The 130,514-nt window shown below is 43.3% G+C and overlaps 1 long non-coding RNA gene across 1 annotated transcript; it reads left to right on the forward strand.

Moving 5' to 3' along the window:
* Nucleotides 1-34,850: 34,850 nt before the first annotated feature.
* On the forward strand, nucleotides 34,851-96,065 carry LOC111560114. The gene is made up of 2 exons (XR_002741678.2): nucleotides 34,851-36,343; nucleotides 95,766-96,065. It is a non-coding gene; the product is annotated as an uncharacterized LOC111560114 (long non-coding RNA).
* The last annotated feature ends 34,449 nt before the right edge of the window (nucleotides 96,066-130,514 follow it).

Here is a 130,514-nt window from a genome sequence, read left to right on the forward strand (position 1 = left end):
CAGGAAGGGTGAGCTTCTGTTTCCAGAATACATAGCACTGGGGCTGCAGCCCTTTCCCAGCATTGTCAAGCATTCTGAAATGCTGGGTATGTGAGTGAGATTGGGATCCTCAAGGAACTCACTGCCTTGTGCCAGAGACGGATGTTTAAACAGTCACAAAGCTTTATGCATCCAGGTATGTCTGAAATGATGTTTAAATGTTAACATTTGTTATTCCTGGGTAGTGGTGGGAGTTTGGCTGACTTATTGTGTTCTTTATATATATTTTTATTGCTTGCTTTTTAAATAATGAACATGTGTACTTCATAAAATGTGAGAAACTTATTACTTTAATAAAAATAATAATACTATACAGTGAGTTTTCTAGAAGTCCATTGCAAAATGGGAGCCCTGAGGTTTTAGAGTGAAAGGGGCCCTCTAGTTGAAGACAATATCTGAACTATAGTATAATTAGTTAATATATATATATATATTTTTGCACAGGCCTCTTATCTGAGGACACAGGGTATTGCTGGAACAGAGTATGAGGTGGGGAGGGGGCAGGGAGGTGGTACTCGAGAGCCAGGCATGGCCCAGACTGGGAGAGCTTTATGTACCAGGCTCAGGTGGGCATTTCTGCTCCTCAGTCAGGGGAACAGATATGGGTGGTGGCATGAGATGCTGTGACTGGGAGAACTCAGAGCCACAAGAGAAATAAACATAGTGCAATCTTCCTGGGGCATTAATTTTACTTGAACATCCTTGGGGAAGAAGTTGAATAATTCAGTAGCTAGGTAATTTAAAGTATGATTATAACATTGGAACACGCCTCTGGCTGGGTTCCAGGCTGGCTCCCTGAAGGGGGATATGCTAGCTCTGCTCTGCTGTTGTGAGAGTCTCTTGGGAAAGTTTTAGAAAGCCTGCTGAGGTGACAGGAAGTGAAGGGAAGAGTCACCATTCTGTTTGTGTTTGATAAAGGCCTTTTAGTGGCTGGCATGAAGAGGGAGGTTGAGATTTGGGGCAGGGAAGCCAGTTAGAAGGCCCTCAGGATAGCTTGCTTTAGAGAGGTTGAGAGCTCATCATGGTGGTGGCTACAGGTGTGGCAGGTGGCCACAGGTCTGGCAGTGGAATTAACAGGGACCTGGATATTGCTAGGGGAAGGGAAAGGACACCTGGGAGACCAGAATGACCCCCAGGGTTCCATGGTTGGCCATTGGGGGATGAGGATGCCATCAACCACAACAGAGAATTCAGGGGAAGTTGGGGTTTTATTTTGTACATCTAGATGGGGTAAGCTTGAGACCCTTCAGGGAGAGGATTCTGAAGGGGAAGAAAAGATAGACAAAGGAGCAACCATAGTGATGGCAACTTTAGGGAGCTGGTGGAGGAGCAGATCTGGGCACTTACCGTCCAACCACACCACACAACTTACAGGGGCCTGGGGCGGGGGTGAGGGGGTTGGGGGGGTAGGTCCTAGGCCACTGCAGGCTTCTAACCTCCACTTCGTCAGCAACTCTGCCTGGATGGCAAGTCTTCTTGCCTCTTTCTGGAAAATGCTGTTTTCTTTCAGATCCTCCCAGACGACTTCCCTCCTGAGTGTAAAGGACAATTCCTTCATTGTGCCCCCTCCCACACCTGAACTTCACCACTGCTCCTGTAGCCCTTCCCAGAGTGCTCTGGTTTCCATGACCACCTTCCTCCACCAGACTGCAGGCTCCCATGCCCAGCCTTCCATGGAGTAGGTGCTCAGTGAATGCTTTCTGGATGTGTAAATGAATTGTTAAAAGGAAGAAGAAAGAATCAGGGAAAAGAGTGGCTGTAGAAGAGAGAAAGGAAAGAATTCTTTGTCAAGGGCACGAAGTGCACCAAAGAATAAAGTTATTTAAGAGCTAAGAAACACCCATTTCACTTGGCAGTTGGCAGATGTCCTTGGCAAGAATAACTTCCCTATCATGGCGGGGGCAGAAACATATTACAGCACGTTTACAGTAAAGCATCAATAGGAGATAAGAAAGTGGAGACACCGAGTGCATTTTCCCCCAAGAATCTCAGAACAGAAGGAGAGGGATAAGGTAATAATGACAAGTGACATAGATTTGAGGAGAAGACTTGAGGAGAAGGAGCAAATTGAGGGGGAGGAGCTGACAGTGTGAATGAATGAGCTCAAATGATTGAGCCAGGAATTGATGGGACCAAGGACAGAGATGGAGGAGTTGGCTGTGTACCTGCAGATGGATGCCTCTGCCACTGTGAGGTGAAGTGAAGAGGATACAGGTTTAAGGAGATCAGGGAAGGCGCACCTGGGTGGCTCAGTCAGTTAAGCATCTGACTTCAGCTCAGGTCATGATCTCACAGTTTGTGAGTTTAAGCCCTGCATTGGGCTCTGTGCTGTCAGTGAGGATCCTCTGTCTCCCTCTCTCTCTGCCACTCTCCTGCTCTCTCTCTCTCTAAAAAATAAACTTTAAGCAAATTAGAATAGGGCACTTGGGTGGCTCAGTCAGTTAAACATCTGACTTCAGCTCAAGTCATGATCTCATGATTCAAGTGCCGCATCGGGTTCTGTGCTGACAGCTTGGAGCCTGGAGCCTGCCTTGAGTTCTGTGTCTTCTTCTCTCTCTCCCTGTCCTCTGCTCATGCTCTGTCTCTCTCTCTCTGTCAAAAATAAACATTTGAAAATTAAAAAAAATAAAATTAAAATAAAAAATAAGGAGATCAAGGAAGATGGGAGAAGAAGCTAACATAGACAGTCTCAAGATACAACCAAGACTGGAAAATATCACCAGACCTCCAATCCTCATGGTTATGATGTTTATAGCACTGATCAGGGGTCCAGATGCACCTGTAGCGGAGGATGATTGTAGGGCAGGTGGCATAGAAGAACGAGGGAATGAGAAAAGAAAGTAAGGAGTCCAATGTGGGGAGAGTTGAAATCCTGACCTGAGTTCTAGAGTGTAGGGAAGCAATGAGAGGAAAGAATATTGGGAGAATATACAGGTTCCAAAGAACTAGGTGTCATCAAGGTTCAAAAGCTGGCATAGTGGAGGAAAGAGCAGGAAAGCTGCTTTTTTTTTTTACAGTCTTTTGTATATTTTTCTGTTGACATAGATGTCTTCATCATTAGTTTAACTGTTGCAAAAGATATAATTGTTTGCATATCATAAATATACATGGGTACACATGTATCTAAAACAATGCTGCATTATGTTTTAAGTATAGTCAATGGACTCTGATTACAGTAGCAATGCTACAGTGCCATTATACACTCTAAGGACATGAAAAGCTTAACTGTAACAGTTAAACAAGTAGTTAAGTGAACAGTAAAAGTCAGAGAGTTACTTGACCAGACTCTTTATTAAGATGGGAGCTCGTGGTCTGAGGGAGGGATGCTTGAGTTTCAGAGGTAGAGTAAGTTGTATCACACCCAAGAACTGTGAAACCAGGGTGCCAGAGGGCCACATGATGGCCATGGAAAATATGAACGGTGATGTTGAGAGAGAAGGGAGGACTTCATCTCAGGTACATACAGGCCCCAGGGAATCTGGTCATTCTAGTAGAAAGCATGTCAAGGGGGTGGCTTTAGAATCTTTCCGATTTTATTTTTATTTTTAAATGCTTATTTAGTTTTGAGAGGGAGAGACAGAGAGAGAGAGAGAGAGAGAGAGAGAGAGCAAGCATGAGTGGAAGAAAGGCAGAGAGAGAGGTAGACATAGAATCCAAAGCAGGATCCAGGCTCTGAACTGTCAGCACAGAGCCTGACACGGGGCTCTAACTCATGAAGCATGAGCTCATGACCTGAGCTGAAGTCAGAGGCTCAACTGACTAAGCCACCCAGGCGCCCCTAGAATCTTTCCAATTTTTAGAAGGTGATATCAGTGTGTCCCACTCTCCATTAAAACTTCATGCCTCAAAGCAGTGATTTTGGTCTTCTATAAGCCTCATTTATTTAGACTTATAATAGCTGACTGCTATGCATTGTTATTTAATAGACATTGCTCTGGGTGTCTTTACCACAGTACAAGCTCCTGGGTTGGGAGAATCAGAGGGTCGTGGACAAAATCCTTCACTGATATTCTGTGTGACAAAAGGGTTCTGTAGTCAGACATATTTTGAGGGGCAATACATATTTTGAGGGATGATACCTATTTCTACTTGCTCTTGGAGGTGTAGAATGCATATTCTTAATGTGGGAAATTATACTTTAGCTCTCTTAACACCATTTCTGCCATGCCAACAATGTAGTTATATCACAAATTCTGTGTAAACTAATATTCAGTATTTATATGGTTATGGTATGTGACTCTTGTGGACAGCTGAGTCAAGTAGTGTACTGTAATTGCATTTCCTTTCTTGTGTGCTCATAACAGGTTTTATAACAACCTGATTTTTTAAATGCCATTTTTCTTCAGAGTAAGAAACCCTCCATCCCAATCTGGATTAACTCACTTCCTAGACCTGCAAAGCTGCCATCTGGGATTCTCCTTTTCTACCATCCTAGGATTTACCTTTCTTATTGTCCTGTCTAGAACCCTGTTTCCTGTTTCATGTTTTCCTCTTTTTGGCTTTCTTCCACTGTGTTTCTAGGTGCTCTTGAGAAGACTGTGCCTTGTACGTCAAAAAATATCTTTTTACTACCCTAATAATTGAATCACTGTTCAGTTTGTAATTTTTGATTGAAAATAAATTTTGTTTAGAATGTTGTCTTTTAACTCCCCATGTGGTTATTCAGTTGTCATTCATATTTCATGTCTTTTGATGTGACATTTTTTTTTTCTCTCTGCAAGCATTTAAGACATTGTCTTTACCCATGTTGGTCTAAAATTTCATGATGATGAGCTTAAATGTGGGGTCTTTATTTACTGGTTGTGTGGGGCAATCAGGGAGCCATTTAAATCAGGGGACTGATATGTTTCAGTTCACGGGAGATGTTTTCGTCATACAGGTTGGATGACTTTCTTCTCTCTGTTTTTATCTGTTCTCTTTTTCTGCTATGTCTATTAGAGAACTGTTGAATTTCTTGGATTCTCCTCTAAATTTATTTATAACTTTTCATCCTTCTTCTTTAGTTTCTTCATTTCAGAAGACTTCTTTGACTTTGTCTTCTGGTGATTCTATTTTTAATTTTTACTATCATATTTTAATTTTTCATGAATTCTTCTTGTTCTTTCATTGTTTTCTTTTGAATGGAATTCTATTTTTGTTACATGGATACAATATTTTCTCATATTAATTAAAAGATATTGACAGATGTTTTTGGAAATTCTATTCTGCTTTCAACACTGTTTCCTCTCGGTTCTTATTTTCCTGTTCATTTTGGTTGCTGTGTTTTATATTTCATGGTTGTCATTCATGTTTAAGAGCAAGGTCTTTACAAATGGTTGAGGAAGTTCTCTCTCTCTCTCTCTCTCTCTCTGTGTGTATGTATGTATTGGGGGAGGAGGACTTCTTACTTGGTTTCTCTGTAGAGTTATGAAGCAACAAGCAGGATATAGGTCTTCCTTTTTGGTGAGAAGATAGGAGAATTCAGTTTCTTCAGAAAAGTCTATCTCCTCCTGAAGTCTCTGTCTATCTCTCTATCTCTACCTGTACCATCTCTACCTCTACCTCTATCTCCATCTTTACCTAACTGCTGTCATTCTCAAATCTGGATGGAAGAAAAGGAGCTGAGGGGACTGTTCTAACTATTCAAGATGTAGAATTTCACTTCTGTTTTTAACCCCAAGACTCAACTCTGCCTTCTGCTTTGCTGAGTGTTACTTCACTTATATCTGTAGCTTTTCTAGTTCGGTATAATTAGAGGACCAACCTCTGCTGTACCATCTGGGCAGGATGGAGAGTCATGTGGCTATCCAGAGCTGTGAAGAAGACCCTGGAGCCTAACAGTTTTACATGCTGACTTCAACCAACTGATATCTTTTGTTTTCAGCCCACCTTACCTTCTGTTTCTGAGGTAGCTTGTGCTTCCCATTGCCAAGACTTCTGAGGTCTTTGCAGGGAGAGTCAGCTCACACCTCACAGGTGTGACAGCCCCTCTTCAGGCTTATAGATTGCAGCTTTCTCAATTCTGCTAAGTCAGTTGCTGTACCTCTATTTCCTTTCCATCTTGAAAAAGGGGAATTGAAAGGTCTCTGTGGAGCACCCTGCACAGTGGACAGCTCTGCTCATTCTGTGCCCAGTTTGGGAGCAGGGATCTCAGCCAAGGTTCTCAAGCCAATGATGCCATGTCCATCTCCCACAGGCATCAATGTACTCAGGCTTCCACTGGAGCTCTGCCCATCCTAGGGTACTGCAGGGATTAGAGCTCAAGTCATGTTGCTCAGAGATGCCCACTTGGTCCTTCTCCAGCCTTTGCTCATGGCCCCCAAGGATCTTACCTGTCTCCTTTTGTTGGTCTCCACTTCTTGAACTAAATCTCAGTTGAGGTTTGTTATCCAGGTGTTTGGCATTAGCATATGAAAGATAGTAACTTAATAATAATAATATAATAGCTAATTAATAAGTAACATAATAACAACAATAACATCATACTTAACATAGCCCCATTGTGAGGCTCTGGAGTCAAGACTCAGAACAAGGTTAGCCAACTTCTTGGTCAGGGGCTGGAAAACATCCCAATCCTTTACAGTCTCCTACAGCATTGAGGATAAAAAAAAAAAAACAAAACAGTAACATCTCAGTATGTATTTAACCATACTATGCAGTTAGAAAACCTGGTTATATTTAACCATGAACTTTCCAACCTTATTTGTCCACTCAACACCTTTCCCCCTTAATGTTTATTAACACCTCTATCAGTTGGGGCCCTCAGAAGACAGCTGGCACACTCAAGTTGAGATAATTTAAAGAAGCTTAATTTTAGGGGTGCCTGGGTGGCTCAGTCAGTTAAGCATATGACTCTTGATTTCAGCTCAGGTCATGATCTCATGGTTCCTGAGATTGAGTCCCACATCAGGGTCTGTGTGCTGACAACACAGAGACTTCTTGGAATTCTCTCCTCTCTCTCTCTCTCTCCTCACTTTCTGCCCCTCCCCCCACTCATGCTCTCTCCCTCACTCTCTCTCACAATAAATAGATAAACTTTTTTTTAAAAGAAGCTTAATTTAGGAAAGGGCCAGGTACAAAAGTATGGGCGGGGTGTAATGGACAGTGTGTGAACTGGGGCCAGCAGCAGTGGAGCTGCTCCCATCCCATCCTGAAAGTCAAGGAAGGCACAGGGAGATCTGGCAGATCAAATTTGTCAGCTTTGTTGATATCTGTCCAGAGCTCCCCGCTCTGTAGCTCCACAAGTGCCTATGCCTTACATCTGCGGTGGTCTGGTGGGGTTGAGAAGTAGCTGGTGCTGGGACTCTGCGGCCCTGACTGTTAGATTCTGGGCTTGGTCCTCACTGTGTCTGCCCCCTGACACTTGAAGGAGGTGAGGTGCTTTAACACTGCCATGGGGCCTCTGGTTCTCCAAGCACATTCTTAACAGTGTGTTCATGTTCTCTAGGGTGGAAGGAAGAATGAGAGCGGTGTGATGTCTGATGCCCACTCCCTGACAAGTAGGATCTTAGCACAGGGCTTGGCCTGAGCTGCAGTGTCCAAAAGTCTGGTGAGAGCACTGGAATGGGAGTCACTCCTCTAGAAGCTCTGGCCTCTGGAACCAAGGGTGATGCCTAGGAAGCAGCATCTTTACCAGCAAGCAAGTGGTCAACCTGGAGAGATGAGACAGTGAGGGGCACTCTGGATATAAAGCAACAGGGCAGAAATCAGGACAGCTACACTGGAAGTGAGCAGGAGAAGGTGGAGCAGGAGCAGCTCTGTGGGTTGGAGGTCCTGGATGCAGTGGGCTTTGATGTGTTCTTTGACTATCACATGGGCAGGAGAGGTGCTCAGGCTGCTGGGATGGAGGGTGCTGATGCTCATTTTTATGAGGTTTCCCACTTTCACAAGCAGGTCTCTTGTTTCTTGTTTATTGTTTCTTCTCTTGTTCAGGTTTCTTGTTTCTGTCTCTTCTTACCTCTACCTTGTTCTCTCTGCCCTTCTCCTTTCTGTTCATTTCCCCCTTTCCTGCTCTGCTTCCCCATCTCTGCATCTGCCTTCTCCTGAATCTTGTACTCTCTCTTTTCTTCTGTTTTTTAGTGTCTTTTCCTTTTGGTGATACGATTTTTGTGTTAGGCTGTGCTATCTATATATTTTAAATCCCAGAGGTGTATCTGCTAATTGTATTTTTAGGGAAATAATTATGTAAGTTAAGATGATTAGATAATGAAAGTGTTCTCTGCGGCTGGCCTCTTTACAAAATGATGATGGGGTGGTGATGGGAATGGGGATTGTTTCTACTTAAACTAGCACGATGGCACAGCTTTTACCAGAACACTTTAGAAACATCTGGGGTATAATCAGATCCAGAGGGCTAGCTCTGAGAGCGGCATCCTGGGAACAAGAGTGGATATTTGTGGCCTCCCAGGAAAGCAATGATCAGGGAGCTCCATGATATGGCTTGGGGCTTACAACCCCATAAAATTCCTAGATCTGTATGAAGATTTTGAAGACACTTGGAGTTTCCGAAATGTGTATACTGTGCCTGCGTGTGCACACACACACTCACCCACATACGGGCAAGATTATGGCTTCCCTCAGGCAGAGGGTTTTGCAGATACTAAATTGCCAAAACACATCAACTCTGGAATTGCTTCATTGCACACTAATGGTGGCCGTAAGCTTCCTGCTCACTCACTCCTGACGTATAAAAAATGTTCACAAGACACATGCTTCCTTCTCTGGGTCTGTCATGATCCAGCACTGGCTGCCTCGCAGGACCCTCCTGGCACTCCTGGGCCATCACAGGTGTCTTCCCTCCCTTGCACCCAGCAACATGCCAGCCTCTGAAGGCAGGCAGAGATGGAATACATTTAGTCTAAGGCCAGTGGGTACTGGAAGAGGTGAGGGGGAGGGGGAGCCTAAGCCAGGAGGGGACAGAGGAATAAGGTGTAGATAGTGCTGGGTGTGTGGGAGAGTGGAAAAATGGGACAAGAAAGAAGTGGTTCCTGCTGGGGAATAGAGGGTCTGGAAGGAGTAATTGCAGAGAAGAATGGAAGGGCAAGGGAGGCTAATTCTGAGGGCCTGCTATTTTGTAAAGGGAGAATTCAATGCTCAGGAGGTTAAATTACATGCCTGAGTTATATGGTCAGCTAGGGAGCAGGGATTCAAATTCAAAGCTCACAGTCCTCCTACTGGCCCACCCTGCCCAGGGAACAGGATCACAATAGAGTGTAGAGTTAAATCAATCCCTACCATGACCTCAAGAAAGAGGATTCCATAAAGACCCTTCCAGCGAGAAGTATCCACTGAAATATGCACTGTCACTAGGAATTTGTGATCCACCCCAGGCTCTAACCACAGAAGAGGAAGGACATTCCTTTCCAGATTTAACTAGAAGTTCTCTCACTAACCCGTAAGCCCTTTTGCACCATCCACCTTCCCATAGCCATGCTCTGTTCCCCTTGTCCCGAAACCATCTCAGACTTCAGGTCAGTGCCCTTCATCGTTTCTCACAGGTAGCAAAGAAGTGAATGGTTTTACATCTGGTGCAGCAGGAGAGAAATACTGCCTAAAGACACAGTAGAGAGAGGGAAAGTGGCTCAGATAACAGATTCTCATTCTTCTGACTTATTTTGTTCCCCTGACTTGTTTTTAAACTGTTAAGTCACAAGTACGGAACAGCCCCAATCCAGGGGTGCTCCTGATTTCAGAATCTCCTCCCCAGAAGGAGGAGATTTCCTCTAGTGAGGAAAACCAAGGAGCTGAATTTCTCCATCATGTCCTGCCCCTGGGTCCTGACAACTCACCCACCTTTTAACATTCCTGGTGGTCCCGGAGTCCCTTGCCACATTCACTGCAGGCTGGGTTGCTGGGTTCAATGGATAAAAATATTCAATGCTCCACTGAATATGAATTTCAAATAAAAACCAAATAATGTTTAGTTTAAGTGTATCCCATACAATGTTTAGGAGCACTTACACTATGAAAGTGTTTGAAATGATTTTATTTGAAAGATCTGTAGCTGGGGATGCCATTAGCATGATTTCACTCAGTTGAGTTCAGTTAGATCAGAATTAGAAGTGAAGCACCCCACGCCCCAGGACAGGTTCTGTAACACCACACTATTTCCTTTGGGAGTTGCCTCTTCTGCATACCTCCTTGGTGTAGACTGAAGTAATATGTCTGTAATATCCCATGCATGGAAACAAATGCACAGATGACTTTCTGGAGCCCTTTCCATAGACTTCTTTTTTCTCAATATCAGTGAGTGTTTACTTTTCTGACTTGTAAAATAATACATGTTTGTTGTTAAAAATTGGAGATTATAAAAGACAAGAAATAACAAATGTTGGTGACAATGTGAAGAAAAGGGAACCTTGGTGCACTGTTGGTGGGAATGTAAACTGGTGCAGCCACTCTAGAAAATAGCATGGAGGTTTCTTAACAAATTAAAAATAGAAATACTCTATAATCCAACAATTCCACCACTAGGTGTTTACCCAAAGAAAACAAAAATATTAATTCAAAAAGATATATAGACCCCATGTTTATTGCAGCATTATTTTAAATAACCAAGAAGTGGAAGCAACTTAAGTGTCCATCCACAGATGAATGGATAAAGAAGATATATATATATATATATATATATATATATATATATATCTTCCATATATATATATATCTTCCATATATATATATATATATATATATATATATATATCTTCCATATATATATATATATAATGGACTATTACTTAGCCATAAAAAAGAATGAGATCTTGCCATTTGTGACAACATGGATGGACCAAGAAAGTATTATACTAAGTAAAATAAGTCAGACAGAGAAAGACAAATACCATATAATTTCACTTATATATGAAATCTAAAAAATAAAACAAACAAACCAAATAAACTCTTAAATACAGAGAACAAACTGGTGGTTGCCAGAGGGGAGGTGGGTGGGGGATGGGCAAAAAAGATAAGAGAGACTAAGAAGCACAAAATTCCAGTTATAAAATAAATAAATTATGGAGATGAAAAGTACAGTATAAGGAATCAGTCAATGATATTGTAATAAGGCTGTATGGTGACAGATGGTAACTATATTTATCATGGTGAGCACACTGAGTAATGTATAGAATTATCAAATTACTATGCTGTACATCTGAAACTAATACAACAGTGTGCCAATTATATTTCAATAATAAAAATTAGAAATTGTAGATCAGTAAAAAGAAAAATAAGCATTCACTCTAATTGCAGCATGTAGACTCTAGATCCATACTGCCTGAGTTCAAATCTCAGCTCTTACTAACTGTGTGGTTTTAAGCAATTTCCTTAAACAGTGCTTCAGTTTTTCAGTCAGTAAAATGAAGGTAGTAATAGTGACTTAAGTGAGGTTTTGAGGATTAATTATGTTTATATGTGGTCCGGTATCTTTAAAATCCCTGGTACATAGTTAGCTCTGTATAAGCACTTGACAAAGTAAAATAAAAAATTTTTGTCACCCGGAGATAAGTATTATTTGTGTCTTTTATGCTTTTGCATATGCATTCCATTATACAGCTTTATACCATAGGTTTCCATATTGTGTCAGATTGCATTTTCCGACATCCAATTCTCCAGCCCGAGATGCTCTTCTATAATGTGGTCTGGAAACTTCTCCATCAAGAAGTGTAATGCATTCCCTTCTCCTTGAATCTGGGCTGCCTTTAGTTGTCTGGTCAATGAATGTGGTGAAAGTGGTATGCTGGTACTTCTAAGGCCAGGTGAGAGGAAACTATGGTTTTTGCTTTTCTTTCTCTGGCACACTCATCCTTGGGTATTTCCTCTTGCAACTCACCCACATGCTGGGGAAGTCCAAGGCACGTGGAGAGACCTTCTGTAGGTGCCCTAGCTGAGTGGCCTGCTGGCAGCCTCACCTGACAGTCATATGGGTGGGTCAGCCTAACTGAGCCTTCAGTGACTGTGGCCCATCTACCTGTGGCAGCAGGTGCAACCCTGGAGCAAGAACCACACAACTGAGCCTAGTTAACCCACAAAGACCTGAGGAATAATCATCAATTACTCTGTTTTTATCAAATAATTCTTGTTGGGACCACTAAGTTAGGAGATGGTTTGTTATGCAGTGATAGAGAACTGGAAATATATTGAAGGAAAATAATCAAGATCCTTAACTTTAAATATGGATCAAAGGGTCTTCTGTCCACAGTTTCACAATTACTTTCAAGGAAAAGGATACTTTCAAACAAGCTGCTCTATCCATTATATTTGGACAAGTTGATGAGGAGCCAGGCTTGAGCCCTAAGTCAAGGTTGACGGCAACTTAGGGATCAACCATAGTTCATTTGTCCACCTGTTTGTTTGATAGGTGAGAATCAGGGAGGTAATGTGACTTGCCCAAGGCCACCTGGGTGCTACACAACAGAACTTGGGCTGGACCCCAGCTCTCCTGACTCCTACCTTTAGCATTTTTTTATTGCATCTTGCTACTTGTTTATAATGATGTTTAGAGGTGGGGTAGAATTGGGAGTTTCCAAAAGCCTGATGAGAATTATGAAAGGGGCTGGGGTCCCAAAGCCATTCAGGCTCCTTCACAGCTATATCCAGCTCCATGCTTCTGGGAAGAACATAGTTTCTTTAAAAAGTGCTTTCATGCTCCGTCTATTGAGGAACATGCCAACTATGGTGTCAAGGTCAAGTCTGTGGAGAAAGGGCTTCAGTCGGGTGGTAGTTGTGCTGACAGTCAGGAGGAGTGACAGGCCTCAGGACACCCTGTCATCCCAGGATCAAGAGGGCCTGGCAAGGGCAAGGCCTGTGGTGAGTATGGCTGCTGGCCTCAGCTGTATCAGTGGGATGGCTACCCTTGGGGTCTGCTGCTCACCATCATTCCAGATGTGTGCTTAGCTGATGTAGGAGGCAGTTGTCATCATTCCAGGATGAAGGAATCACAGAGAAGTGTTCAATGAAGGGAGAATGTCAAACTGCTTGTGATAGGCTGGACTGTGTTTCCCACAATTTGTTTGCTGAAGTCCTACTCCCCAAGGCCTCAGAATGTGGCCTTATTTGGAAATAGGGTTGTTGCTGATGTAGCTAGTTAAGATGAGGTTACAATGGAGTGGGGTGGGCCTCTAATTCAATATGATTGGTATTTTTATAAAAAGGGGAACTTTGGATGCAGATACACACATAGGGGAAAGCTATGTGAAGATGAAAGTGGAGGTTGGGGTGATGCCTCTATAAGGTGATGAACACCGAAGATGGCTAGGACATCACCAGAAGATGGGGGAGAGGCATGGAGCAGATTTTCCCTTGCAGCCCTCAGGAGGAACCAACCTTACCCACACCTTGATCTCAGACTTGTAGCTTCCATGACTGTGAAACAAGAACTTGCTGTTGTTTAAGCCACCTGGTTCATGGTACTTTGCTATGGAGGCCTTGGGAAACTGATACAATGTTTTGTAGGTCAATACATAGAATTTTGAGATGGAAAAAATAAGATGAAAGGGGCTGGAGAGTAGTTGGTTAGAGGGAAATGTGGGTAGGGGTGACCTTGGCTTATGGTAAACTCCAGTGGGATAATCACAAGGCAAGCCCATGGGATTCTGGAACAAAGTCATGCCATCTGCAGTGGAGAATTATGCACCCTTTGAGAAATAGCTCTTGGCATGTTACTGGATCCTGGTAGAGACAGAGCACTTAGCCATAATCATCAAGTGACAATGCATCTGGAACTGCCTATTATGAGTTGGGTTCTGCCAGACCTGCCAAATTATAAAGTCAGACAGGTCCGGCAGGCACCCATTGTGGTGTGGAAATAGTACATCTGGGGTTGAGTCTGGGCAGCACCAGAGGGCATGAGTAATCTGCAAGAATAGGTAGCTTCCCTGTCACCCACCACAGTTGGACCAAGGTCCTTCTCTGATTTGTGCCTATGGCCATATAGGAAAATCCCATATGTCCAGATAGAAAAGAAGGAAAACATCTGACCTTGGATTACAAATGGATTAGCTCAGTACATAGGTGCGAATCAAAAGTGATGAGCAGCTGCATTCCCCCCACACTTAGGGGTGTCCCTAACAGGCTGTAGAGAGAGAAAATGTTCCCAATGGGTAGAGCAATAAGTTATATACCTGATCATTTTCTTTGTAGGGAAGGAATTGTGGCCCAAGGTGAGTGGCAAATGACCTAGCTAGGGTCAGGAAGCAAAAGGAATAGAGGATCATAGGCAATGAGATGAGAGGTGGAAGCATATGTGGTAGACATGTGGGAGTGGACAGAGTGTGAAGATTATTTTGTTAAATTTTATTAAAAATACTTCTTAGGGACGCTTGGGTGGCTCAGTTGGCTAAGCGTCCGACTTCAGCTCAGGTCATGATCTCACAGTTCATGAGTTCCAGCCCCATGTCGGGCCACCCTGCGTCAGGCTACCCCATGCTGGGGTCTGTGCTGACAGCTCAGAGCCTGGAGCCTGCTTCGGATTCTCTGTCTCCCTCTCTATGCCCCTCCCCAACTCGTGCTCTGTCTCTCTCTCTCAAAAATAAATAAACATTAAAAAAATTAAAACATCATAGATGACCTAAATATGTTAGAAATAATACATTTAATTTTTTTTAGTGTTTATTTAATTTTGAGAGAGAGACAAAAATCAGAGCATGAGTGGGGGAGGGGCAGAGACAGAGGGAAACACGGAATCCAAATCAGGCTCCAGGCTCTGAGCTGTCAGCACAGAGCCCGATGTGGGGCTTGAATCCACAGACCACAGATCATGACCTGAGCTGAAGGTGGACACTTAACTGAGCCACCTAGGTGCCCCGAGCATGAAGATTATTGTATTGCCTTCACCAGTAAGTGTATTTGTATTAACCTTCACCAGTAAATATCCACCATCAACTGGACAACCAAGTAGACCAAATGACTTGTTCTGTTGACATTAACCAGACTTCATCATTAGGCACCCCAGATGGGCATAACAGGCTCATGAGTGGAATCGCCACAGTGTCAGAAAGGAAGAATGTTTGGCCTTGACAGCATGGACTTCCACTTACCAAGGCTCATCTAGTTACTGCTACTTCTCAATATTCAAATTGTTATCAACAGAAACCAATTCACCTAGGCACTATTCCTCAAGAAAACCAATTGGCCACTTAGTGGAAAGTTAACTGCATTGACCCCCTTCCATCCTGAAGGGGTCATTTGTTCCTTCTCACAAGGTTATATACCTCTGCTGGGAATGGGTTTGCCTTTCCTGCCTACAATAAGCCCAGCCTACATTACTATCTAGACACTTATAGGATTCCTGAACCCTAGGTACAGAATCCTACACAGTGCAGCATCCAATCAGAGGATCCACTTCACATTGAAGAAAGTGTTAGAGTGGGACCATGATTAGGGGATATAATGCTTTTATCACATAGTGTGTCACTGAGAGGCAGTCATTCTCATGCAATGATGGCACAACCTTCTATGGGCACAATGGAAGCACTAGCTTAGAGGGAACATTCAGAAGGGATTGGGCCATCATTCAGGATGCAGTATTTACTAAATCAGTGACCTATATATATATGCATATATATATAGTGCTCTGTCTCCAATAAGAAGGGCAGCCCCATTTACCATCATGACCCAAGGGGAATTGTTATATGCCCTGTCCCTGTGACTTTGTGTTCTGCAGAGTTGGAGGTTCTAATTGCTGAAGGGGTGTATACTTGCCAGGGGTCACAGCAAGTGCACCATTGAACTATAAGTTGTAGGATGCTGCCAAAGCACTTTGGACTCACTGTGTTCAGAGACAATGAGCAAGGAGATGAACCATTATACTTATAGGGGCAAATGACCTTGAGCATCAGTAAGATACGGATCTGTTTTTACACAATTGTGGCAGGCAAGAATCCAGGTGTTATGGACTAAATGAGTTCCTTCAAAGTTTGTATTTTGAAGCCATAACCTCCAGTGTAGCTGTATTTAGAGATGAGTCCTTTAAAAAAGGTTAAAAGAGGGCATAAGAATGGGCCCTGATCCCATAGGATTTATCCATATAAGAAAAGACATCAGAGAGCTCTCTCTCTCTCTCTCTCTCTCTCTCTCTCTCTCTTTGTGCATATGCACTGAGAAAAGGCAATGTGAATACACAACAAGAAGGTGGTCACCTACAACTTGAAGACAGAGCTCCCATCAAACATCAACCCTGTTGGTATCTTGATCTTGGACTTCCAGTTTACAGAACTGTGAGAAAATAAATGTATGTTGTTAGCCAGTCTGGCATTTTGTTAGAGCAGCCTGAACAGACTAACACATCAGGTGATCTACCTGGGTCTCTCCTGGTGCTCCATTTCCTTGTTCTAAGTATGAATGAGCACATGCAATCACCCTACCCTGAGATGAATGATTATCATGGATTCATAATCCTCAGGAATGAAGGTTTGGGTTACACCACAAGGGAAGCCACCAAGACATGCCAAAGTCTTGTTGAGGCATAGCTGAGGTTGAGAAAAATTGAAAAGGGATAGCAGAGAAGAAATTAGTTGTGGCCCCATGGCCAATTGCAAAGATAGGGGAAATAGTTCATCCCACTGACCTCCCTCCTCTGATTCCCCCTCAGGAAGAAAGGCCTGCTGGAACCATGTAATAGCTGCTGGCCAAATCAGCATGAGGTAGATTTGTTTGGTGCAAGAGGTAGACTGTAGTGGCCATAAGAAAGCACCTTCTGGATTTCCAACGACAGGAAGGACAGATGACCAAGGGTACCAGTTGCTGCACTATAAAATCCATTATCACATTTGTACTGAGGCCCCACTTCCCATGGGCTGCTCCCAGCCAATGAATGAATATGGCAGGTAGGTCCATTCTTGGATGACACAGAACTAATTACTGCCATTGACTTGAGGACTTATGAACTTTCCTTAGACTGTATCATCCTTGGGATGCTTCTGCCTATTCCTCTGGCCTTCCTTTGGGTTAAACTTGCATCACTATCTGACTTTTCTTCCAGTTTTACCTGAGTCCCCTCCCATTTTCTCTTATAGATATTTGCCCTAAAAAAAACTCTTGCAAGTTTAATCTTGTCTTGGCACCTTCTTCCCAGAGGATCCAGAATAACATAGTTCATTTAACCCTTGTTCATACCTCAGTAAATAGACATTTTATTAAACAACTCTTCAAGCATCCCAGCTGAGGGTGACATCTGTTTTCTGCTGGGAACTTGGCTGATATAGATTGCTATAGACCATAAATACTGTAGCATTTTGGAGAAGAGAAAGCAGTGTTAGATGATGTGAGAAGAAGCATCAAAGAAGAAATAAGTTCTGAAAGACAGAACTGGGGTTAGAGATCAGCATTTCAGATAGGGGTGTGAGAGTGTGAGTGTGCATGTGTGTGTGTGCACGTGCACGTCTATAGCATAAGCAAAGGTATTGGGGCAGAAACAAGCACCTATGACAGGATCTATTCTAGAGTCCAAATTTGTTTTCCAAGGAGTGCCAACTGTCTTATGAGAGGAAATACATCAGAATACTCATTTCTCCACTTTCATTATTTGGGATCCCTGTGGAAGCTTCACCTTTTCCCTATCCATCACCTCACTGCATGTGTCTTTCTACGTGCATCTTGTTCAATAAGAGCAGAGGCAGTGGCCAAGGCCAGATGGGAATCCAAGAAAAGCACATGAAAAGTGGGGAAAGGAAGACAGGAATGAGTGCCTTGAAGTTATGGGGTCAAGGGCTCAGGGTATTGGGGCTGAACTGGGACTGGGTAGCCCCACTTCTTAGAAGCCATAGAGCCCAGTAGTTTCCTTCAGAATTCAGAGGGTGAAGAAAGGTGGGTTTGACCAGAGGCATAGGAAACAGAATAGCCAGAGAGCCAGGGAAAACACAGATCTTCATACAGAACCTTCTTTAATTTAGATATCTTTAATCCAGATTTTCTTACTAAGGTGGGGAAAACTGTATTCTGTTTATTCATCCATTCATTCAACACACACTTACAGAGTAACTACCATGTGCCAGGAACTGTTCCAGGCACTGGCGATATACTACTAAACAAGACAGATGAAAGATACCTCTCCTGATATAGCTTGAATCCTAGTTGGGGGGAAGCAGACAATAAATAAGTAAACCAGTAAAGTAAATAGCATGTCAGAGGGTGGTAAGTACTATGGAGGAAAGCATATCAGAAAGAAGAATAGATGGTGCATGGGTCTGGTTGGCAGCCAGGGAAGGCCTTGCAGACAAGGCAACATAGAACAGAGATTTAAAGGAGGGGAAGCAGCAAGCCCCGTGGGTTCCTTGAGGAGTGGTTCATGCAGTGCAAATAGCAAGTGTGAAGGCTTGAAAGCAGGACTTGGTGCTCTCATTAACATCTATCTACTTAGCATCCCCATAGTTGTCTACTTGCACACAGGTAGGCTGTCATTTGCAGTCTTCAAATGCTAGTGGTTTGCATTTCCAGACTACATTCCTGTTATCCAGCTGTAGCATCTAAGAGGCACCAGTGGTATGACAAAAGTTATTTCTCATTATAGTGATCAAGCTTGAAGTCCATTATCTTGTGATCTCCATCATGTTCAGAAGCAGATAAGGCTCCTGAAGTGTGACTCCTCTGATGCCCTCTCTCTTGATTCAGAGACTCTGAATACTAAAAGACAAGTAGTACCCTGGCTTTTGAAATAAAAAAAAATTGAGTCCTGGTTAACTTACAGGTGGCATGGCCCTGAATAGTTAACTTATCCTCCTGAGTCTATGTTTCTTTATCCATAGGTGGTCATAATGGCAACACCTACCACATGGGTCTAGGAGGAAATCAAACACAACTGTGCAATTTAAGGTATTTGGGAACAGTTAGCTTATATATAGCACAAACAAAACAACTGAACCATTACTCTATTTCTTAGTATTTTAGTTATTATTACTTTTCTAATGTTTATTTTTGGGAAACAGAGAGACAGAGAGAGAGAGAGAGAGAGAGAGAGTGAGCAGGGGAGGGGCAGAGACAGAGGGAGACACAGAATCTGAAGCAGGCCCCAGGTTCTGAGCTGTCAGCACAGAGCCTGATGTGGGGCTCAAACTCATGAACTTGTAACATGACCTAAGACAAAGTTGGATGCTTAACCGACTGAGCCACCCAGGTGTCCCTATTTTAGTTATTATTCGTGCATAACAAACTGTGTCAAAAAATATGGCTTAAAACAACAATCATTTATTTGCTCACAGTTCTGAAATGTGAGCTGGACTTAGCTGGATGGTTCTTCTTTTTTTGGTTGCAGTCATTCATCCACTGCTTGACGGGAGCTGGATCTCCCAACATGGACTCACTCACATGCCTGGCCTCATTCACACATCCTCAGCTAGAGCTTTCAGGTACATGTCTGGATCTCCTCATAGTTTCCCTCTTCTTAGCAGGATAAGCAATTTTTCTTTTACGTGGTAATAGTCACTTTTCAAAGGTATGAACGCTACAGCTGTTAAGCCTTTGGAGGCCTGGGCTGAGAAGTCACATGATATCACTTTAGTCCCATTTGATTGGGCAAAGCAAGTCACAAGTCCAGCTGAGATTCAAAGGGTGGAGAAATAGGTTTCACTTTGTAATGAAAGGAGCTGCATAGTCACATTACAAAGGTGTGCAACATAGATGGAAGAAATGGGCCTTCTTTAGAAATAAGATACTACAGTCTATTTGTGGCCTCAGCAAATCACTCCCTGTCATGTGCAAAATACACTTACCCTTCCCAAGACCCCCAAAAGTTTTGTCTCATTATGGCATCAAGCTTGAAGTCCATTGTCTCATGGGCTGCATCAGGTTATTATGTAGATAAGTCCTCTCAAGTATGGCAACTTCAGGTGCAACTTCACTTGATCCAGCAACCTTGAACTTAGAAGACGAGTATTCTGCCCCCACACCCTTAAAACACAATAGTAAGAAAGGAGCTGGATAGACGTTACAGACACCTTTATATAAAATGGAGATGATGGGAATGGATAAAAAAATTGTGGTTTATATACACAATGGAGTACTACGTGGCAATGAGAAAGAATGAAATATGGCCCTTTGTAGCAACATGGATGGAATTGGAGAGTGTTATGCTAAGTGAAATAAGCCATACAGAGAAAGACAGATACCATATGGTTTCACTCTTATGTGGATCCTGAGAAACTTAACAGAAACCCATGGGGGAGGGGAAGGAAAAAAAAAAGGTTAGAGTGGAAGAGAGCCAAAGCATAAGAGACTCTTAAAAACTGAGAACAAACTGAGGGTTGATGGGGGGTGAAAGGGAGGGGAGGGTGGGTGATGGGTATTGAGGAGGGCACCTTTTGGGATGAGCACTGGGTGTTGTATGGAAACCAATTTGACAATAAACTTCATATATTGAAAAAAAAATAAAATGGATATGATGGGAATCAGGGATGCTTGGGTGGCTCAGTCGGTTAAGCATCTGACTCTTGATTTCGACTCAGGTCATGATCTCATGGTTTGAGGATGGAGGGAGGCCCTGCATTGGACTGTGCACTGACAGTGTAGAGCCTACTTGGGATTCTCTCTCTTCTTCTATCTCTGTCTCTCCCCTGTTCTTGTGCTCTCTCTCTCACTCTCTCTCTCTCTCTCAAAATGAATACACTTAAAAAAAATAAAAAATAAATAGAATGGAGACAATGGGAACCACAAAGCAGTCACTGCCAAGAGTTGTGAAGTCTAGCTGGTCACATGCTGGCTTCTCTATATGGGTCAGAGAATGTTCCTTGATTAGGGTCTGATTTGGCTCCCTGAGAGGGCTACCTAGTCGCTTTTTCTCTGTAACTTTTAGATCTTCCCAGGGAGCTTTTGGCTCCGCTCTGTGGCATGTTTTCTCTTTCCCATAGGAAAGTATCCATACCTATAGCTAAGTACATTGCTCAGACTGATTCCTGCTTGTAGAAAGTGGAGGTCCAAAGGTCTCTTTTTATTTTGAATTGTCTCTTTCACTTTTAGTGCAACCTTATAGTGCTTTCACTGACAAAGCTCCTGAAAAATTTTTAGGGTTTTCTATGAATCTTATTGGGATTCATTCCATAACCCAAAAACTTAATCCACAATTATTTTTGAGATAGACCTCCAACTGCAGTGGGACAGTGCCCTCAAGATTCTCAGACTCCCTTTTTGTCTGGCTAAGAGGGTCTCCCAGGCATTGTCTTTCAGAGGTCTTACAAACATATCTTTGATCTTTATGATGAAGTTATTTCCTACTTGAGAATCGTTGTTTGGCTGGATATACAAGGGATGAAAATGGTTTAATTTGTTTTAAACCAGAAATTTCTATTTCTCTACATTTCTTCAGAAATATGCTTGAATATGGAATGGTATCTTCTTTAGCTTATTCCTCTTTGGCAGGATCTTATCACACAGAACAGAAATATCCAACTGAAGCTATCTACATTATGTCTAGAAATGTCCTCTAGATTCATAGGTTCATTAAATACTTTATATCTTTTGAGTTACAACATACAACATTTCTGCCAATGATTCTGTGACTGCATAACATGGGCTGTCCTTTCTCTAGCTTCTAGTGACAGTCTCCTCACTACCTTTCTAGCACACACTGGAAGATGGTCCACCATTTCTCCAGTCTTTACTAATAACCTATTCACTGCATTCCCATCTCTTGTCTGCTGTCTTGTCCTTAAGCCAACACATGTTTTAAATTTTTTGTTGTAGCAGCACCCCTGTTCTAGATATGAATGGCTTTACCAGTTTTTTAATGCTGGCAACAAATCAGTCCACACTTTTGCAGTTTCAAACAAGAGCCATTTATTTGTTCACTCTTCTGTAGTTCAGTAATTTGGGCAGGCTTAGCTTGGATGGCTTATCTCTGTCCCACATGATGTTGGCTGGGTTCAATCATATGCTTGCACTCAGCCGTCAGCTCATCTGGGGGCTGGCTGATGGAGATGGCCTCATGCATATCTTCCAGTTGGCTGGGGCTGTCAACTGAGGTGCCTCCACTCTTCTGTGTGGTCTCTCCAGCAGAAAACTCAGTCTTTCTACATGCTAGTGGCAGACTTCCAAGAGGGCAAGCCTCAGGGTGCAAGCGTCACATTTGCTGATGTCCCATTGGCCAAGGAAAGTCACATGGCCAAGCTTAAAGTCAATGTGAAAGTGAATTAAGCAAGGGAACAGATTCTGGGAGTCATGATCCATGGAGGGGCCATTAATGTAACAATGCATCACATGTGATGCTCTCATTGATCTGTTTTTGCTGACTTACAGATTTGATTTGTGGTAGAGAATTCTAACACTTACCCATATCTTGATCTTGTCCTCTTCTTTTCCAGGCACATAGGAGAATTCCAATTACTCTCTTGTCCCTCCTTGCAATGGGATTATGAGACCAGTGGGCCATTTGGGTTGCGAGTGTGGAGCTTATATGTTATTTCCAGGTAGGGAATTTAATTGTTGGTGTGAGCATCTCTGGTCTCTTCATTTCTCCCACACTGTGTGAACCCTAAAGTTCCTGTCAAGAGCATGGTAGTCTCTGTTGGCCTGGGTGGGTGTGCAACTGAGAAATGGCCATGTGAAGCAGAGCCCCCACCCTTGCTCCAGGCTTTATACTCTTGCAAAGAGTTAGCAATTAACCTTTACTGCTTTAGACCATTGGAATTTGGGGTGTGTTGGTTACCTAGCCTACCCCAGTGGATACAGAAACCTCAGTCCTGCTTTGCTTATGGTCAACTCTAGCTCCCTCCCTAGGTATTTTTTGTTGTGACTTAAGCAGCAAAAAAGGGAGGCTATAGATAACTAATGAGTGTTCAATGTAGAAGATGGGGGAAATGGAGCAGTTAAAAATATGCTGGGCCAGTGAGGATCCTTGTTTATTTACCAAGCATTTATGAAGGGCCTCCTGTATGCTTGGGCTCTGTGCACTGCCTAGGGACTGCAAAAATGAATAAGACACATGCCCTGAAGGAGGACACAGGCTACCAGGGGAGGGTGACCCACAAACAGTGAATCATACTTGAGAGCCATGAGTGCCACCGAGTGGTGGGACTGATTTTCTATTTTCTTCTGTAATTGGCTAATTGTCCCTGCAGGCAGTTTCCATAGTGAAATTCCAGTCATGGTGTCTGGGTGGCAGCCTCACTGGAGTATGTGGCCAGCCTCCCAAGGTGACATCTTTGAAGGCCAGCACTCATCTGGATTCATAATGTCTGTGATTTGTGTAAAAGTCAGTCTCATTATTTTATAATCACATATCAGATTCAATCCTTGCAAATGACAAATATGGGACAAAACAAAGCTCTTCTGAGGACTGCAGTTTGCAGTTTTGAGGCAGGAACTGTGGCTGAAATGGGAAAGTGCTTTTGAACATTCGGCGCCAGCTCAGAGAGGAGGACCTGAGGAGGCTGGACAGCATTCAAGACAAAGCTTTGAGACTCTGACATTGGGAAAGCTGCAGTACAGTAAGGGATTAATCCATGAAATATTAACTTCTAACTAGTGTTGGTTCATGCATTTTAAAGGCATATCTGCCTTGCAAAGTCTGGGATCCAGCAGGCTGAGCTGTAGAACTGTGGGCATTTCCTGAGGTCAGACTCCATGGGGATGCTGCCAACGCAGTGAGGGACTTAGGCAAAGAGTGTAAGTCAGGTGTGGGCTGTGGGTGGGGCAGAGCTCAGCTCCAGTGGGTATGAATTTTACTTTTCATACAACATGAGAAATAAGGGCAGCTTTCCTTCCCCTAACTCTAATTTCATTTATTCTGAGCCCACATCCTGCTAGGCCAATGGAAAATTCAATCTTAGCTGTAACTGGAGCTCCTTCCCCCCCGACTCTCTGTTCTCCTTGAGTTAGAAGAGTCATGGAATCTTAACAAGTACAGAATACTTGCTGGACATGCTCTGGTCTTTAGTTTATGTGAACATGTCTGGTTTATACACCCACACAGTCCCTTGAGGTTTAGCTTCCCCTGTGCCAGCCAGGATGACTGGGCACCCTGTTTGTAGGGTCTCATTACCTAGACATGCCCGCAGAGACAATGCCCTCTGAGGTTCTGACATCTCCAGAGCATGTGAAAGAGTAAGAAATGGATCCCTGGTACTCTCAGAATCTATAAATCTCTGTCCCCTCCTAGTCCTGTAAATCTTCTGAGCCCTCTCCAAGGCCTGCCTTTGTCCACCACCCCTTCTCCACCCCCGCGGTCTCTCTGCTGTCCCTGTCCCAAGACCTTCTCTTTTATTGATAGAGATATCTCTTTTTTTCCAGTCCAGAGCCTAGGTCCATGTGGGGATACACTATGACAGTGTTGGGTTAGAATTTCTAATCAAAAATATCAGTGTCCATAAGAGGGGACACAACATTTGGCCTTTTTCTTGGGGAAAGAAGATCTCAGGCTAGTTGCTAAAATAATCTGGACTCCATTTTTCAGCTACCCAGTAAAAGCTAGCCAGAAGTGGGATCTGCTCCACTGGAATCCAGATTCTAGGCACTGAGTTAGCATACACCTGCGTCCTCTTCCTCTTCCAGAGAAACTCTGTATTCCCATTTGATAGAGGTTTTCAAATGGTTGTGTTTTAGGGGAAGCTTTGTAATTACCTGCCTCATTTAATGTTTTATTTATGTTATTTCCTTCCTTTACTCCTCCCTCCCTCCCTTCGTTCCATCCTTTCAATTTATTTCAGAGAGATAAAACCCAAGCTTCCTTATGCCAACCTCAGAACTGGTTTCCAATCACGTGGGTGGCCAGGATGAAGCAGGAAGAGGACTCTCTGGCTCTGACTAAGATCACAGAGATGGAAGGTCAAAAACACTCATGCTAGGGCAGATCTAAAAATAAAGAAAATGGGGACTCTTCTGAAGCCTTAGAAATTTCAGAGACCAGTAAGTGAGGAGCATCTGAAAGGTAGGACTCTATCTGGGGTCTGGTGGGTCTGGTGAACTCTGGGTCTTTTTGCTTTTGTTACTCTTACATTCATAGCAGTGCCATGAAATCATAATCGGTTCAGATAGGTTTCGTCCAACTTAACCTCATATGCTGGAGTTAGCTGGTTACACTGGGAAGCTGTCAAAGGGTTATAGGATTGTTCATAATTCTAATGCTTTTGATTAAGTGCAGAGGCAGACACTTCATGAGCTTCTCCATCGGAGAAAGAAGCAGACATATGGTTTTAGTACTAGAATGCCCTGTGGCTTCCTGCTTCTTTGTCCATGCCTTACATTTTTCCTTCTTGAATGACTTTGACTTCTCTGGATGCTCTGATGCAAAAGGTCAGAGGGTGTGTGGCCGCCCTTATGTTTGCAGTAATCAATGCATTTTGTTACCTGTCACATAGTAGGTACTAAGTAAATGTTTGAGGCTGTGGGAATATAACTTCTACCACAAAGTAGAAAGTTTCTTGCTCACTTTATCATTCCCACTTGTCCTTGGAGCTCTAGACACAAAAATGGAGATTGGCCAAATAACTCTCCAAATAGAAACAAAAAAAAAAAACCCAGTTTTTTTAAAAAGTAAGTGATAAACCTTGCCATTCTAAAGGATTGCTGTCTCTTTTCAGATTGTCTGACAGTCATCCTTGATGACTCCTCTCTTCTCCTCTCTTGTCTCCTCTCCAAGAAGGGTGATGTAGACTCAGTAAAATAGTGAATGGTAATGGTGGGGTCTGAGCAGACCCACAACTTTGATTTGAGCCTTTCTTTCTGGTTAAAATCTCGTCTTTAGCTGCTTGTGTTCCTTTGTTCTTCTGGATTGCTGTTCTGATGCCACATTAATGCAGATGTCTGATCATGACAACTCTGCCCAGCTCACATCTTGGGAGTTCAGCCTCTGAGGAAACTAGGTTCTCCCTGTGGGCAGCTTCAGCAGGAGGAGTTATGGAAGAAGCAGGTTGAAACTCTTGACTCAGAGAAGGTGATTAATTATGAATCTCATCCAACTGCTCTATCCCTGCCTCTCGCTGTCACCAATAATTAAGAGCTGACAATACAGCTGTTTTCAATGAGAATTTTCACCTGGGAAATTCAAAGTTCTTTAGAAACATCATTTGAAGATCCATCTTAACACCCTGGTACCCAAGTATAATAACCCACTGGATGCTTGAATGTAAAATCACTTGAAAAAGTATTAGAAAGAAACAGTGTGTTACAGGGGAAAAAGCATAGGGTCTGGAGGCAGAAGAGGTCTAATTTTGAGTTCTGGTTCTCTGAAATATTACTTGTATCATGTGGAGCAAGTCACTTAAACTCTTGGATTATTCATTTCCTCAGCTGTAAAAATGGAGATAATAAAATACCCAGTATTTAGTGGACACCGACCATTAATTATCTGTAAAATGCAGATAATTAATAGCTACATCTTAGCGAACCCCTTGCCCAGCCGTGACATGTTACATTTTATTATCTGCATCTCGCTTTAATCTACAAAAGATTTGAACAAAATCTCTCTGAAACATACACACACACACACACACACACACAGTTCAAGAGAATACTCTATAGAGGTCAGGGTAAAAAAAAGACAATAATGGAGGCAGGGTAAGCCTGGTGCTCAGAGATGTGTACCTGGCATATGTGTGGAAGCATGGGTTGTTCTGTGTCTTGTCCCTGGAACCCCTCTGCCAGTGCGCACCAGGCTGCCCTGGCTTATCTGGTTCCCCTCAGTCAGCCATCTTACAAATAGAAATGCAGAGGGGCACCTGGGTGGCTCAGTTGGTTAAGTGTCCGATTTCAGCTCAGATCATGTTCTAGCAGTTTGTGAATTTGAGCCCCACGTCGGGTTCTGTGCTGACAGCTCAGAGCCTGGAACCTACTTCAGATTCTGTGTCTCCCTCTCTGACCCTCCTGTGCTTGCACTCTGTCTCTGTCTCTCTCTCTCAAGAATAAATATTAAAAAAAAAAGAAATGCAGAAACTGTCAATGCCTACATCAGTGTTGGCATTACAGCACAAATCTTTGAAATATATAATTGAGAGAAAATAGTTGTTCAGGATCAAAAGTTGAAGTCCTGAAGAACATTGGGCAGAACTTCTGGAAAGAAAGAATGGGCAGTCCCACTGTCCAATCCCATAAGACATAACTTCCACAGGCTGAGAAACTGGAGCAGCATGAAGGTGAGACACTGTGAGCATCCCAGGAGAAGCACTGGCTTCAGTGAAGCCATGAGGAGTGCTGAGTGATGGAGAGAACACGGCAGGAGTGATGGGGCATCAGGAGATTTCACCAGTGTAATTGGTGACCTGGGCCAGGTACAGCCCTGACACAACATGGATTGGATGTTTGTGTTTCTTGCAAATTCATATGTTGAGGCCCTAATCCTTAGTTGAGGGTTTTTGGAGGAGGGGCCTTTGGGAGTAGGTTTAGATGAGGTTGTGAAGGTGGAATCCCCCACAATGGGATTCGTGTCTTCACAAGAGATAGAGACCAAAGTTCTCTATTTGCATGCTTGCATAAAGAAGAGGTCATGTGAGGATACAGTAAAATGGTGGCTGTCTGCAAGCCAGGAAGAGGGCCCTTGCCAAGAACCACATCTACCTTGGTCTTGGACTTGTAGCCTCGAGGACTGTGCAAAGTTAATGCCTGTTGTTTAAGCCACTTGGTCTATGAGATTTCATTATAGCAGCCTGAGCTGGCACAGACAATGCCTCCAGCACCCAGAAGGCAGAGGCCACCCCAGTAGGAAAAGGCATAGGAGGGAGAAAAACCCAATGGGCTTGGAAACCTTGAACTGCCTTATTTGTATCCCTGTTTTTGTGGCCTGAGAAAGCAATCCTTCCTTTTGTGATTTCCATGTGTGCTAGGATTAGCCAGTGTACCTGTTGTCTGATTCACCATCCCTCTTTGCGTTCACTGGCCTCCATCAACTACATTTGAGAATGGAGGATTGGAACATTTGAGGCCCTCTTCTCCAACATTCTGGGACTGCAAGGAGCACAGGGGACTGTCCCAGGCCCTTTCTTCTGAGGTGCTACATGGGCAGGCTGGCGTAAGAGGTAGGGGACCCCACAGGGAAAGCTCCTCTGAGGCTGCACCCAAGTCTCTGCTTCTTTTGGATCCACAATCCTACTGGCTTAGGGACAGAGAAGGGGCTGCAGGACTCCGAGTCTGGACAGCCACCGGTTTGCATTCTTTGCTCCTCTCTGCTTCTTGCCATACATTCCCATCCTCTGGGTTGTGGAAATATTGGCTTGACAGAAAAAGGTAGTGTGGCACTTTATCAGTTACTTTCAAATTTATTATTTACAGCATAAACTTTAGCCATGATTCCTTTGGGGCTGTGGCATTTCATACTGCCTTGTCAGGATTTTGAGATTTAAAAGTGCATCCTCTCATTTGCTTTCTCTGCTGTGGGTCTCAGTTGCTGATTCTGAAGCTTGTAAGCTGAGCCTTAACACTTTTTGTTTCTTTTTGTTTTCTTGCTATAATAATGCTTTCCAAAGGTAGCAAATAGATGTTCTAGTATGGTTTGACTGGAGAATCACAAAAAGCATCCAAAGTAGCATTTGGTCACAGATGCATAGCCTATATTCTCAATGATTCTAGAGATTAGACGTAAAGTCGGGGTTCTGTCTTCTTGTGGTCAGTATGGAGAGGAAAATAATTTCAGGATTAATACTGTTCAAAGGTTTTTGGAAAGTTGCTTAGGAGCAACATGACTTTTTCTGATTTGAGATGCATAAAAATCCTACCAGAGATCTCCACAGAAATATACAATGATAAGTTGATAGCATTTAGGAAATTGTAATAATGAGGAAAGCATCAAATTTATACAGACATTGCGTATGGCATCTTCCCAGTGTGCCAATGACATCATGAAGTGTAAACCACCAAAATAATGAGATAATTACTCAAAGATTTGACTTTGATGCTCTTGGTTGACCCATGAGTAAATTTAAGAATTCCTAGAGCACTTTTTCTCAAAATGCAGTCCGTGAAAAATCTGTGTCGGTATCCCCATGGTGTGCTTAAAAATTCAGACTTCTGGGTCCCACCTCTGACCAATTGAGTCCAATTCTTTGAGGGTAAGACCCAGGATTCTGCATTTTCAACAATAGTCCCAGGTGATCCTTATGTGCACTAGATTATCTAGAACAGGGGATCTTCACCTTTTTGTGTGCCATGGACCCTTTGGCAGTCAGGTGAAGACTGTAAATCAGGATAATGTTTTTACTTTTTATTTTAAAAAGTTTTTTTACGTTTATTTATTTTGGAGACAGAGAGAGACAGAGCATGAAGGGGGGGTGGAGAGTCAGAGAGAGAGAGAGAGACACAGAATCCGAAACAGGCTCCAGGCTCTGAGCTGTCAGCACAGAGCCCGATGCGGGGCTTGAACTCACGGACTGCGAGATCATGACCTGAGACGAATTCGGACGCCCAACCGACTGAGCCACCCAGGCGCCCCCAGGATAATGTTTTTAAATGCAGAGTATCAAATATACAGAAATTGCCAATGAAACAGATTATATTGAAAAACCATCAAAATATTAAGCAAAAATAAATTTGATAAGGAATGTCTGTGCTTCATCATTAACACATTAAATAACGAGATCTAACATCAGGTGTTTTGGAGAAATAGTTTTGGAGAAATGATGATTGTAAATGCTGTTTTGAGGCACTTGCAACGCCTGTAATGGGATATGACATGAAAGTCTGTGATTTCTACTGGTGACAAAGTCAAAGGTACTGCCATTGCTACATTTGTTTGTTGCCTACATTCATTATTAAAGGCAGTTAGTGAAAACGTAAAGGTACTTTTTTTTCTCTTTCAGTTCACAGATCCCTCTCCATGTATAAATCATAGATTAAGAATAGCTGTTTCATGGGGTTGGACGACTACATGAGGTTTAGGACGTCCTGCATAAACAAATGTGGGTGTATGTGCCGCCCCACACACATGATATTTTTGCAACTATGTCTGACATAGATTGAAGCATTTAAAGTTATAGGCTTAGTGAGAATGAGCACAACTAGCCAGTGTTAGCATTTAAAGACAGATCCATAGGGGCACCTGGGTGGCTCAGTTGGTTAAGCGTCCGACTTCGGCTCAGGTTATGATCTCGCGGTCTGTAAGTTTGAGCCCTGCATTGGGCTCTGTGCTGACAGCTCAGAGCTTGGAGCCTGTTTCAGATTCTGTGTCTCCCTCTCTCTCTGACCCTCCCCTGTTCATGCTCTGTCTCTTTCTGTTTCAAGAACAAATAAACGTTAAAAAATTTAAAGACAGATCCATACACTTTGGCAATCAACTAGACGGACGCTAGGTTCAAGGACTGCAAATGAAAATAAAGGAGTCTGTTTAAGACATGTGACTCTCTGAATAGACCCAGTCTTTCACACTGCCTCCATGGGATGATCTAATCTATTCCAGAACATGCACACATAGGTAAAAAAGTGCCAAGCTCTATAACATTAAGCATCGTAGCAATGATGCTTGGCCTGGAAAGATTTCAAAGCAGGTGTTACCACTCATGCACCGAGACTCTAAAAACCCAGTAAAAGCAGTGTTTTCCAAAGTGTGTTCTGCTGCATATGTGCCTTGTAGAAGATGTTCAATTAAAAAAATTGTGGTCGGGGCGCCTGGGTGGCTCAGTCAAGTTAAAGCGTCTGACTTCAGCTCAGGTCATGATTTCACAGTCTGTGAGTTTGAGCCCTTCATTGGGCTCTGTGCTGACGGCCTGGAGCCTGCTTCAGATTCTGTGTCTCCCTCTCTCTCTGACCCTCTCCCCATTCATGCTCCGTCTCTCTCTGTCTCAAAAATAAATAAACATTAAAAACAAATTAAAAAAAATAAAAACATTGTGGTCAGATAAGTTTGGGAAATTCTGCATCTAAATATCTCCTCTTAGTAATCCACAGCATATTAGCCAGGCTGGGAAATTTACAGGTAAGGAAACCTGTTTAATTCTGCTCATTGTGCATCAGAATTTCCCAGGAGCTTTAAAAACATACTTAAAAAAATATCCACCCCTCAGAGATCGTAATTTAACTGGTGTATAGTGGGGTACTTAAAAATTTTTTCAGAAGGGCTCCTGTGTGGCTCAGTCCATGGAGCATGTGACTCTTGATCTCAGGGTTGTAAGTTTGAGTCCCATGTTAGGTGTAGAGCTTATTTAAAAATAAAATCTTATTTTTTACCCTCAGCTTGAAAGGCTCTGCTGAATGCACCGTTTTTTAAGTTTATTTATTTATGTTGAAAGAGAGAAAAATGAGAGTGTGTGCAAGTTGGGGAGGGGCAGAGAAGAGAAAGGGAGAACCCCAAGCAGGGTGCAGAACCCGACATGGGGCTTTAACTCATGAACCATGAGATCATGACCTGAGCCGAAGTTGGAAGCTCAACTGACTGAGCCACCCAGGCGCCCTCAATGCACCATTTTTAAAGGCTTATTTCTCATAGTCCTTGTATTAATTTCCTGTGGCTGCTGCAACCAAGTACCACAAACTGGGGAGCTTCAAGCAACAGAAATTTATTCTGTCATGGCTCTGGAGGCCAGAATTCAAAATGAAGGTGTTGGGAGAGCCATGCTTTCCCAAAGCCTCCAGGACAGAACCTGTTTCATGCCCTTCCCCTAGTTTCTGGTGTGGCCCACAATCCTTGCCTTCCTTGGCTTGCAGCTGCATCATGTCAGTTTCTGTCTCTGCTCTGACATAGTGTTATCTCTGTGTGTATTTCTTCTCTTCTTATAAGGACCCAGATCGTATTGGGTTAAAGGCCCACTCTATGCCATCCAGTACGACCTCAACTGGATTACCTCTTCAGAGACACTGTTTCCAAATAAGGTCACATTCACAAGTACTGGGATTGGGGCTTCGCTGTATCTCTTGGATGGATACAAATTGACCCCTTACAGATCTCCCTGGGGAAGAATGATTGAAACACACTTTGAGAAATGCTGCCCACTAGAATTTTAAATTTTGAGCAACCCAGCTTCCTGGTAAAAACCTCCAAGATGCATTATTTACATATTTTTTTTCCCTGGTAACTGAAAAATTTGAACTGTGGTACAGAATTGCTGGGGCAATAGAATGCCAAAAGATGTTTCCCTTTGAAGATGATTTTGGTTTTAGAGTGGCTGATCTAAAGCCATTCTCTCTGACCTGAACAAACTTGCCAGAGAGATGGTCTGCTGTGACCACCCCTACTGTAGCCAATAGGCAGCTACCCTCAGCAGAGATAAGGGTACTTACTTGTGTGTCCCCAACAGTAGGCAACCTTGCTGCTAACACATCAGGGAAGAGCATGGCAAGCCACTCAGGTGTACGTTTAAATAAACAAGGCACAAAATACACCTTAGTCTCACTGCCTGTGAAACTGTTCCCCAGGCTGGAGGTTTCTATTATCTGGGAGGCAGAGTGGCCCAGTATAAAGACAGAATCAGGAGTGAAACCCAGGCTCCGACTCTAAGGCCTGTGCTCTTCCCATTGCTGCACTGCATTTCTAGGAACATAGTAATGATGTTTGCCTTACAGGATTGCTGTGAGGAGCAGGTGGGTGTAAATGATAAATTTGGAAAAGGACAGAATCATCACAGAGAGTGATAGAATCAGCTGAAATGTTGGTCTTATTATTAAGGAGCACAACACTGATCAGCGTTTGCTTTGGACATTATGAAATCAAGTTTGTAGCTGACTGCCTACCCATTTCCCATGCTCTGGTATTTCTTTCCTTAAATCTTACCTGCCCTTGCTGAATGCGGCTCTGTGGTTGGCCTGCTGATTCTGGTCTGTGTGGTTCTGGCTGTATAAAATGGAACTGCTGATTTCAACAGCCCTGTTATTAGGGTCAGAGGAGGGCTCTGGTCGGGAAACAGGAGGAGGCAGCTCCTTCCTGTAATCAGAAGACTGAGCTGTTGGCAGGCACTGCAGGGAGGGAGGGCACCTGCTGGATGTCCTGCTTGCCCTTGGAGGGAGCTTTCTTAGATGCCCAGCCTCTGAGGATCCTTCTGGATTCTGGCAGCGTAAGCTTTAGGGGCACTGGACACTACGACTGTGTGGTAGGGATAAAGAGTGCTAGGGCTGGCTGCTGTGCGTGCGGATCCTTCCATGGTGTGCTTGCAGTTTGGGGGCTCTAGCCTGTGGACTGAGGTACAAAAGGGAGGGAATAGTGTTATCTTAACAAACTTGGAAACATCCCAAAGGCAACTCTTGTCTCAAAGGTCTCCTTAACTGGCCTCCTCCATAGTCTGAATTGTCATCACTGGGAATTCCTTCTTTGGGGCTGGTACTAGGGTTTGTTGACCAAAACTAAAATATCCCTGGAGGTTGGTAGGTTGTGTTGCAACTATCTCCCCTCTGTAACATTCAGAGCCCCAGAGCCTTGGGAACCTTACAACCAAGTTGTGAGTCCCACGGTGCCCCAGGCGGCCCTGTAACAAGTCCTAGGTAAATGTTATAGAATTAGGTTTGGATTAAAAGAGATAGAGACTCCTCATGCTCTGAGGGATAGAACTGGGGAGAGATGGCCAGTGTGTGTGGGTCTACTTGGGAGCTTTGTAATGTGGAGGAAAGAGACATTCAGGAAGCTGCAGAGAGAGAGAGAGAGCAGTGTGGTATCAATAATTTGAAGACACAAAAATTTACATTCTAATTCTTCCACTTGCTATGTGATCATGTGTAGGTTATGTTAACCTCTCTGGCCTTAGTTTTGTCACCTGTAAAATGGGAGTGCTGATGCCTTCTTCCTTCACAGAACTGTTTTGAGAATGTAAAGATCTGATGGTAGTAAAGTTTGTCTATAAATGGTGAGAGTATGGATGTTCTTTATCATCATTGCTATAATTATTGTTTTTTTTAAATTTAAGGTAGAACATGCTTGGTGCTGTTGTAACTAACTTCCTGTTTGCCCTGGGGTGACACACAATGGTGCTGACTGGCTCTGGCATCTGTGGAGGTGTGTAAGATGTGGCATGGGGGACATTAGCACACTGCAGAATGGGGAATAGATTCCTAGGCATAGATTCCTAGCCTGGAGTCCAAGGAATGAGTTATTTCCAAACCAAGTTTAACTGCTCTTATGATGTTGCTCCTGAAGAGAAATGCAGACAGAGATCTCTTGTTAAGAGAGATAGGGAGCTACAGCATCAAATGGCCATTCCTCTCCAAGTAAAGCAGGCAGCCAGTCATTTGCAAAGAATATCAAGGAAAGAACACCTGGCAAGGGAATCAGGGGGTTCCTTGCAGGGGGGGTGGTGCTTTGGTCAAGTACTGAGGCTGAGAACAAATCTGAATGGGTCACACATTAAGGGCTCTGAGGAAAGAGGGCTCAGAGGGCAGCCCTGCATGGGCAGAAGAGAACCTAAGTGGACAGACTTCTAACTCAACTACCATCAATTGGGGCTACTCTCAGCTGCTAAGGGTGGAGGAAGTGGAGGCTGCCATCTGAACTGCCACATGGCCTTATGGTTTCCTGTAGACAGGTGTGTGTTGTGCATGAGTGTAGTTTCCCCTCATGCGTTACATGGCTTTGCTTTTGACCAATCCATTTTCCATTTTCATAAAATCCTAAGTGCAAGCACTATATGTATGTTGCTGTATATGAACCTGACCTGGTTGGTTGCTACTGACTATCACACTCAAGTTTCTGGTGCCTCCGAAGACAGCTGGGCCAGGTCAGAAGCTTCCCTTTAAGAATGCAATCATGGACTGACTCATTTTTGCCTGGAAGAGCCACTCATCACAAGATACTTGGGGCATAAGTGGTTGAAACACAAGGAGAGAGAAAATACATACTTCAAAGGGGGAACTAAGGAAGGCTTCCTAGAGGACACGGTGCTTGAGATGGATCTTCAAAAGAGTGGGATTTTGACCTGTGGGATGAGCCTAGGTGAAGAGAATGGAGTGTGGTCCAGGGGGGATGGAGTGGGGGTGGTTTGGGATTGGAGGTCCTGAGCCAACAGAGAGGCAGACACTCATGTGGCATGGGGTTAGGAGTGAGATGGTGAGAGGTGGTGACCAAAGGGTGGGAAGACCTGCCTTGCTGGCCATGATGTTCACTAGGGAAAGAGCAGACACTGAGGTCTTTCCCCAGAGTGATAGAACATCATCAGGTGCAGGTGGACTGATGGAGCCAGCTGTCCAAGGGCAGGCATGTAGACTTTCTGCTGAGGTCAGAGGTCTTGCATGTGATACAGACATGTTCCTTGGACCTTGTAGGTATCCTGTGGGGCTCATCTTCACATGATTTCCCTACTATGGTAGTAAAACAGGGTTTGGAATTCTTCTGGATTTGCAAGAGGGAGCTCCTTACACTTTGTAAATGCTGAGCATTATCATTTCTGTTAGGTAGATGGAGAGCTTAAAGAATGTGGAACAGTAATTGAGGAAGAACCCTGTGCTGGTTGTTTCAGGAACTTATTCTTCACTCACCACTCAATGAGAAAAAGACTGGTTAGGATGGTTGCTAAGAAGCCTCTAGTTCTGGAAGTCTAAGTGTCTTGTCTACCTGGTGCTGAGGGCAAACTTGCCTGCCCCAAAGCATGACAAAGGCTGACCACTTGCCCATTTGGTGCATACTCAGGGTCTGCTTTCAGAGCCAGGTTGTTAGAAAAATGAGCGAGCTACTTGCTTGTAACAATCTAGATTGCTTGGTTTAACTTGGCCTGGTGTTTGCAGTTAATGTTTTAGGAAGAAATATCTCCCCAAACCCCAGGCAGAGGAAGGAACTGATATGAAGATGGAAAAATGCTAAGTAGGAAGAGAAGATCTTTGCTGATACCCTTGGACTTGACAATTAGAAGTCATCCAGCCATGTCAGTCTGACCTCTGGACTCACACAATCTGGGGCGGGTTGAGTCTTAAAAGGCTGTGAGTCATCATCCTCTCTCCTTTGCATTTTCCCAATGAAAATTTCCCTCAAAGAAATTCTAGTAGCGGAAATGATTACATAATTGCAACCCTGTTCTATTGTTGCACTGTTTTACAGCTGCTCTTACTATTTATTACCCCTCCATACCTGTTTATGTTCCAATAGGAAAGGGTGCTCAATAAAAATGTTGCTGAAGAAAGGTTACTTCCAGGGAGCAAGAGCAGTGCAGTGTGCAGATTGGCCCTTGGATGTCCCCACCTCTGAAGGAGTGATGGGTGGCTCAGTAACTGGCCGGCTCAGGGGAGGACTCCACTAATTAGCTCACCCTTCGGTCCCTGGAGAGGACTAGCCGTGGCTTTGCTCCTTGACTCCTCTCTACCCTGTTCCCCCCGCAGGCTCGGATTGCTAACTGTGGATGGCCAAGTCAAATGTCTATTAAAAAAATCCTGCTTCCTGACATTCCCCAGTGGCTGTGTGACAAATCAAGGTTACCTTGAAAGCAATGCAGAGGGGGGAAACCCATCCATCTGTCAAGATGTGAGTCACCAGTGTGATGTCATCTGAATCTCAACTGATTCCATTAATTTTGACTGTGTAAGTACATAAAATACCAGAAGAAAATGAAACAGGTCCAGTTCCAGAGGCACACGCACTCACACAGACCCCACACAAATGTGCACACCCACAGATGCGCAGACACATGTGCGTTCATGCAGCTAATATGCCTGGGCAGAGGTAGAAGGGCCCATTAGTGCAACAACTGGATGTGCAGAGGGATGGCTTTTTTTGGCAGCGTTAATGAGGGTGACCTTCGGGTGGGGATATGCGGGCTGCACAGAACGGAAGATAACTGGAGACCTTGGCATCCCTCTCTCTCGAAAGCGTGGCAGGGCTTACACAATTAGGCTTAATTATGCTCTGCCTTCACTGAATGTGTTCATGCAGGTGAAGTCTGGCTTTCTCTCCCCATGCCTTCCACAGCCTCTTCTTGATGCTCTAAACTTGACTGGCCTCCTGCTACGTTTTTTGGAAACTAGACATGGAGGATACTGTGATGGCTGAAGGCCTGCTTCCTTGGCATTATATGGGTCCTTCTCTATTCCTAGAGAAGGTGAGTCCCTGCCCACTTCCCAGTGGGTGTTTATGGGGCATCTTTATGCCTTTAAGGACTATTATGTTGACAGAAACCATTGGTGTGCTAGCCATAACAGCACAGGGCTGTGGCCAAGAGATGTGAGTATGAATCCCACTGCTTCTCCTGGCCTCAGTTTCTTCCTCTAAAAATGGGAATAAGAAAACCTACCCAGCCTACAGAGTTGCCATAGATGGCTGCACAGGCTGGGCACTGCACAACCCAAGACTCTAGGACGCATGTGACTATGTTGCCCGTGGAGTCCCTGGAGTTGTGCAGAGCAATGGCCCTGCCAGCCTGCTTCAGAGCTAATGTGGGGGTCACATGAGATAAATGATTATTCAATGCCTACATCTCCTCACTTTTGCTCATTTCCCTAGTATGTGACCTCTAAACTTCCTGGTGTAAACTCATTGACTCCCGCTCTGTCAAACCCTCCCTCTTCCCTTTCCTGATCAACCTTGCATTCTTGATACTTAAGACTTGACTTTCCAAGAGGAAAAGAGAGGTGGAGGAAACTTCAGTGATCCTGGCTTTGCTAGGTCTGACCAGGGAGAAGCACGTCTTATACAAGGGCTTGTAGGAGGCAGCTTACAGAATACAGGAAGGAAAGGGTGGAAAGGGTCAAGCAGACTGATAGGAGAAATGAGCACACTGCAGATGTTGGCCCACTCAATGGACCTGCCAAAGACTTGCATCCTAACATGCACCATTGTCTGTGGTCAACTGAGTCCCAGGACATGGCAACAAATGGGATTCTTAACACTCATTGTAACCACTAGTTTTCACCTCACCCTCATTCATCTTTGGTGGCTCATTCTCCAGCTCTCAAGGCAAGTGGTGAGCAGGTAGGTTGGCCCTGGCTTGTGTGGAAGGATGCAGCTACAAAACCATGCTGAGGCCCAGGCAGCATTAGTGGGTGATTATCTACCACAGTGAGCCCCCTGAGAACCCCCAGTGTTTAGAGAGTGGAAACAGGAGCATCCTAGGAACAGAAGAAGATTCTGGGGGACATTCAGTCTTGGGGAAAAGGCTCCACATAGAGGAGGCAGCAATGTTTTCCCAATAGGCTGTGCAAGAGAAGTAATCCGGAGCTTTTGAAAAATATGAATTCCAGGGCCGCTTTTCTTGAAACTGACACAACAAATCTGAAGTGAAGCACTTAATCTGTATTTTTTAAAAAATTACACACTTAATTGGGGATAATTTTAGATTTACAGAAAAGTTGCAAAGATAATTTGTATTTTAATCATTTTTAAATTGTGAAATATAAAGCACATATAGATAAGCACCCCAAACAAAAATGATACCTTGATGATTTATGACAAAGTGACATCACCACACAGCTAAGAAATAGGACATGCCCAGTCTCCAGGAGCTCCCCATGGCCCTGCCTTTTCCTTCCTACCCAAAGTTTTGCTACTTAAGCATGCACCCCTAAACCCCGAGGTTTAACTTTCATCCCTAAACGTTTAGTATAATTTTACCTATTTTTGAACTTCTCATAAATGTAATCATATAGTATGTATTTTTGGGGGGGTCTGGTTTCTATTACTGGATGAAATTCATCCATGTTATTGTATATAGCTACAGTTTGCTGTTTTTCACTGTTCTAATACACTGTGTTATCCAGTACAGTAGTCACTAGGGGCAAGTGGCTATTTAAATTTAAATGGGTTAAAATTAAATCAAATTCAAAATTCAGTTCTTCTCTTGCACTACCTACATTTCAAGTGCTCAACAGTCATGTGTGTCAAATGGCTACCATCTTGAACACTGTGGAACAGACAATTTCCGTCATTACAGAAAATGCTTTTGGACAGCTCCGCTCTGGAAATGTTCAATTTTCTGAATGCATCAAGTTTACCCATTCTACCGTTGATGGACATTTTGGTTGTTTGCAGTTTTTGGCTAGTGTGACTAATGCTGCTGAGAATGTTTTTGTACTGGTCTCCTGGTGTGCCTGTGCAAATTTTTATGTTGGGTGTATACCTGAGAGTAGAATTGTAGGGCTATCGGTGTGTATACATTCAGCTATAGCAGATAATGCCATACTGTTTTCTCTAGGGGTGTACTAATTTATGATCCCATCAGGATGTCTTTTCAAAAGCATCCCAGATAATTTTGAAGATCAACTAGGTTTGGAATCACTGCTTGATTTCTCCAAGGGGTGGATTTTGTCTTTATACAAGAAAGAGCCTTCTAATAACTCAAATTGTGTAACAGTAAAATAGACTCTCAGGAAAAAAAATACCTCATGAGGTAGCGAGCCCCCTGTATTTAGAGGAATTCAAGTTTATGATGCACAATTTTCTGATATAGCAGCTCTAAAAAGAACTCCTGAACTTAGGAAAAAGCCTTCTTAAGTGATTGTGGAAAGTCCTTTCCAACTGTGAAGTTCTCGGATTCCATGCCTTTTCATGACCATGTTTGGTTAGATACATGTTGAACAGTGAAATTCTTCATAGTTAGGCAGCAGAAGAGAGAAAGAGCTGGTGCCACAGGGCCAGATTAAACACAAATTGGATCATTAGTCTTTGAATAATTGAGTTAGTTGTCTTGATGATCAATGAAGCACCTTGTGCTTCTTTAAACACACTGTTCCTACCTGAGCTTTTGGGATAATGGGAATGATGACCACCTCAGTGTCACTCTCTGCAGACATTTATGTGTCCTCCTTATTTCTAGTTTAATGGCCTTACTGGATATGTGCCTATTGTTGTGACTGTCTCAAATCATTTTTGGAGGCAAGTATGGCCTAAATCATAACACAGTAAAAACGTCCTCACTCTAACGTTGCCTGGTAGTCTGTTTTCATCTGTCTTCACGCTGTCTCTCTCCACCCATTCTTCCTGCTCCCCCCTGGAATTCCCTTCCACCCTTGAGGGGTTTGGAAATGAAGGGATTTATTCTAGATCACAAGAGAAATAGTCTTCCTGCCCAACCACTCAGAAAGCTGCCTTTTGGGATAGAATGGTTTCCTTGTAACTCACTTGAAGACTGATTGTTTCTTGTAAGAATGCCATTAGGGGATTTGGGGAAAGGTCTTAATCTCCCTGGGTATGTGTGAGCAATGAGATTTCAAAGGGAAAATGAGAGGGAGGCTGATTTGATAACCTGACCCTATGCTGGACCCATGAATGGCAAACGTTTCTGCTCCACTTATGGTCTGTGAGCAGTGCTGTGGTCTGGATCTGCCCTCAGCTCACAGATAATTCTTTTGGGCACACATAGAAAAAGTTAGGATCCCAAATAACCTGTGGGCACAGCTACAACTGGGCCAACACAGAGATGGGACCATGGTGCTGATGGGTGGTGGCAGCTCTCACTCCCACCCCACAAGATTTGAACTAAAGGATGAGTCAGGCTTTGTCCACCTAATTTTTGCGATGGAAGGCCCAACTGGGTCATGAGGTTGAACTTTAGAGAGATAGCCTTGGAGCCTCTGGGGAGGCTTGGAGCTCCTTCTTGTTGCCATTGGGTTTTTAAAAACACCAGCTTCCTTGAAGGTTACAGACAGAAGCTATGAGGAGAAGAAACTTAAGAAGTTGGCACGGTCAGACCTAGTGCGTGTGCCATCTTCTCTCTGTGGTCTTTAGCCTGGTCCCTACTTTCCTGGCCCTTGGTTTCTCTGAAACTTCAGGAACAAAGACAATCAAAGGGGTGTGTCTGAATAACACCCTCTGTCCCAGGAGACATATGAGGCTTAATTAGCTGGTACCCACAGGATGTTCTGAAAATGAGAAATGCCTAGGATTATTATCTATCAAATGTCACATACAAATATGCTCATGTTCCCATTATGGATGTATGTGTTGCAAACTTGTTCAATCAAGTGTGACCCGTTTGGTGGTTTTAATTACAAATATCAATAAAATTGGTTGATATTTATGGGCACAGACCCTTCAGATCTGGGGGAAGGAAGCTAATTGCGCAAGACAGCGCTGTGATTGAACTCCGAGGGAGGCACGGGCTCCTGCTAGCTGGGTGTGAGGCTGAGACAGCTCTAGTCTCCCTGTGTTAATTAAATGTGATGAAATGAATATTAACTTGTAAAATAGAGACCTGGGCTAAGATGACTTGGTGGGTGGGGCTGAGGCTGAGGAACAGGTCTGGGGTGGCTGGACTCAAGGGCTGTTGTCTTCTCCAGAAGCAACAGTGGTTTGCACTGTGGTTTTCAACCCTGGCCACACACAGAGGTGCCTGAGGGGCTTCTAAAACATGCTAAGGCCTGAACTGCCCTTCCAGAGACCTTTGTGGGGTGGGGTTGCCCTGGTTATTCGATGACCAGCCAGGACTGAGAACCACTAATGCAGTGAAAAAAATTCATGCCAACAGATAAGACACTGGGCCAGCCATGTGTCCTTGAGTCTCTTACTCTCAGAGCCTCAGTTTTATTTGGTTCTGTTTTTGTCTGTAAAAAAAAGATTAATCAAAACTACATTTTGCATCTGTGATGACAAAATGAGATCAAAGGAATGAAAGGGTTAGGTACCTGGTGGGGCCTCAGAAAGAGCTAGTTTCTGCTGCTATGAAAGATCAGTGTTATCTTTACTGCTGGGAATAGAGTCATTAGCATCTTTAATCAGATAAGAGAGCCAATTCCAGAAGCCCCAGAACCAGTTCAGAAAGCTTATCCTTAAATTCTGTTTTTCTGGCACTAGCTTGGTCCTTAAATCTGTATTAGTCAGGGTGCTCCAGAGATACAGAACCAATGGGATATTCACACCCGAATCCACATCGACACCCATATCCATATTTGTCCCCATTCATATCCATATATGTGTGTATATATTCATACTCACCTATGCGCGCGCACACACACACACACACAGATTTGTTATTGAGGCATTAGCTCGTGTGATTACAGAAGCTGAGAAGTTCCACGATTTGCTGTGTGTAGGCTAGAGACCCAGAAAGGCTGGTGATGTAGTTAAAAAGCTGGAGGGCCTGGGTGCTGAGAGCAGGGGAAGATCAATGTTTCAGCTCAATCAGTCAGGGGGAGAGAGAGAGAGAATGAGAGAGAGAGAGAGAATCCTCCACCGTTTTGTTTGATTCAGGCCCTCAATGAGTTAGATGATGTCCATCTACACTGGGGAGGGCAATCTGCTGTACTGAGTCTACTGATTCAAATTCTAATATCTTCTGGATTAGCAACCTCACAGATACACCCAGAAATAATGTTCAACCAGATAACTGGGCATCACCTGATCCAGTGAATGTGACCCATTAACTGGCACACTTAATATTCCTTTATTTTTTTTATTTTTTTAATTTTTATTTTATTTTTATTTTTTATATGAAATTTATTGACAAATTGGTTTCCATACAACACCCAGTGCTCATCCCAAAAGGTGCCCTCCTCAATACCCATCACCCACCCTCTCCTGTCTCCCACCCCCCATCAACCCAAATATTCCTAAGATTCAAGTACATGTGAGCCAGGATGAATTCAGAAGACTGCAGTTTCCTGGTGGTTTAAGCCAAAGTGAATTCTTCACTGAACACTGATAGCATTGCCCATGAGAAACACTCATCCTTCAACCCCCCTTGTTTTCTGTAGAAACAAAAGGACATATCCTAGAAGGTGAGTGGTGCCAGGCCATGGGCTCAGATAGCATGGCTGAACCAGAACTGCAAACCCTGTCTGCTGACATCTAGCCCTCAGCTTATTCCATTCAAATTCCAAAAGCTTGCCTTTTCTGTCAACTGTGAGGAGAGTTGTCCTGTTGGTTTGCATGTTAAGTCAGCTGAGACTTGGTCCCTTGGGAGAAATCATGCCTTGTGAAGCAGGGAAAGATGGTGTGATACACAGGTTTTAACTTCCTTTCTCACTCCCTTAATCAAGGTGCTCCGATTTCACCCAAACTTCCTTATACATCATGTCTTCCCTTGTTGAGACCCACACACTGAAGCTAAACTGGGGTACTCAACAGGCTCCATTCTTTCCTCTCGCACTGTTCTTTCACCTGGAATATTCCTCCTTACAACATCCATAACTGGACACCCCCAAAAGCCCAGAAAAAACTGCTTCCCTGTCCATGAATCCTTTCTTGAAATGCCCTCCTTCGGAGAAACTACTACGGCAGTGTGTGTATTTCATATGGTATGGACCACACAGCTCTGTTTTGCTGTTTGTGAGTGTATCCAACTGTCTCATTCCTGTCACTGGACTGGACGCTGGTGAGGGCACGACAGAGCTGTGGAGGAGCACAGGCTTGAGCACCAGGCACACATGGCCTGAATTCCACCCTTGTCACTATTAGCTTTGTGATCCCAGGAGAATCATTTGGATTCTCTAAGCCTCTGTGTACTCATTAATTAAAATGAGGAAATAATTCCTTCTTCTCAGGGCTGATGTGAGGATTAGTTTGATACATATTTATGAAAGAGTCTGGCAAAGAGAGGTTTTCATAGATGCCTGTGGAATGATTAAATGAATTGATACAAACTATCTGGCATGAATGTTGAAAAATCACTCTCACTGTATAGTTAAAAATTGCATTTTGGGGCGGTGGTGAGGAATTTAAAGATCCCTTTGAGATGCTCAAATTGCAAGATATGGGTCTAAGGAAAGGAAGGAAGTTGGATTTGGGGGGACCAGTGTGAATCCAGAACCTTCACTGAGTTCTCAGTGCAGCCGCATGAAGTGGAGATTATTTTCTTGTAAAGACAGGGTTGTAGTATTGACTTTGCTGCTTGCACGGGCCTGTGGGAATTGTTTGCTTACTTTGGCCCTTAGTTTTCTAATATAGGAAATGGGCTAGCACTCCTCATGCACATGACTTACATCCATAGGACAGTGTCTGGCATGTGCTTGGTGCTCCACAAAGGGCAACTATATGGCTGTCGTTATGATAATGACTGTATCAGGAACCGCCTGTTGACAGGACTCCTGGTTTCACGGCGTTCCATGGCTAGTGGTAGCCGCCGTGGTGGATCTGTGCCAAGTCGGCCCTCTTACTGCTGTGTGGCTGCCCCCAGGTAGCCTGTCTCATCCCCAGATCACAGTGTCACTGAGCAGGACTTCGTCGTGGGTGTCCGTGGTGCATCTTTTCAGAATTCTCTACACTTGCTCCCATGAAAGTCCCCTCTGTTCCTGTGTTTTCCAAAATTGGGCCTGGCTTGTCTCTTGTAAATCCCCACCCGACTCCATTTCCCTTATCAACCTGCAGATCGTCTCTCATTTGTCATCTTTATTAGCTTTTAATCTCCCATCAGTTTAGTGCTGGGGTTTAAGAGTAGGATTAGTGGGGGGAGTTTAATTGGATGATCCTCCATGGCCCCTTGAACATCGGATTCAATAAAAGTTTATGAAAAGATAAAATCGCAAAGGGTTTTACAGCCCCAGACACAGCAAGAGACTGGTTCGAGAACAAGGTAGCTGTTTTTCAACCTCAGATAATCCGTGTTTCAACTTGATTAAATGAGGAAGTGAGTTTTCTGTCTCTCTCCCTTCCTCCCTCTCTTTCCTTGGGTAATGTTACCCTTTTCCTTCTGGTGTAAGCAAGAAGCCACTTTCTGCCAGCCTCTCCTTCCCTCTCACTTTGATTCTCTCTGACAGGAAAAATAATGAAACCTGGGTGCACCAGAAAATAACATTTATTTCACACAGAAATATGCTGAACCACCACTGAAGGTGGCTGAGGTGATGCATTTGATGGGAAAGAGGCCAGTCTTCAAGACAGGACACATGGTCCATGCGGGAGGAGGGCGGGAAAGTGCTCCTCAGCTGTATACTCCTGTGCATCCTGAACTCACCTTTCCCCCACCTTCCAGTCTGCATCCATGGAGAGGGTGAGGGTGGGGTGGACAGTGGGATCATTTGTGAGTTTGTTCATGTATTCATTCAGCAGACATTATTGCATGCATACTATGTGGAACACGGGAGATAGAAAATGAATCAGGCCCCTTCTGCTCACAGGAGGGCACAGTCTCTGGGAGAGATGGACAGTTTGTAAGGAAGTAATGTTTTATTTTTTATAGCTACAAACACAGTTAAAGGAAGGGATGGACCCTGATGGGTTCTCATGCATTATTGTGATTCCATAGCAACGTTTGGCTGTCTGATGTAGGGTGAGGAAGTTTTCTGCACAATGAAGGGGGAAGAATTTGGAGTTCCTAGTGGGAATCCAGTAGGTGTAATGGGGGTGGGATGAGAGAGGAGAGAAGCAAGGTAGGAAAAGGATCCAATGGACGGATGTTAATCTATGGACACCCTGAGCTGAAGATGTAATGAAAATGTCCTGATGTGGGTGGCCCAAGGACATTGAAAGAGTAGTATACCATACTTATCAATGCTTTTTGGGTATAGTTATTCATTCATCCATCCATTCATCAATAAATGTAGAAGCTCATAATCACTGGTGACCATGAGCATGCAGTTTCCCAGGGAATTCATAGATCCAAAATTGGTCTTTGGATTTCCACTGGCCATGAATTGGAGTTCACATCAATCTTAAACACCAAGAGACCCCTGGGGCTCTGTGATTTACCCAGTTCTTATCAAATACCAGGTGTAATAATGGCAGTAGTATAAAATAAAGCCAGAGCTTAAATGAAAGTGATTAGTCCACCTTGGAGAAGTGATCTAGTGGGTGTCAGAGCACAGTATTCACAGAGGGGGGCATGCTGAGTTAGGCTTTGAAAGATGGTAAGAGCTTGCTAGATGAATGGAATGGGAGTAGAGATGGGGCACAGAGCACCTCAAGGTGACGAAATAGTGAGGAGACAGGAAATAATAAGACAGACACAGATGTTGGGGTGCTTGAAGAGATGTGAGGGCAGCAGTGGGAGTCAAGGCTGCAGACAGAAGCTGTGGAGGGAGTGGAGGTGGGGGTTATGGAATACCTCTGATGACAAATAAAGGGACTGTGACCTTGGTGGTTGGTGGAGGACCACTGAAGAGTTTTGCTTATAGGAGGATCAGACTAGTATTTTCATTTTAGAACTATCATCCTGGCTCAGCATGGAGGATGTGGGATGAGACCATAGTGTGCCTAGTCAGTGACAGCTGTCCAGGAGAGAGAAGCAGGCCTGGACACAGGTGGCCATGCAGATGGAGAGGGGACATAGTGGAGTTTAACAATATAAAAATGGAATTTGGGGATGGGGCACAGAGGAAGAAGTTTATATCTCCAGCCCCTGGCCTGGTGCCTAGCTGATGAGTTGTGGTGTTGTCTGGGAGGGGGATGCAGGAGAACATTCAGGTGTGCTTGAAGGGATGACTCAGTTTGGGATATGTTGAGATTTGGGATATGTATCTGGTAAGCAGGCAGATGTGCTGGAAGTCATGTGCTTAGATGAGATGATCCAAGGAGAATGTATATAATGGTAAAGAGGAAGAGAGAAGAGAGAAAAGAGAAGGATGGGGAAGGGAGAAGAAAGGAAATGTGACCCATGGATTTCTGACCTTTTTTCTGACAGTGTTCTAGGACCTTGTCTGCTTCTACACAGCTGTGGATGGAGATGTTAGAAAGGTCTTACTTGTGGCAGCAATGGAGGATAACTCCACATTGTTGGCAGATTTGTGGGGCAAGGGGTCGGGGGTGTAGGTACTTTACTCTTGATGTCTGGGCTGGGTGCAATGCCACTCCTGAACACAGCCCCATGGCAGCACATAGCCTGTGTGTGACTCATAGTGAGGATAAGTTGGTTGGGAGCCCTATGTTTGATTGGAGCTTTTGGAGTAGGAGCTCCAAAAGTCCAAAAGCCTTGTGGAGCTTGAAGCTTGTGTGATTGTGGGGGAAAAAAAAGAATGCAAAATTGTGCATATAAAGTGGGAAGGGGTCATGGAAGTGAGGAGCTCTGACACTCGAGCTTTATTAGCTTCATGATAAATTCTTCTTTGTGAGATTTCTGGAAAGCTCAGGAGATGCATGTGTGAGTTGAAATTGTGGTGGTGGTGGTGGTGGTGGTGGTGGTGTGTGTGCCTGCACATGTACTGTGTTCATTTATGAGGATGAGCTAGGATAAGTGGGAACCCAGGCCTAGGTACTTCTTGGGCCTTGTCCCACTTAGCAGGGGACTCCCATGAAGAGGGGTCCTAAGAACATGCATTGGGTACATAATCTAGAAGTCAGTTGGAGCACCTGTCCTTTAAGATCTAGATAAGATTGGTTCTATATTTGCAGAGGTTGGGGGGCAATGCTTCCCCAAGACCTCTAAAAATTCCTGAGGGACTTACATTCTCATGGTCACTTTTATTCCTTAACTGTGCTGCCACCAAATTAGGTATGGATCTTCAATGTCCCTGCTCCATATCACATTGACTCAGAGGTTGAACTGATCCTCTTGTTGTAATTTATACACACCTGTACACACTCATTCACTCACAGCTGCAAGGCCTTTATGTACGAGGCAGACTTCACTTAATAAGGATGGATATGTTGAAGTAACACAATTTAAAATTGAGTATCAGCTATCATGAATATTTAAGTCCCCCTGCCATTTCTCTTGGCCTCCCCTCTTCCTTCCTGCCATTCTTTCTCTACTTTGCTCTTTTCTTCTTCCTAACTCTTGTTCCTTGTGGTTTAAGGATCCTTTTTGATCTTGTTAACCAGTGTCCCCTGGGACTCAACTTCTAAGCCAAGTGTATCAACTGACTCTTGTTGTGTAACAAACCACCCCAAATTCTGTGTCTTAAACAACATGTATTTATTATTTTTGATGAGTCTATGGGTATTCCTGCTGATCTTGGCTGGGCTTCTTCATGTGTAGGTCATCAGCAAGTGCATCATCCCAGAGATGGCTGGTCTAGGATGGCCTTGGCTGGGATGACTCCACTCTCTTCCATGTCCATCATGCTAGCCCAGGCATGTTGTCACCATGAGGGTAGGATTGAAGAGGGGGTGAAAATGTGTGAGCGTTTTCTTCTAGGCCTCTGCTTGCATTACGTTTGCTGTCCATGTGGCCCTGCCCAGAGTCAGCATGGGAGACACTATGCAAAGGCATGGCCATGACACAGTATGGGAAGCAGGGGCTGTTAAGTGCAATGCATCATTCATACCATGTCTTTCCAGAAGTATTTCCCTAAGCAAAGACTGTTCCCTCTAAGAGGCATCCTGGTTACAACTGTTAAGACAATAGTTTGTTTCCCTCTGCCACATCTGGTCCCTGCTTTGTATCTTATTAAGCAACAGAATAGCCCAGGGTCTGACATTTTGTAGGGGCTTAAGCATTTCCACATGAAAGGGAAATTTTTGTAAAGCATTTATTTACTTTCCTAAATCTTATTGGCTGATCTAACCTCTATTTTCAGAGGCTTGCTTGTGTTCCAACAGACTGTTGAACAGAGGAAGGAGGTAAAGCTAAAGTTACCTTGTTGGCACTTCAGATCCATTGGCCAAAATGAGGAACTGAGGCAATGAGAAAACTCTCAGTGATTCCAAATTCTAAAATGCTTAGACCACACATGCTCCCCCAGTAGCACAGGGCAAACTGGACATCTGTTATCAAGGTGGGGTCTCAGGAGAGTCCCCCTAGAAGGCCTGTCTATGGAGTTGGGGAATGAGAGTCAGGGTATCTTTCTAACTATTCTCATTCCATGGGGAGGGTGTGGGATGGGGTGGGTGGTTCTGCTCTGCACCTCTCTCTTCAGTACATCCTTCTTAATCAAGGTGTGTGCACATGTGCATGAGAGATAGAGGGAGAGGAGATGGCGTGTGTATATTCATATGTCTGTACACACATATATCAACATACCTCAGGGCTTTCTGCCAAGAGAGGCACAGCTTTGACACTGCTTTGCTCTGCTTTGTGTTAAGCCAGACAATAAAAGAAATGATTAGGGGCTTTCAGAGCAAGCACCTGACAATAGGGAGAGGTGAATGTAGGCTGATTGAAGTTCCATTTACCCCTTTCCTGCAGAGCAGGGAGAGGCAGGCAGGGATGGTTCTGCACCTGCATTTTGTGGGACCAGTCCCAGGGTAAAACCTTGCCCTCACTCCTCCTCCCTGACTCCCCAGGGCCCTCAGGGTTGGTTAAATTTAGTGTTCTGGCGTTTCCAAATCCATGCGATTTTCTTCCAGGACTGTGAGTCTAAATGTCACCCTTGCTGCACAATTACTAACACATTGTGCTGATGGGGGTGGTTCAAAAGCTTTGTTGCTGTGAGGAGAAGGAAAGCAGAGGCAAGTCTTGGGAAGGTGAAAGGAGAAAAAAAGAAAAGAAGGTAAGGAGAGGATGAGCATCCTTGCTACTCCCATGGTACCCAAACTAGCCCAGATGGAGTCAACTAGAAGGAAACGGGCCCCCTCAGGCAAAACTTGTCAAGTTGTATTGCCCACAGGTGCTGCAACCACTGGGTAGCTTCTTTGAGGAAATCACAATGAGGTTTGAGATGGGGTGGTGGTTTTGCTGAGCTGGAATCTAAGAATGGGCTTCCTACTTGGATTTGGTAGGATTGCTGAGAAACTTGGATTTTCTCCTGAGGGGCATTCCCTGGGCTCAGTGGAGAAGAGAGACAGTGTGGGGTAGTCTAAAGTCTACGAAGTGAAGTCACGTGGACATTCACCAGTGCTCAGTCACATGTCAGCTGTGTGACCAGGGACTAACCACTTTTCTGAGCTTTGGTTTCTTATTTTGTTAAGTGAGGATAAGTACCTCTACCCTGCTCACTTTGCAGCGATGTTGTGAGGATTAAATTTAAAGGATGATGTACAAAAATAACTTTGAAAATAACTCATCTGGGCCCCATCAGTGAAAGGGATTTATGCTGCAGTCCAGGTGGAGGAAAGTAGACATCTCAAAACATGGACAGGCACATAGTTACCTCAGCTCTGAGGCTAGACTTCTGGGTTGCAATCCTGCCCACCCCTGGCCAACTGTGTAATCTCAAGAAGTCCTCGTGTCCTTCTGATGACTCCGTTTTGTAACCTGATGAGTGGGAGAACAACCCATGCCAACCTCATAGGGCCACTGTGAGCTTTAAATGAGTTGAATAAAGTGTTTAAGGGCATAGACAACACCTAGCAAGTAATAAGCCCTCAGTCAATATTGGCGATTATTATATATCTTTCCTGGAACATCCTGCTTTAGGATGCCAGAGATCCTTCCAGAAAGATTTTATGTGATGATTATGGGAACCTGACTCAACCTAAGTAAAGTGTCTGCCCCCCATGCTGGGCACACAGTTATTGCTTGAGGTATGTCCCTTCATGTGCTGTCTCATCTTACTGGGCCATGGGCTTTCTGCTTTGTGGATTCTGGGGGAAAGAACCCCCAAAGGCCCTGATGAAAACATCTATCAGTGGCCCATTATTATGGCCCCGTTACACTCAGTCTCTCCTTCTTAGGCCCTGCTCAGAATTCTTCCTTATGTTTTTTGTGCTCCATTAGAAAGAAACCCCATAAAGAACATACAGCAATCATCTTCCTCCACATACAGAACTTGGAAGAATTCATCTCCCTGGTCCTCAGTTTCCCCATCTGTTAAGGGAAATCATCTCTAAGGGCTTTTCTAGCAAGTCATGACGCTTCTGACTTCATTGTTCCTAGAAAATTACAGGCCTAAACCCCTTTCTATGACTGTATCACTGGCTATTTTTAATGCTTTTTTCTCTTTGTTTCTCCCTCTGGAACATGCCAAGTGTTTATGTCATTTCAGAGAATCCAGTAAACTGCATTATAGGGAGGAGACTGGGAGTAACACAGGCAAAAATCTGCTATTTTCACATGAATGCTTTAGGCAGTCAGCCATGATGGGAAATGAAGTGTGTGGAAAAGTACAGGGTGAATAGAGAGGGCTTTAGTGAAATGATGAGCCTTTTATCGTTCGCTTCTGCACGTGACATGGTGTCGATCTGTCAGCCCCGCGGCTGCAGCGCGACCTGAATGGCTTCTGCGGTGAGGTCTTCCCCTCCACCCCCGCCACAGGTTGCGTTTGGATGGGGGAATAACCCATGGTTATTTACCAAAGTTCCGCTAAGAATAAAGCAAGAAGAGGAGGGGGTGAGCCAGGCAGCGTGGGGATTCACATCAGGCGTCAGGAACTATTTCTGTGAATTACAAGATGCTGAGAAATTTAACAGAATTCCCTCCACCCACTGGTGGAGTGGAGGGGGCTCTTAAAACACAGACGCTAGGACGGCAGTGCGGTGTCTCTGTTCAGTGTCTGGGTAGTTTAGGACAAGCGCCACAGTCTGAGAATCAAGGACCAGGTTCGAGTTCTAGCTGGGATTCCGACTAGCTGTGAGGTTAGAGGCGTGGGCAGAGAACAGCAGGCCAGTTTCCTACCCACCTCTTCCTCCCTACATCAGTGTCCCTAATTCCGGTACTCAAGTTCACGCATTTTAGGGAGACTACAGTGCCTGTATGTTTTCATTGCAGGCATAGGATTTTTTTCCCTAATGAAGAGCCCCCCCCCCCTTTTTTAGAGCAGTTTTAGGTTTAAAGAAAAGTTGAGCAGAAAGTACAGTGAATTCCCCTGTATTCCTTTTTCTCTTCACAGATTCTCCAATCACTATTTTGCACTGGGGTGGTACATTGGTTACAATTAATGAGCCAATATTGGAACATTATTATTGTCTGAAGTTTTCAGTTTGTTCAGTTTAGGCTTCATTCTTGGTGTACATGCTACAGGTTTGGACAAATGCGTCCTAGCATGTAACCATTACAGTATCACACAGATTAATAGTTCCACTGCCCTAAAAATCCTTAGTGCTCCACCAATTCATCACTCTTTTCCCTTCCTCCCCCAAACTCTTGGCAACCACCAACCTTTTTATGTGTCTATAAGTTTTACCTTTTTTAGAATGTCATATAGCTGGAATCATATGTATGCAGCGTTTTCAGATGGGCTTTCTTTCACGTAGTAGTATGCATTTAAGATTTCTCCATGTCTTTTCATGACTTGATAGCTCACTTCTTTTTAGTGCTGAATAGTATACCATTGTATGGATGTGCCAGTATGTTTATCCATTCACCTGTTGAAGGATATCACATTTGCTTCCAAGTTTGGGCAATTATGGATAAAACTACTACAAACATTCGTGTGCAGGTTTTCATGTGGACCTAAGTTTCAACTCATTTGGGTAAATACCAAGAAGTGTGATTGCTGGATCATATGGTAAAAGTGTCTTTGGTTTTGTAAGAAACTCCCAAACTGTCTTCCAAAGTGGCTGTACCATTTTGCATTCCCACCAGTGATGAAGGAGAGTTTCTGTTGCTCCACATTCGTGCCAGCATCTGGTATTGTTGGTGTTCTGTGTAGCCAATCTAATAGGTGTGTAGTGATATCTTACTGTTTTAATTCACATTTCCCTAATGACATATGATTTTGAACAAATAGAACAATGGCTATATATTTTCACTTTAAGAATAGTTTTAACAAACTTATTTATCTGTCCTCCCTGCTACCACCCTCCACCAATAGGAAATTAGAGGTGAGTCTGTGACAGAACATGAGAAGCAGGCATGCAGCCCATAGAAGCAGTGAGCCCTGGGTTGGGAGGCAGAAGACCCGACACTGGGCTTTTTTCCCCTGAGCTACTTGACCTTAGGAATCAATCACTTGACTTCTGGTGCTCAGCTTCCTCACTTGCAAAATGTGGCTTTTGCAGTGGATCAAGGGTATGAAAGTTTTCTCAGGCCACCAGCTGGAATAAATAGGGAGAAGCATGCAAGGCTCCGTGTTGAGACTGAGAAGTGCTGTCTTGCCAGACAAGACAGCTGTTCTCGAGAATGATCTCTAACTTCCTGTCCTGTTTACAATTCCATGCAACTTTGAGTGACAACTGACAACCTGGCAGAGAGAAAGGGAAGGTAGATTTTAAAACGTTGATGCTGTGGCTCAAAAAGCTCATTAGTGTGGGGCAGCCTCTGTTGTGAAGTCAGCACGGTTCACACCTCATCATGTGCTGGAACCCCTCTCTCCCTCCCCCCCCCCAACATTCCAGGCCAGTGTAAGCCTCACTGGCTGCACTGTGAGCTCTACCTAGAGGGAGAAGAATCCATCCATCCGTCTTCTCATCTTCAGAGCTCTTCACAGGAAGGTGCTTTGCTTATGTCTTCTGAGCATCTTGAAAGTGCCAGGCACGGTTCTAGGCACTGGGAAGGCAGCAGGAAGCAGAGACAAAACTCCCCATGCCCATGGGGCTTCCATCATAATGAGGTACATAAATAAGAAAAAGAAATAATCTGTGTTCTGCATATTCCATTCCAGAAAGCAAGAGATTGTCATCCTATTTAGAAAAATATACACTCTAAACATTGAAAACAATATGAATCTGGGGCCTAAATGATGAATTTCAGTGACTTGGAAGCATCTTGGAACATGAATGTGCCAACACAGTGGGAGCAAAGGGCTGAATATGATTTCCCAGCCAGGTGCAGATGTGAGGCCCTCTCCCCTGGCTGTAGCCTATTGCTCTAGGCCTGCCCAGGTCCAGGCCAGGGCCTCAGCAGGGCTCCAGTAGCTCCTGTACTTCAGTGGCTCTGTGCTCCCAGTCGTCTGAAGGTGGAGGGGGCACCTGGGGAGGTCTGGCTTCCACTGTGAGCCCAGAGGTCCCTCTGGGAGGCAGGGGTCCCACAGCAAGTGAGCTACATATATAACCTGCAGCAGGCATGGGCTTGGGAGGCTGCAGTGAGCCCTGGCCCATCTCCTCATCTCCTTACAATGTCCCAAGGAGATTATTAAACCCACTTGGAGGCCAAGTCACTTTCCCAGATGAAGTGTTGTGTGTAGTCGGAGAATCTGGTAGGTGAGGGCATGCTTATCAGGGTTTGTGTGCTGGTGAATACTTCCTTCTTAGCTGAGTGGCTAGCTAACTGCTTTCTTCATGGTGGAATGAAATGATTTTGCTTTTCTCCACTGAGAAAACTTCCTGTGAATAGTGACCTTGGCCCCACCAGGAGAGGCAGGAGAAAGCTTCAGATAACAGATGGGCTGCTCTGCAAGGACTGGAAGGTCCAGGCCACTCACAGGTTGCTGCAGGGTCTTTAGGCTGTCGTTGAGAATGGGACTAGAAGAGGCTGGAAGATGGTGAATGTCGAAACCATTAGGAACCACAGTGATCTCAGGCTCTGATGTGCATGTGTCTGGGACCACTTGGGGACTTTGTGCAGAGCCTGATTTGGCAGGTCTGGGGGATAGCCTGAGGTTGTTTATTTCTAAGGAGGAGTGCCCAGCAGGTGCAGCTGATCCAAGGCCACACTGGGGTACCAGAGGGTCCAGCCACATGTGTTATTTTACAGAGGAGAATGTAGCTTGGCAGAAGTGACCCCGCTGGGAGGTGGAGAAGCTGGCACAAGACCTCAGGTTTCCAGAATCCCAGGTCCATGTTACATTCCATCTCTTCTTTGTAAAGGCAGGGAGGTGATGCCCACTTGCAGGCAGGCTCTGGAAGACTGTAAGGTCATTTGGAGTTCCTTTCTGGACAAGGCCCATTTACTTTTCTCCCTGTTTAATCACTCAGACAATTACAAATATTTATAAGCCCTTACGTATACTGAGTATTACGGGGATTTACAGGAGTAACGAGTAGTGCAGGAATTAAAAGGAGAGATACAATTTTGATATGTAAAATAAACAGACTTCGGGAAAAATAGATGATTCAGGACTGATGGCATGTCAGACTCTGCATTTTCCAGGAGTCTGAAGGAGAGAAAACAATCCCTTTGGGTCCTAGTGGTCAGGGAGAGTTTCTTGGAGGAGGAGATCAGCTCCAATGGGGCTTTGAGTGATTCATAGGATTTAAAGAGATGGAAGGTAGAGGCAGGTGGGCTCTGAAGGTGTTCTGTCTGTCACTTAGGCCTCCCCTCTCACTGGATGGGAACTTCCCACTCATTACTCTCAATTTCTTCTCTATCTGTGTCTTCTTCCTGCTTTTCCCTATTCTTCTTAGTCCTTCTTTTCTTCCTCTTTTCTCTGCTTGTGCTCTCTTCCTTTGCTCTCTTTTCCTCTTAACAATGCCACATAAGTAGAAAATAAGGGATTTACGATCAAATATCTTTCCTTACCTGTTTATCTTAGCAGTTCTATGAGGAAAGCAGCACAGGGTATTATGCCCATTTAACAGATAAGGAGAGTGAGGCTCAGGCTGGGGACTGAGGGCTTTCTTGGAGCATGCAGCTTTCATTGTTAAAACTGGGAAGCTCTTGGGCAAATGGAATGAATTGGTTACTAGGGTTATACCCTTACTTGTCAGTACCTTGGGCCTGGGGCATATCTTTGGCCTGTGAGCAGACTGAATGAGTCATCATGGTGGGCTAGTCCAGTCCATTGTCTTTTCTTTCAGGATGGGGAGCTGGCCACCTAGAATGGAGGGTACAAAGGCATGTGACATGACATCTGAGTCTATCTGCAAATACATGTAGGGCAGGGCGCTTGTGTTCCTGGTCTCTGGATCATCCCTGGGGTGTCCCTGGTCTTAAATCTGAGCAACCCAGCTCTACTTCTTCCCCTTTCCCATGCTGAATGACTCTCAGCCTTCTGGAGCATTGAAGTTCCTCCCTTTGCCACTACTACTCAAGGGCTTCCCTTCCTAACATTAGCAGAACAACTATAAGTGCACAGGTCTCTCCTCTTAAAATGACTCAAACTTGGGCATTAGCAAAAATGAGAGACTAGGCAGGGGCCTTTGCAAGTGACCTTGATAGATGCAGGGGATTGATGTAGAACTTCAAAATCTACTGTTGGTAGGGGTTCCTAAGCTATACAAGCTCACCCTCTCTCACACTCTCTCACCCTTCCTCACTTATTGGCCCCCATTTGGCTGCCTGAGAAGTTTCTGGTATCACCACGCCTAGACTTACACAGTCATTGCCACATGGATTTTGACTACAAACATGTGTGCAAATATGAAAGCAATGAAAAGCACAACATCCATCCCTTTATCACACAGCCTGGAGGCTGGCCTCTTTCAGACCAGAGGAGAAGAATTGCTTGGGCTGAAATCATGAGAACATAATTCTAATTCCAGCTCCACTGCTAAATGCCTATTTGAACTCAGACAAGTACTTTTCCTGGGGCTCAGATTCCTCATCTTAAAATAAAGAATTGGACTGGGTGCTTCCCTAAATGCAGCCCAGCTTCAGGGTACATGATTTATCTGCATTTGCAGGAAAAGCGTGATGGTTCTCGTCTAGCAAGGTAGGCACTGGTTCCCTCTGGCATGTTGGTTGGATGTGTGAGAGCCTGAAAGTGATGTGATGAAGCAGGAAGTGCTATGAGGGAAGCAGGGCTGGATGGAGCAAGAGACACCCACCTGGAAAAGCTAACAGCAGTGGAAGAGTTGGAGGACATCACAGCTCAGCATGGGAGGGTGGGACTACTTAGTAAAAGAACAGATGGCTCTGCAGACCTCGATACTTCCTGAGGGTGGTAGCCAGGACTCACATAGCACTTAGGAGTTTCCAGAGCACTTTCACAGATGTTACACCCTTTTTGCCTGACAGCTACTGAGTTAGAGGGACTCATTGTGGCTTTATAACATTTTTTTACAGAGAGAGAGAGAGTGAGTGGGGAAGAAGGGCAGAGAGAGAGAGAGAGAGAGAGAGAGAGAGAGAGAATTAAGCAGGCTCTATGCTCAGTGGGGAGCCCGATTCAGGGCTTGATCTTGTGACCCTGGGATCACGACCTGAACTGAAATCAAGAATCAAATGCTCAACTGACTGAGCCGTGCAGGTGCCCCTACTGTGGTTTTATAGATGAGAGATTAGGGGTGTGCAAATGTTAATGGGCTGAGGGGACCCAACTGCAGGCCTTTTGGCTTTGGGTCCAGTGTCATTTCTACTACACCAGAGGTGCTGCCAAGAATTTGGTTCACATTAATAATGGAGTCATCACATATGGAAAATGACTTTCACCAAAAATGATAAAAATGATACAAGTTTTTGCCTAAAAGCATAAGCCTCAGTTATCTGGAAACTTTGCTCACTCAGAATACTTCTTTGATTTCAGACAAAGAGGCATAAATGAGGCATTACTGTGGTTCAGTGTTTGTAATCAGTTCCTAGCTAAGTCATTAAGATAGGAGGTACAAAGCATACACACAGCCATCCCCCATAAATCACACATTCAAGTACACACAATAGGAGACAATTTAACCAACAGTAAAGATGTATGCCTGCCCTTCCTAGATTCACCTGTAGGAAGAATCTACTCAGCAAGGGGAGGCTGTGTCTCTCAACCAGGTGTGGGTCTGTGTGGCTCGCACAGCATATCCCTTGATGATGAGAATGATGTAGACAATGACTAACTTGAGGCGATTGATTATTATGTGACAGGCAGCTTTAAATGCATTAAGTTGTTTAAACTTTACTACAACCCTTCAAGGTAGGTTCTGTTACTCTCTCTGTTATTCAAGATGAGGAAACTGTGGAGCAGAGAGAATAGCTGGAAGGGTTTGATACTGTTTTTCAGGTAAGCAACATCTGTCCTGTGCCATGCAGAAGATGGATTTTTACTTGGAGATTGGCCAAGGTTTGGTTTCCTTCCTTCCTTCCTTCCTTCCTTCCTTCCTTCCTTCCTTCCTTCCTTCCCTTCTTCCTTCCCTCCCCCCTCTTCCTTAATTTCTTTCTTCTTTCCACTTTCCTGGAGTGTCTACTGATTGCAACAACCATGCATGGTTCTAGGGATACAGAAATGAAAAAAAAAAAACCCAAAACAGTGGCCTTTAGGAACTCAAAGTCTTGGCAGGATTTGGGAGTAGGTGGGAAGGTGTAGGCATGGACAGGAGTTTATCAGCTCATTTCCTTCTGCGACAGAATGAAGGTTCTAGTAGAACGGGAGTGCAGGCCACCCATAGCAGGTACTTAAAGATAGAAAATGGATGGAAGGGATGGTGGTAGGAAAATATCAAAGGACTTTAACAGCCTTGCCATTTAGTTGACACTGGGCCTGCTGCAGCCTCCTCTGTGACCCTTTTTATGGAACTATTTTCTTCCAAAAAGATTTGGGACCTGACACCCAAGAAGAGTTTGGACTACGGACTTTGATTGATGGAGATGGTGCTCCTGTGCATGGGGCAGGCAGTAGATGGAGGACTGCTCAGAAGGGAACTGGGTGGAAATTGCAAACTTTTAACATGAGAGAAGGTGATGAAGGAAGCAGTTCCCTCCTAAGTCCAAAGGGCTGTGGATAAAAGGCAGCCTTTCCAGGAAACACCAGTACATTTCATCAGTCAGTTACTTCCTAGATGCTTCTCTAACTCAAAACAAAGCACTGCATGAGGGGGGGGTGTGTGAGGGGGAGGGCAGGGGGCCCAGGAGCTGAATGTGGGGCCCTGCCCATGGGGTCTGACCAGGGAGGGGAGGCAAGTACCTTGTCGGTGCAAGCTCGACAATGTGCCCAGTGCCCCATGTGCAGTGCCCAGGGTTGGGGACAGTGGAGCAGGCTGGGCCAGGTGGGCCAGCAGGAGATCAGGGAAAGATTCTTGGAAAGGGTGGACCTTCATGGGAGAATAGGATTGGGCTGCTGGTAGATAGGATATTTGGGACTGAGTTGCTGAGAAAGCAGTTCCTGAGCCAGCCCACAGGCTGAAGGTGTGGAGAGGCAAGATGCACAGGAATCAGGCAAGGGTGGGAAGAGGGATGTGGTAAGGACCATCTCTCTCTCTCTCTCCAGGTAGGAGGCCCAGGGCTAACTGCCCTCCAGTGCAGGTGGAGCAGGGTGTGACATGGGGCATGGGGGACTGGGAAGTACTCGTGTGAGGAGTCTTGTTTGGTGGTAAAAATAGTAACTGTTTCACTACGATTCAGAGGAGAGATTCCTGTCCCTTTGGCCATTCTCAGAGAACACAGCAGAACACCTCACATCACCTGAATGGTAGCTCAAGTCTGAATAAAGGTCTGTGGAAACTCGTTGGCCCTAGTGGAGAAGCAGCATTTACTTCTTCAGTTGCCATCTCTCTCTCTCTCCTCTCTCTCTCTCATTAGTCTGTGTATGTACTACTCTCTGTTGGTTGGTCTATCTGTCCTTATATGTCTTATATTTCTATTTTTGGCTGTTTATCCTCTCTTTGTCCTCTAGCCGTTTTTCCATATTTTATCACATGTGTGTGTATGTGTGTTGCATGTGCATGTGTATCTGTGTGTGCGCGCACGTGTCAGGACCGGGGGGAGTTCTCGTGATCTCAGTTTCCCCTGTATTTTGAGGACATGGGACTGGTAGAAAATGAATGCTTGGGTGAGTTAGAAAGGCATGAGAAGTGCTCCCTCCTTCTGTGTTCATGTGTGGGAATATTGCTTCTGTATGTATATGTGTGTGTTGCATGTGCATGCGTGAGTGTGCATGTGTGTGTCTGTATGTGTGTGCATGGGCATGCTCAGTGTTGTCTGGAATGAAGCCATCCTGGTGGGCTATAAGAAAAGAAAGATGGGACGAGGTGGTAGGAGCCCTGTTCAAATGAAAACTGGGTGAAAATTCCCTTTCTACCATCTCAGAACCACAGGAGCAGGGGCAGAGAAGAGTTTTTGCTGGCCTTAACTGCTGGCCCAGTTTCCCGGTCTCTTGGATGATCAGCAGGCATGAGAGTAGATGCCATGCCCAGCTCTGAGCTGGCACAATGTGGGGTCCAAAGCTGTGTAAGACAAGTCTCCTCGAGACATATACGATCTCTCTCCTTGTAGGAGACTATAAATCAAAGAGGGGAAAATATAGTACAGCCTCCTAACATGTTGGTCTGGTTTTGATGGTGAGGAGCCAACTTAGGCACATGTGTGAAGCCACACTAGGTGGATTTTTCTGGAATCTTTGTTTCTGATGCTCTACAGTGTCATGATTCAGACTCCTCCGTGGGCATTTGTATCCTCACTTACCCTGACCCTGTTGTGCTTTGCCTCCCACACCCTCTAGATTGCCCCTAATCCTATCCTTCAGGCAAATTTAACCTTTTGCTATTCCTTCTCCATTTATACTCCACCACAGCCACCCATGTTTTTTGATCAGGCCCTTTGCTCTGGCTGTGCCTATAATGCCTAATTCACCCTCATTCCCCGTTTCCACTTAGCCTTCCCTGACTTCTATACCCATCCTTCCTTCCTATGGTTGCTTCTGGCCCTGTACCTCTTAAAAACATTTACGATTCTCGAGCAGTCACTAGCTACTTGATAAGGCTTACCTTCCTGCCACACCATATTAGAGTGGGAACTGGGTGGGACACCTGTCAGGGGCATCTCTACATGTCTCATAGTACCTAGCCCAGCCCTTCCCAAGCAGGAGGCACTCAACAAATATTTGTTGAATGAGTGTGTAAATTCAGAGGAAAATCAAGGGATTCAGGGTGAGCATGGTATGTGTGAGACAGTGAGAAATCCATCTAGTATTTTCAGAACAAACATGTCGTAACTGCTGGGTGGTGGGCATGGTCTCCCAATGACTTTCTCTCCTGGAGAATTTCAATCCCTCTTTTTGGCCTTCAGAACATCCAGGCCATGGCTCATTCTTGCTCCCTCTTATGACTATGGTTTGGTGGGCTTCGGAATCCAGGCATTGGGCCATACACTTTCCTTCCTTTATCCTCGTCTGCCATACTGGGATGGGAGGTTGGTTGTGCGGCTAAGAAATCCCCCCCGAGACTTCTGCCACTCCAGACCAACAGAGAACAGAGTGCTGTCCTTTTGCTCAGGACATGAAACATGGGTGAGTGACTTGTTCAGGATCCCGGCCTGCAGAGATGTGTGGGGATGGGAATCTGCCTTGGCCCTTGTGACTTCAAAGCATGTCCCAGGACCTTTTTGGTGTTCAGTCCTGCTGTTTTCATAATGATGTTCAATGTGAACTGAAAATGCTGCTGGGGTCACCTCCTCCAGCTTGGAAGGAAACAAAGGAATCTGTTGGGTCTGTGATGCATGAGCTGTCCTGGCCCCAGGGTTCTGGGCATCAAGAAGGGAGCTGGTGGGGATGGGGAACAGCTGGGTGACTTACGCCAGCTGGTGGGTGCTGCCTCCATGGCAACGTCAGGCAGATGCCCGGTGTAGAGACTGGGGGTGCAGACATGGGCTGGATGAGAGGAAAAGAATGGGGGGTGTCTGTATAATAGCCTCCTTCTGACAAGGAGCCTCTGTTCTTTTCCACTGGAAAGCTTTTAAGAACGCTGAAAAGGACAGGCAATTACAGGAAGGTTAGGTGCGCCTGATTGGATGTTGTTACAAATCACTCATTGTCATACACAGCATTTGGAAAGGAGGCCATCGAGGATGATTGCCGTTTAGGGTAAGTGATTTCTGTTTAGAGTGAGCAGGCAGATGAAGGCTTGGCTGGTGCTCAGTGCCCTCTCCTTGTTTGCAGTTGTGCTGATGGTTTTTCTTGGCAAGGAGGGGTCGTTGGAGGCGCTCACAGGATGCATGATGAGAGGGAACTGGGAATGAGCCTTCTAATCCCATTCCCACCTCACCCTAACTTCTGCTGTACTGATGGGGAAACTGAGTCCACAGAGAAAGGAATAGACCGGTCCAGCTTCACACAGCATGTCAGTAGAGGAGCAGGACCAGAGTCCATGTCCAGACTGCAGGCAAGTGCTCTTGCTTACAGCAAGACCCCAAGCTGAGGGTCCACTATGACTGGGTGTTTCCCTCAACCCACCTGGTGTGAAGCTGTGCACTTTGAATATATCTCACATGGCAGTCCTTGCAACTCCAGGCACTACACGTAGCTTTACCACACAATCTGTTCCTCTGCATCCACTCACACACTGTCACTTGGGATTTCCCTTGATGACATGATGTCCTCAGGAAGCAGGAGGCAGGGAACACAGCTGGATTGCCTTGTTGCTGTCCTGGTGTTCCTGATTTCACCTCTCTCTGTCTCTCTTCTCTGTCTCTGTTTCTCTCTCTCCGACACACACACACACACACACACACACACACACACATACTTCCTCCACTACTGTGTCTGAAATACAATTTCAGACTTCCTTGGATCTTGAAGGAATGTGCAAGTGTTCTGGGAAGGATTGCATGGTAATCAGCCAGGTAACAGTGAACCAATGGTAGAGGAACCCACAAAATGAGGAAAGAAAGTCATGGAAGAAAAGGCATCATTAGTAAACTTCAGCAAATCCTCAATTTGGCCCATCAAAATTCTTCCATGATTTTGTCCAGGAGGAACATGAAACAGAGGATGATTGTAGAATATACTATGGTTGTATGCCTTTAGCCTGCCAGTTTTGAGTATGGGTTCTTATAGGTTTACTGTGTCCTCTAGAATAGTATGTTGAAATCTTAACCCTCAGTGTCTCAGAATGTGACTTTCTTTGGAAATTAGAGAGTTCATCAAATTAAGATGAGGTCATTAGGGTTGGCTGTAAGCAAATATGACAGGTGTCCTTGTAAAAAGGGGAAATTAGCACAGACACAACACAAGGAAGATTATGTGAAGAAACACAGGAAGAGCATCATGTGAAGGCAGAGATCTGGGTGATGAATCCACAATCCAGGGCACAGAAGATGGCCAGCAAACCACCAGAAGCTGGGGGAGAGGCGTGGAACAGATTCTCAGGAGGAACCGACCCTGCCAACACCTTAATCATGGACTTCTGGCCTCCAGAACTGGGAGACAACTCATTTTTGTTGTTTAGGCCACCCAGTCTGCGGTACTTTGTTAAGGCAGCCTTAAGAAATGAATACAGTGATCTTCTTTCTCTACTATTTTCCTGTTTTACCTCCTATTATTTAACTGGACATTATTTTCTTGAGGTGAAAATCCTCTGGTTGTGTGATAAGTGCTAGTATTATCGGGATTTAAGATAAAAATTGTCACAGTGTTATGGTAGACCTGTGGGAAGATCCCATCGTTTCCATTCTTGCCCCAAGCAGGAATCCAGCCATTTAACCATATAACAATTATTTGCTGAGGACTACTACGTGCCTTGCAGTGTGCTTGGGGCTGGGGCAGAAGGACAGGCAAAACACTGCCTTCACTCTCAAGGAGCCTACAGTCTGGTGGGGAAGATAGTCATGTGAACAGGTGATTATGGTGTGATGCTGGGGCAGATGCTGTCATGGTGGTGAGCACAGAGTATTATGGGCACACAGAGCAGGGGAGATGATCCCAGGAGGAGGTGAGAGGATCCAGGAAGGTGCCTGGAGAAATCACCACAGGAGCTGAGCCTTCAAGAGCTTATACAGGAGAAGGAGCATTATGAGAAAGGGCCAAGGGACATGGATAGCATGAGTATGTGTGTGTGACGTCCTGTATAGCCATGAACCCGTCTACATACATCATGCCAGTGTCTGTAAGGCATGTCAAGAAGGATTGCCCAGGCTAGACTCCTTATGAGCTGAGTAATGACAGTTCCTAGATCTCTAATCTAGGATCTCTAATCTAACCTAGAGCCTCTCTGCAGAGTGTGGGCTAAGTGTGTGCCTTTGTCTTCAACTCCTGAGCCAGTCCTTAACCTTGGTAGTGTCCTTTGCCTATGCTTCCAGAGGAAAGTCTCTGAAGTTTTTTTTCTGATAATCTTGCCTTTTTTCTTTTCTTTTTTTACAGAATTTTCCTTTTTTGCTTCTAATTTTTTAATCTAACTCAGGACACCCAAGTCTGTTCAAAGATTTTCTTTGCATCTAGGGGCATCTGGGTGGCTCAGTTGGTTGTGTCCAACTTTAGCTCATGTCATGATCTCATGGTTTGTGGGTTCGAGCCCCATGTTGGGCTCTGTTCTGACAGCTAGGAACCTGGAAACTGCTTTGGATTCTGTGACTCTCTCTCTTTCTACCCTTTCCCCACTCGTTCTCTGTCTCTCAAAATAAATAAATAAACGTTAAAAAATTAAAAATATTTTCTTTGCATTTCTAGGCCAGGGTATATTCAGCATGTGTATATTTTTATTTGTGTGCATACATGTCATTTTTAATTTTTTTCATTTGAAAATGAATATTAACCAGTGGGAGGTGGGGCATAGTCCTTGATCATCCTCGGGAGCAATGCCTTGCTGCTTACTAGCTGAATGTGAGAGGCTAAGCTGGGAAAATGGAGAGAAAGAACTAGGTTTGAAGCAAGAGCTTCATATAAGCCTTTAGAAATTTGCAAAAACAGCTAAAGCCCAACTTCACATGTGAAATGCTCTCCCCAAATCAGAGCAGACTTCCCCATATGCATTATTCTGGGACCAAACTCTGAAGAAGCAGATGAAGGAAGCCATCAGCATTGATTATCAGTGATTAGAGGATACCTAAGGCATAATTTATCATTGAGTTCACTGTGATTGATCTCACTGAATGAACACTGAGACAAGAATCAGGATACCTGGGTTCTAGCACTGGTTTTACTACAAGTGACCTTGGGCAAGTCACTGTCATTTAATGTAGCATCAGTTTTCCTACCTGCAAAATACCCCTTCCAATTCTAACATTCTGTCATCTTCCTGTTGTGTATTCCCATCTTCAAGGCCCTGGAAATGCTAATTGTTCTAATTATGGTCATTTGCAAGCCAGGCACAAAGGAGGAGGAGTATGGCATACATAGTAGTGTCAAATTCACCACCTGGCACTTGCTAGCTAATTAGCTGGTGGAGTGGAGTAAGGTCAAAGGTGTGTATCTGTATACGTGTGTGTGTGTGCGTGCACGTGTGCATCAAACTCTCCCTTGTTTTCCTGAGACTGGGTGCTATAGTGGCATTCAAAGGATAATTCATAGCTCCAAGAATGACTGTCTGAAACAGCATGATGTTGTGAAATGGGCATAGAATTAGATCTGAATCCTGGCCCTGCCACTTACTAGCTATTGGAACTTGCAAATCACCTAACTTCTATGAAACTTGGTTTCCTTCTCTGTGAAATGGCTGTAACTGTACAGTTGTGAAAATCAAGTTGGTATATTCGACAAATATTTGCTGAGTGCTGGCTATATGCTGGGCATTGTATTGGGTGCTGGTAATCCAAGATGAATCAGACAGACTGGATTCCTACCTTTTAAGGAGTTTATAATTCAGTGGGAGAGACAGGAATAAATAGCTAAATTAACAAATACCCAAATAAATTAAGTGCTATAAAAACAGACTGTAAAGATGGGGAATAATGGTGGGAGAGGTTCCTAATTTAGATAGGGTTGTCAGAGGAGATTTCTCTGGGAAGGAGGAAAAGTTGGCAAGGGGTGTGCAGGTGCATTGGAGAGGACAGTCCACTAAGAACCAACAGCGTGTGCCCTTGAGGTGGAAGAGATCAAAAGGTATGGTGCATAAAGAAATGCCTTGTCAACAATATGGCCCTTACAAAAAATGTCCTCACTCCAGTGTCCCTCCACCCCACCCCCCACCATGACTATTGCCTTGTTGGCATTTTTTTCATATGTGGGTAGGTGTGTGTGTGGGTGGGGGAGGGAGGGGAGGATAGCGTGTGTGAATGTATGCACATTCCTACGTGTGCATGTTGGAGGACAGAGAACTGCAGGCCTGTCACCAGCTCACACTGAGAACATCGCTTGGATCACTTGTCCTAATGATTAAATTAAGCCCATTTCACAAATAAAATCAGTTTGCGACTCTGAGCCAGGGACCCAGTGATCTGGCCCTCCTTTCTTGCTCTGCTTTTCCCAAAGATAAAAAGGTTTGCAAATTGTGACATCCCTATCAAATGCTAATGGCACAGTGAGGCCTCTCCAAGAGAACCTGATAAACTTCTCAGATTGAGGGCAGACTTTTAAGGGAGAACAGCCCCAGATGTAATATTTGGTGCTCACTTCTAAGAAACACTAACATTTTGGAGCGTTCAGAAATGAAACAATAGGAAATAAAAATCAGGGGGGAATGACACTTGGATTTGATCCAACAGAAGAAAACAAAAGCTGGTCACCTTCAACTTTCTCCAAGGACCTGAGCTTCAATTTGTCAATTCTGAAAGACAAAAACAAAAACAAAACAAAGAAGAATATCTGAAACATATAAGGGAAAAAAATCCCCAAACTCAAGATTCCTAATCTGTGAGAGCTTTACGTTCAGCTGTCTTAATGCTGAGAAGAGGAAATCAAGTCCTACAGAAGTAGATTGGAAGGAGCCCAGGGGTGTCTGTGTGACTCTGGGTTAAGCATTAGAGATCAGGTGGTGATCTCATGGTTTGTGAGTTCAAGTCCCACATCCGGCTCTCTGCTGTCAGCGCAGAGCCTGCTTCAGATCCTCTCTTTCTCTGCTCCTTCCCCGCTTATGCTCTCTCTCTCTTTCAAAAAGAAAAAAAAATAAATAAAAGAAGGAGTCCAAATTACAGCTTCCAGGCCTCTGATCTTCCTGTCCTTTTCTGCCCTTGCTATATTCCCAGTGGCACATTCATGGGAGTGGGCAGGCAATTGTGTCTCTCCATTTCATTTCATGGTTTGGCCAATACCATCCAGAGTTATAAAGTCTGAGAATCAAGATGTTAAACCTCAAATATGTAGCATGTCCTGCTGGCTTAAATGCTTGCTGGTGCATGTGGCCTGGGAAATAGCTGAGGGACAGGTCTTAGGCATTGGTGTCAGGGAAAAGAGAACCACATCCCTAAACAAGGAGGGTCTCTCTGACTTTGCCTGACAGCCACAAATACATAAATTGAGTAACCATCTTAATGGGGACTAAATTGGAGGGTTAGGTTAAAGAAGTCTGGGAGCAATTTGCCATATGTTCCTTCAAGGGAGACTCAGCAGAAGGAGTGGACTCATTTCCAATACTGGACATTTCTAACTGTGGCTCTTGAGGGGAGATTAGGAGTGAAGCAAAGGGGGTGGCACTGGACAGGGGGGAGTTGCAGATGTAGGAGGTATTTACTTGTAGGGCCAGTGTAGAGAGGTGGCGGCAAATGCCAGCACTCTTGGGGAGCTTATGCCCTTTGCCCGAGACCAGCACTGCCCAGCTCAGGGGCTTTGTCTTAAATTGTGTTGGATTGCATTCTGCTATGTTTTCCTTGGTTACATCCTGACTGTATCAGGCAGGACTCCATTCTGTCAGGATGAAGAAGCTTATGCCGAGTCAGTCAGTGGTTCCCTCCCTCTCTCTAACTTCTGGGGAATTTACATAGAGCCAAGACTTATGGCCCTGCAGACAACTATCCTCACAGGTGTCCACACAGGTGCATCTATTACCCCAACCTGGTGCTGGGCCTTGGTGCTGGGCTGTTGGAATGCAGGCATCTGTGGAGCCATCCCTGCTTCCTGCCCATAGTTCCTCCAGACCCAGGGGCTCCTCTGCTATTTCTGTGCCATCCTTTGAGGGAGTGGGGATCATCCAGCTCCTTCCTTGCTGTGTTAGAGCATGGGATTTGCTGCAAGGATGAATGAGGCTCATACATATCGTCCTCTCATTTCCTCTCTACATTTATCCACTTCTGAAGAACCCATCTGATAGGAATCAAATTGTGTCCCCCAAACTCGTATGTTGAAGACTTAATCCCCGATGTTACTATTTTTGGATACAGGGTGTTTAAGGAGGTAATTAAGGTTAAACAAGGTCATAAGGGTAGAGGCCTGATCTAATAGGATTAGTGTCCTTATAAAAAGAGGAAGGGAGGGGCGCCTGGATGGCTCAGTCGGTTGAGCATCTGACTTTGACTCAGGTCCTGATCTCATGGTTTGTGAGTTCAGACCCTGCGATGGGCTCTGTACGGACATCTTGGGGCCTGGAGCCTGCTTCGGATTCTGTGTTCCCTCTCTCCCCCTCCATGCTCTCACTCTGTCTCTGTCTCTCAAAAATGAATAAACGTTAATAAAAAAGAGGAAGGGACACCAGAGACCTCTCTCTTTGTCTACACAGCACTGGGAAAGGCCATGTGAGAACAAGCTGAGAAGGTGGCTGCCTACAAGCCAGGAAGACAGGCCTCACCAGAAACCAATCCTTCTGTTACTGTGATCTTGGATTTCCAGGCTCCAGAACTGTGAGAAGATAAATTTCTGTTGTTTAAGTCACACAATCTGTGGTACTTTGTTGTGGCAGCCTAAGCAGACTAATCCACCATCCCCAGATAGGATATGGAACACTGAGCACCTCTATTCTCCTGTACTCTTTAAATCTCTGATTCTTACCCTATGCCTTAGGTCAAACAGAGAACTTCAGTTTGAATGTAAAAATAAGAATAGAATCAAATGATAGATCTCAATACTTGTTGAGTGTAAACTGATAAAGGATTCATAGCCATAATATACAAAGAGCTTTTAAAAATCAACAAAAAGATAGCCAAATAGAAAAACACGCAAAAAATATGATTAGGTAGCTCACAGAAAAGCAAATTTAAGTGGACAGTAAACACATTAAGAAATGCTCAAACTTACTAGAAGTCAGAAAACTGCAAATTAAGGTGGTATTTTGAGTTATCACTTTATACCTAACAGACTGGCAAAGACCAAGAATGACTACTATTGGAGGGGATGCAGGGAAGAGAGAATTTATATACACTGCTGGAGGAAATGTAAACTGTTTCAGGCTTTTTGGAAAACAACATGGAAATAGCTAGCGAAATTTAAAAAAATGCATATTCCTTTCTACTCAACAGTCTCATTTCTGAGAATCTATCTCATAGAAATAAAAGCACTGGTGAGTAAGAGTGTATATGCAAAGTTGTTTCAAAGAAGTGCCTATCAATGGAGCACTCCCATTGGGAGTTGAGTAAATTATAGTGAGAAATCATCAGCAAAAATGAAAAGGCAACTTACTGAATGGGAGAAGATGTTTGCAAATGATATAACTGATATGGGGTTAATATTCTAAATAAATAAGTAAATAAATAAATAAATAAGAACTTGCACAATTCAATATAAAAAAAAACCCCTCAAACAATCCAATTAACAAATGGGCTAGAGACCTGAATAGACACTTCTCCAAAGAAGACATACAGATGTCCAACAGACACATGAAAAGATGCTCACCATCACTCATCATCAGGGAAATTCAAGTCAAAACCATAGTGAAATTATCACCTCACACTTGTCAGAATGGCTATAACAAACAAAGGTGAAGATGTGGGAAAAGGAAACCTGTCTGATCTCTTGGTGGGAATGCAAAACTGTACAGCCACTATAAAAAATACTATAGAGGTTCCTCAAAAAATTAAAAATAGAGCTATCATATCATCCAGAAATTTCACTTTTGGGTATTCATTCGAAGAGAAATGAAAACACTAATTTAAAGAGATATATATGCACCTTTATGTTTATTGAAACATTATTTACAATAGCCAAGATAATGGAAGCAACCTAAGTGTCCACTGATAGATGAATGGATAAAGAAGATGTGGTGTACACACAATGGAACATATATATACAATGGAATATTACTCAGCCTTAAGAAAGAATGAAATCTAACTATTTGTGACAAGAGGGATAGGCCAAGGAGGGTATTATGCTAAGTCAAATAAGTCAGACAGAGAAAGACAAATATTCTATGATTTCATTTATACATGGACTCTAAAAAAACCAGCCAACAAACCAACCAATCAAAGAAACAAAAACCAAAACAAACAGAAACAGACTTTTAGATACAGAGAGCAATGTGGTGGTCGTCAGAGGGGAGGAGGGTAGAGGATGAGTGAAATATGGGAAAGGGATTAAAAGGTATAAACTTTCAGTTATAAAATAAATAAGACATGGGGATACAAAGGCAGCATAGGGAATATAGTTAATAATAAGCAACAGCTTCTATGGTGACAACTGTACAAGGTGACGACCACTAGATGTTAACTAGATTTATAATGGGGATCCCTTTACAATGTATATAAATGTTGAATCACTATGTTGTGTGCCTGAAACGAATCCAATATTGTATGTCAACTATACTTCAGTAAAAAGAATACTACTCTATGACTTGACTGTTTAAAGTCCAGTTAAAGATGTTTCATCATGACCCTTCTTTGCGATTAACTTATTGTGATTCTTCAACAAGACTTCTCCAGGTCCAAATCCAACTAAAAGAGGTTCAGATATTTCTGGTGACAATTTTTGTGTCTGCAGCACCCCTTCTACCCAAAGATGAGTCCCCATGACCAATGTTTACTAGGTATTCTCAAGCTCTAACAAGAAAACAAAGCCTCTGTGGGCCCTCAGAAAACAACTATCTACTCTGGGGCAGCTGAATTTGGATAATCTATTAAATATAAAATAGAAATAAGGGTTCAAATTTAACCTCAATTCAATTGGAAAGAAATACCTAATTTATCCTTTTCTGCCTGGGGGTTATGTTGTCCATCCTGGAGTCCTTTTGTTCATTAGGACTGATGAGTGGGCCAACATGCTGGCTCTTCTGGTCTGGCTTCATGACAGTTCCAAGACTGGCTGTGGCTCAGTACCATGGAAGATATAAGACCACTTCAAATTCAGAAACTCTCTGGGTAGAGGTTTCAGCAAGACCAACATTTCATGGCTCTTAAAGTCCCTCATCTGGTCTGTGTCCCAAATGTGCCTTGCATCTTGGCTTCCAATCATTCCTGGTTGACTCTTTGATGATTGTTTCAAGTCCCTCCTTTGAGGAGCTTAGGATCTTATTGAGGTCTGTTTCTCTCTGCTTAAAAATATGATTGTTTCCAATTTTAAAGTATATATATATGTTATGAAATACTGAAGACATGAAAAAGGTTTATAGATTAATATAATGAATGCTTGTGTACTCAACACTCACAGTTAAAGGTTCCTCTGTGTGCCATTCCCCATGAATCCTCTATCCTTGGCCCCAGGTGTTTGTCATTCTGATGCATTTCATTTTTAATACACATACATATGTCTCTAAATATTATGTTCTATAGATTTTAGGATTTTATGTAAATTATGCATCAACATTTATATTTGTCTACTTTTAAAAATTTTGTTTCAGTTTTGTTTTTACTCCAAATTATATTTAAGAGATTTATTCCTCACATATTAATTTGTTTTTACTCCTGAGTCATTTTTCATCGAATATACCTCAATTTATATGTTCATTCTCTTGTTGATGATCATTAGGTTGTTTCCAATTTTTGCTTTATAAATAATGCGCATTGAATATTTTTGTACACATTTCTAAGAATCTAGGGTATATACTATGCACTATCCATTTTCTGGATTCTAGGGTATGGTGCCAGATTGCTTTTCAGTGTGACTGTGCCATTGTGTATTGTATAAATGTTCCTATCCCTCTGTATCCTCACTAACACTTAGTGTAGTCAGATATTAATTTTTTTGTAATTGTCATTAATCTGATGGGCACGACAGTCACATTTCAGATTGCACATTTTTCTGAGGCCTAGTGGATTAGATTTTTTTTTTCATATTTTAACTGGATCTTTTTGTTCTGTGAATTGAGTGTCATATCCTTTGCCCGTTATTCTATTGGGTCATTAGTCTCTTTCTGTAAGTAGGCCTTTATATATTCTGAAAAATAATTATCAGATGGTCAAATGGCTTGCAAATATCATCTCACAAGTTTTGGCTTGTCTTTTTCACTTTTGATAGAATCTTTTGACAACTAGACTTTTTGCATTGTAACGTGGTGATGGGCTCCAATGCCATGTGGTGTGCTGTGGAAGCTGTGTGTGTGGGCAGAAGCGGGGGCTCAGGTGCATGTATTTCTGTCCCTTCCTTTGGCCATCATCCCATGGAATGTCTATGCAGATAAAATGGAGGCACAGGCTAGAGGAGAAGGCAGCCTGTGTTCTCGGCTTACTGATTTTCCAGGCACTTAATGTACTACTTTGAATCCCATGGTAATATTTGCAAAAAGCCTCAGTCGTAGAATAACTTAATTAAACATTACTTACAAGAGTTTAATATTCATTATTTGGCTTCAATTACTGTCTTCGCCCCCTCCCCTCCCTCTCTCCCACTGGAGTGCTCTCTCCCCTCTTATTCCGAGGGTCTAATTAGGCTAATGGCTGCTGCTTGCAGTGACCTTATGTCTGTTGAAAAACAAAACAAAACACAAAAAAATAAAGGCTCTCTTTGGTTCGAGTTCCCTGATGGTCTTTGCATGTGGCTGCTCCAGCTCCTGAATTCCATATTTCTTTTCTTTTTCAAATGCCTGATCCTACTTGTGCCGCATAGCGGAATTAATGATGTGTATTTGAAAAAAGGCTTGGCAGCCAAATTGCAACAAATACAAGAGGGCTGGGGCATTGGAGAGAGGGAGGAGTTGGAGAAAAACTCTGAACCTTCTTCCAGCACTGACTCGGCAGCAAAGACCGCTGCTTGCTTTGCTGGCTGCTGGCAGGGAAAAGCTTTCAAAGGAGGGGGCACATGCACAAAACAAAGCAGGTTCTTTCTTAATTCTTTCTTTCCCTGTCTTGGGGCTTAATAGCATCCTTGGCTCCCCTCTAAGCTGGTTCCTTCAAAGGCTTTGTGAGTCTTTCCCATGGCCCTGCTTCAGTCTGCATCTGCTGCCTCTGGTTCCAACCCCATGGAGGGGCCTCATGATACCAGCATTCAGGGCCCATATTGGGGGAGAGGAGGGCAGTTGTGGGGTTGTGCTTTGCTCTTCTGACTCAAAGGTCAAATCTGTGCACATGTACAGAGCCCATTTCACACATGGGGCTAGCATTGTTGGGGAAGCACATGTGGAAAGCCGTAGCCTCTGGGTAGTCAGACAAGCACTATAAAAACAACACTGTCAGTTTGGGAGGGCAGTGAAATAAGCCTTATCAAAGGGCTTGGGGAAACCTAGGCAGTGAGGGACTGTTTCTGATAGACTCAGTGCAGAAACAGGGAACTGAGCAGGACTGACACAGGATGTGATATCTGAGGTGTGCCTTACGGGCCAGAATTTGGGTTAATCAAAGGGAGGGATGGCATTCTTGGCAGTGAAAAAAGAAGTGCTGTATTTGGGGTGCAGTGCTTAATCCCATGTGTCTGAAACACCAGGGAATACTTTGAGGAAGCAGGAAGGTGGTGTTCCAGGAAGATGTGAGTAGTTTGGATCCAGGTGGTGCAGGCCTTGAATCCCATGCTAGGGGGTTTGGTCTTTATATTGGGAATATACTAAAGGTTTACACATAGGGAATGATGGAGTCAAATGTGTGTTTTAGAGTCATAGCTCCTGCAGTGGTGAGAATGGAGAATTTGTAAGGAAAAGGAAAGAGACAAGGAACAGAAGAGAATGGAGCCAGACCAGTTGGAAGCATTAGCCCACATGAAGGGAAGATGGACAGTATGGAGTTGGAGTTACTTGGGAAGTAAATTTGGCAGGATGTGGTGACTAATTGGTTGTGGTGGTGGTCATAAGCTGGTCAGTCCTGATCATGAGCCACACTGTTAACTCCCATGGGGAGGAGGGACTGACTGAGGCCAGCCGTGGGTAGAGGCCAAGCAGGGCAAACCCACACAGAGGGCCTAGCCACAGTGGCCCAAGTGCCAGGCTTAACGGGACTGAACAAACTCAACCATGGTCCAGCCTATCCTAAGGGCTCAGACCTGAGGAGGCAGGGCAGGGCACAAAGACAGGGCTTGCAGGTAGTTCCAGGGAGGATGTGAGGACATCAAGACCTCAGTTTAACTTAGGATTCAGGGTTCAGAAGTAGTGAAGAGCCCAGAATGTAGCCTTAGTTCAAATGATCCCCACTCTTTGCTGCTTAGGAAGGGGAACTCTAGAGCCCATCTGTAGGCAACAGGGTCTCTCTCTTTTATTTCTTTGCAACTTCCTATTAGTGTTTGGGTCTTGAGCAGGGGTGAGCCTTTGGAAAGCTGGTTAATGTTGGGGTCATCTGGCAATGCTGTCAGTGGAATGGACTCACAGCAGACCAGAAGAGGCCAAGGATGCAGTGAAGGGAATTAGCTTGCTCCCAGGACCTAGTAATTGAATGGCACAATTGAAAGTATAGTGTAGGTCTTTTAACTTTTATTCCTATGACCCTGTATAACTGGACCAGAGAGAATCTTCCTCATTTTTCTTAGGTCTTGGACACATAGACCAGTGGTTATGGGACATCTGGGCCTGTCTGCACTAATAGTAGATCTGTGCCTGAGGCATATATTAAGGTCACTTTTTGTTTCGTGGCTAGATTCCAGAAGGTTGGGCAAATTCAACATGGCATTGAGTGGTGGTTATAGTCAAGTGCTCTGGGTTCAGATCTTGTCTCTGCCATCTATTAGCTGTGTGTCCTTGAACAAATTGCTTAACCTTTCTGTACTTCAGTTTTGTCATCTGTAGTATGGGTAGGATGACCATACATTTCCAATAGTCTTGACTAATACCTATTGTCCTAGTGCAATTATTAATAATGCCCCCTTTCACTGTCAAAAGTGACTTTTTTGAATGATAAATCATATGGTTACTCAAAATATGGGATAACAACTGTATCTAACCTCGTAAGAGTACAAAAATTAAATATGAAAGCTCTTAGATTAGTGTCTGATAATTCATAGGCATCTGCTTTTAATTATATATTGAGTATTGTATGAGTTTCATAAAGCTTCTGTAGCAAATTACTACAAACTAGATGGCTTAAACCACAGGAACTCTCTCACAGCTCTGGAAGCTATGAGACTGAAATCAGGGTATCAGCAGGGTGGCACTTCCTTCAAAGTGTCTGGGGAAGAATTCTCTGCCTCTTCTGGCTTCTGATGGTGGCCAGCAGTCCTTGGCAGTCCTTGGCAGTCCTTGGCAGTCCTTGGCTTGTAACACATGACTTCAATCTCTGCCTCTGTCTTCATATGGCCATTTTCTCTCTGTGGGTCTCTATGTCTAAATTTTCCTCTTCTTCTAAAGATACCAGTTACTGGGTTACGGCCCACCCTAATCCAGTATGACTTCATCTTAACCTGATTATATCTGCAAGGCCCTGTTTCCAAATAAGGTCACATCACAAGTTCCAACAGGACATGGATTTTACAGAGACATTGTTCAACCCAATATAGATATATGCATCTTATTTCTCAATTATACTGGAATCTACTTGCCTTTTATACCTAGCACAACATTTGGTATACTAATAAGCACATAGTAGGTGGTTGATTAACTGTTGATTGATACAATGTTCCTAATAGTGGTCTTTGTTGGTTTATTGTGGAGGCAATGCCAGGGCAATGGAATTAGGGAAAACAGGGTGAAGAAAAAAATATTTCTTCTTGCCATCTGTCCCTTGACTTAATGGAGAATCCTAGTTTCTAAGAGCTGCCAGTCTCATTGCTTGCTCACCCTTTGGCTAGACTTTAAAAATAAAATAAAAAGAACAAAAATCTTCAATCATTCTAAAAAATTCAACCACGCAAATCAACAACCACACACACAAAACCCAACAAAAAGACCCCTTGGCACATCAAGAAGATGCTGATACCAAAAGCTGAAATAGCTTTTCCATAATGCAATGAAATATATTAAATTCAATAGACATCAAAGGAACTTCGGGAGCAATTGCTGAATTTCTGAAGTAAACAGGGCTTTCAAAAGAAACAAAAACAGCGCTGGGATCTTGGGGGTAGGAACACATTTTGAGGGGGCAAAGCATGGAATCCCCAGGCTCTTGATCAAAGGGTGAATTCTTTAAAGAGTGGTAATAAACGAAGCCTTGAAAACTGCTTTTGATCCAAACTGCCCCAGGTATGGGTACTGACTGCAAATGACAAACGCATTTCCAAATAAGGGAGGCTGACGATTCTCTGTCCTCAGCCTTACATTTTGCAGGTTATTCAAAATGAGGAAATAATTCCAGACAAAAGGGATCCACAAAAGCAAAATACAGCCTCACACGGACTGCAAGGCAGCAGAGGGTCCTTGTGTCTGCAGTAGTTTCATGACAATTATGGTACTGTCAATCCTGAAAACATTAACTTTTTCAATTTACAAATTTAGGTGTGTGTGTGTGTGTGTGTGTGTGTGTGTGTGTGTGTATGTGTAGTCATACCTACTTATACAACTGGGTGTCTGCCAGAGAGGAGGATGGATGCTCCCATCAGGGGAAAACTGTGGCCTTTAAACTGATGTATGGAATTCCAGTCTTTCAAGGAGGGTGAGTAGTTTTTTTGTGGAGTTCTTTGAGATCATAGATGCAGAGTCCTGGAGTCTGGGAGTCATTGAAACTACCTCTCATGGTTCAAATGAATAAAACAGAGAACTAAATAGGTGAACTGACTTGCTGAACATCACACAGGTTCATTAAATGGAATTCCTCCACCACCTAGTTAACTTCTTAATTCAACTGTTTTCTCCATTTATAGAGTTATTTGAAGAATATGAGAATTTTCTAGAGCAATTATGTACATCACAAACCCATGGCACAATGGTTCCCAAACCTAACTCATTTTCAGATTTATCTGGAGTCCTTTTAAAAACACAGATTCTTTTAACAGGCACCCATGGGGGAGGGGAAGGAAAAAAAAAAAGAGAGGTTAGAGTGGGAGAGAGCCAAAGCATAAGAGATCTTAAAAAATGAGAACAAACTGAGGGCTGATGGGGGGTGGGAGGGAGGGAAGAGTGGGTGATGGGTATTGAAGAGGGCATCTTTTGGGATGAACACTGGGTGTTGTATGGAAACCAATTTGACAATAAATTTCATATGTTTAAAAAAAATGAAATGCAGAATAAAATGCAAAAAAATAAAAAATAAAAACACAGATTGTTACAGAGAAAGACAGATACCATATGTTTTCACACTTATGTGGAAACTGAGAAACTTAACAGAAGACCATGGGGGAGGGGGAAAAAAGTTAGAGAGCGAGGGAGGCAAATCTCTTTTAAGACTCTCTTAAAAACTGAGAATAAACTGAGGGTTGATGGGGGGTGGGAGGGAGGAGAAAGTGGGTGATGAGCGTTGAGGAGGGCACCTGTTGGGATGAGCACTGGGTGTTGTATGGGAACCAATTTGACAATTTCATATTAAAAATAAATAAATAAAAACACAGATTGTTATTGCAAGTAAAGCTGCTATGAACACTCGTGAATGGGTATGTGTATGAACACATGTCTCTTGGGTGAGTACCTAAGAGCAAAGTGCCTCGGTCATGTGGTAGGTATATATGTAACGTTTTGAGAGCCTACCCACCTGTTTTACAAAGTGGCTGTGTAAGTTTATGTTCCCACCATCAGTGGATGAATGTTCCAGTTGCTCCACACCCTCACCAACACTTGGAATGATGGATCTTCTTAATTCCAGCCATTCTACTAAGTGTGCGGTGATATTTCTTTGTGGTTTCAATTCAGATTTCTCTAATGACTGATGGTGTTGAGCATCACGTAATTATTTGTCATCTGTCTGTCTTCTTTGATGAAGTGTCTATTCAAACATTTTCCCAATTTTTAGATTGGGTTGTTTATTTTCTTTTTCTTTGTTTTAAAACTTTTTTCCTTCTTTTTCTTTTGGATCAAAATATAGATGACTCACAATGTTGTATTGTTACATCAGTTTCAGGTGCACCACATAGTGATTTGACAAGTTTATATGTATTTTCTTATTATTATAGTTTGAGAGTTTGAATGTGAATGCACATAGGAGCTTTATTTGTAAGAGCCTCAAACTGGGAACAACCCAAATATTCACTAAGAGGTGGAAGGGTGAACAAGTCATGGCATATCCTCAGGATGGAATCTACTTGGCAATATAAAGGATGTACTGATACACACAACATGAATGAATCAAAAAATAAACATGCTGAGCAACAGAAGTCAGACAAAATATAGTACATACTGTATGATCCATAAATGTAAAATTCCAGAAAATGCAAACTGACCTATAGTGATAGAAAGTAGGTCTGTGGTGGCCTAAAGATGGGAGAAAAAAGGTAGGGAAGGGTGAGAAGAAGGATTACGAGGGGGATAAGGAGACTGGATATTGGGTGCTGGGTATAGCCACTCTCTTGATGGTGCTATGGTTTCATGGGTATTTAAGCATGTCAAAACTTGTCAAAGTGTTCACCACAAACATATGTAGTTTATTGTAATTCATTTACACCTCAACAGAACCACTAAAACAAGAAAAACCAAAAAAAAGTCTGTAATGAAATGTAGATTCTGGGACCCTACTCCTGAACTACTGTATCATATGGGACTCAGGAATCTGGGGTAGAAAGATGATACTGGTTGTGCTGTGAAAGCAAAATATACTACTTGATCATCAAAAAAAAAAAAAAAAGTCTAGATTTGAATTCCACCACTTACCAGCTGTGTGTGCCTCAAAACCAAAATCAAAACCATATAACCTCTCTGCATCTTGGTTTTCTGCACCTGTACAAATGGGGTAATAGCCAGAAAAATGTTTTCCTAGTACTCTTGTGAGACTTAACACTAAATAACCAAAAGGAAGTGCCTGGCCCAAGTGGGTCTCCATAAATGTGGATTCATTTCGTTTCCATTTTTCCCAAGAATGCCCCAAAAGAGGAGTGGTTGGCTATGGGAATAGAGCCAAGGTGGGGCTGGAGAGTGTGTGTCTGTGTGTGTGAACACACGTGTGCCTAGTGGGGTTGACTCTGATCAGTCAAGGTTAGCATGAAGGTCCCTGAGGACTCTGGGAAGGGACTTGAGCATCCCCATCCCCATCCTCATCCACTGACTTCATGAATTCTCCCCCCAAACACATTAGGGAAAAACCCCAGCTCCCACAAGGATTGTGATGATTAATGTTTTTCTCCTTCTGCATTAGGGCTATGGGTTGGGAGCTTCTCTCCTTTTCTGCAGTCCTTTATCATATGAACTGGTTAACTGGCCCTATTCGTGCAGCCAAAACCGAAGGGAGGCAGCCAAAGGGGCCCCTTTCTTTACTTGCCTGCCTTTTCCTCCCCCTTTGTTAGCTCTGTGCCTTTGCTTCATTGTCAGGCCAGCTACAAAGGCCCTCCAGGTGCACGTGCATGTGGGAGTGTGACACATGTGCACGCACGCACGCTCACATGCACTCTCTTCCGTCCGGGGCCAGGGTGATGAATTACAGCATTTGAATGTCTCCTTATCGCAGTGGTGCACATGTGCTCCGATGTGTGTGCCTGTGTGGTGTGGGAGGGATGTGGTGGGGAGCCCAGAGTCAGAAAATAGAGCTCCTAGCTGCCTTGTCCCTGCCCTCTTTGTTGAGATGAAATTTCAGATGCTGCTGGGTGTGTTGTCAGCAAGTCTTTTGCAAAATAGATGGAAGTAATTTTTTCTAAAGCTGATTTTTTTCAGTATTTAGCTATGGAGAGAGTGTGTACAAACCCCATGAAATGCTCACTCTCTTGTGTAGATGTGACTCTTGGTCCAGGAGATAAAAGACAGCCAAGAAGGATGAAAACAAGCCTTTATTGGGTGCCTACTGTGTACTGAGTCCTTTCATGCATGCAAGTTTTCATTAATCTTGGAACTTCCCCTTCACATATGTGGTAGGTACTCAGTAAATGCTGCTGGACCTGGACTGAGTTAAAAGTTGGGGAGTGGCCTTTGTCCTTCAGTAAGTCACTGATGGCCTGATGTATGAAATGACCTTTCAGCAAGGAAGTATGGGCCACAGCAGGCAGGACACTGAAAAGCAACATCTTGAACTTATAGAGCATCATTGTGCTTCCCCAGTAAGTCAGACCCCTTTTTTTAAACATTTATTTACTAGTTTCATTAAAGACACACTCTGCTTACTATTAGGCTACAGGCTACACTCACAGAATTAAAAGAAAAAGAAAACTACAGGCAAGTAATAAGTTCTTTTGTCCTGAAAACAGCTCTGTAAAATGGGATGCATCTTCTCCAAAAAAAAGTGGCAAGGACATGACAGAGTCTCTCTTCTTGCCACTGATTATTCTCTGGGTCTTCTCTCTTTGGGGGCAGTGGATGTGGGACATTAGCTCTTCTCATTTCCCTCCTCATTTATAATATTGCCATACTGTTTTCCCACTTACTCCAGTGATGATTGTACATGTACTTCTTACTACTGAAGGGATTAATTTTATGGGGAGTTTGGGTGTGTTCTGTGGACAAAGAGGGTGTTAGGTATGAACAATCACTGTCTGAGGTAATTGATATACATATTGTATTTTATTACATATACCTTTACCTGCATTTAATTCTATTTTTATGTTTTTTTTTTTTAATTTTTGAGAGAGAGAGCATAAGTGGGGGAGGAGCAGAGAGAGAGAGGGAGACACAGAATCCGAAGCAGACTCCAGGCTCAGAGCTGTCAGCACAGAGCCCGACGCAGGGCTCGAACCCACTAACCATGAGACCATGACCTGAGATGAAGTCGGACGCTCAACCGACTGAGCCACCCAGGCACCCCGACCCCCATTTAATTCTTACAATCCTCCTCTAATACAGGTAGATGGTACTAGCCTCATTTTACAGATGTGGAAAACAAGCTCGGTTTAAGAACAATTTTAAAATGTGCTAAAGGTCAGGGAGTAGTGAAACCAGAACTCTGATCAGAGATCTTCTGACTCCTAACACCCTCTCCTCAGTGACTGGGACAGCATGTGTTCTGAACCAGAGCTCCAGGCACAGACTGAGTATTACACTATTGCCAGGATCTCAGAGTGATCCTGGCAAATTGAAGTGCGTCTTCACAATGATACCACATCACTGGGCTGGAGCCCACCAAATGTGAGCCATGGAAACCTTGCACACAAAAGGTAGGGAAGAGCTCTAGGTTGACATGTAGAGAAGTCAAAGTAGGCACAGATTCTTGGGACTCCTGCTTCCTTAACCCCCACCATCATCCAAACAAATGCTACTTCTTCTCTTTGGTCACCAGATGGTCCCCCAATGTAGATGAAGCCTTAAAATACAATAGCTTTGAAGTTGTATTTTGGTTATTGATTTACATGCATGACTGGCTTCCAGCTACCTACTTGAAAATTGGTGGTGGTTACCCTTTCTGTCTTGGGCAGCTTTGCCCTGAATGCCTGACCATTCTCTTTGCAACTGATAGCCAAGGCAAAAGAAGGTAAAGAGGTTTAAAAATGGGATCTTCGTTTTCTTTTCAATTGACAAAGGCAGAGTGTTCTCAGTCCACTGAAGTGATTCTGTCTTAGGTTCTTCAAGGATGGAAATTTCATTAATATTTAATAATAGTGATAGCATCAATAGTATTAATAGAATTGTTTCCAAATACATGGAGTGTTGGAGTTTACAGAGTGCCCGCTGAACAGGTACAGGCATCTCAAATGCACCTTGTCCAAACTGGGCTATTTTCTTTATTTTCTTTGCTGTTCCCTTCTTGTGTTGTTCAGGCCTTGCCACCATCCTCAATCCTGATGATCCATACTGCTCTCCACATCCAGGCAATCTCACAATGTTTAAGTTAATGGGTTTAGTATCTGTAGCTTGCAACCAAGGACCCTGACTAGGATATGCTTCCTTTTTTTAATTAAAAAATTTTTTTGGTTCTCTCATGTACCTTTCTTTTCTTTTTTTATGAAATTTATTGTCAAACTGGCTTCCATACAACACCCAGTGCTCTTCCTAACAGGTGCCCTCCTCAATGCCCTTCACTCACACTCCCCTTCCTCCCACTCCCCATCAACCCTCAGTTTATTCCCAGTTCTTAAGAGTCTGTTATGATTTGGTTCTCTCCCTCTCTTTTTTTCCCTTCCCCTCCCCCATGGTCTTCTGTTAAGTTTCTCAGGATCCACATAAGAGTGAACACATATGGTATCTGTCTTTCTCTGCATGACTTATTTCACTTAGCATAACATTCTCCAGTTCCATCCACATTTCTACAAAAGACCATATTTCATTCTTTCTCATTGCCAAGTAGTATTACATTGTGCATATAACCCACAATTTCTTTATCCATTCATCAGTTGATGGACGTTTAGGCTCTTTCCATAATTTGGCTATTGTTGAAAGTGCTGCTATCAACATTGGGGTCCAAGTGCCCCTATGCATCAGCACTCCTATATCCCTTGGGTAAATTCCTAGCAGTGCTATTGCTGGCTCATAGGGTAGATCTATTTTTAATTTTTTGAGGACCTCCACACTGTTTCCCAGAGTGGCTGCACCAGTTTGCATTCCCACCAACAGTACAAGAGGGTTCCCATTTCTCCACATCCTCTTCAGCATCTATAGTCTCCTGATTTGTTCATTTTAGCCACTCTGACTGGCATGAGGTGATATCTCAGTGTGGTTTTGATTTGTATTTCCCTGATGAGGAGTGATGTTGAGCATCTTTTCATGTGCCTGTTGGCCATCTGGATGTCTTCTTTACAGAAGTGTCTATTCATGTTTTCTGCCCATTTCTTCACTGGATTATTTGTTTTTTGGGTGTGGAGTTTGGTGAGTTCTTTATAGATTTTGGATACTAGCCCTTTGTCCGATATGTCATTTGCAAACATCTTTTCCCATTCCGTTGGTTGTCTTTTAGATTTGTTGATTGTTTCCTTTGCAGTGCAGAAGCTTTTCATCTTCATGAGGTCCCAATAGTTCATTTTTGCTTTTAATCCCCTTGTCTTTGGAGATGTGTCAAGTAAGAAATTGCTGCGGCTGAGGTCAGAGAGGTTTTTTCCTGCTGTCTCCTCTAGGGTTTTGATGGTTTCCTGTCTCACATTCAGGTCCTTTATCCATTTTGAGTTTATTTTTGTGAATGGTGTAAGAAAGTGGTCTAGTTTCATTCTTCTGCATGTGCTGTCCAGTTCTTCCAGCACCATTTGTTAAAGAGACTGTCTTTTTTTCCATTAGATATTCTTTCCTGCTTTGTCAAAGATGAGTTGGCCATACGTTTGTGGGTCTAGTTCTGGGGTTTCTATTCTATTCCATTGGTCTATGTGTCTGTTTTTGTGCCAATACCATGCTGTCTTGATGATTACAGCTTTGTAGTAGAGGCTATAGTCTGGGATTGTGATGCTTCCCGCTTTGGTCTTCTTCTTAAATATTCCTTTGGCTATTCGGGGTCTTTTGTGGTTCTGTACAAATTTTAAGATTGCTTGTTCTAGCTTCGAGAAGAATGCTGGTGCAATTTTGATTGGATTGCATTGAATGTGTGTTTATTTATTTTTGAGAGAGAGAGAGCGAGAGAAAGAGAAAGAGAAGAAAGAGAAAGAGAAAGAGAAAGAGAAAGAGAGAGAGAGTGTGAACAGGGGAGGGGTAGAGAGAGAGGGAGACAGAATCTGAAGCTGAGTAATCTGAGCTGTCAGCACAGAGCCCGATGTGGGGCTCGAGCTTATGAACTGTGAGATCATGACCTGAGCTGAAGTTGGATGCTTAATCGACTGAGCTACCCAGTCACCCCTAATTTTTTTTTAATGTTTATTCACTTTTGGGAGAAAGAGAGAGACAGAGTACGAGTGGGGGAGGGGCAGAGTGAGAGGGAGACACAGAATTCGAAGCAGGCTCCAGGCTCTGAGCTGTCAGCATAGGGCCCAATGTGGGGCTCGAACTCATGAATCATAAGATCATGATCTAAGCCAAAGTTTGACACTTAACCAACTGAACCACCCAGGGACCCCATGACTAGGACATGCTTCTGCATAGTAAGTCCCTATCTGGTGCAAGACATTGCCCTGGGTGTTGTGTAGACAAAAATGAAGAGCATGCCAGCCTGTGACCCTCTGAAAACATGTGTGCTTGTTGACTACTGTCTGGGACCTGTTCAGACATCACTGATGTGGACTTCCCTCCAACTCAGTCTCACCTCCTGTTGGCTAGTCAGAATCGAAGGAAGACAAGGAGACACAGCATTTAAAGCATTTGGCAAAGAAAGGAAGTTTAGAAGAAACCTTGCAGAGAATGTCTGAAAAGGACTGACTTGTCAAATGCAAATTATGACACCTATTTAAAGGGAAAAAAGACAAGATTTTCCAAAGTTATCAAGTTTATAGGTAGTCTGTTCCCCACGGACACACAACAGTTTTCTTCCATGATTATCCTATTGCACAAGACGATGACAAATCTTCAGTTATAGCTTTGAACAGTCAGGGATGAAGTTGTTCATATTCCAGAGTCAGTCACCTACCAGAAGACTCAAGACTTCCTTTATGTTGGAAACTAGAGTTAGACAGGGGACCCTGGATTTACTTTGTTTTGTGATGTGTGCATGTGCAGCTGACATGCTAGGTTCGGTGGTTGTGTCCCACAGAGTGGCTGTGGACACTGAGTTTGTGGCTGCTGACCGCTGCTTCTACAGGACACTCAGGGCTAGGTTCCTGCCAACCTCCCGTCACAACATTTAAATCATTGGGTCACTACATAATGCTATTTTAGGTGTGTTTCCATTTATATTTTTTTAATGTTTATTTATTTTTGATAGAGAAAGAGAGAGAGAATGAGCAGGGGGAGAGAGAGAGAGGAGACACAGAATATGAAGCAGGTTCCAGGCTCTGAGCTCAAACTCATGAATGTGAGATCATGACCTGAGCCGAAGTCAGACGCTCAACTGACTGAACCACCCAGGCACCCCCTTTTCGGTGTGTTTCTGTTGAAAAACACTTTAAGAATTATATATTGTTGACTCATTAACATCAAACTCCCTGCCAACAGCACTAAAAATTGTGCCTGAATGGAGCTTCTCTAACACCCAGAACTTCTCCATGAGGCACATCCCAGCCTTCTTGCACTTGGAAACGCTAGACAGCATGCCAGCACTACACTCAGGGACCGTGAGAGACAGAAATCACCACCAGAAAGCACAGTAGAGCAAACACTGTGGTACCACAGAGACTTGGAAGAGGACACTTGCTTACAGTATAGTAGCTGAAACAAGAAGGCTGTGTGGTGGCCTGTTGACCCTCTGCTGGAAGCAGGGTGTTAGCTGACCCCTGAATCCTAACCCTCCTGCCTCCCTGATCCCGGTTTGGCTACATCCCAGTGACTGGCTGCCTTTGGTGTTTTTTTCCACTGGACTCGCCATGGCTGTGGAACAGGAATACCCATCATTCCTGACCTTCCTCTCTGGCACTATGAAACGTGGTGTCAAGGCCTCTTTGTGGGTGTGCTTGTTAGGCAGGGAGGTGTCCAGGAGTCGTAGGGAATGGGGTAAAAATGGAATGGTGGCCCTGCGTATAGTAGTAGGGTGGGGGCTGAGGCTGAGGGCTACCTTGTGGTTCTGCTGCTCAACTGACGGGTAGCCACTGTGATGTGTTCCTTCCTCCTCCTCTTCCTCCTCCTCCCTCCTGCTGCTCTCTCCCTCTTCCTCTTGCTTCCCCCTTCTCTCCTCATTCTCACTTGACTTTATCCAAATAGGCAGCCCAGTGGATTTGTATCAATAAGAAGCAATCAGCAACAGCCATAATACTTGCAATCAATATATAATTGCATCAGGGTTATTCCATTACCTCAAGCCTGGCGTGCTGATTACCGCTGAGGCCTTGTGATTCCAGCAGTCATTTGCCTGACTTCAGGGTTTGGTGGAAGAGCGTGTGGGAGGGTTGCCAGGCTGAGCTCTGTGTTGTGCACCTCAGGCAGGCCATCAGGGTCCAGGGTCTGGTCAGACACCAGGAAGTCAGACACAGGGGTGAGATACTCCTGGGCTGACAGGAGGGTGGCTCCGGGGAGGCCTGGGGTCAGGCATCAGGGCAACAGGACTAGAACTGGGAGTGAGTTCCTGGGACATAGGGCCCCATACCACATTAACTGCCATTTAACTTGTACCGTTTCCGTATGGACAGTACTTTTCCATATGAGGCCTCACACCAGCCCTGGGGGCTGAATATGACTATTCCCATTTTATAAACGAGGAAGCTACAAACCCAGGGGAGGTACAGGGCTCAGTGCTACTGGACTTGGAAGCTGAGAAGCTATGACTCGAATTCAAGATTGAATTTAAGGTTTGAATTCAAAGTTGAGATCAAGGGTTAGTATGCTTTCCTAGCGCTCCCAGAAACAAAACAAGCACCACTCTCTACTTTCAGATGGCGCGTCTACAGGCTTCTCATTGGCTTATTCAGCAATTCTGTGAGGAAGACAACACAGTTTATCATGCCCATTTAACAGATAAGAAGACTGAGCTTTGGATTAGGGTGACCAACTGTCCCAGTTTTCCCAAGACTGAGGGATATTCCTGGGATTTTCAGTACCAGCCAGACAAGTCCCAGAGCAAGCTGGTCATCTGAGTTTAGGTAGAGGTTTGTTGATTTGTCATAGTGGCCGAGGGACTGGGTTCCTTTTTCCCACCACCCTGAACTGCTCCAGGTAACTGATAGTGCACCCACTTTCCTGTGTGTCTGTGAAGGCTAATATAAAAAGGACGAAAACAGCTATGATTTAATGAATACTTGCCGTGTACTAAGGCTTGGTAGATATTTGGTAATAATAGCAATCTCTTACATGGTACTTACCTCATGCCAGGCACTATTGTAAGAACTTTATGAAAATTAACTAGGTTAGTTGATCCTCAGTCAATCCCTTTACAGAGGAGAGAACAGAGCACAGAGAGGTTAAGTACTTTGTCCAAGGTCATACAGCGAGTAAGGGCTGAAACCAGAATTCGTATGTAAGCTGCCTGGCTGCTGAGTCCACCCCTGTGTTTACTGTCTCTCTAATCTTGGTTAAACACTCAGACAACAGCAGGTGTTATCAGCATGATCTTAGAAAACATAACACGAGGCAGAGGGTAACTTCTGGTTAAGTGAATGAGTGAACGAATGAATGAATAAATGGGAGAGTCCTGTAACATTCTCAGGATCACAAAATGAATGATGTCTGATCTCCCCATATGCAATGGATTATCAGTCAGCAATCAAGAAGAAATAAATAACAAAGATAACTAAAAAGAAACCAATATGTTGAGGGAAAGAATCCTGACAAAACGAGTCCATTTATATGGAGTCCAGGAGTATGGTCAAACAAATTTACAGTGATAAAATTCAGAACTGTGGTTGCCTATGGGGATTGACTGGAAGAGGACACGAGGGAAATTTCTGGGGTGGAGATGTTCTATATCTTGACTGGGGTGCTGGCCATGTGGCTGTATACATATGGCAACACTCGTTGAATTGTATACTTAAAGACCTATGTATTTCATATGTAAATTTTACCTCCAAAAAAGAGAAAGCACAAAAGAGCAGATGAAATAGAAGAGAAGGGATTCACCACTAGGGGTGTCTGACACCCATGCCCTGCTGTGTCTGATGTTTGGGATTAACTGCCTCCATATTCAGTCAGTCACAGCTGGTGTTCCAGGTGAGCCCCTAGCATTAGGGCATGCTCATAGGTGGAGGAGCCACCAAGGCAGAAGCCACCTGAGCTGCCTTACCTGAGCACCTACTCTGGGCTGTGCTGAAGTGACACCTTCAAGGGAAGATGAATGGATTAGACCCAGTGCCTGCCTGGAGCAGCTTCCAGCTTGGGGCGGGGGGCATCAGTACAAGAATGACTGACCACAGGTAATAGCCCCCATTGGCCAGGACTCCAGTCCTTTTTTGTAGGAATAGAAATCCTGAGCATGTTACAAAGATAAGAGTTCTAGCTGTAGGAAATAAGGATGGAATTGAAGTACTGCCTGTAGAATGTAATGCAGAAACATGGTTGGCAGAAAGAATTCAGAGGCCTAGGAACTACAGCACGGGTACAAGGTGAGGGCTGGGTTTGCAGAAAATCTGGCTTTGACTGAGTTTTGTGGCAGTGAGTCAGCAAGGTCAAGGCTGGCTCTACTACTTGCTAGCATATGACCTTGGGCTGTAATTTATGTCCTCTGTTTCTCAGTTTCCTCATCTAAACCAATGACAGTGGGAATAATGATAGTACTTACCTCTGAGGATTAAATTATTCAATATATGTAAGGCAGATATCACAGTCCTTGTTATCACAAATCTTGTTAATTTACAGCTTAAAGTGGCACTCAAGGAAGACACAGTTGGCTGCTGGTCCCGGCAGGGCTCCACCTGCGGACTGTGGTTAAATAGCTCCAAGAGATGGGTGAGGGGAATACAGGACAGGAACTAGGTGGGTCTTAATGAGAAAAATAAGCAAATGTTATTATTCAGTTTCATAGGAAAACATATCAAGGTCTAGGGAGGTAACCCTTGTCTGAGATTGCACAGCTAGTTAGTGGAAGACCTGGGGCTACGTGTCAGTTCTGCTGCTCCCTTGTCGATGCTGCTCATACCGGCTCCAAAACCTGCTGCCATCCCCAGCCCTCTGGACTCATTACCTGGCCCTACACAGGGCGACCTTGATCAGGAACCAGGGCTGCCTGTCTGATCTTCAGTTTGCATCATGTAGGGTATCCTGCCTGGGACTTTGCTGGTGGGTAGGCAACATCCTCATTACATTCTGGCTTGTATTTATGTCAGAGATTCCTGTCATCATGTCACCATGTCACCTTGATCACATATTTAGCTGTCAGATGTGGAAGCTTGGGGGCTGTAGTCTGCCATTTTTACAGAACACACTATTCTTCACTGTGAGTCTCTGAACCTGACCCCAATCTTTCTTCTGGTCTTCATGTCTCTACACCTGGGAGTGTCTATATCTGCAGCAGGTCTCACCCCTCCCATTTCCCCAGAGTTAGAGAGAGAGAGACAGGACCCAGGAGGAAGATCTTTAGCTGTAACAAGGTTGGGGACAACAAAGAGCCTCTCCCAGGAAGCTGGATAGGGAAGAGCTATGAGGAGCAGGGGTGGCCATAGATCCTGGATGGCAGTGGAGCCTGACAGGTGACAGCAGACGTGGCTGGGAAAGGGGCTGGGACAGCAGGCAGGTGGTGGCTGGTTGGGCTTCCTGCATGCTCCAGTTAGGTAGGGCTCACATGTCTCCCGTGAGTAGCTGTCCTAACATTTACAACAAGAGAAATTTAAAAGTACCTAATTCCTCCCAAGAAAGAAAAAAATAGGGATAATCAATTCTGATCATTATACTCAGGCAGAACTGGTTTAGATGTTGGTTTATTTCCTGAATTCATTCATTCATTCATTAATTCAACATTGCCTAACTACTAATTAATAAAGCACTAGTTTTGCACCTGGGAATCAGAAAAAAAATATTTGGGGGGCATCTGGGTGGCTCAGTTGGTTAAGCATCCAACTTATGCTCAGGTCATGATCTCACGGTTCATGAGTTCAAGCCCTGTCTTGGGCTCTGTGCTGACAGCTCAGAGTCTGGATCCTGCTTCAGATTCTGTCTCCCTCTCTCTGCTCTTCCCCCATTCATGCCCTGTTTCTCTCTCTCTCAAAAATAAATAAACATTAAAAAAAAGAGAAAAGAAAACAATAATTTTGGCTTCATTTGGAGAGTCAAAATGAAGGCTAGAAAACCTTAACTGGGGGGTGGCTAACCCAGATTTTGATAACATTAATTTCTCCCTGTGAGATCAAGAAATATGTCAATACACAATCAATACGATGCATGTGTGGTACTACAGGAGCAGCACATTTAAGACCCAGCTAAGGTTGGCTTTGGTTTGCAGCTGTGTGTTGTTCTTCAGAGGAGCCATTCCTTTATTCTCTGCTGACTTTGCAGGAGGTGGTTGTCAGGGGAAATACCCTTGGTTTTCTGGTGAGACTCAGCAAAGCCCCAATCTCACTGGTGTTGGGGCCCTGCATGGGGTTAGGTGCTTTGTGCATGTTTTGAACACAAGCACTATATCTGCAAATGTCCAAGTGTGGATTGGCTGACATGTAGCCTTTACTTAGTGGAGAGTTTGTGTTTCTGTTCAGGATACCAGTTCATGATAATGTATGACTTTTGTCAGAAAGTTCTTGATCTCTGTCTAGGCTTGGCCTGTGTGCTTCTGTGGTTAGTATTGCTAGGACACGAAGGATGAGCCTTACCATCTGGTGTTTGTGTTGAAACTCTGCAACCCTACTCAGCTAAACAGTGTGCAAGGCCAAGGGCAAACCACATGTCCTGCCCAGTGGCAACCACTGTTCTGGGTGGATTATGTCCTGTTTGGAAATGAATAAACAGAAATGCTACAAAAGGATCCAAGAAAAAAGACAACAGAAAAAGAAATAATAAGGGGAACCTGGGTGGCTAAGTCAGTTAGGCGTCAGACTCTTGATTTTGTCTTAGGTCTTGATCTCATGGTCATGGGATCAAGCCCCATACTGGCTCTGGGCTGAGTGTGGAGCCTGCTTAAGATTCTCTCCCTCCCTCCCTCTGCCCCTCTCCCCTGCTCATGTGCTCTATCTCTTTCTCTAAAATAAAAAAATTTTAAAATAAAATAAAAAAAAACAATAAGAAGAAAAGCAAATTGAGGTGAAAGCAGCCTGCGGAGAAGATGGCTAAAATAAAATGCAGTTGAAGGATACTTAGCTCCAATAGAACAAATAAAATGCAGGTGGAGGTAGTGAAGGCAGGAGTTAAGACTGGTAAAATGCAAATCACTGGTGAGAAGAACAAAATCTGCTTCTATTCAGAGGAAAAAGAATAAGGAGATGTGGGTGATGAGGAGATCATAGGTGTATAGAAGAGAGGAGATCCAATCTAGGAATTACAGGTATTGCTGAAGAATAAACCAGAATAATTTCTTCAGAAACAAAATCAAAGTCATAACTGAGGAAAATGTGTCTTGCAAAATGTCCTAAATGTGCAGGCAAAATAAATTTAAAGGGAACTGCATCTACATACATACTGGCTACATTTTCAAATTGAAAAGATAAAGTATTATGAACACGCTGGAAGGAGAAAAAACCCAACCATGTTGAATATATAGTTGCAAAAATTAAGACTAAAATATCCCTCAAGGTCTCTGCAAATGCCCCAGAGCAATAGGGCAGCCATGAGGCACAGACAGGGCTCTGTGTTTATCAAGTCATTTCTCTTTTCTCCTGGAAACAGAGGAAGACAGAATTTCCCAGTTTTCTCCAATATAGGTGAGCCAGGGACCAGTTTTTGCTGATGAGTTGTGGATACAAGTGACATATGCTACTTCTGCTCTGGATCCTAAAATGTGCCATGAGAGCTGCTAGTCTCCTCTTTCTTCCTTTCTCTGCTCCTTAGCCAGATTCACAGAGTCTGGCAGAGGACCCCAGGGGACAGTGGAAAGGGCCTGAGCTCCTGATTCACCTCATGGAAGGCTCCCTCTGGCCCCTACAATGGGCTCTGTAAATGTCAACCTCAGAAGTGCAGTGTCTTGTAGTATTTAACTTGCTCTAATATAAAGGGCTAGAGAGTTTTTGAGGGAACACAGTCATGACTCAAGTATTTTTTATTTAGTCAAACTGTCATTTAGGTGTGAACATAGAGAAACGTAATCAGAAATAAAAGAGCTCATAAGGTGTAAAAGGTCCATTTCCTTCCTGAAAAAAGTATTTAAGGATATATTTCAGTCAATATAGAGATGTATCAAAATAAAGACCTAAGCATGGGGAGGTTATCAAATAAAAAGCCTGGTTGAAACACTGAATCAGTTAACCATGGGGTAAAGTCTAAATAATTCTTGTTAACATGGCTATAAAGAAGAATGGAAAATAATAAGTTATTCTCAAAAGTGGGGAAAAAAAACTCTCAACAGAATTGGGCTCTAATACCCCATTTTATTCCAGAATAAACAAAGAAATTGGGTGAAAGAGGAGTAGAAAGTAGTAAAAAGCATCCTAGTTTCCTCATCTTCAAGGGAAAAGTGGATAGAAACTATTTTATTTTTGATATTGACTATTGGAAAAATAAAGCTCAAAATTATTTTCTAAAACTCCCAAGAGCTAAAAATATATTTTTGACCATCCCCCAAACTATTTGAGAAAAAAAAGTCAAAGAGAATAATTCATAGTCTTTTTAGTAAATAGAAAAATTTTAAATGCTTTTTAAAAAATATTTATTTTATTTTTGAGAGAGAGAGTGTGAGTAGGATGGGAGGCAGAGAGAGAGGGAAACACAGAATCAGAAGCAGGCTTTAGTCTCTGAGCTGTCAGCAGCCAGACGCGGGGATTGAACTCATAAACCGTGAGATCATGACCTGAGCTGAAGTCAGATGTTTGACTGAGCCACCCAGCTGCCCCAGTAAATAGAAATTTTAAAAATGGAGAATTACAAGGCAAAAAACAAGCATAATAAGAAAAAACCAGGAAGTTCCATAGACAGAAATAATAAAATGTAATGACAGTAATAAATCCAGATATACAATTATGGCAATAAATAAAAGGGTCAACCCTCCCATTAAAATACATAGACTCTCAGATTAGGCCACATAATTAATGTCAACTATATGCTGTTTACAAGACACAAATCTAATACAAAATGATTGACAGGGAAAGATTAGAAATAAAAGACTTGGTAAAAGATACCGGGAAAATACATAAAAATGCCAGAATGACAATATCAATATAATAACAACTGAATTGGAAAATAAAATCCAGCATAAAAATGTAGCAGTCATCAAGCAAATAGTAGATGATGCCAAATCATTTAATATCAGACTATAGCAAAATCATTAGAAAATATGAGAAAATAACAAAAAATATTTGTGGAAGACCATGTATTTTGCTCAGAACAATGCAGATAAGACAAGTGAAAAATAAATGTGGGTGCAGAGTACATGGAAAATGAGATATATAAATTTTATTTAATAAAAATATATAACAAACTTTAATCCACGAATAGATAATAAACCTTTCTTTCAGCCATTCTTAGAACAGTGACAAAAATTTAAAGAAAAGCTCATTAAATACTGAAAATCCATGTTTATGTAGAACATCATACATGAAGAATAGAGAAAAAAATAAAGGTTTTAAAAAGGCACATGTGAGATCTTGGAAACTAAAAACTGCTCTGCTTAATAATTTTGGGTCAAAGAAGAAATACTGACAATCTATAAAGCAACAAAAAATAGACAATGTAAAAGTTTATGGGGTAAAATCAAAGCTGTACAAAGGGGTAAATTCATAGGCTAAATGGTTTTATTAACACATTTAAATAAAAATGAAATATTTAATTAAATATTTAAATAAACAACACACAGAGATTTAACATAGAACAGAGAAATCTTTCTTGAATTAGAATAGTAGTGTGTAAATCCAGAAAGCCTAACAGGAAAAAAGGAAATGTGCAAAGTTAGATATTAGAAAGTGGATGGACCTACAGATATTGATGTTATAAAGCTTTTCATGAGATTAATATATTGTATTCTATACTATTTTTTAAATGTTGATTACAAGACATAATTTTATAGCAAGATATTAATCACCAAAATTGACTCAAAAATAGAGAACTTAAAGAAATTGTAAAAAAAGAAAGTTACTGTAGAATTAATTTCCCCCAAATGCTCTTCACTTAATGTTGTTGATCAGCTTAGTTGATCAAATCTCCAGAAATATGTAATTTTTAGGAGGAAATTAACCATTTGTAATTATATAAAAAGACAGAAAACTTTCAAAATTATTTTATGAAACCAACATAACCTTAATAATGAAACACAACTAAAACATAATACTAAACACAAGTTTATTTTATGGAATGGAAATTACTTTCTTTAAATAAAATGTCATCAAATCACAACTACTGTAATATTAAGAAATGAATACTATAACTTGTCTAGTTAATCATTATCTGAGGAATGGAAGGATAATTTAATGTTATGAAATCTAGTAATACAATCCAGGGATCAGTGAGATAGAAAAAACTTCAGTTGATTCCCTAAACACATATGATAAAATAACCATTTAAAAAATATCTTGGGAAAAATTTAATAAATATTAATGTAAGATCACTTACAAAATGTTGAGCAAAAAATGCTCAACATCACTCATCATCAGGGAAATGCAAATCTCCCACAATGAGATACCACCTCACACCTGTCAGAATGGCTAACATCAACAACTCAGACAACAACAGATGTTGGCGAGGATGCAGAAAAAGATCTCTTTTGCACTGCTGGTGGGAATGCAAACTGGTGCAGCCACTCTGCAAACAGTACAGAGGTTCCTCAAAAAATTAGAAATAGAGCTACCCTATGACCCAGCAATTGAACTTCTAGGTATTTATCTAAGGGATACAGGTATGCTGTTTCAAAGGGGCACATGCACCCCTATGTTTATAGCAGCACTGTCAACAATAGCCGAAGTATGGAAAGAGCCTGAATGTCCATCGATGGATGAATGGATAAAGAAGATGTGGTATACACACACACACACACACACACACACACACACACACACACACACAATGGAGTATTACTCGGCAATCAAAAAGAATGAAATCTTGCCATTTGCAACTATGTGGATGGAACTGGAGGGTATTATGCTAAGTGAAATTAGTCAGAGAAAGACAAATATCATATGACTTCACTCATATGAGGACTTTAAGATACAAAACAGATGAACATAAGGGAAGAGAAACAAATATAATATAAAAACATGGGGGGGGGGACAAAAACATAAGAGACTCTTAAATATGGAGAACAATCAGAGGGTTGCTGGAGGGGTTGTGGGAGGAGGGAATGGGCTAAATGGGTAAGGGGCATTAAGGAATCTACTCTTGAAATCGTTGCACTGTATGCTAACTTGGATGTAAATTAAAAATATAAATTAAAAATTAAAATTAAAATTAAATTAAATTAAAATTAAAATTAAAAAGTATAAATTAAAAATATAAATTAGGTTAAACAAATCAAACTAATAGTTCAGTATTAGATGTGATGGTGAAATACAAAAGAAATTCCCATTAAAGTTTCAACAGTGGAAAGATACGGGAGACTAGCATCATATAACAGTGTTCTGTACATTCTAGCTACATAACAATAATGAAATACTGTGAGGCAGTGATTCTTGATGGGGGTGATCTTATCCCCCTGGGGACATTTGGAAATGTCTGGAAGCAGTTTTGGTTGTAAAGACCAGTGGGGTGAGGGTGCTACTGGCATTTAGTGTGTAGAGGCCAGGAATGCTACTCTACATCCTGCATCCCTATACAGGATGGACTCCCACAGCCAAGAATGCCCACTGTTTCATTCTCCTGAATAGCCATAAGCATCTCAAACCCACCTGGTCCCAAACTGAGTTCTTTCTGTATGTCAGGTGTCACATGAAATACTTTATTTAATTCTCACAAAATACCTATAATTCAGGTGCTATCATTACACTCTTTTCACATATAAGGCCATTAAGACATGGCAGGAATTGTAAAGTCACACAGATATTAATAACAGAGACAGGGTTTGAACCAGGCAATCTGGCCACTTTGTCCCTCACACTGAGGTAACTTTCTGTTACTCAGTGAGAGAAATAGGATTTAAAGTTACACACACAGCATAATGATCATCCCAATTTTATGAAATATTATATATATTGAAATAATATTAAAACAAAAGTAAATACATTTTGGTTGTTAATGAATGGTAGTGGGATTTCTCTAGTGTCTTTAATGGACATGTATTATTTTGTAATGAGAAAACCCAAAAAATCTAATTAGTCACATAAAAGGATCAATGGAGCTAAATGCAGTTTTGGTATCCTCTTTTAAAAACTAGGAGCTCCTTCCATATTTGGCTATTGTTGAAAGTGCTGCTATAAACATTGGGCAAGTGCCCCTATGCATCAGCACTGTTCATCAACTGATGAATGGATAAAGAAATTGTGGTTTATATACACAATGGAATATTACATGGCAATAAGAAAGAATGAAATATGGCCTTTTGTAGCAACATGGATGGAACTGGAGAGTGTTATGCTAAGTGAAATAAGCCATACAAGAGAAAGATAGATACCATATGTTTTCATTCTTATGTGGATCCTGAGAAACTTAACAGAAGACCATGGGGAAGGGGAAGGGGTAGGAGAAAAAAAAAAGTTAGAGAGGGAGGGAGCCAAACCATAAAAGACTCTTAAAAATTGAGAACAAACTGAGGGTTGATGGGGGTGGGAGGATGGGGAGGGTGGGTGATGGGTATTGAGGAGGGCACCTGTTGGGATGAGCATTGGGTGTTGTACGGAAACCAATTTGACAATAAATTTCATATTAAAAAATAAATAAAAACTAAGAGCTCTGAATGGAGAGTTATGCTGCCTCTAGGTTGATATACACTGTTCTAGAACAAACATTACTATTTAGGTACATGCACTAGCATCCCTTTGGAGCTATAGGTTCTGACTGAAACTGGTTTAAGCAAAGAGAAATGAATTGGCACATCCAACTGAAAAGTATGAGAAAGAGCTTGTCAGCTTCAGGTAAGGCTTGATCTTGCAGCTCAACATGGCTTGACCTTGACTTACTTTCTCTCTCCATTTCTTGACTTCTTCTTTGGTATTGGCTCTGACTCTCTCCTCTCTTTTGTATCCCACAGGAAAGAGGAAGTCTCTCTCAGAGCATCTGGTAACAGTCTACATGTTCCCTTTGATTGGACCACCCTATGTCACATGGTGACTGATTGGCCTGGCCTTAGCCTTGGGTTCTACTTTTGGAACCAGGGGTGAACTCAACTTCCCTGGTGTCCTATCTCCCCAAATAAGAGGATGGAAGCTTGTGGGAAATTGGAACATTTACACTGATCAGCAAATGGATGGTGGCGATTCAGTCAACCCACACACACTATACTATGGGACTTCTGAGAATGAAACAACTTTATTAAATGTCTACTTATGTACATTTGTTATCTAATATTATAGACAATGTGTCCACTATGTTCATATTAAGGAGAGTCACCAAAAGATGGATTCATAAGGGAAGGCTTCCTGGTGGAGGCAGACTCAAGGAGGTCCTTTGAGGACAGGTGTGAGCTGGGTGGGTGGACAGGGGAGGACCATATTCAGGTGTGTAAGAATAGGGCCAAGACCAGGTTGTGTAAAGGGGAAGTGAACATACAGAAATGAAAAAGGGCAGCGAGGAGGACTCCCTGTGGAGGAAAGGGCCTGGCAGGAGAAGTCTCATTGTTTAAATCTTGGCTTTGAAACTCTGTATCTCCAAAAGAAGAAATAGCCATGGGGATCCTTCTTGTGAAGGGTGTTCATATGCTCCTTGTTAACATTTTATATTACCAAGCTGTTTTACTTTTCTACTCTCATTTTCTGTAGGTTTACATCTGTAAAATGGACATAAATGGACATAATAGCACAGAGGATTGATATGAAAATTAGATAAGATTATATCTCTTAAAAGATCCTGCAAACTATAAATTAGTAAATGGCAGGTAGGGAAGAAGGGGCCTGGGAATGCATTCGGAGTGTAACAGGGAACTAAGGGGGCAGACACAGGCTGTTAAAGTTAGAGGTATAATTGGGTCCCATCTTTCCCCCTGGATTTACCCACCACTCTGACTTCCTGAGGCCTCCACATCTCCCTGTTTCCCCCTGGCATGGCCAAATCGTGTGACCATGGGAATGTAGAGGCAAGGAGAAGACTGGGTGTGGATGTAAGGCAGCCCAGCTGGGCTTCAGGGAAGGCAGGGCAAGGAGAAGCAGTTTCTGAGAAGCGGCAGGAGTGCCCTAGGAGGAGACAAAATGACTTCTAGGGTTGAGTCTGCCAGAGACCATAAAAACCTCAATGTATGAAATTAGCTTGATTCTCTAAAATAGTTACATCAAGGCGGCTGTCAGGAAATCAATAGCACGCTGTAATTATGTCCATAAACATGCTGAAGAAGCAGGAGAGGTCAGAGGCAAAGGAAGGGGGGTGGCTGCAGCAAGGCCTTCCAAGACATGACTCATGAAGCTTGTGGGCACTGGAGCCACCCCAGAGGGGCCAGCTCCTTGCTGCTGCCATGATTAATCCAGGGAGAAGGAAATTCAATTTGGCAAACATTTATTGAGCATTTAGTTCAGGCCAGGCTGGAGGCAGCAGTGGTGGGCTAGGCTTTGGGTTGGTGGGCTGAGCCTCCCCATCCAGTTCTTATTTTGGAAACCTGCAGAGGGAGAAGTTACTGGAATCGATGTTTGGCTAGTGAATTTGGGCCTTTTGGGGAAGGAGAGGAGAAGCCTCCGCAGACACCCCCATTGTGTTTGGATTTGCAAATACAGCTAATTCTGTTCCTGGGGGCTCCAGTAGCTGATACAAAACTCTTTTGTACTCAAAAGCTCTTCCTTTAAAATTTAATACTGTCCTCTTTGGAGAGGGAGGCACTTAGCTCTTTGCTTTACCTATATTACTTCATCTTCTCAAAAATATTGTGAGCTAGGAATTTTTATCTCCATTTTATAGATGAAAAAATTGAGTCTCAGTATGATGAAGTGATCTTTTCAGCATCATAATGAAAGTAAGTGGACATTTATGTATCATTTATACCTTATAGTCTGAATTGCTTTAATTAAATTGTCACAGTGGCGATCAGACCAAACTCATGGCTGATACTGATTTTGCTCAGAAAATTGGAATGTGAGAAGAGGAGGTTTTGTGTGTGTGGGCTGGGATTATAGAGAGAAGCCAGAGGGTAAATTTGAGCAGAAGAGGTAGGCGAGCAGTGGGCAGGTCTGGGTGAGTTTGGGTGTGAATGGACTGGACAGATGGGGCAGGAATCATGAAACCATGGATGGCAGCCAGGGGAGAGATACTGAGTGAAAAGTCGGTGCACTGGGTCCTCATGCCCTCCTGCCATGAGCTCTGGGAAAAGGTCTCAAGACATTCTTGTCCAGGGTCTGACTTGGACTGACCAGCCTGTGCCTGGTGGGTCTATTCTAGGTTGTAATTCTTTTTTTTTTAAATTTTTTAAATGTTTATTTATTTTTGAGAGAGAGAGAAAGAGAGAGAGGCAGAGAGGGAGATAGAGACAGAGAGAGAGAGAGAGAGAATGAATGAGTGGGGAAAGAGCAGAGACAGAGGGAGATACAGAATCCAAAGCAGGCTCCAGGCTCGGAGCTGTCAGCACAGAGCCCAGCGTGGGGCTCAAACCCACAAACTGTGAGATCATGACCTGAGCCGAAGTCAGAAGCTTAACCAACTGAGCCACCCAGGCACCCCTCTGGGTGGAAATTCTTTTCCAGCATTTCACAGGAATTGTGTATGTTTTTCCAAATGCAGAGAAAAATCAGTTGAGAAAGTGGGAACACTGTAAAAAGTATTACAAGTCTCCTGTGAGAATTTAAGGGTAACAATCAACATAGAAACATTACTTCTTTGAAATAATTCACTGATATCAAATAGAAAATCAGAGCAGGAAATGCTGAACCACGGAGTTGGAAGGTGAAGGTCAAAGTGCCCAGGAACCTGGACAAGAGCAGGTAGGCCGGCAGCGTCAGAGCCTCATCAATTGGCCTTGCTTGCAGTCTTGCCACGGAGAAAAGTATCCATTGCCCTGTCTGCTGCTAATGGTGAGCCACTGTTGCAAATAAAATAAACATTAGTAATATTTATAGCTATAGAATACTTTATGGGTGGTGTTCCCAGAAATAATAAGTTTTGGAAGTGAATTATGTCCTTAAATTGCGATTTTGACATGTGATCCTGTGTGGTGCTGTGAGGAGCATTTGTAGGAGATCCAGATGTTATCTTGTTCCATCACTACTCAAAATGTTTATGGCTCAAATATTCACTGTTGGGGACAGTTCTTTGCAAGTATTAGAACAGAGAAAGGCAGAGAGAAGACACAAATGTCGTTGTAGGAATACTATAACATTAAATCAGAAATGGATTTTAAAATCTGAATTAGCAAAAACAATAACAAATTTGAAGACAAAAACCAAAGTCAGACTGAGTAGATAAAGTGTTTTCATCATTACAAAAGGGAATGAGTTTATAGAAAGCAATAGTTGTGCTAACACCCAGCTTGAAGTTGCTTTTGGCCATGCTCTTGCCAATTCGATAAAGGTCAATGCAAGATGGAATAAATTCTCTGTCTGGACTATTTGTCACAGAAAAAGACATCAAAACTTTTGGATATGGCAGTTAATGCTTTATGGTTTTAAAATTTCTTTAAGAAGGATAGCTTTTAAGTATTAAAAATTAAATATTGTGGTATTATCTTTTAATTTTTAAGTGATTTTTATTTGGCATTTATTTCTGTCATTATCTCCTTTTAATGTTTTTGATTATCCAATGTCTATATCAGGGAGAGATCATTTTTACAATTTACTGAAGTATATAATCTTGATAAAGAATGTATTGGCTCATAATAAAAATCAACCATGCGTTGATTATGTATTTCTAACAGAAAGCCCCTGTGATAATCCTGATTCCCCAAACAATTGTTTATTATTATAGCCACTCATTATTATTTTAAAACACACAAATAAAGTGCTTTTAAAAAATGCACAATGACTTCTGATTTGGGGGTTCCCAGTAATTACCAGGAATTCTTATTTCTTGTTCCTAGATCCTGAAGATCAATATCTAATGGGATTAAGAACCACCCAACCTGTGAGGATGGGGCCCTTACACCTGTGTGTCCCTCCTTTCTGTGCTGGCCCTGACTGAAACCACCCTTTGCAAGTACAACATCAGAGGAGCACACAGGTGAAGGAGTGGACACAAGCCAAGTCTTGCAGGTGCTGCTAGTGGAAACGTTCACCATGAACAAGACCTGCCTGACAGGGGAATTTAAGACTTGGATAGGGCCGTGGGGTCTGACTTCCTCTGGTCTGACAGCTACTTGTTTTCTATTGATTGTGTACCCGTTTTGCTTTCTTTCTCAACCTCACAACCCCGCCAGGGACACCTGGGATCAGTGCTGGGGGGTGCGTGAAGGGCCACTGGCTGGGCCCCTTCTTCCCTGCCAGTACTGTACTACTCACCGCTGGGACCTCTTCTGGCCCTATTTTGGTCTCTGTTCCTGTTCTGTGCAGGCCCGCCCTAGCTTTATGCTTTGTTTCATAATTGTTTAGAAATACAATTTAGAACTTGGGATTAATTACAACAAGGCTGTTCATAACCAGACATCTGATAGGGTTAATGGCAGCAGATGCAGGAGCATAGGTGTTCAGTGCTGAGGGTATTGTAAAGCTTAACTGTTGCATTTGTATAAGCTGATACTAGTTTAATGCGGTGCTGCTGGGAGAGGTGTTGGCTCTGCAAGGTTCTCAATCTTTGTGTTCCCTTTTGAAAGGATATGTGGCAGGCACCGTTAGTTGCTCATGCAGGAGTCGTTGCCCCCTCCTCCTGCCAACAGAACCCAGGTTTTTCTCAAGCACTGTGATAAGGTGTTTCCTGGACCCTCCCCGCCTCCAGGGGAAAAATCCTCAGCAAAGTCCATCAGAAAAATTGCATTTCTTCAGTCAGGACTGGCTAGGCATGGGCTTGTGGCCCTACTGGGGTGTAAGGGGACATTTACCGGAGGTGTCTGAGACGTTTACCTCTGTCTTATAAAATGGAGAGACACTTTTTCTCTTCTGACACCTGGAGCTGCCAGCTGGAGCTATTTTGTGACAGAGAGGGGAGCTTCTGGCTTGCTGAGAATGCAGAGCAGAAAGCTGGAAAGAACTTGGGGCTTGGTGAGCTCTTTGTGTGACATTATTGACAGTCCTGGAGCCGCTGCATCTCTATCCTGAGACCCCTTTGCATGAGGGTGGTGAACACTTCCACCTGTGTCAGCTGCACTTGGCAGTGAAAAACATCTCAGATACGTATGGCCTCTGCCGTCTCACAAGATGAGTTTTGTGGCAAAACACTCAGGAGGACTTTCTGAAAGTTAAACACTCTATAAATTGAAGCCATTTATCTTTACCATACACACATTCCCAGGTATCAAATGGTGCAATTTCATGCCTTGTGACTGGTTAGCCGGGGAAAAATTGGGACATAGGAGGTCTTGCTAAGGTCTCTGGATTCACACCATATAGCTGACCAGCTGCTTTGCTCATGTGTGAGGCTGACTCTGCCTTCACTCGAGGCAGTATGCTGTAGGGGTAGCTACCTTGCATTGGTTTTCCAGAAGACCTAGTTTTATCTCTGCAAATAGTTGGCTGTTTGACCCTGGGCAATTTAAATAACCTCTCTGAGCAACAGATGCCCCTTCTGGAACATGGGGATAATAGCCTGCATTCCTCTTATGGTGCTTGCCTGCATCAAATGACAGAGTGTATGGTTTTCAACTATATGGCAGGAAGATGATGGTGATTGCTATGGATTGCGATTTTGTATCCCCACCAAATTCATATCTTGGAGCGCAACCCCTAATGTGGTGATATTAGGATGCGGGGCCTTTGGGAGGTGATTAGGTTGTGAGGGCTCCACCCTCAAGAATGGGCTTAGTGACCTTCTAAAAGAGACCTCAGTGAGCTCCTTGACCCCTGTACCACGTGAGGACACAGAGAAAGAACTGTGAGAAATAAACTTCTGTTGTTTATAAGTCCTCTAGTCTGCAGGATTTCTGTTATAGCAGCCCAAATGGAGTAAGACCATGATGAAGGTGATGATGATTGTGGTCGTGATGGTGACAAAGATGAGTTTGCTCCATCTGGCCATCAATAGAATTCTAAAAATAACAAACAGTGGTGAGGGTGGCAGGTGGGTGGAAGAAAGTCACTGAACATGTAGGGAATCTGTGAACCCTGAGGTGTGAACTTATGAGGGGGGAAGATGCCAATGCAACTGAGAGGAGCATTCAGAGAGCCGTGGATGGCGCTCTCCTTAATGCAACACTGTTGTTCTCTTGGGTGGACCCAGTACCTCCTTCGTATGCTTTGCTCTGATGTATTCAGAAAGAGGCTCAGTTCAAGTGGATTTTTGCTTCCTAACCCAAATCTTGTCTGAGTGGCTGGAGGCATTCAGTGCCAAGCCTCCCTTTCCCAAATCTTCCCATGGCAGCAGAGTACTGGACTCCAACAGGGCATTGTCTCTTTCTTATTCTGTGTGAACACCCAGACATGACAATTCTTCCCGTACACATGCACCTTTCTCCACAAAATGAATGATTCCCTTAAATTTTTATGAATTGAGTCATATTATCAATGTGGTAAGAGAGCTTGCCAGCTACATGAATCCCATGGTGACCTCTTAGGTACAATAGCTAAGTGGGTGAGGAATCAGATCCTTCAGAGTAGAGCATGATATCTGTCCAAAATATTTCCCTCCATTTCTCCTTCATGATCCTTCCCTCACCAGTCCTGTATATATATAGTTCCCCATCATGCTGGGCATGATGCCCAGCCATAGTCCAACCTGGTGAACTCCTACTCAAACTTCAAAGCCCAATTGAATTGTTCCCTCCTTTCTGTAGCTTTCCTTGACTATACCATTATTAATGAATTGTTAGGTTTATCTCGATCCCCAGAAAGTTTTAAGCATATCTTTATTGCGGCACTTAGAGGTATTTGTTTACTCATCTGTCTCCCTCTGTTTGAATATGAGTTTCCTAAGGGCAGGGATCATGTCTTAAATATCTTATCACCTGCACTGGCATGATGCCCTGCATACATAAAAAGTAATCAATAAACATTTGTTGAATTAAATTGAATTTGTAAGTTAGATTTGCTTAAGGGAGAACACACCTGTATTCATTTCACAAAGGATTCTTGGCTATAGAAATGATTATGCCAAAGGATCTCTTTAAAGGGTAAGCCCCCTGGTGTATTTACAGCAGGATGCAATTTCAAATTCCACATCACTTTTTCTAGGAGCACATTTCCTGCTTAAAGTGGTATGGGCCAACATTCACATCTCAAGCCTGCAATCAGCACCTCGCTCACATGCAGGCACAGCCTTCATAAGATTAATCATTTACAGATAGTTTTTTCTTCTACCCTCCAGCCTCTGAAGGGAACCCCTGGCCCTGCAAATGTGGTAGGTGGGGGCATCCAGGGCACACCCTGAGCTTTGGCGCCAGCCCACAGTGGGGGTGGCAGAAGGCCCATTCTCCCAAGGAGAAGTGCATGTGCGGCCTCTGGTCTCTCAGCCCCCTTAGCAGCCCATTTCAATTCACCCCGAAATCGTCCGTCATCACCCATTAAAGGCATTTGTAAGAAGCTGCAAAATATTGAGGCTGATGCTTTTTGGCACTAATATTGCTATTAATATTGATATCCCTTGTAATGCCAACATCATATTATAGCGCTTCTCATAGGCTCCTCAGACTTGTTCTCTTCTCCACTCTTCTGATCCCTAGCCTTGCCCTGCAGCTTGTTTTTAAGGATTTTTAGGAGTTATCGATCACACAATAAAAGAGAGCAAGAAATCAAACCTGGCCTTTACTCGTCTGTAAAATGGCATGTGTTGGAATGGTCCTTCTCTAAACTAAGCTGGAACATGACTTTCCTTTTTGACCAAGGCAAAGCCTGGTGGATCTTTAATCATTAATTTATGCCCTGGAATGTTACTGGGCTCTGCTTTTTTTGCTCAGATACTATGAAAGGTGCTGGGACCACAGAGATGAAGAGTCAGGGTCCTGCCTTTCTGAGGGGCGAGGTTGGGTGGGCCTCGGTGCTAAGAGAGGGGAGCTAAGGTGAGCTGTAAGGTGGCACAGAGGAGCTCCTCACCCGGTTTGATGCAGAAGGCTGAGCTCAGGAAAGACTTCTCGGAGTTACTGGCAGCAGAGACCCACCCTGTTGTGGGCTGAACTGTGTGCTCCCCCCAACCTGGATTCAAATTCCAGTGTCAGAATGTGACTGTATTTGGAGATAAAGTCTTTAAGGATGTGATTAAGGTAAAATGAGTTCACTAGGGTGGGCCCTGATTCATGTGGCTGGTGTCCTTGCAGGAAGAGGACATTAGGACAGAGACACAGAGGGGAGGCCATGTCAGGACCCAGGGAGGAGACAGCCATCGGCAAGCCAAGGAGAGAGGCCTCAGGAAAACCAATGCTGCAGAACCTTGACTTTGGACTTTAGCCTCCAGAACTGCGATCACAGCCTCCCTGCTGTTGAAGTCCCCCATCTGTGGCACTTTGTTATGGCAGCCTGAGCTGACTAATACAGGCCTTAAGGTAGCTGTGTCCACTAGACAGTCCTTATCCCAGGGTGATTTGGGAGCCAGAATGTGCAGCAGGTGTCAGGAACCAGAGGGGTGGATGAAATCTCACAGGGAGAACATGTTAATGGAGAAGAGAATGAAGGAACTAGACTTCTCAGACTCCTTTTTCTCCACAAAATCTAGCACAGAGTCCAAAAACACAGTCCAGGCTATTCACGGAAGGCATGATTGATCTCTACATGCAGGCCTGTGCTAAGTGGATGATGCCATCACAGAGTGCTCTCCTCTGCTAGGCATAGAAAGAAAACGGCGATTAAGTGTGGTCGCTCCAGTTGTTAGTGCCTCTATGTTTATAAAGTTCTTCCCTGTACCTTATTGCACGTACCCCACACTTTGTGTACATGGAGTGTGTTATTTATCATCCACAGTTTATAAAGGAGGAAACCTAAGTTCAGAGAAGTCCCTTTGAGGACCTCTGCCTGCTCAGCTGGGAGGATTGCTTGTAGGAACACCTTCTGCCTGGAGATCAACAATGGGTCAGGCCCATGTCCATCACATGACCATGGAGCAGGCTACTCCTGTCCAAATTCTGCCCCATCTGGCCTCCCCAAGCAGGGCACGTGCTGGCCTCCAGTGGAAACCTAGGCAGTTATTTTACTATGGTGGCTTTTAGGATATAACTTGCTCCCTCATTTCGTAAAAGGTGGGGTTTTCTTACAAAACCGTCCTTGTTCTAGAAAGCTCTCCTTTTCCCCAGTCACCCCCATTTTAGGGTCATCTATTCCTCAAACATTCTCTCTTTGAGCCTTCCCATCTGGGTCCCAGCCTTCTCTCCCACCATCCCCAACCTTACCTACCACCACCAAACCAGAACCCAGCGCCAAGCCCTGTGTCTTGTATGTGCTGCTCCTGCAGGCTCTGGCGAACACCAGCGGGTCTTACCTGGCTCAGCCTTTCTTATGTTAGAAGGGGTGAGGGGGCAGAAGCTGGAGGGAAGCCTCTGCGTCTTCAGCTTCAGCCCTGAGTCTCCACTGCAGAGCAACTGCCTGTGTCCTTCCTGGGATTCCTAAAGGCAGATGGAACTTGAAGATAAATCCTCTTGATAGACCTCGTGGTCTAGGCTACGTGAGGAATTCTCCCTCTAGACTAGGGGAAAACCAGCTAATGTGTCCCTACTCCTTGAGAAATAATAACCGCAACCTTGTTTTGCTAGAGGCGCATTCTCCTTTCATCCTGATCCGGTTTCCATTACAAAAAGGTTCTCTTACGAACCCTGGGCCATCTGGGGTGAATGGCATCATGTGCAGTTTTTCTCTGATTTCCAGATTTCTCTCCTGATAGCAGGGGCAGAGATTTCAGTGCACACCCCCAGATATACTTTATCTAGAAATCTGTTACTATACTGGGCCATATACTATTCTGTATATACTACATGGAAACCAGGTTTTCCGTTTCCAATCCCACATCCTTTCTTGCCCATGTATTTTGAAGGGATGTCTAGCATGCAGTATGAATCTGGGTGAGTTTTGACTTGGTGGTAGCTTTTTACTTTATTTTTTTAAATTTAATTTTAGATTAAAATTAAAAAATTAAATTTAATTATACATTTTTAAAAATTTTAAGTATTTTTTAATGTTTTATTTTTGAGACAGAGAGCACACAAGTGGGGGGAGGGCAGAGAGAGAGAGAGGGAGACACAGAGTCAGAAGCAGGTTCCAGGCTCTGAACTTTCAGCACAGAACCCGACATGAGGCTCAAACCCACGAAATGCGAGATCATGACCTGAGCTGACACTGAGAGTCGGATGCTTAACTGACTGAGGCATGCAGGAGCCCCATGGTGGTAGATTTTAAAATCCTGGCATGCAGGGGGTACTTGTTTGTCAATCCACACTGCAGCACTTTTGTACGACGGTTGCCAGATGATGTTCTAAATGGTGGCAGTATTAAGATAGACAAAATCCTTTCCTGGAAATTATATTGGGGATGAGAAACATGTAAGTTAGTAATTTCGATAAAAAACTCATAGTTTTGTCCTTTGAGAATACCACCTTCCTCAGTGAACCTCAGGATGAGCATTCTGGAGAGGCCCAGACATAGAAAAGTATAATCCCTTCATTTTAAACCTTCTGGGTCCTAGGTTCAGAAAAGGGAGGAAAGAAGGAAACTCACACCTGGCAAGCTGGTATGGCTGGCACTGTGCTGGGCTCTTACTTGCACAGTGACCAGTGGGGAGTGGCTCTGTGTGGGACAAAGCAGGGACCAGATTGCAGCCCCAGTGGGGCTTGGAGTGGACTGTGTTTTTACCTGGGGCCTCTCCCTGCAGGGCCTCCAGTGGTCTCCTATAGCTGCAAGGTCCGGGGCAGTATCTCAGGGGCCACTTACCTGGGAGCTCTACCCTTCTAATTCCTTCTCTGGGGAGCAGTGCTGCCAGGCAGCTCAGCTGGAATCCTTCCGGATGAATAGTTCACCTTTGTGTCTGCCTTCTCACATCCTGGATGTCCCGGAAGCAGGGCTGGAACTGCTCCTTCCATCAGGCAGATGGGGAAACAGGGATCTGACACAGGCTCTTGGTCAGTTAGGGTCAGAGCTTACAGCCGCCTTCTATTTTGGTTCTATTCCCGAGCTTGCTCTTTTGCAAAGGGTTTGTTTCCTACGAACCCCTTGGTGTGGCCAGACTGAGCCCTGCTTCCCAGCACCCATTAGCCATGTGTGTCCCCAGCTCCATGGACAGGGTGGCTGCTCCTGGGTGGCAGGGGCAGTTGTGAGGAGCATGTGACAGTCAGCAGCTCCCAGGTCTACTCCCTCTGTCCTCTGGAGATGTGCCTGCATTTCCCCTCCAGCTAGCACTCAGCTCTCTGCTTCCCCAGATCAAGGGCCTGAGGGCCAACACGGAAGACATTTTCCCAGGCGTCCAGTTGGTGCTGATGCTGAACAGGCAATTGCGGGCTGGATGCTAGGGCCTCTCCCCTCTGCTGCTCCTCTCCTTGGGGAAGGCTTGTGCCCATGTGTCACAGTGGCTCCAGGCCTGTGTGTGTGGCTGGACTCTCTGCTTTGATCCCACATCAGACTCCGGCTTTATTATTTTTCCAGGCACCGTGATTATTCCCCTAATCATGCCAGGAAATGAAAAGCCACAGACGCTTTCTGTTCAGTGGCCCTGTAGATCTCTGTTGTATTATGAATGTGAAAGTTGATTGAACCTGGGAAACAATTTGAAGGCAGAGCTTCCAAAGCGATTTTGTAAGAGGAAGCCTCACCCCAGGTCGAGGGCAAATCAGGCCAGCTTTGAGTGTGAGGCCACGATGCAGGGGCTGCAGTGTGCTGTCCTTGTGGCCCCACCTCTGCCCCTGCGGGTCTAAGTGGCACAGAGTGCCCCAGCTGGGAGCCTCAGCTGCTCATCCAGCCCAGCCCTTTGGGGGGGAGGGGCACAGGAGAGGAAGTACACTGATCTCCAAGCCCAGCTCACATGTTGTGGCCTCTGCAGAGTTAGGGGCCCCCTAACTCCGGCTCCGACCTGCCACCTCACCTGTCTGACTGACAGTGCCTGATTGATACTTCTCCACAGCGGTCTTCCTCTGTCATGGAGGGGTGGGGGGGGGTGCTTTCTCTGTTCACCTGCGTGTCCCCAGGGTGACATGGTCAGCTTTATAAGTACAATGATAATGATGATGATAAGAATGTGTACATAACACTGACCATGTGCCCTGGTTGTTTTAAATATCACAATTCATTTAGTCTTCATAATAATCCCACAGGAACTTGGGTTTATTGCTCCCCAGTTTGTCACCTGCCCACCATTTCCTTTCTCACAGTCAGGTGATACCGTGACTCTATCTTATCGAGACCTAATTGCAGGGAAAACAAAGGAGGGGGAAGGTTCTTCCCCTCTGACCCTTAATCTGAAACAAAAATTTCTGCTTGAGAATTATTGCCTACCTCCCTCTTTTCCTGCTCTACCTGCCTGCCTTTTTCCCTCACTTCATGTCCCCAGCATATCCGCCTGACCCCCTGGATTGCCTCCGCACCATGTATTTGCTGGAGAGCCGGAAAGACTGGTCCCGCAAGCCCCACCACAGCCTGTGTGCACTGTTCCACACTTTTGCTGCTCCTTAGCTCTCACCATGAATGCCTTTAATTTCATCATTTACCTCCTGCCTTTCCTACTGAATGTCATGAATATTGTTTCCACTGATAGCCTGCTTATTTTTAAAGGTTTATTTGCTATTCAGTGGGCTTGGGCTGGAACAGCCCAGGTGTACAGAGAGAAAACAATTTATAAGATGAATATCATGAGGGCCATCCTTCCTCCCAGGCACAGTGGGGCTGGGGATACCAGGCAGAAAGGAAGGTGTACAGGTCCTTGAGGGCAAGGGGAGACAGGCCGGTTCACTGGGGCCCAGGTCTGCAAGGGCCCCCACACTACAGCAACTCCCACGTCATGACTTCTTGGTATACAGCAGGTACTCCTCCAACAAACATGTACTGAGCATGAATTGTGGGGCACATGCCAGTTGGGTTTATATGCCAGCCGCTGTGCTGAGTGCCTGACAGGCAGTCACTCACTGAATCCTCGTAGCAACCCGAACAGCTGGGTCATGACAGCATCATCCTCAGCATTTTACAGACGAGGAAATGGAGGCACAGGGAGGTAATTGCCCAAGCGTACAAAGCTATCAAATGGCAGAACCAAGACTCAAACTTAGCCACTGGAACTACATGTTGCCTGTCTGGGCTTCCCTGCTTCTTCCCTGTCCTACTATGGTCCTGGAAGAACTAACATGGCAAGGCATGTGTGGGTGATACACATGGGGTGCAGCTGGTGTTCTGAAGGAAAAGGCTCTCCCAGGCTTGGGAGGGCAGAGAAACTTCTTGGGGAGAGTAGCACTGGATTTGGGTCTCCATGGAGGGATAGGATTCAAAGGGGTGAAGGAGACAGGACATTTTAGGCAGGAAGAATGGAAATGTCACGGATGTTGTTTGAGGTGGGAGACAGGGGGAGAGAGTTTATATGTGCTGACCCATGAGGAAGGGACAAGGGTGAAATCCATCCAGTCTGTCTTCTGGAATTTTGTTGGCAGAAGGTCTGAGATGTGCAGACTCTTATTTAGGGGATCTGAGCTGAGGTGGTGAGGAGGAGTCCTGGCCTGGCAGGGGCTGACAGGGTGAGTGACAGTGACCCCTCTCTAACCTCACCATAGACTTGCTACAATGTATTTTCTGCTCTTGTCTCTGCCTTTCCAAATGCAAGCCACCTGCCTGGTGCAGACTGCCATTTCCAGCTTTCTTCAGCTGTCATGGTATTAAGTGTAAAACAATAACAACATATATTTATTTTATGTTATTTACAAACTGTAATGTTCAGCGGGAAAATAAATTGAGATTTCTGGGCAAAGAGCAGGCATCTGATGTTCTGATTCACTTAGCCTGCAGTTGCAGATATCTTTGGAGGAGGGAAGGCTGTAAGGGGCAGGGGTGAAGGATGGGGGTACCCAGAAGGCAGAGGGTGGGCAGTGAAGCTTTAGTGTGGTGTTCATAGGATCCAGCCTTCCCTGATCAGAAGCACACCATCTGGTTGCAATAATGAACAGTGATGAGCAGTGGCAATGCTCTTGTTGGTGAGCCTGGGCCAGAATGCAGCATGCACTCTGCAGTGTGTGTGTGTGTATGTGTGTGTGTGTGTGTGTGTGCACGCATGCACATGCATATGTGTGTGTGTGCATGCATGCACATGTATGCTCTTTGGGGATGCCATGTATGCCTACTTCTGTGTTGCTTCCTGAGATATTCGGACCTACCTTCTCAGCAGATACCAAGTAGAGCTCTCATTTTCCAAGCCTCATGTGGTAGGGATGACACCTTCCCCTGATAGGGAAGACAAAGAAGAGAGAGAAAGTAGAGGCAAGACATTTCACTTTATGTTGATACAATCCCAGAATGAGGGTATCCATCTCTCCCTTAAGCAGTTGCTTGTTTACCCTGGGTTCTGAGCTCTCCTGAGGCACCAGGAAGCACAACATCTACCTGTACCCAAACTTTGCCCCATCCCCAGGATCCCCCTCACAGGGGGGATCCTGACCTCAGCCCATCTGCTCTGCACAAATCTAGGGCCTTTGTGGGAGCTTCTGGAAGAGAAACCCCTACCCTATATATCCTTCTGGAACTGAGCCAGTACAGAGGAGCTGTAGTGACAAAATAGTCTCCCTGACAGAAAAGCCTGTGTGCAGATGGGCCCCAAACAAGGGAAGATTAGGTTGGCAGATGATGAACAGGGTCCTGGTAACATCACTGGAACCCCTGGATGAGTCTGGAAGCTAGTCAATCCTCAGACTTCTCAGGTGGGGAAGGTAATAGATTCTATTTTTCTCTTTTTTTTCATAGTTCATGTTACTTGCATATACCCTAAATGACACATATGCATATGCATATGTGCTGACCACAGTTTGGTGAATTGAACAGCTGAGTTGGGGGAGAAGATGGCATAAGACGAGGCCTGGAAGAGAGACCCAAGCCTGCTGACTGGAGGCTGCTCCTAGATGATTGTTCAGAAAGCTGCATATCTGCTGAGAAGGGGCAGACAGGGCAGGGGATGGAGCATGGGATTGGCCCCTCCGTGTGCACCCATCAATACTATTGATGAGTAGAGGAGGGGAGAGTGTAAAAACTGGCAAGAACCTTGGAGACTGTTCATCCCATTTTATGTCTGGGGAACTAGAGACCCAGGAAAAAAAGCATGGATTGTCCAAGACCACACAGTGTGTTAGTGATGAATTCTTTAATTTTGCCAGGGCATGTTAGGGTATTGAGGTTGGGAAACTCACTATGTTGGTGCATTTCTTATAGAGCAGCAGACAGACCTGGAACTGGGGTTGGGCTCAGGGGTGCAGCATTTAAAGGAAGGACTCAGGGTCTTCATGGTCCTACCCCGTCAGAACTGTGTGCCCTCCTGGGATTCACTTTTCTTTTTTTAATGTTTATTTATTTTTTGAGAGAGAGAGAACAGAAGAGGGGCAGAGAGAGAGGGGCTCAGAGGATCTGAAGCAGACTCTATGCTGACAGCAGAGAGCCAGATGTGGGGCTTGAATTTATGAACTGTAAGATCGTGACCTGAGCTGAAGTCGAGCTGAGTGCTTAACCAACTGAGCCACCCAGGCACCCCTGGGATTCACTTTTAAAGCAAGCCACTGCCAGCTCTCCTTTTATTCCCTCACATTGCTGCCTGACTTTATGTGGAGCTCACTGCCTCCTCATGGCTCCTTTTCCTTCCCTCTGAGTGAAGCAGAGCATTGGTGGCTGGATGTGAGGATGGCCCCGGTAGTGGGTCTGGAAGGAAACTGGCTGTAAGATGGTAGCCAGGCAACAACAGAGAGGCTCCGCTCAGGGTAGACTCCAACCCCCAGATGGCAAAAATGGGCATTCATGAAGATCAATCCATGGTCCTTCACTCAGAATCACTCTTGGGGGAAGGCAGTTTCTGCCCCCTGAGGTCTAAGTTAGGTGTTTCTGACCTTCTGAAAGAAATGACCAAAGATACAAATACACACACACACGCACACGCATCCACCCCCCACGTGTACATATGAACACACATGCACACACATGCAAGCATATACATATGCACACAATGCGTATACGTACATACATGTAATGCATATACGTACATACACACAGAATTACATGGACACACATGGACACACATGCACACACAGATACACACATACTTACACACAGACAGACATAGACACATACATATATAAACACACACACACATATAGAGTGTGGCTGCCCTTCTTTCTCCTCTCCCTCTGGAGTGAAAGTCTAGGTCCACTTCCTCCCATAGAAGGGAGTTGTGGACAGACCACATAGCCTACCACTGGGGCTTCCCAACCTTCAGGGGTGCCCCCACTTATTCATGGTTTTGCTTTCTGCATTTTCAGTTACCCACTGTCAACCGAGGTCCAGAAGCAAGTGATGTATGGTCAGAAAGTCAGTAGCAGCCTGGGCCAGGTCATAGCACCTGCAACCTACTGCTCTGTCTCCTCATGTGGGCGTTTTATCATTTCACATGATCACAAGAAGCATGTGTACAGTGTAATAGGATATTTTGGAAGAAGGAGCAACCACATTCACATTTTATCACAGTGTATTGTTAAAATTGTTCTATTTTAAAAAAAATTTTTTTTCAACGTTTATTTATTTTTGGGACAGAGAGAGACAGAGCATGAACAGGGGAGGGGCAGAGAGAGAGGGAGACACAGAATCGGAAACAGGCTCCAGGCTCTGAGCCATCAGCCCAGAGCCTGACGCGGGGCTCGAACTCCCGGACCGCGAGATCGTGACCTGGCTGAAGTCGGATGCTTAACCGACTGCGCCACCCAGGCGCCCCTAAAATTGTTCTATTTTAATATTAGTTGTTAGTCTCTTATTGTACTAATTTAGAAATTAAACTTCATCACATGTTATGTACATCTAGGAATAAACAGTATATATAGGGTGTGGGCCCATCATGATGTCAGGCATCTGCTGGGGTCTCAAGATATACCTCCCACAGATGAGGGGGACTATTGTGCTCAAGAGGTCAGTGATGCTGTTCCCCTCGGTGCTTCTGAGCCTCTGGCTCCTTGCTGGTCCGTTGGTGCTTCTGAGGTATTTGGGCCTCTGTCTTGCAAAGCGTGCATGCGTCCATCTGTCTGCAAGGTCCCAGGAAGTCCAGCTGCAGCCCTGCTCTGTTGTCACCACTGTACCTTGGGCACATCATGTCCTTCTTCTGGTGCCAGAAGAGACAAATGCTGGCTCTTCTCTGTGCTCCTGCCCATCTTTAAAGTTCTCAGCTCTGACCCTGGCCTCTTCTCTTGCTACCAATTTGACTTTCATAGCTGGCTCCTCACAGCTCTTCTGGCCACCTCAGGGCTGGGGACGGTGAGGCCTGAGTTGCGAGTAGCACAGCTGATAGTGCCCCACCATGAGAAGGGCCTTTAAGGGTCTGTGCAATGACCCGGGAGCCTGAGGGCCCCAGGGGTGAGTGGGGTAGGGCTGAGTGGAGGAGGGCAGAGAGTGTTCAAGTTAGTTGCATCTAATTCCGAATCCTGCAAAGATACAATTCAGATGATTTCAAATTGTCACATACAAACGTTGTTGGCTTCTGAACTTTTGCAACAAGAGGAGAGAGAGAGAGAGAGAGAGAGAGAGAGAGAGAGAGAGAGAGAGTTGTGTGTACATGTTTTTAATCTCCTCACTCAAAAAGTTATTCACTCCTTCTAAAAGTAGAGGCCAAGCCGGTGATAAATTGCTGACTCCTTCAACATGAATATTGTTCAATTATTCACAGATGTGTTTGGCCTGACAAAAGCCTTTGCTTCAGCACATTTCTCCTGTTAACCGAAGGCATTCATGCTAATGTAGAATCAGCTATCATTAACACAGACTTTCAGCAGCTCTCAGCTACTCCAGTGTCTTCTTTCTTCACTCTATCATTTTCTCTTATGATTTAATTAGTGTGAGGCTGGAATCCTGGGCTCTGAATTCATCCAGGAAGCTGCACGGACAGAATTTTGACACCTGCTGAATTCCCCAAGCTGGGCTGTCTGCTCTATTCTTCACCCACTAAACTCAATGGTGGGATGTTGGCTTCGCAGATCTCCCCACAGCAGCCTGTGGGGAGACTAGTTGGCTATGCCAGAATTCTGGATTCGGGACAGAGGTTTCTTACTGCAGGTGTGCCTCACCTCTTCCCCTCTGGATTAGATGGATCCAGAGGGCTCTTCTTCAGGCAGGGCAGCTTTACCACCCTCATCCTTTTGCCTTAGAGGTTGTCAGCATGATTTCTTCACATCCCAGGAAGACTAGGGGCCTCAGAGATCACCAAGGGCTATGGCTTTCAAGCCTTTCATTTTTAACAGTGTAATTGTTTCAAAGGAAATTTTGTGCAGATGCTAAACGTCCAAGAGAGAAGAGCAAAGCTATGCTGAAGGGAACAGAGGTGGTGCCACATGCTCCCTCTTCTCCCCAGACCCAGAATCCCCTCTCAGGAGCTCCAGGGCTCTGTAAGCCCCAGCCTGAAATCCATGACCGAGCAAAGCCCAGCTGAGAAAGGCTGTGACTCGCTCAAGATGAGATGCTAGTCACTGGTGGAGCTGGACCAGGATGCAATTACTCTGAGGGCTCTGTCAGTATTCTTTTCACTCAGCTCCTTCCAAGACTCTTCCCAAATACCGCCTCCTTCATTAAGGCTCTCTCTGGCCACTTACAATTTGCTTTGTTCATTTTTCACTCAACAAGTATTTGCTGAGCTTCTCTGATGTGTGAGGCACTGCTTCATGTTCTAGGGAAAAACAGGAGACAAAATATGAGAAAATCTTTGCTCTCATGAAGCTTATATTCTAGTGGGGAGAGAGAAGAAAATAAACACATGAATAATTAGATAAATGGGGGGGAAGAATGCTATGGATGAGGTGGGGATTACAATTTGAAACAGGTGGTCTTTCACTGGAAGATGACATTTAAATGCTGACTTGAAGGGGGTGTGAGGAAAGAACATGTGAGCATACGATTGAAGATGACCCAGGGAGAGGAAACAGTTCATACAATGGTACAGAGGTAAGACTATATCTAGAGAGTCAAAGAAAGTGTGAAGGGGCCAGTGTGTCTAAAATAAGAGATTCATGGGGAGACCAGTAATAGGAAGCTAAAGAGGTAATAGGACCAAATCATATGACCTCACAGGTCATCGTAAGGACCATTGTAATGGTTTGAACATGAGCTGATTTGGATTTTGAAGGGATTACACCTGCTGCAGTTTTGCAGAAAGACATAGGAGTGCACAAGTGGAAGAAGAAGCAGGGAGAGTGCGCTATGGCAGTAATCTAGGTGAGACATGATGAGAGCTTACACCTGTGTGCTGCTGAGTGTTCACATTCTGAATGTTTTTGAGGGTAAAGCCAACAAAATTTGCTGAAGGATTAGTTGTGAGGTATGACAATAAAAGAGTTGTCAAGGTTGCTTATGCAGTTTTTAGCCTGAACAAACAAAGATGTCATTGACCAAGGTGGAGAATACTGAAAGAAACTGGATGGAGGGATATTAGAAACTCCGTTTTGGAGAAGTTACTTTTAGGTATCCGTCAGATGTCCAAGCAATGAAGTAATGTGATAATTCTGTCCACTTGTGATATTTACAACCTCTTGTCCCCCAAAACACTATCGTAATTTTCTTTTTCTTTTCTTTTTTTTAACGTTTACTTATTTTTGAGAGAGAGAAAGAGAGACAGAGTGTGAGAGAGGGAGGGCAGAGAGAAAGGGGGACACAGAATCCTAAGCAGGCTCCAGGCTCTGAGCTGTCAGCACAAAGCCCAACACAGGGGTCAAAGTCATGAACTATAAGATCATGACCTGAGCTGAAGTTGGATGCTTAACTGACTGAGACACCCAGACACCCCTATCGTAATTTTCAAAAGCAACTTGATCATATTCTGTGTGGGATTACAATTAATTTTGCATGTATCTGAATGTTGTTGGGACAATACAAGCATCCTGGTGCCGAGGACCTTATTCATCCTGGAGTCCTCCACTGCTTCAGTACAGTGCTGGGCAGATGGCCTGTGTAATACATGCTTGTTATCATAAATTCAACCAACATTGTAGAAGAGTTACAGAATTAGAAGAGCAGTATGACATAGCTTGTTTTCTGCAGCACATTAATCCCTTGGGATGTTCAATTAGAAAACCAACTCCATAGTCAAGTTTAGGAAACTCTGTATTCTACACCCTTGTCTTTGAGCATCACAGAGCAGAATTGTATAATAAAAGGGATTTAAAAATCCTCCAAAAAAATCCTCTGAAATGTATCTAACACTGTTAACCTCAGTGTCTCTAGTTACATCTGGCTACTGTCTGTTTTCCTTAGGTAGCCCTTACAGTATCTTCTGGAACTAGTGTTGTAAAGAACACACCATAGGATATGTTGGGAGACAAAAAAAATAAATGCTGAAATTAGGAATCTGAAGACCCAGGTCTGAGCTCTTACAGTGTGAGCTTAGACAAACATCATTACCTGTCTGGGCTCTGCTTCTTCATCTGATGGAATCAGACTAGTTAATTCTATGGCTTAAAAGTGTAATATGCAAATTTTATTCATTTCTTTAGCTTTTATTTCTTCTAGGGGTAGCGATGGGTTTTAGCAACTTAGTAAAGACCTCTGTGGTTTATATTTAGCATCTAACTGATCTCTTCTTGCTACTTTCCCCAGTCTTCTCTCAGTTTCCCTAGGAGAAACTCATGATACCCCTTACTATCTGGCCTCCCACTCCCAACACTAACATATGCCTCTGTCCTTAATCTCCAACCTTTGTTTGCTCTCTAGCCACTCACCACATTAGCCTCCAGAGCTCTCCTGCCTTCTCCTTACCTGCCCTAACCTAAATATTGTGTGGAGGTCTGGCTAGTGAGAGCTAGCTAATGTCTGCTAGGTGAACAGGTATCAACAGCTCAGACATTGCTCCTCCCAGGAAACCCCAATTTATGTAGGCCTTCTGGAGAGTAGTGCCTGGATCTAAAGAGGAATGTCTCTGATGGTAAGACCTTCAAGACTGCGGGACAACGTGAGTGCATGTGGGTCTTATGATTCTCCATAGCACACTAAAAAGGATATTACCTTTTTTTTCTATGTATAGGAACCTTGTTGGTATGTTAAGAGACCTGGAAAATGAAGTCTGTGGAGGGCAAGAATGGAGAAAATATGTTCGGAAGAACTCCCATTAGTGTAGCTTACCTAAATATGCTGGATTTAAAAAATGTCTTTCAAATGCATGAATGAGCTGGTAGGAAAGTAAGGGAATTCCTCAGAGAGCACGTGTAAGAAAGTCTGAATTAATCTAAACTCTAGAGCAGGCATGTGTCCTTTTAGATTAAACATGTAGGAAATAAGAGAAAGGGGGCTGGGGTCTAAACAAAGTGGGAATACCCATACATAAAGCTGGGGTCCCTCAATGGGTGATCTAAAAAATTACCCACCCCACAAAGGGAGATGATGAGAAAATATGCCTTCAGCTCTGGGTGTTACAGAATAAAAGAACATATTTCCCCTGAGAACTCTTATCCACAAACCCTCCCTCATGTGGGCTTGGTGTCTGAATTTATATTACATGTGACCTAAAAAAGTGTATTCTGAAAATTTAGTTCTAAGTAGTCCCAGGTTAGTAGTGCCCCCAGGCATTTGGAAGAAACAAATATAAACAGTCTCTGGAGAAAAACTCTAAATGCAGGACTGGAGAATTCTTTCAGATAAAGATCTTAGGAACATGAACTCACAATGAGAAATCAATAAACACATGGGTTCACAAACCACCATTAGCAAGAGTCAGCAGAAACAACCAACTACAAAATTAGAACCACAAAGACTGCAGATATTGGAATTGGCAGATAGAGAATTTAAAGCCAGGATGTTTAATACATCCTTGGAAATAAATAAAAGTATGTTAAAAAAAATCATGAGATTATAAAAATAGGTCAGACAGATTTAAAAAGAAGTCAGGCAGATATTCTAAAAATGAAAAACCTTTATAAATAAAGTTAAAATGTAGTGGGTAGTCAAAGAGAAGGTTAGTGAACAGAAAGGTAGATCTTTGAGAGAGTTTGAGAGTCATGGATGACACAGTGAGAAGATCCAGTGTTTCTATTATTGGAATTTTAAAAAAGAGACAAAAGACAGAAGAAGGGAGAGGCTGCATTATATATGTGCTAAATAATGACTGAGAAGTTTGAAAATTTGACAAGAGACACCCAGGCTTAAGTTCATTAAGTCCACATCCAGGTACACCACTTGAAACTGCAGGACACCAAGAAAAAGAGATCTTAACAACAGCCAGGAACAAAGGGCAAATTACTGCAAAGGAATGAAAATTAGGCTGACAGATAACTTCTCTGTCCTAACAATCAAATGCAGAAACTAGGGGAAGGAACTCTTAAATTTTGGAAAGAACATGAGTGTCAACACAGAATGCTACATCTAACAAAACTTCTTTTATGAATGAGGAGAAGGAGAATGAAAAGAAATTTTCAGACAAGGAAAAACTGGGCGTGTTTACTGACAATGGGTTTTACTAAGGGAATTTCTGAGAGTTCTTAGGAAGAAGAAAAAAGATTTCCAAGGGAGGGCTTAAAATATTACAAGAATTGGTGAACACAGGAAATAATATGTGGGTAAATCTAAATGAACATTGACTGTATAAAACAATATTAACTATGCCTAATCTGTGGAATAAAAAAAATCAGTAAAAATCCTGAACAATTACATATAAGTCAGGATTGAAGTAGTTGGATTTAAGCCTTCTAAGATCCTTGTTTTCTTGAGAGAATTAGTAAAGATAATACTTTATGTAGTAGACACTGCAGTTGTAGTTCATAGTCATCAGTGACTTCAAACTCATGCTAACAGTATCCCACCTCTGATGCACCATATTCCTTTTCTCTCTGTGCTGCAAGGACTTCTCCAAAGCCATGGGTGACCAGCAGGCCCATGTGCAAGAGAAGTACAGGGGTTTGGGTGAATTATTACCCCTGGGGCAACTCCAAACCAATGAATAATGGAAGGTTATAGATAGCTACCCACGTTTCCCATCATGCAGATGGATAATTATAGAATTCATTTCTCATGCTCCTCAGAAAACCTGGTAGAATCAATCCCCCATTTGCCATGGAAATGACCTTGATAAAGACACTTATAGGGGCTTTCTTTCTTCCCAATCTCCCCATTCTCTTATTCCTGCTTCCTTAGGTTGCCTGCAAAATATGCTATCTTCCTCCAAGGACTTGTCTTAGACTCTGTGAATCTAGGAGCTTAAACTAAAACAATTAACTTTTCACTTTAATTTAATATCTAATTTAATTTAATTTAATTTGTTAAACAATTTAACAAATTTAACAACTATTAAAAGAATAAAAATAGAGTGAATAACTCCTAAAACCAATATAAGGAAAAATGGAATGGAAGTGAAACTCAGTTAATCTAAAAGAAGGAAGAAATATATTTTTTAAGTTTAAAATAAGATGGTAATAATGAACCCAAATGTATGAGAAATCACAATCAATGTAAATGGGCTAAATGCTCCAGTTAAAAGGTAAAGATCACCAACTGCATTTAAAAGCACAGCACAGAGAGAAGAAAAAGAGAGAGACAAGCCAAGAAACAGACTCTTAACTATAGAGAACAAACTATTACCAGAAGGGAGATGGGTGGGGTGGGGGATGGATGAAACAGGTGACAGGGATTAAGGTTGTGATGAGCACTGGGTGTTGTAATGAAGTGTTGAATCACTAAATCATACACCTCAAACTAATATTACTGTATGTTAACTGATTGGAATTTAAAAACTTAAAAAAACCCACAAAACTCAAAACAAAACAAAAATAAAAGCATAGCAAAACAAAGCAAAGTCCAGATATATGCTACTAATAAGATGCATACAAAAATCCAAAGATCTAGAAAGGCTGAAATCAAAGGATGGGGAAAAAGTCATACACCAGGCAAATGCTAAAGGAAAGTTAGGATTTTATATATATATATATATATATATATATATATATATATATATATATATATACTTTGGAATCAGAAAATGCAATTAAAAATGCTATTCATGGTTGGAAAACAAAGTATAATGTACACAGGGATAATAAAAGCATATATACACATATCTATATCTGTATCTATGTCTATGTCTACGTCTATGTCTACATCTATGTCTACATCTACATCTATATCTATATCTATATCTGTATCTATATCAGATATAATAGCCTTTAAGGACAAAAAATTTTTAGACATTAAAAAAACCTTCACTATCCATTGATAAAAGCTTCAATTTACTATTCTAAATCTAAATATATCTAATAGCGTAACTTCAGAATATATACAACAAAAATTGATCCAGCTATAAGGACAAATTGACAAATTCACCATCTAAGTGGGAGATTTTAACATCCTGCTCTCAGAGACTGATAGGTCAAACAGATGAAAATTAATAATAACAGATACAATCTGAACAACACATTTAATAAGCATGATTTAAAGGATGTATGTAGAACACTGCACCAATAAATGGAGAATACACATTCCTTCCAAACACACAGAGAACTATTTATAAAAATTGATCAAGTACTAGGTTGAACACATTTCAAAGAATCTGCATCTAATATGTATTCTTAGACAACAATGAAATTACATTAAAATAAAAAAAGAAAATATATCAGAAATTAAAGAAATTCTAAAATGAATGTATAGTGGAAAAACAACAGTGAAAATATTATAAATCAAAGCTTGTGGGATGCAGCTTAATTTGTCCCTACAGATGAAATAATGGCTTCAAATACTTCAAATATTATAAAGAAAGAGAACTGGGGGTACCTGGGTGGCTCACTCGGTTAAGCGTCTGACTCTGATTTCAGCTCAGGTCATGATCTCACAGTTTGTGAAATCTAGCCCCAAGTCAGGCTCTGTGCTGACAGGGTGGATCCTGCTTGGGATTCCCTTCTGTCTGTCTGTCTGTCTGTCTGTCTCTTTCCCTCCTCAGCTTGTGCATGCGTGCATGCATTCTCTCTCTCTCTCTCTCTCTCTCTCAAAATAAATAAACATTAAAAAAAAAGAAAGAGAAGCTGAAAATTAGCAGCTATACATCCAACCTTAAAAGGTAGAAAATAATAATAGAAAAAACCCAAAGAAGGAAGTAAGGAAATAGTAAAGGAAAAGTCAGAAATTAAGGAAATGGAAAAGATTCAATAGAAAGGAGCAAAAGGGGTAGACATTTTTTCTTTGACTATCCTAATAAAATTGACACACCTCTGCAAGACTGATCATGTATGACAGTAAAAAGAAACAAATAAACAGCATTAGGAATGAAAAAGAGCATAACTCTGGATTGAGGCAACAGAGATTAAAAAATTTATGCTAATAATTTCAAAACTCATAGAAATTACATAAATTCTGCGGAAAATTTTTAAAAATACTAAAATTGACTCAAGAAGAAATGATTCTATAGCCATGAAGGGCATTAATTCAACATTTAGAAACATTTCTTCAAAGAAGGCACCAGTCACAGACAGTTGTATAAGTAAGGTAAGCTGTACAAAGCTTTCAAGGAACAAGTAATTCTAACCCTACATAATGTTTTAGAGAGTCAAAAAGAGTCCAGGATAGCCTCAATATGAAATCCCGACAGACCAGTATAAGAAAGGAAGTTATAGGACAATTTAACTCATGGCTTTTTCTGCAAACATCCTGAACAAAATACTAGAAAAGTGAATCTAAGACCAAAGATAACACCTTATGACCAAGTTTATACTGGTCCAGGAATACAAGATTAGTTTGACATTAAAAAAATATGTAGATTTAATTTACCATGGTAGCAAACTGAAGCATCTGATAAAAATAATCGCTTATGGTAAAAGTCTTAGCAAACTCAGTATAGAAGGAACATTCCTTAGCCAGATACACTATATCAACCTGAAGTTTATAGCCAACATTATATTCAGTGGCTAAATATTTTTGTTGTTGTTCTTGAGGACATACTTTCCCTCTGCTGTGTGCAGGGCCCAGAGTTATTTGGGGTGTGTCCACCAGGATTGTTGGTTGAAAAGAGCAGAAGATTGGCCCTGGTGGCTTTATATCAAAAGGAAATTTGTGGGAAGGATATTGGGATCTCATCAAAACCATAGGTAGTCAGACGACCAGGCTGAGAAATCAAGAACCAGGGGAGAACAGAAGGGCTAGATAGGCTTGATCTTTCTCCTTCCCTCCCTCCTTCCTTTCACCCTCCCTCTCTCCTTCCCTCCCTCCCTCTCCTCCCCTCCTTCCTTCCTTCCTCCCTCCCTTCTTTCCTTCCTTCCTCCCTCCCTTCCTCCCTCCCTCCCTCCCTCCCTCCCTCCCTCCCTCCCTCCCTTCTTTCCTTCCTTCCTTCCTCCCTCCCTCCCTTCCTCCCTTCCTTCCTTCCTTCCTTCCTTCCTTCCTTCCTTCCTTCCTCCCTCCTTCTCTCCCTTCCTCTTCAGTAGCTAAATATTAAAAGCATTCCCTTTAAAGTTAGAAACAATAAAGGATTCTTGCCACTACTACTGCCACGATATACTTCCACAATATACTGGAAGCCCTAGCCAATGTAATGAATCAAGAAAAAAAATGCATAAGGACCAGAAAAAAAGAGGCAGTATTGTTAGCAGATAAAATTACAAAAATCTCAAAATAATCTACAAAAATGATTAGAATTAATAAGGGAATTTAGCAGATTGTCAGGTTTTGATTAATATCAACATCAATTGTATCTGTCCACTATGGAAACAATCATACAATGCAATTAAAAATGCTATTCATGGTAGGAAAACAAAATATAATGTACTCAGGGATAATAAAAGCAGAGGCATATAGTATTTGTCATGGACCATGCACTATTCTACACATTCCTTTTATATTAACCTATGTGATACTTATAACAACACTATGATGTAGGTGCTATAAATTACTCTCATTTTACAGCTGTGGAAACTGATAACCAAAGAGATTATGTAAGTTGTCCATATTGTGTGGTTAGTAAACTTCAGAGTAGGAATTCATTTTTTTAAATGAAACATCTGTTTTCAGAGTATGTGCTCTTAACTACTATCCTACAATTTCCTTTTTGGAGAGAATTGCAAAACTTAATTGAAAGACATCAAAAAAGACTTAAATAAAAAGAAAGGCATACCATGCTTATGGATAAGATAACAATATTATATAGATACCAATTATTCCAAAATTGATCTATATATTCAATGGAATTCCAATCAAAATCCTAATAGGATTTTCATGGAACTTGATCAGTTCATTATAAAATTTATATGGATGCACAAAGGGTCAAGAAGAGTCAGTGCATTCCCAAAAAGTAAGAACAAGGGAGGAGAAGGATATTTGCCTTATCAGATAACAACATAAAAGGTTAATACTATAAAAATACTATAAAAATAAAAAATGTGCTTTTGGCATAGGGAAAGACATAATAAAAAAATCTTGTAAATTCATCCATGCATGTGTGGAGACTGATAGGTGACAGAGGGAATCAGACAGGGGAAAAGATGGGCTCTTCAATATGTGGTACTGTTTATCTAGATGGAAAACAATGAAAATGGGTTCTTACTTCACACTATACACAAAAATTAATTCCAGATGGATTAAGGTCTTAAACGTGAAAGGCAAAACTTTAAGACTTTTAGAAGGAAATATTAAAAAATATCTTTATGACCTTAAGGTGGTATTTGTTAAAAACAGCACAAAAAAACCCTAATGATGAATAAAAAGATGGCAAAAGCAGGGTACATTGAAATTAATAACTTCTAATTATGGAAAGCAACAGAGACAAGAAAGGCAAGCAACAAAGTGAGAGAGGAGATTGGCAGTATGCATAACTGACATTGGTTCAGGGTCCAGAATATAATAAAGAACTGTAAATAAATAAGAAAAAGACTAACAGCTCTAAGGAAAGTGGAACAAAAGATCTGAGCAGAAATTTCACCACAGAGTGTGACTATCCAATAAGCATATAAAAAGATGCTCAACCTCTATAGGAATCAAGGAATACACATTAAAATCATATTGTGATATAATTTCTTACCATCGAAATAAACAACAATCAGAATGTATGAAAATCCCGACTTTCCTACACTGCTGGTGGGAGTATAAGTGGCTACAATCACTTTGGGAAACAACTTGTCATTACCTAGTAAGGTGAAAATATGAATAGCCAGCAATTCCACTCATACATATATTATCTAGAGAAATTCTTACAAATGTGCATTAGGACAAAGGTACAAGAATGTTAACAGCAGCATTGTTCTTAATGTTACAAAACTGGAAACTACCCAAATGTGCATCGACAGCAAGATGAATAAATAAATTTTGATATGCTCATAAAAGGAATACTATACAGTGATGGGAATGAATGAATTACAGCTCAGTGTTCCCTATGCAAGAATCTCAAAATGATAATATTGTGCCCAAGAAACATTTATAGAAGAATAAATAGGGTATAATTCTACTTATATGGAGTGAAATAAGGAAAAACTAAACATTATTTTGTTCAGGAATTACAGATGTATCCAGTAAAACTATAAAGCAAGGCAAGGTAATGGTGAACATAATTCAAAGCAGTAGTTTCTCCTGGGGAGGAGGTAGGAGACTGTGAATTGAGGAAAGGCATACAAGAGGGTCTCCATGTTACCAGTTACACTCTGTCTCTTAATCTGGGTAATGACTAAAGGTGGTTGTATTTTGTTATTTTATTATTTTTATACTTTACACTTTAGTGTATCATTTACACTTTGTAAATGATACATTTCCCAATTTAAAGAGAGGGAAAGTGTCCATAGAGAGACTTTCTATTTCAATTTTTTTTCATGTTTATTTATTTATTTTGAGAGATACAGTGCATGTGAAGAGGAGAAAGGCAGAGACAGAGGGAGAGACAGAGAATCCCAAGCAGGCACCACACTACCAGCACAGAGCCTGATGTGGAGCTTGAACTCACCAACCGTGAGATTATGACCTGAGTCCAAACCAAGAGCTGGACACTTAACCAATTGAGCCACCCAGGTGCCCCGGTTTCTACTTCAGATGGTGAATTATTGCCATTTACCTTCTGCAAGCTCCTGGGAACATCACAAAAAGGAAAATATGAAAAAAAAACTCGACCATGTTTAACAAAGTAGGAAACTTCCCAATGCCTCACAACAAAGTATGAACTGCCAGGGTCAAAAAATGGACACTGGACTGAGCAGAGGAAGTATGTTGAAAGCTGATGCTAGCCACCTTGGACTATGAGTGGGGTGCAGACTTCCCCAAAGACCAGTGTCTTCAGTCTGAAAGACAATGAGCCTTTGGTTAGAACAATGATACCCCAGGTTGTGACCTGGCCCTAGGACATGGGAGAGCATCCCTGTAGAGTGGGTGGCATTACTCTGCAGAAAGGCAAGGCAAGTGCAGCAGAAGGAGAAGGAGATGCCAGGTTATTTCCATGACCAACTTATTGATGACCTGACTGTCCCAGCTGACTGCTTAAAACACAGCAAGCTGAAAGGGAAAGGAGGCAGCACAGAAAGCCCAGATTCCTATTACTGGGACAGTGTTTCCATTCTGCAGCTGCTAGGACTGTTGAGTGCTATGGTCCACAGTTGTCCTTCTCCAGAATATTTCTCATCCAGAGATGTCTGGGAGGTTACACCCTAACCCTGGTGTAGTGTGGGGCTCCCAGCTCCTAACCAACTGATTGATGTGAGGAAACCCTTATGCTGGACCATTCTGGGTACTATTTCTGCTTCAGGATCAGGCTGAGGTAAGACTCCAGCTGAGACTACATCCTGTGCTCTATCCAACCTCCTCTGCTCCTTTACAGGTCCCTTGCATAAGAATTTCCTTTTCGGACACCTGGGTGGTTTGGTCGGTTAAGCTTCCAACTTCGGCTCAGGTCACGATCTCACAGTTTATGGGTTCAAGTCCGTGTTGGGCTCTGTGCTGACAGCTCAGAGGCTGGAGCCTGCTTCAGATTCTGTGTCTCCCTCTTTCTGCCCCTCTCCTGTTCATGCTCATGCTCTGTCTCTCTCTCAAAAATAAACATTAAAAAAATTAAAAAAAGTTTCCTTTCTATTCTCTGCTTTGAGGGCATCTGGTGTGTATAAATTACACTGATTTTTTAAAGCTCTTTTCTCCACCTCCACTTATAGTACTCTTTAGCAAGTAATTAACCTCATTTGCATAATACTTTATTATTTTATTAAAAAAACAAATACAAGCTCTTTGCATAGGAATAATAAATAAAGATCAAGTAAGGTAGAGAGGGATAAAAAAGCTAAAAGTGGATGAAAAACATACTTGTCAAGAGGAATGAACAAAAACTACAAAAAAACTTGATAAATACTAGGTCCAACCACATGAAATTGTTGATGTTTGACCATTACTGACTCACAGAAATACAATTTCATGTGGGCCAATCTGAATAGGTGTCCAAATTCTTACAGAAGTTACAGGCAATATAATCTTTCTAAAATAGAGCCCCAAAGGAAGTAGATGGTTCGCAGAAAAAAAAATCAGACAACGGAAAGAAATGGCATGTAAGTTAGTAGAGCTTCTGAAGAAAAATGGAAGATAAAACAGTAACATTATAGAGATGAAAACCACATTAAAAGCAATAAAAATTGGATGAAACTAACTGAAAACAATGACATAGTGGCTTGAAGAAATCGTAGTAAACACAACGGAAAAGTGAAGTGATATCATCATGATTATAGAGAAGGTAATAGATACTGTTGTATTTGAAAGGGTTCCTTGTAAATAGGCTCTGAGGTGGAGCACTGAGGCAGGTTTATTGGCATATTCTCTAAGACAGGGAGACTGGAAGGATTGGGCAGAGAAAAGCTGACCTGTGATGTGGGTGCAGCTGAGGTCTAAGCAGATTCCACACAGAGCTCTGGAGCTGGATGGCCTTTCAAAATTGTCCCGAAATGAAAGAAAAGGGCTAAGCCTTGGTTTCTCTCATTATTCCAGCCCATCATTGGCCATGAGTTGGTCTCTGGATGAGTCGGCTTCCTATGGCTGAGGGCTCGTCCCAGTGAGGGAGGGATGTAGCTCTGAGCTCTCAGCAGCCAGGGGGTAGGTGCTTTGGCCTAAACAAGGAAGCTGGTGGAGAGCCACAGAATTTACTAGATCCAGCTCTTGCACAACTCAGATCCCACTTGCTTCTCATGGTAAATTTGCTTCCTCTGGGAACAGTTTCTTCAGGATTCTTGTTGGTCTAGCTTCCATCAGGTCATGTGACACAAAGAGCAAAGTTTGCAGGCACTGCAGCTTTGACCATGTTGGAGAATCCCTTCCTGTCCTGGGCACCACTCAGCTGTGTCACCTTCTGTGACACAGAAGCTGGGTGACCTTCTGTGTCACCCAGGAAATGTGTGGAACAGGCCGTCTCCCGAACTCAAAGTAGTTTTTCTTAGGACATTATGGAATACAATAATCTGCCCTTTACTTCTGAGGGAGTCAAGCTATTCCAAATCCCTGGGCCCTAAAAACTGTACTGAATCTCAGAAGGGTGTATCTCTCTGTGGAATGCATGCATCCTATGAAGGCCCCCAGGGTACTTGCTGCTTCCTGCTACTCCGTCATTGTTGATAGAATGGATGTCTTTGGTGTTCTGCCACTCCTGTGATCTGATCTCTGTTACTGGTCTGCTTAGTAGGAGGGAGGGTGGTGGTAGACTCTGAGAGGGGTAAGTGTTATCTTGTATGGCCCTGGTATCATTTGAGGCTTCTGCATGATGGGCAAGCAAGGGGGATTCACTGGGATGTAACAGAGTGGGCTACTTGTGCAGGCCCAGCACGTTCTGGGGAATCTGGGAGTTCAAAACTATCAAATGTAAATATTCAGACACCCCACATCCCAGGTCTTGGGGTCCTATGCTTTCCCTGTTAGGGCCTGCTTTTGCTGAGTCCCTGAGCCTGGCTCTCCACTCTGTTTGCCCAGTGGCTACAATCAGTTAGGCTTTTCTTAAACACCACGAAGGAAACCCTTTGGCTTTCACATTTGTTCCTGAGTGGGTGGTGAAGCACACGGAACTATCATTGCTCTTTAGCACATCAATGGCGCTCAGCTACCCATTCCCTTGTCCTTATAGTCACCACTTACATCATACCCTCAAGCCTCTCTGTCTACCAGTGTTGTTTCCTCAGATAACTCATTAAACCATATCCCTGACATGTTGCTCTGTGTATCTTATCTTCGAAACCTGAGGAAAGGCTGTTAATTTTATTATGTTGGTTTTCGCCCATTATAACAAGCTGACAAGATCTTGAATCTTGATTTCTCATTCACTGTGTTATCCTCCCAGTTTTATATTATCTTTATTCAATTTATTGATATAAATATTAAACAGGACTGGGTCAATGTTGATAAAATTGTTGAACAGGACAAGGGTAGAGACGGGTTCTTGAGGCGTGCCATTAGGAACCATGCCTCATTAGTCTCACTAACTCAACAAATATTTATTGAATACCTAATATCTGCTGGGCAACCTGTGTTACACTGGGGATATAATGATGAGCAAGAAATGCCTCCTGACCATAAGCTCCTTATGCCTCCCATATAGGTTTACATCAATCAATTTATTTACTGCTATGTGCTAGGGCATTCAGCTATGTTGTAAATCTACTGACATTGTACTATGATCTAGCCTTGTCGTTCTTGGAAATTTTAATTTAATGGATCACCAAAAAATCTTAATACAGAATATAAGGGCTGATACAGGGTTCTTTCCACTGGTAATTTTGTAAAATAAAGATATTAAAAAATTCTGATAACTGTCATTTCGGGGCGCCTGGGTGGCGCAGTCGGTTAAGCGTCCGATTTCAGCCAGGTCACGATCTCGCGGTCCGGGAGTTCGAGCCCCGCGTCAGGCTCTGGGCTGATGGCTCAGAGCCTGGAGCCTGTTTCTGATTCTGTGTCTCCCTCTCTCTCTGACCCTCCCCCGTTCATGCTCTGTCTCTCTCTGTCCGAAAAATAAATAAACGTTGAAAAAAAAATTTAAAAAAAAATTCTGATAACTGTCATTTCATAATATAAAGGACAGTTCCTGCCCTTGTGGAGTTTACAATCTAGTGAAAGCCAGACTTTAAAAAAAGAAACAAAAAAATGAAATACAAAGTACAAGTCCTGAGATTCGTAAGCAGAAGCAAATCAGGAACAAGAGTGGAGAACAACAGAAGTAGCCAGAAAAGGCCTTTCCAAGCAGTGACATGTTAACTTATACATGGAGGGGTGGGAAGGAAGGGATCCTCTGGGTGGGAATCTGGGAGGGTGCAGCACGTGGGAAACTCCTGCTGGGGAGCTTGGTGTGTGTGAAGAACTGGAAGGAGGCTAGTTGAGCTGAGGCTGTAGGAGGAGGAGGAGCCTCCAAGGCTGCAGGGGGGAGAGTGTGGGGAAACAGGCAAGATTAACTCTGAGTGACTATCAGGACACTCTGCATGCTGCTGGCAACCATCTAGTGGGTGGCTCTGCTCCTCTCAGTGGGAAGGCTGTGCCGACCCCAGCTTCCCACAGGACCTCTGGGTGCCATGGGCACTGGGCTGCTGGCTTTCTCTGTGGTAGCATGTAGCTTCCCTGAGGACCCAACCTTCTTCAAGGCTACTTTGACAAGAACCTTTAAAAACGGGGGGTGGGGGAGCTCACAGGGGGTGGGGTCCCTTTCCTTGGCACGGTTCAGGATGTAGATCAACTGGATACTCCATGGCACAGAGGCAGAGTCTCTACCTGTGAGTTCTGGCTTGTACTGTGTGGTTAGCTTGAGCCCTTCTGTCAACCAAGAGGTTGGCTGAAGTCAGAGCATGTGGGGCTTGCTAAGCCACAATAAGGAGTTTGGATTTTATTCAAGATACAAAGGAAATCATTGAAAGGTTTTGAGCAAGGAAGTAAAACAATCTGATTTACATTTTAAAAACCTCACTCTGCTTGCAGTGTGGGGAACGGATTATATGAGGACTTGAGTTGGAGCAGGGGAACCAGTTGGCGGCTGTTGAATTAACTTGGATGAAAGAAAGAGGCTTGAGCAAGAGAGTTCACATGGGGAATTGAGAGAAGTAAACAGACTCCAAATACATTTAGGAAGTAAAATGATAAGACTTACTAATTGATTAGATGTCAGTATAATGTGCCAGAAGAACTCAAATATAATGCCCAGGTATCTTGCTTAAGCCACTGGGTAAATGGGGTTCCATTTACAATGATGAGGAGAAGGAAGAATACATAATTCTAGGGGAGAAAATAATCGAACCCCTTCATAAATATGAAGGTTGAGGTATTTGTGAGGCATTCAAATGATGTGTCAACTGGGCTATTGGATGTATTGATCTGGAGTCCAAAAGAGAGGTTCAGGCTAGAGATATAAATTTTGGCATATTTACTGTATACATGGGATTGAAGAGAATTTGGAGAGATAAAAGTAGAGAGCAGTATAGAATCTTAGAGAATGTCAATATAGGATGCCAGAGGAGAGGGAGCGAGGAAGAGGGTGTGAGGGAGGGAGAAAAGAAGGAAGAGAAAGGAGAGATGGGGGGAAGGAGAAGCGAGAGAAAGAGAGGAAGAAGAGAGAAAGAGATGGAGACAGGAGAGGAGAGGACAGAAGAGGAAAGAGAAGACAAAATGAAGGTTTTTACAGAACAGGAGATACCAGGACATTTTTTGTAAGTCATCGGAAATGATGCAGATAGAGT

The sequence above is a fragment of the Felis catus genome, chromosome B1 (assembly GCF_018350175.1).
Source record: "Felis catus isolate Fca126 chromosome B1, F.catus_Fca126_mat1.0, whole genome shotgun sequence".
Lineage (NCBI taxonomy): Eukaryota > Metazoa > Chordata > Mammalia > Carnivora > Felidae > Felis > Felis catus.